This window comes from Mytilus trossulus, chromosome 2 (genome assembly GCF_036588685.1).
Source record: "Mytilus trossulus isolate FHL-02 chromosome 2, PNRI_Mtr1.1.1.hap1, whole genome shotgun sequence".
NCBI lineage: Eukaryota > Metazoa > Mollusca > Bivalvia > Mytilida > Mytilidae > Mytilus > Mytilus trossulus.
Window position 1 is genome coordinate 57,942,278 of NC_086374.1, and position 129,703 is coordinate 58,071,980.

The 129,703-nt window shown below is 31.7% G+C and overlaps 4 protein-coding genes and 2 long non-coding RNA genes across 9 annotated transcripts; 4 read left to right on the forward strand and 2 right to left on the reverse strand.

The window, feature by feature from the left end:
- Positions 1-35,709: 35,709 nt before the first annotated feature.
- On the forward strand, positions 35,710-38,776 carry LOC134705263 (uncharacterized). Its single transcript, XR_010105518.1, has 3 exons — positions 35,710-35,794; positions 36,787-36,869; positions 37,849-38,776. It is a non-coding gene; the product is annotated as an uncharacterized LOC134705263 (long non-coding RNA).
- Positions 38,777-54,164: 15,388 nt separating this feature from the next.
- On the reverse strand, positions 54,165-84,938 carry LOC134707627 (uncharacterized). 2 transcript variants are annotated; one of them, XM_063567574.1, is made up of 18 exons: positions 84,588-84,938; positions 77,037-77,146; positions 76,152-76,266; positions 75,509-75,591; positions 74,552-74,572; positions 71,634-71,725; positions 69,110-69,163; positions 68,548-68,626; positions 66,697-66,775; positions 61,359-61,479; positions 60,514-60,596; positions 60,149-60,227; positions 57,981-58,106; positions 57,606-57,657; positions 57,020-57,143; positions 56,295-56,439; positions 55,427-55,510; positions 54,165-54,732 (listed from the first exon to the last, which is right to left on the reverse strand). In XM_063567574.1, the coding sequence occupies exons 1-18, from the start codon at positions 84,671-84,673 to the stop codon at positions 54,577-54,579; spliced, it is 1,689 nt and encodes a 562-aa protein (XP_063423644.1). In that variant the 5' UTR covers positions 84,674-84,938; the 3' UTR covers positions 54,165-54,576. The 2 variants fall into 2 exon arrangements, with proteins under 2 accessions (XP_063423644.1, XP_063423645.1); XM_063567575.1 differs by lacking the exon at positions 74,552-74,572 and having other exon boundaries at positions 84,588-84,937.
- On the reverse strand, positions 63,280-66,500 carry LOC134707629 (uncharacterized). 2 transcript variants are annotated; one of them, XM_063567577.1, is made up of 2 exons: positions 65,094-66,500; positions 63,280-63,399 (listed from the first exon to the last, which is right to left on the reverse strand). In XM_063567577.1, exon 1 carries the CDS (start codon positions 66,383-66,385, stop codon positions 65,108-65,110), a length of 1,278 nt encoding a protein of 425 aa, XP_063423647.1. In that variant the 5' UTR covers positions 66,386-66,500; the 3' UTR covers positions 63,280-63,399; positions 65,094-65,107. The 2 variants fall into 2 exon arrangements, with proteins under 2 accessions (XP_063423647.1, XP_063423646.1); XM_063567576.1 differs by having other exon boundaries at positions 63,282-63,402.
- LOC134707630 (uncharacterized) lies at positions 84,771-89,707 on the forward strand. The gene is made up of 4 exons (XM_063567578.1): positions 84,771-84,812; positions 86,581-86,714; positions 87,434-87,661; positions 88,197-89,707. Exons 2-4 carry the CDS (start codon positions 86,582-86,584, stop codon positions 88,643-88,645), a joined length of 810 nt encoding a protein of 269 aa, XP_063423648.1. The 5' UTR covers positions 84,771-84,812; position 86,581; the 3' UTR covers positions 88,646-89,707.
- Positions 89,708-91,460: 1,753 nt separating this feature from the next.
- LOC134705264 (uncharacterized) lies at positions 91,461-97,537 on the forward strand. Its single transcript, XR_010105519.1, has 3 exons — positions 91,461-91,570; positions 95,582-95,699; positions 97,430-97,537. It is a non-coding gene; the product is annotated as an uncharacterized LOC134705264 (long non-coding RNA).
- Positions 97,538-100,406: 2,869 nt separating this feature from the next.
- Positions 100,407-121,346, forward strand: LOC134707631 (uncharacterized). Of its 2 annotated transcripts, XM_063567579.1 has the most exons (11): positions 100,407-100,508; positions 103,112-103,348; positions 104,554-104,675; positions 105,405-105,546; positions 106,455-106,577; positions 112,803-112,958; positions 114,172-114,297; positions 114,801-114,875; positions 117,347-117,478; positions 118,341-118,413; positions 119,101-121,346. In XM_063567579.1, exons 1-11 carry the CDS (start codon positions 100,448-100,450, stop codon positions 119,963-119,965), a joined length of 2,112 nt encoding a protein of 703 aa, XP_063423649.1. In that variant the 5' UTR covers positions 100,407-100,447; the 3' UTR covers positions 119,966-121,346. The 2 variants fall into 2 exon arrangements, with proteins under 2 accessions (XP_063423649.1, XP_063423651.1); XM_063567581.1 differs by lacking the exon at positions 114,801-114,875.
- Positions 121,347-129,703: the final 8,357 nt, after the last annotated feature.

The window sequence follows — 129,703 nt, forward strand, 5'->3', positions numbered from 1 at the left end:
CATACCATGTATATGGCAGATAACATAGCCTGATATAAACACTGCATAAACTAACAAAAATCTCATTTATTATCTCAAATGAAAGTTTTATACCTTAAATTTTATTGACTGATAGTAAATAAAACAGTAAGATGGCCAAAACTGCACTTTTGATCAGTTTATAGTCACATTACTGACACCAGGTGTAAAAAAGGGGGGTCAATATTCCTTGATTCTTCAATACCTTTGATTTTTTACTGAACTCATTGTAAAAATTGTGGAAAGTCTTTAAAGCAGTAGAACAAACAAGGAACAATCAACAAAAACTGATCTTGACATTGAAAGTTTATGTACCTCTAGTCTAAAATGAGATTTTCAGGTATTTTCTATCAAAGGCTTACATTACAGTCAGTTTAAATTGAGCTGTGAAATTTGTAATATGAGTCGCATTATGCTCAGAAAGGATTTTTTTTACTACAAATTGACTAAGGATTAAGACAAAACAAAACCAAAGATTTCTGATCAACTTTTTTTGCTCTTTAGGTGTCAGACCACCAATTACTCCGTCCAATTTAGAACGTATGTAAAAGTAGACCTACTCTGACACAAAATAGTGCTTTTGATGTCCTTGTTTACTTAAACTTACATACAAATTTGCAGAAATGAAACTTTTGGTGAAAGATAAATATATCTAGATCATTTTGAGCCAAAATTTACTTGTCTATGAGTTTGCATTAAAAATTGAGGATTAATGCGCTCCATAGTATGCTAATTTTAGATTTCCAGAAAACCAGGTTTTTGTTTTGGAGTACTTCTATTTAAAGGTCAGTTATTTTGTTAGAAGGCTTTAAAGGTATGCTGAAAATTGGCATGTAGAAAGCTGAAACATGTACAATTCAGGATATACCTGGTTTCTATGAAGTTAAACTTAAGGTAAAAATTTTAGAAAGCTGTGAAAATTGCAAAATTTGGTTGAACAGATAGGGATTTATAATTGGTGGTCTGACACCTTTAAGAGAAATGCGGTGAAACCCAAAATTCAGAAAACAATTGATTTTTTGGTCTTAACTGATTATTTGAAATAGTAGTAGCCACATTTTAATCTTTTTGGGGGTAAAAAGTCACATATTGCAAATTTGGAGCCGTAAACCTGAATTTGTGCTATTTTTAGCTTTTCCCACCCATACAATATGCTTTCATATAAAAAATGTTATAAATTGTTATAAATGCACAGTAAGTTGTTTCTGTGGTGTTAAACATTAAAACATAGGTTGATTACTACCCCAAAAAAAATTGTTGTCATGAAGATTTAATGAAATTATTTGATTTTTACCCCTTATATCATTGCAGCATACCATGTATATGGCAGATAACATAGCCTGATATAAACACTGCATAAACTAACAAAAATCTCATTTATTATCTCAAATGAAAGTTTTATACCTTAAATTTTATTGACTGATAGTAAATAAAACAGTAAGATGGCCAAAACTGCACTTTTGATCAGTTTATAGTCACATTACTGACACCAGGTGTAAAAAAGGGGGGTCAATATTCCTTGATTCTTCAATACCTTTGATTTTTTACTGAACTCATTGTAAAAATTGTGGAAAGTCTTTAAAGCAGTAGAACAAACAAGGAACAATCAACAAAAACTGATCTTGACATTGAAAGTTTATGTACCTCTAGTCTAAAATGAGATTTTCAGGTATTTTCTATCAAAGGCTTACATTACAGTCAGTTTAAATTGAGCTGTGAAATTTGTAATATGAGTCGCATTATGCTCAGAAAGGATTTTTTTTACTACAAATTGACTAAGGATTAAGACAAAACAAAACCAAAGATTTCTGATCAACTTTTTTTGCTCTTTAGGTGTCAGACCACCAATTACTCCGTCCAATTTAGAACGTATGTAAAAGTAGACCTACTCTGACACAAAATAGTGCTTTTGATGTCCTTGTTTACTTAAACTTACATACAAATTTGCAGAAATGAAACTTTTGGTGAAAGATAAATATATCTAGATCATTTTGAGCCAAAATTTACTTGTCTATGAGTTTGCATTAAAAATTGAGGATTAATGCGCTCCATAGTATGCTAATTTTAGATTTCCAGAAAACCAGGTTTTTGTTTTGGAGTACTTCTATTTAAAGGTCAGTTATTTTGTTAGAAGGCTTTAAAGGTATGCTGAAAATTGGCATGTAGAAAGCTGAAACATGTACAATTCAGGATATACCTGGTTTCTATGAAGTTAAACTTAAGGTAAAAATTTTAGAAAGCTGTGAAAATTGCAAAATTTGGTTGAACAGATAGGGATTTATAATTGGTGGTCTGACACCTTTAAGAGAAATGCGGTGAAACCCAAAATTCAGAAAACAATTGATTTTTTGGTCTTAACTGATTATTTGAAATAGTAGTAGCCACATTTTAATCTTTTTGGGGGTAAAAAGTCACATATTGCAAATTTGGAGCCGTAAACCTGAATTTGTGCTATTTTTAGCTTTTCCCACCCATACAATATGCTTTCATATAAAAAATGTTATAAATTGTTATAAATGCACAGTAAGTTGTTTCTGTGGTGTTAAACATTAAAACATAGGTTGATTACTACCCCAAAAAAAATTGTTGTCATGAAGATTTAATGAAATTATTTGATTTTTACCCCTTATATCATTGCAGCATACCATGTATATGGCAGATAACATAGCCTGATATAAACACTGCATAAACTAACAAAAATCTCATTTATTATCTCAAATGAAAGTTTTATACCTTAAATTTTATTGACTGATAGTAAATAAAACAGTAAGATGGCCAAAACTGCACTTTTGATCAGTTTATAGTCACATTACTGACACCAGGTGTAAAAAAGGGGGGTCAATATTCCTTGATTCTTCAATACCTTTGATTTTTTACTGAACTCATTGTAAAAATTGTGGAAAGTCTTTAAAGCAGTAGAACAAACAAGGAACAATCAACAAAAACTGATCTTGACATTGAAAGTTTATGTACCTCTAGTCTAAAATGAGATTTTCAGGTATTTTCTATCAAAGGCTTACATTACAGTCAGTTTAAATTGAGCTGTGAAATTTGTAATATGAGTCGCATTTTGCTCAGAAAGGATTTTTTTTACTACAAATTGACTAAGGATTAAGACAAAACAAAACCAAAGATTTCTGATCAACTTTTTTTGCTCTTTAAGAGAAATGCGGTGAAACCCAAAATTCAGAAAACAATTGATTTTTTGGTCTTAACTGATTATTTGAAATAGTAGTAGCCACATTTTAATCTTTTTGGGGGTAAAAAGTCACATATTGCAAATTTGGAGCCGTAAACCTGAATTTGTGCTATTTTTAGCTTTTCCCACCCATACAATATGCTTTCATATAAAAAATGTTATAAATTGTTATAAATGCACAGTAAGTTGTTTCTGTGGTGTTAAACATTAAAACATAGGTTGATTACTACCCCAAAAAAAATTGTTGTCATGAAGATTTAATGAAATTATTTGATTTTTACCCCTTATATCATTGCAGCATACCATGTATATGGCAGATAACATAGCCTGATATAAACACTGCATAAACTAACAAAAATCTCATTTATTATCTCAAATGAAAGTTTTATACCTTAAATTTTATTGACTGATAGTAAATAAAACAGTAAGATGGCCAAAACTGCACTTTTGATCAGTTTATAGTCACATTACTGACACCAGGTGTAAAAAAGGGGGGTCAATATTCCTTGATTCTTCAATACCTTTGATTTTTTACTGAACTCATTGTAAAAATTGTGGAAAGTCTTTAAAGCAGTAGAACAAACAAGGAACAATCAACAAAAACTGATCTTGACATTGAAAGTTTATGTACCTCTAGTCTAAAATGAGATTTTCAGGTATTTTCTATCAAAGGCTTACATTACAGTCAGTTTAAATTGAGCTGTGAAATTTGTAATATGAGTCGCATTATGCTCAGAAAGGATTTTTTTTACTACAAATTGACTAAGGATTAAGACAAAACAAAACCAAAGATTTCTGATCAACTTTTTTTGCTCTTTAGGTGTCAGACCACCAATTACTCCGTCCAATTTAGAACGTATGTAAAAGTAGACCTACTCTGACACAAAATAGTGCTTTTGATGTCCTTGTTTACTTAAACTTACATACAAATTTGCAGAAATGAAACTTTTGGTGAAAGATAAATATATCTAGATCATTTTGAGCCAAAATTTACTTGTCTATGAGTTTGCATTAAAAATTGAGGATTAATGCGCTCCATAGTATGCTAATTTTAGATTTCCAGAAAACCAGGTTTTTGTTTTGGAGTACTTCTATTTAAAGGTCAGTTATTTTGTTAGAAGGCTTTAAAGGTATGCTGAAAATTGGCATGTAGAAAGCTGAAACATGTACAATTCAGGATATACCTGGTTTCTATGAAGTTAAACTTAAGGTAAAAATTTTAGAAAGCTGTGAAAATTGCAAAATTTGGTTGAACAGATAGGGATTTATAATTGGTGGTCTGACACCTTTAAGAGAAATGCGGTGAAACCCAAAATTCAGAAAACAATTGATTTTTTGGTCTTAACTGATTATTTGAAATAGTAGTAGCCACATTTTAATCTTTTTGGGGGTAAAAAGTCACATATTGCAAATTTGGAGCCGTAAACCTGAATTTGTGCTATTTTTAGCTTTTCCCACCCATACAATATGCTTTCATATAAAAAATGTTATAAATTGTTATAAATGCACAGTAAGTTGTTTCTGTGGTGTTAAACATTAAAACATAGGTTGATTACTACCCCAAAAAAAATTGTTGTCATGAAGATTTAATGAAATTATTTGATTTTTACCCCTTATATCATTGCAGCATACCATGTATATGGCAGATAACATAGCCTGATATAAACACTGCATAAACTAACAAAAATCTCATTTATTATCTCAAATGAAAGTTTTATACCTTAAATTTTATTGACTGATAGTAAATAAAACAGTAAGATGGCCAAAACTGCACTTTTGATCAGTTTATAGTCACATTACTGACACCAGGTGTAAAAAAGGGGGGTCAATATTCCTTGATTCTTCAATACCTTTGATTTTTTACTGAACTCATTGTAAAAATTGTGGAAAGTCTTTAAAGCAGTAGAACAAACAAGGAACAATCAACAAAAACTGATCTTGACATTGAAAGTTTATGTACCTCTAGTCTAAAATGAGATTTTCAGGTATTTTCTATCAAAGGCTTACATTACAGTCAGTTTAAATTGAGCTGTGAAATTTGTAATATGAGTCGCATTATGCTCAGAAAGGATTTTTTTTACTACAAATTGACTAAGGATTAAGACAAAACAAAACCAAAGATTTCTGATCAACTTTTTTTGCTCTTTAGGTGTCAGACCACCAATTACTCCGTCCAATTTAGAACGTATGTAAAAGTAGACCTACTCTGACACAAAATAGTGCTTTTGATGTCCTTGTTTACTTAAACTTACATACAAATTTGCAGAAATGAAACTTTTGGTGAAAGATAAATATATCTAGATCATTTTGAGCCAAAATTTACTTGTCTATGAGTTTGCATTAAAAATTGAGGATTAATGCGCTCCATAGTATGCTAATTTTAGATTTCCAGAAAACCAGGTTTTTGTTTTGGAGTACTTCTATTTAAAGGTCAGTTATTTTGTTAGAAGGCTTTAAAGGTATGCTGAAAATTGGCATGTAGAAAGCTGAAACATGTACAATTCAGGATATACCTGGTTTCTATGAAGTTAAACTTAAGGTAAAAATTTTAGAAAGCTGTGAAAATTGCAAAATTTGGTTGAACAGATAGGGATTTATAATTGGTGGTCTGACACCTTTAAGAGAAATGCGGTGAAACCCAAAATTCAGAAAACAATTGATTTTTTGGTCTTAACTGATTATTTGAAATAGTAGTAGCCACATTTTAATCTTTTTGGGGGTAAAAAGTCACATATTGCAAATTTGGAGCCGTAAACCTGAATTTGTGCTATTTTTAGCTTTTCCCACCCATACAATATGCTTTCATATAAAAAATGTTATAAATTGTTATAAATGCACAGTAAGTTGTTTCTGTGGTGTTAAACATTAAAACATAGGTTGATTACTACCCCAAAAAAAATTGTTGTCATGAAGATTTAATGAAATTATTTGATTTTTACCCCTTATATCATTGCAGCATACCATGTATATGGCAGATAACATAGCCTGATATAAACACTGCATAAACTAACAAAAATCTCATTTATTATCTCAAATGAAAGTTTTATACCTTAAATTTTATTGACTGATAGTAAATAAAACAGTAAGATGGCCAAAACTGCACTTTTGATCAGTTTATAGTCACATTACTGACACCAGGTGTAACAAAGGGGGGTCAATATTCCTTGATTCTTCAATACCTTTGATTTTTTACTGAACTCATTGTAAAAATTGTGGAAAGTCTTTAAAGCAGTAGAACAAACAAGGAACAATCAACAAAAACTGATCTTGACATTGAAAGTTTATGTACCTCTAGTCTAAAATGAGATTTTCAGGTATTTTCTATCAAAGGCTTACATTACAGTCAGTTTAAATTGAGCTGTGAAATTTGTAATATGAGTCGCATTATGCTCAGAAAGGATTTTTTTTACTACAAATTGACTAAGGATTAAGACAAAACAAAACCAAAGATTTCTGATCAACTTTTTTTGCTCTTTAGGTGTCAGACCACCAATTACTCCGTCCAATTTAGAACGTATGTAAAAGTAGACCTACTCTGACACAAAATAGTGCTTTTGATGTCCTTGTTTACTTAAACTTACATACAAATTTGCAGAAATGAAACTTTTGGTGAAAGATAAATATATCTAGATCATTTTGAGCCAAAATTTACTTGTCTATGAGTTTGCATTAAAAATTGAGGATTAATGCGCTCCATAGTATGCTAATTTTAGATTTCCAGAAAACCAGGTTTTTGTTTTGGAGTACTTCTATTTAAAGGTCAGTTATTTTGTTAGAAGGCTTTAAAGGTATGCTGAAAATTGGCATGTAGAAAGCTGAAACATGTACAATTCAGGATATACCTGGTTTCTATGAAGTTAAACTTAAGGTAAAAATTTTAGAAAGCTGTGAAAATTGCAAAATTTGGTTGAACAGATAGGGATTTATAATTGGTGGTCTGACACCTTTAAGAGAAATGCGGTGAAACCCAAAATTCAGAAAACAATTGATTTTTTGGTCTTAACTGATTATTTGAAATAGTAGTAGCCACATTTTAATCTTTTTGGGGGTAAAAAGTCACATATTGCAAATTTGGAGCCGTAAACCTGAATTTGTGCTATTTTTAGCTTTTCCCACCCATACAATATGCTTTCATATAAAAAATGTTATAAATTGTTATAAATGCACAGTAAGTTGTTTCTGTGGTGTTAAACATTAAAACATAGGTTGATTACTACCCCAAAAAAAATTGTTGTCATGAAGATTTAATGAAATTATTTGATTTTTACCCCTTATATCATTGCAGCATACCATGTATATGGCAGATAACATAGCCTGATATAAACACTGCATAAACTAACAAAAATCTCATTTATTATCTCAAATGAAAGTTTTATACCTTAAATTTTATTGACTGATAGTAAATAAAACAGTAAGATGGCCAAAACTGCACTTTTGATCAGTTTATAGTCACATTACTGACACCAGGTGTAAAAAAGGGGGGTCAATATTCCTTGATTCTTCAATACCTTTGATTTTTTACTGAACTCATTGTAAAAATTGTGGAAAGTCTTTAAAGCAGTAGAACAAACAAGGAACAATCAACAAAAACTGATCTTGACATTGAAAGTTTATGTACCTCTAGTCTAAAATGAGATTTTCAGGTATTTTCTATCAAAGGCTTACATTACAGTCAGTTTAAATTGAGCTGTGAAATTTGTAATATGAGTCGCATTATGCTCAGAAAGGATTTTTTTTACTACAAATTGACTAAGGATTAAGACAAAACAAAACCAAAGATTTCTGATCAACTTTTTTTGCTCTTTAAGAGAAATGCGGTAAAACCCAAAATTCAGAAAACAATTGATTTTTTGGTCTTAACTGATTATTTGAAATAGTAGTAGCCACATTTTAATCTTTTTGGGGGTAAAAAGTCACATATTGCAAATTTGGAGCCGTAAACCTGAATTTGTGCTATTTTTAGCTTTTCCCACCCATACAATATGCTTTCATATAAAAAATGTTATAAATTGTTATAAATGCACAGTAAGTTGTTTCTGTGGTGTTAAACATTAAAACATAGGTTGATTACTACCCCAAAAAAAATTGTTGTCATGAAGATTTAATGAAATTATTTGATTTTTACCCCTTATATCATTGCAGCATACCATGTATATGGCAGATAACATAGCCTGATATAAACACTGCATAAACTAACAAAAATCTCATTTATTATCTCAAATGAAAGTTTTATACCTTAAATTTTATTGACTGATAGTAAATAAAACAGTAAGATGGCCAAAACTGCACTTTTGATCAGTTTATAGTCACATTACTGACACCAGGTGTAAAAAAGGGGGGTCAATATTCCTTGATTCTTCAATACCTTTGATTTTTTACTGAACTCATTGTAAAAATTGTGGAAAGTCTTTAAAGCAGTAGAACAAACAAGGAACAATCAACAAAAACTGATCTTGACATTGAAAGTTTATGTACCTCTAGTCTAAAATGAGATTTTCAGGTATTTTCTATCAAAGGCTTACATTACAGTCAGTTTAAATTGAGCTGTGAAATTTGTAATATGAGTCGCATTATGCTCAGAAAGGATTTTTTTTACTACAAATTGACTAAGGATTAAGACAAAACAAAACCAAAGATTTCTGATCAACTTTTTTTGCTCGAGAAATGCGGTGAAACCCAAAATTCAGAAAACAATTGATTTTTTGGTCTTAACTGATTATTTGAAATAGTAGTAGCCACATTTTAATCTTTTTGGGGGTAAAAAGTCACATATTGCAAATTTGGAGCCGTAAACCTGAATTTGTGCTATTTTTAGCTTTTCCCACCCATACAATATGCTTTCATATAAAAAATGTTATAAATTGTTATAAATGCACAGTAAGTTGTTTCTGTGGTGTTAAACATTAAAACATAGGTTGATTACTACCCCAAAAAAAATTGTTGTCATGAAGATTTAATGAAATTATTTGATTTTTACCCCTTATATCATTGCAGCATACCATGTATATGGCAGATAACATAGCCTGATATAAACACTGCATAAACTAACAAAAATCTCATTTATTATCTCAAATGAAAGTTTTATACCTTAAATTTTATTGACTGATAGTAAATAAAACAGTAAGATGGCCAAAACTGCACTTTTGATCAGTTTATAGTCACATTACTGACACCAGGTGTAACAAAGGGGGGTCAATATTCCTTGATTCTTCAATACCTTTGATTTTTTACTGAACTCATTGTAAAAATTGTGGAAAGTCTTTAAAGCAGTAGAACAAACAAGGAACAATCAACAAAAACTGATCTTGACATTGAAAGTTTATGTACCTCTAGTCTAAAATGAGATTTTCAGGTATTTTCTATCAAAGGCTTACATTACAGTCAGTTTAAATTGAGCTGTGAAATTTGTAATATGAGTCGCATTATGCTCAGAAAGGATTTTTTTTACTACAAATTGACTAAGGATTAAGACAAAACAAAACCAAAGATTTCTGATCAACTTTTTTTGCTCTTTAGGTGTCAGACCACCAATTACTCCGTCCAATTTAGAACGTATGTAAAAGTAGACCTACTCTGACACAAAATAGTGCTTTTGATGTCCTTGTTTACTTAAACTTACATACAAATTTGCAGAAATGAAACTTTTGGTGAAAGATAAATATATCTAGATCATTTTGAGCCAAAATTTACTTGTCTATGAGTTTGCATTAAAAATTGAGGATTAATGCGCTCCATAGTATGCTAATTTTAGATTTCCAGAAAACCAGGTTTTTGTTTTGGAGTACTTCTATTTAAAGGTCAGTTATTTTGTTAGAAGGCTTTAAAGGTATGCTGAAAATTGGCATGTAGAAAGCTGAAACATGTACAATTCAGGATATACCTGGTTTCTATGAAGTTAAACTTAAGGTAAAAATTTTAGAAAGCTGTGAAAATTGCAAAATTTGGTTGAACAGATAGGGATTTATAATTGGTGGTCTGACACCTTTAAGAGAAATGCGGTGAAACCCAAAATTCAGAAAACAATTGATTTTTTGGTCTTAACTGATTATTTGAAATAGTAGTAGCCACATTTTAATCTTTTTGGGGGTAAAAAGTCACATATTGCAAATTTGGAGCCGTAAACCTGAATTTGTGCTATTTTTAGCTTTTCCCACCCATACAATATGCTTTCATATAAAAAATGTTATAAATTGTTATAAATGCACAGTAAGTTGTTTCTGTGGTGTTAAACATTAAAACATAGGTTGATTACTACCCCAAAAAAAATTGTTGTCATGAAGATTTAATGAAATTATTTGATTTTTACCCCTTATATCATTGCAGCATACCATGTATATGGCAGATAACATAGCCTGATATAAACACTGCATAAACTAACAAAAATCTCATTTATTATCTCAAATGAAAGTTTTATACCTTAAATTTTATTGACTGATAGTAAATAAAACAGTAAGATGGCCAAAACTGCACTTTTGATCAGTTTATAGTCACATTACTGACACCAGGTGTAAAAAAGGGGGGTCAATATTCCTTGATTCTTCAATACCTTTGATTTTTTACTGAACTCATTGTAAAAATTGTGGAAAGTCTTTAAAGCAGTAGAACAAACAAGGAACAATCAACAAAAACTGATCTTGACATTGAAAGTTTATGTACCTCTAGTCTAAAATGAGATTTTCAGGTATTTTCTATCAAAGGCTTACATTACAGTCAGTTTAAATTGAGCTGTGAAATTTGTAATATGAGTCGCATTATGCTCAGAAAGGATTTTTTTTACTACAAATTGACTAAGGATTAAGACAAAACAAAACCAAAGATTTCTGATCAACTTTTTTTGCTCTTTAGGTGTCAGACCACCAATTACTCCGTCCAATTTAGAACGTATGTAAAAGTAGACCTACTCTGACACAAAATAGTGCTTTTGATGTCCTTGTTTACTTAAACTTACATACAAATTTGCAGAAATGAAACTTTTGGTGAAAGATAAATATATCTAGATCATTTTGAGCCAAAATTTACTTGTCTATGAGTTTGCATTAAAAATTGAGGATTAATGCGCTCCATAGTATGCTAATTTTAGATTTCCAGAAAACCAGGTTTTTGTTTTGGAGTACTTCTATTTAAAGGTCAGTTATTTTGTTAGAAGGCTTTAAAGGTATGCTGAAAATTGGCATGTAGAAAGCTGAAACATGTACAATTCAGGATATACCTGGTTTCTATGAAGTTAAACTTAAGGTAAAAATTTTAGAAAGCTGTGAAAATTGCAAAATTTGGTTGAACAGATAGGGATTTATAATTGGTGGTCTGACACCTTTAAGAGAAATGCGGTGAAACCCAAAATTCAGAAAACAATTGATTTTTTGGTCTTAACTGATTATTTGAAATAGTAGTAGCCACATTTTAATCTTTTTGGGGGTAAAAAGTCACATATTGCAAATTTGGAGCCGTAAACCTGAATTTGTGCTATTTTTAGCTTTTCCCACCCATACAATATGCTTTCATATAAAAAATGTTATAAATTGTTATAAATGCACAGTAAGTTGTTTCTGTGGTGTTAAACATTAAAACATAGGTTGATTACTACCCCAAAAAAAATTGTTGTCATGAAGATTTAATGAAATTATTTGATTTTTACCCCTTATATCATTGCAGCATACCATGTATATGGCAGATAACATAGCCTGATATAAACACTGCATAAACTAACAAAAATCTCATTTATTATCTCAAATGAAAGTTTTATACCTTAAATTTTATTGACTGATAGTAAATAAAACAGTAAGATGGCCAAAACTGCACTTTTGATCAGTTTATAGTCACATTACTGACACCAGGTGTAAAAAAGGGGGGTCAATATTCCTTGATTCTTCAATACCTTTGATTTTTTACTGAACTCATTGTAAAAATTGTGGAAAGTCTTTAAAGCAGTAGAACAAACAAGGAACAATCAACAAAAACTGATCTTGACATTGAAAGTTTATGTACCTCTAGTCTAAAATGAGATTTTCAGGTATTTTCTATCAAAGGCTTACATTACAGTCAGTTTAAATTGAGCTGTGAAATTTGTAATATGAGTCGCATTATGCTCAGAAAGGATTTTTTTTACTACAAATTGACTAAGGATTAAGACAAAACAAAACCAAAGATTTCTGATCAACTTTTTTTGCTCTTTAAGAGAAATGCGGTGAAACCCAAAATTCAGAAAACAATTGATTTTTTGGTCTTAACTGATTATTTGAAATAGTAGTAGCCACATTTTAATCTTTTTGGGGGTAAAAAGTCACATATTGCAAATTTGGAGCCGTAAACCTGAATTTGTGCTATTTTTAGCTTTTCCCACCCATACAATATGCTTTCATATAAAAAATGTTATAAATTGTTATAAATGCACAGTAAGTTGTTTCTGTGGTGTTAAACATTAAAACATAGGTTGATTACTACCCCAAAAAAAATTGTTGTCATGAAGATTTAATGAAATTATTTGATTTTTACCCCTTATATCATTGCAGCATACCATGTATATGGCAGATAACATAGCCTGATATAAACACTGCATAAACTAACAAAAATCTCATTTATTATCTCAAATGAAAGTTTTATACCTTAAATTTTATTGACTGATAGTAAATAAAACAGTAAGATGGCCAAAACTGCACTTTTGATCAGTTTATAGTCACATTACTGACACCAGGTGTAAAAAAGGGGGGTCAATATTCCTTGATTCTTCAATACCTTTGATTTTTTACTGAACTCATTGTAAAAATTGTGGAAAGTCTTTAAAGCAGTAGAACAAACAAGGAACAATCAACAAAAACTGATCTTGACATTGAAAGTTTATGTACCTCTAGTCTAAAATGAGATTTTCAGGTATTTTCTATCAAAGGCTTACATTACAGTCAGTTTAAATTGAGCTGTGAAATTTGTAATATGAGTCGCATTATGCTCAGAAAGGATTTTTTTTACTACAAATTGACTAAGGATTAAGACAAAACAAAACCAAAGATTTCTGATCAACTTTTTTTGCTCTTTAGGTGTCAGACCACCAATTACTCCGTCCAATTTAGAACGTATGTAAAAGTAGACCTACTCTGACACAAAATAGTGCTTTTGATGTCCTTGTTTACTTAAACTTACATACAAATTTGCAGAAATGAAACTTTTGGTGAAAGATAAATATATCTAGATCATTTTGAGCCAAAATTTACTTGTCTATGAGTTTGCATTAAAAATTGAGGATTAATGCGCTCCATAGTATGCTAATTTTAGATTTCCAGAAAACCAGGTTTTTGTTTTGGAGTACTTCTATTTAAAGGTCAGTTATTTTGTTAGAAGGCTTTAAAGGTATGCTGAAAATTGGCATGTAGAAAGCTGAAACATGTACAATTCAGGATATACCTGGTTTCTATGAAGTTAAACTTAAGGTAAAAATTTTAGAAAGCTGTGAAAATTGCAAAATTTGGTTGAACAGATAGGGATTTATAATTGGTGGTCTGACACCTTTAAGAGAAATGCGGTGAAACCCAAAATTCAGAAAACAATTGATTTTTTGGTCTTAACTGATTATTTGAAATAGTAGTAGCCACATTTTAATCTTTTTGGGGGTAAAAAGTCACATATTGCAAATTTGGAGCCGTAAACCTGAATTTGTGCTATTTTTAGCTTTTCCCACCCATACAATATGCTTTCATATAAAAAATGTTATAAATTGTTATAAATGCACAGTAAGTTGTTTCTGTGGTGTTAAACATTAAAACATAGGTTGATTACTACCCCAAAAAAAATTGTTGTCATGAAGATTTAATGAAATTATTTGATTTTTACCCCTTATATCATTGCAGCATACCATGTATATGGCAGATAACATAGCCTGATATAAACACTGCATAAACTAACAAAAATCTCATTTATTATCTCAAATGAAAGTTTTATACCTTAAATTTTATTGACTGATAGTAAATAAAACAGTAAGATGGCCAAAACTGCACTTTTGATCAGTTTATAGTCACATTACTGACACCAGGTGTAACAAAGGGGGGTCAATATTCCTTGATTCTTCAATACCTTTGATTTTTTACTGAACTCATTGTAAAAATTGTGGAAAGTCTTTAAAGCAGTAGAACAAACAAGGAACAATCAACAAAAACTGATCTTGACATTGAAAGTTTATGTACCTCTAGTCTAAAATGAGATTTTCAGGTATTTTCTATCAAAGGCTTACATTACAGTCAGTTTAAATTGAGCTGTGAAATTTGTAATATGAGTCGCATTATGCTCAGAAAGGATTTTTTTTACTACAAATTGACTAAGGATTAAGACAAAACAAAACCAAAGATTTCTGATCAACTTTTTTTGCTCTTTAAGAGAAATGCGGTGAAACCCAAAATTCAGAAAACAATTGATTTTTTGGTCTTAACTGATTATTTGAAATAGTAGTAGCCACATTTTAATCTTTTTGGGGGTAAAAAGTCACATATTGCAAATTTGGAGCCGTAAACCTGAATTTGTGCTATTTTTAGCTTTTCCCACCCATACAATATGCTTTCATATAAAAAATGTTATAAATTGTTATAAATGCACAGTAAGTTGTTTCTGTGGTGTTAAACATTAAAACATAGGTTGATTACTACCCCAAAAAAAATTGTTGTCATGAAGATTTAATGAAATTATTTGATTTTTACCCCTTATATCATTGCAGCATACCATGTATATGGCAGATAACATAGCCTGATATAAACACTGCATAAACTAACAAAAATCTCATTTATTATCTCAAATGAAAGTTTTATACCTTAAATTTTATTGACTGATAGTAAATAAAACAGTAAGATGGCCAAAACTGCACTTTTGATCAGTTTATAGTCACATTACTGACACCAGGTGTAAAAAAGGGGGGTCAATATTCCTTGATTCTTCAATACCTTTGATTTTTTACTGAACTCATTGTAAAAATTGTGGAAAGTCTTTAAAGCAGTAGAACAAACAAGGAACAATCAACAAAAACTGATCTTGACATTGAAAGTTTATGTACCTCTAGTCTAAAATGAGATTTTCAGGTATTTTCTATCAAAGGCTTACATTACAGTCAGTTTAAATTGAGCTGTGAAATTTGTAATATGAGTCGCATTATGCTCAGAAAGGATTTTTTTTACTACAAATTGACTAAGGATTAAGACAAAACAAAACCAAAGATTTCTGATCAACTTTTTTTGCTCTTTAAGAGAAATGCGGTGAAACCCAAAATTCAGAAAACAATTGATTTTTTGGTCTTAACTGATTATTTGAAATAGTAGTAGCCACATTTTAATCTTTTTGGGGGTAAAAAGTCACATATTGCAAATTTGGAGCCGTAAACCTGAATTTGTGCTATTTTTAGCTTTTCCCACCCATACAATATGCTTTCATATAAAAAATGTTATAAATTGTTATAAATGCACAGTAAGTTGTTTCTGTGGTGTTAAACATTAAAACATAGGTTGATTACTACCCCAAAAAAAATTGTTGTCATGAAGATTTAATGAAATTATTTGATTTTTACCCCTTATATCATTGCAGCATACCATGTATATGGCAGATAACATAGCCTGATATAAACACTGCATAAACTAACAAAAATCTCATTTATTATCTCAAATGAAAGTTTTATACCTTAAATTTTATTGACTGATAGTAAATAAAACAGTAAGATGGCCAAAACTGCACTTTTGATCAGTTTATAGTCACATTACTGACACCAGGTGTAAAAAAGGGGGGTCAATATTCCTTGATTCTTCAATACCTTTGATTTTTTACTGAACTCATTGTAAAAATTGTGGAAAGTCTTTAAAGCAGTAGAACAAACAAGGAACAATCAACAAAAACTGATCTTGACATTGAAAGTTTATGTACCTCTAGTCTAAAATGAGATTTTCAGGTATTTTCTATCAAAGGCTTACATTACAGTCAGTTTAAATTGAGCTGTGAAATTTGTAATATGAGTCGCATTATGCTCAGAAAGGATTTTTTTTACTACAAATTGACTAAGGATTAAGACAAAACAAAACCAAAGATTTCTGATCAACTTTTTTTGCTCTTTAGGTGTCAGACCACCAATTACTCCGTCCAATTTAGAACGTATGTAAAAGTAGACCTACTCTGACACAAAATAGTGCTTTTGATGTCCTTGTTTACTTAAACTTACATACAAATTTGCAGAAATGAAACTTTTGGTGAAAGATAAATATATCTAGATCATTTTGAGCCAAAATTTACTTGTCTATGAGTTTGCATTAAAAATTGAGGATTAATGCGCTCCATAGTATGCTAATTTTAGATTTCCAGAAAACCAGGTTTTTGTTTTGGAGTACTTCTATTTAAAGGTCAGTTATTTTGTTAGAAGGCTTTAAAGGTATGCTGAAAATTGGCATGTAGAAAGCTGAAACATGTACAATTCAGGATATACCTGGTTTCTATGAAGTTAAACTTAAGGTAAAAATTTTAGAAAGCTGTGAAAATTGCAAAATTTGGTTGAACAGATAGGGATTTATAATTGGTGGTCTGACACCTTTAAGAGAAATGCGGTGAAACCCAAAATTCAGAAAACAATTGATTTTTTGGTCTTAACTGATTATTTGAAATAGTAGTAGCCACATTTTAATCTTTTTGGGGGTAAAAAGTCACATATTGCAAATTTGGAGCCGTAAACCTGAATTTGTGCTATTTTTAGCTTTTCCCACCCATACAATATGCTTTCATATAAAAAATGTTATAAATTGTTATAAATGCACAGTAAGTTGTTTCTGTGGTGTTAAACATTAAAACATAGGTTGATTACTACCCCAAAAAAAATTGTTGTCATGAAGATTTAATGAAATTATTTGATTTTTACCCCTTATATCATTGCAGCATACCATGTATATGGCAGATAACATAGCCTGATATAAACACTGCATAAACTAACAAAAATCTCATTTATTATCTCAAATGAAAGTTTTATACCTTAAATTTTATTGACTGATAGTAAATAAAACAGTAAGATGGCCAAAACTGCACTTTTGATCAGTTTATAGTCACATTACTGACACCAGGTGTAAAAAAGGGGGGTCAATATTCCTTGATTCTTCAATACCTTTGATTTTTTACTGAACTCATTGTAAAAATTGTGGAAAGTCTTTAAAGCAGTAGAACAAACAAGGAACAATCAACAAAAACTGATCTTGACATTGAAAGTTTATGTACCTCTAGTCTAAAATGAGATTTTCAGGTATTTTCTATCAAAGGCTTACATTACAGTCAGTTTAAATTGAGCTGTGAAATTTGTAATATGAGTCGCATTATGCTCAGAAAGGATTTTTTTTACTACAAATTGACTAAGGATTAAGACAAAACAAAACCAAAGATTTCTGATCAACTTTTTTTGCTCTTTAAGAGAAATGCGGTGAAACCCAAAATTCAGAAAACAATTGATTTTTTGGTCTTAACTGATTATTTGAAATAGTAGTAGCCACATTTTAATCTTTTTGGGGGTAAAAAGTCACATATTGCAAATTTGGAGCCGTAAACCTGAATTTGTGCTATTTTTAGCTTTTCCCACCCATACAATATGCTTTCATATAAAAAATGTTATAAATTGTTATAAATGCACAGTAAGTTGTTTCTGTGGTGTTAAACATTAAAACATAGGTTGATTACTACCCCAAAAAAAATTGTTGTCATGAAGATTTAATGAAATTATTTGATTTTTACCCCTTATATCATTGCAGCATACCATGTATATGGCAGATAACATAGCCTGATATAAACACTGCATAAACTAACAAAAATCTCATTTATTATCTCAAATGAAAGTTTTATACCTTAAATTTTATTGACTGATAGGAAATAAAACAGTAAGATGGCCAAAACTGCACTTTTGATCAGTTTATAGTCACATTACTGACACCAGGTGTAAAAAAGGGGGGTCAATATTCCTTGATTCTTCAATACCTTTGATTTTTTACTGAACTCATTGTAAAAATTGTGGAAAGTCTTTAAAGCAGTAGAACAAACAAGGAACAATCAACAAAAACTGATCTTGACATTGAAAGTTTATGTACCTCTAGTCTAAAATGAGATTTTCAGGTATTTTCTATCAAAGGCTTACATTACAGTCAGTTTAAATTGAGCTGTGAAATTTGTAATATGAGTCGCATTATGCTCAGAAAGGATTTTTTTTACTACAAATTGACTAAGGATTAAGACAAAACAAAACCAAAGATTTCTGATCAACTTTTTTTGCTCTTTAGGTGTCAGACCACCAATTACTCCGTCCAATTTAGAACGTATGTAAAAGTAGACCTACTCTGACACAAAATAGTGCTTTTGATGTCCTTGTTTACTTAAACTTACATACAAATTTGCAGAAATGAAACTTTTGGTGAAAGATAAATATATCTAGATCATTTTGAGCCAAAATTTACTTGTCTATGAGTTTGCATTAAAAATTGAGGATTAATGCGCTCCATAGTATGCTAATTTTAGATTTCCAGAAAACCAGGTTTTTGTTTTGGAGTACTTCTATTTAAAGGTCAGTTATTTTGTTAGAAGGCTTTAAAGGTATGCTGAAAATTGGCATGTAGAAAGCTGAAACATGTACAATTCAGGATATACCTGGTTTCTATGAAGTTAAACTTAAGGTAAAAATTTTAGAAAGCTGTGAAAATTGCAAAATTTGGTTGAACAGATAGGGATTTATAATTGGTGGTCTGACACCTTTAAGAGAAATGCGGTGAAACCCAAAATTCAGAAAACAATTGATTTTTTGGTCTTAACTGATTATTTGAAATAGTAGTAGCCACATTTTAATCTTTTTGGGGGTAAAAAGTCACATATTGCAAATTTGGAGCCGTAAACCTGAATTTGTGCTATTTTTAGCTTTTCCCACCCATACAATATGCTTTCATATAAAAAATGTTATAAATTGTTATAAATGCACAGTAAGTTGTTTCTGTGGTGTTAAACATTAAAACATAGGTTGATTACTACCCCAAAAAAAATTGTTGTCATGAAGATTTAATGAAATTATTTGATTTTTACCCCTTATATCATTGCAGCATACCATGTATATGGCAGATAACATAGCCTGATATAAACACTGCATAAACTAACAAAAATCTCATTTATTATCTCAAATGAAAGTTTTATACCTTAAATTTTATTGACTGATAGTAAATAAAACAGTAAGATGGCCAAAACTGCACTTTTGATCAGTTTATAGTCACATTACTGACACCAGGTGTAAAAAAGGGGGGTCAATATTCCTTGATTCTTCAATACCTTTGATTTTTTACTGAACTCATTGTAAAAATTGTGGAAAGTCTTTAAAGCAGTAGAACAAACAAGGAACAATCAACAAAAACTGATCTTGACATTGAAAGTTTATGTACCTCTAGTCTAAAATGAGATTTTCAGGTATTTTCTATCAAAGGCTTACATTACAGTCAGTTTAAATTGAGCTGTGAAATTTGTAATATGAGTCGCATTATGCTCAGAAAGGATTTTTTTTACTACAAATTGACTAAGGATTAAGACAAAACAAAACCAAAGATTTCTGATCAACTTTTTTTGCTCTTTAAGAGAAATGCGGTGAAACCCAAAATTCAGAAAACAATTGATTTTTTGGTCTTAACTGATTATTTGAAATAGTAGTAGCCACATTTTAATCTTTTTGGGGGTAAAAAGTCACATATTGCAAATTTGGAGCCGTAAACCTGAATTTGTGCTATTTTTAGCTTTTCCCACCCATACAATATGCTTTCATATAAAAAATGTTATAAATTGTTATAAATGCACAGTAAGTTGTTTCTGTGGTGTTAAACATTAAAACATAGGTTGATTACTACCCCAAAAAAAATTGTTGTCATGAAGATTTAATGAAATTATTTGATTTTTACCCCTTATATCATTGCAGCATACCATGTATATGGCAGATAACATAGCCTGATATAAACACTGCATAAACTAACAAAAATCTCATTTATTATCTCAAATGAAAGTTTTATACCTTAAATTTTATTGACTGATAGTAAATAAAACAGTAAGATGGCCAAAACTGCACTTTTGATCAGTTTATAGTCACATTACTGACACCAGGTGTAAAAAAGGGGGGTCAATATTCCTTGATTCTTCAATACCTTTGATTTTTTACTGAACTCATTGTAAAAATTGTGGAAAGTCTTTAAAGCAGTAGAACAAACAAGGAACAATCAACAAAAACTGATCTTGACATTGAAAGTTTATGTACCTCTAGTCTAAAATGAGATTTTCAGGTATTTTCTATCAAAGGCTTACATTACAGTCAGTTTAAATTGAGCTGTGAAATTTGTAATATGAGTCGCATTATGCTCAGAAAGGATTTTTTTTACTACAAATTGACTAAGGATTAAGACAAAACAAAACCAAAGATTTCTGATCAACTTTTTTTGCTCTTTAGGTGTCAGACCACCAATTACTCCGTCCAATTTAGAACGTATGTAAAAGTAGACCTACTCTGACACAAAATAGTGCTTTTGATGTCCTTGTTTACTTAAACTTACATACAAATTTGCAGAAATGAAACTTTTGGTGAAAGATAAATATATCTAGATCATTTTGAGCCAAAATTTACTTGTCTATGAGTTTGCATTAAAAATTGAGGATTAATGCGCTCCATAGTATGCTAATTTTAGATTTCCAGAAAACCAGGTTTTTGTTTTGGAGTACTTCTATTTAAAGGTCAGTTATTTTGTTAGAAGGCTTTAAAGGTATGCTGAAAATTGGCATGTAGAAAGCTGAAACATGTACAATTCAGGATATACCTGGTTTCTATGAAGTTAAACTTAAGGTAAAAATTTTAGAAAGCTGTGAAAATTGCAAAATTTGGTTGAACAGATAGGGATTTATAATTGGTGGTCTGACACCTTTAAGAGAAATGCGGTGAAACCCAAAATTCAGAAAAACAATTGATTTTTTGGTCTTAACTGATTATTTGAAATAGTAGTAGCCACATTTTAATCTTTTTGGGGGTAAAAAGTCACATATTGCAAATTTGGAGCCGTAAACCTGAATTTGTGCTATTTTTAGCTTTTCCCACCCATACAATATGCTTTCATATAAAAAATGTTATAAATTGTTATAAATGCACAGTAAGTTGTTTCTGTGGTGTTAAACATTAAAACATAGGTTGATTACTACCCCAAAAAAAATTGTTGTCATGAAGATTTAATGAAATTATTTGATTTTTACCCCTTATATCATTGCAGCATACCATGTATATGGCAGATAACATAGCCTGATATAAACACTGCATAAACTAACAAAAATCTCATTTATTATCTCAAATGAAAGTTTTATACCTTAAATTTTATTGACTGATAGTAAATAAAACAGTAAGATGGCCAAAACTGCACTTTTGATCAGTTTATAGTCACATTACTGACACCAGGTGTAAAAAAGGGGGGTCAATATTCCTTGATTCTTCAATACCTTTGATTTTTTACTGAACTCATTGTAAAAATTGTGGAAAGTCTTTAAAGCAGTAGAACAAACAAGGAACAATCAACAAAAACTGATCTTGACATTGAAAGTTTATGTACCTCTAGTCTAAAATGAGATTTTCAGGTATTTTCTATCAAAGGCTTACATTACAGTCAGTTTAAATTGAGCTGTGAAATTTGTAATATGAGTCGCATTATGCTCAGAAAGGATTTTTTTTACTACAAATTGACTAAGGATTAAGACAAAACAAAACCAAAGATTTCTGATCAACTTTTTTTGCTCTTTAGGTGTCAGACCACCAATTACTCCGTCCAATTTAGAACGTATGTAAAAGTAGACCTCCTCTGACACAAAATAGTGCTTTTGATGTCCTTGTTTACTTAAACTTACATACAAATTTGCAGAAATGAAACTTTTGGTGAAAGATAAATATATCTAGATCATTTTGAGCCAAAATTTACTTGTCTATGAGTTTGCATTAAAAATTGAGGATTAATGCGCTCCATAGTATGCTAATTTTAGATTTCCAGAAAACCAGGTTTTTGTTTTGGAGTACTTCTATTTAAAGGTCAGTTATTTTGTTAGAAGGCTTTAAAGGTATGCTGAAAATTGGCATGTAGAAAGCTGAAACATGTACAATTCAGGATATACCTGGTTTCTATGAAGTTAAACTTAAGGTAAAAATTTTAGAAAGCTGTGAAAATTGCAAAATTTGGTTGAACAGATAGGGATTTATAATTGGTGGTCTGACACCTTTAAGAGAAATGCGGTGAAACCCAAAATTCAGAAAACAATTGATTTTTTGGTCTTAACTGATTATTTGAAATAGTAGTAGCCACATTTTAATCTTTTTGGGGGTAAAAAGTCACATATTGCAAATTTGGAGCCGTAAACCTGAATTTGTGCTATTTTTAGCTTTTCCCACCCATACAATATGCTTTCATATAAAAAATGTTATAAATTGTTATAAATGCACAGTAAGTTGTTTCTGTGGTGTTAAACATTAAAACATAGGTTGATTACTACCCCAAAAAAAATTGTTGTCATGAAGATTTAATGAAATTATTTGATTTTTACCCCTTATATCATTGCAGCATACCATGTATATGGCAGATAACATAGCCTGATATAAACACTGCATAAACTAACAAAAATCTCATTTATTATCTCAAATGAAAGTTTTATACCTTAAATTTTATTGACTGATAGTAAATAAAACAGTAAGATGGCCAAAACTGCACTTTTGATCAGTTTATAGTCACATTACTGACACCAGGTGTAAAAAAGGGGGGTCAATATTCCTTGATTCTTCAATACCTTTGATTTTTTACTGAACTCATTGTAAAAATTGTGGAAAGTCTTTAAAGCAGTAGAACAAACAAGGAACAATCAACAAAAACTGATCTTGACATTGAAAGTTTATGTACCTCTAGTCTAAAATGAGATTTTCAGGTATTTTCTATCAAAGGCTTACATTACAGTCAGTTTAAATTGAGCTGTGAAATTTGTAATATGAGTCGCATTATGCTCAGAAAGGATTTTTTTTACTACAAATTGACTAAGGATTAAGACAAAACAAAACCAAAGATTTCTGATCAACTTTTTTTGCTCTTTAAGAGAAATGCGGTGAAACCCAAAATTCAGAAAACAATTGATTTTTTGGTCTTAACTGATTATTTGAAATAGTAGTAGCCACATTTTAATCTTTTTGGGGGTAAAAAGTCACATATTGCAAATTTGGAGCCGTAAACCTGAATTTGTGCTATTTTTAGCTTTTCCCACCCATACAATATGCTTTCATATAAAAAATGTTATAAATTGTTATAAATGCACAGTAAGTTGTTTCTGTGGTGTTAAACATTAAAACATAGGTTGATTACTACCCCAAAAAAAATTGTTGTCATGAAGATTTAATGAAATTATTTGATTTTTACCCCTTATATCATTGCAGCATACCATGTATATGGCAGATAACATAGCCTGATATAAACACTGCATAAACTAACAAAAATCTCATTTATTATCTCAAATGAAAGTTTTATACCTTAAATTTTATTGACTGATAGTAAATAAAACAGTAAGATGGCCAAAACTGCACTTTTGATCAGTTTATAGTCACATTACTGACACCAGGTGTAAAAAAGGGGGGTCAATATTCCTTGATTCTTCAATACCTTTGATTTTTTACTGAACTCATTGTAAAAATTGTGGAAAGTCTTTAAAGCAGTAGAACAAACAAGGAACAATCAACAAAAACTGATCTTGACATTGAAAGTTTATGTACCTCTAGTCTAAAATGAGATTTTCAGGTATTTTCTATCAAAGGCTTACATTACAGTCAGTTTAAATTGAGCTGTGAAATTTGTAATATGAGTCGCATTATGCTCAGAAAGGATTTTTTTTACTACAAATTGACTAAGGATTAAGACAAAACAAAACCAAAGATTTCTGATCAACTTTTTTTGCTCTTTAAGAGAAATGCGGTGAAACCCAAAATTCAGAAAACAATTGATTTTTTGGTCTTAACTGATTATTTGAAATAGTAGTAGCCACATTTTAATCTTTTTGGGGGTAAAAAGTCACATATTGCAAATTTGGAGCCGTAAACCTGAATTTGTGCTATTTTTAGCTTTTCCCACCCATACAATATGCTTTCATATAAAAAATGTTATAAATTGTTATAAATGCACAGTAAGTTGTTTCTGTGGTGTTAAACATTAAAACATAGGTTGATTACTACCCCAAAAAAAATTGTTGTCATGAAGATTTAATGAAATTATTTGATTTTTACCCCTTATATCATTGCAGCATACCATGTATATGGCAGATAACATAGCCTGATATAAACACTGCATAAACTAACAAAAATCTCATTTATTATCTCAAATGAAAGTTTTATACCTTAAATTTTATTGACTGATAGTAAATAAAACAGTAAGATGGCCAAAACTGCACTTTTGATCAGTTTATAGTCACATTACTGACACCAGGTGTAAAAAAGGGGGGTCAATATTCCTTGATTCTTCAATACCTTTGATTTTTTACTGAACTCATTGTAAAAATTGTGGAAAGTCTTTAAAGCAGTAGAACAAACAAGGAACAATCAACAAAAACTGATCTTGACATTGAAAGTTTATGTACCTCTAGTCTAAAATGAGATTTTCAGGTATTTTCTATCAAAGGCTTACATTACAGTCAGTTTAAATTGAGCTGTGAAATTTGTAATATGAGTCGCATTATGCTCAGAAAGGATTTTTTTTACTACAAATTGACTAAGGATTAAGACAAAACAAAACCAAAGATTTCTGATCAACTTTTTTTGCTCTTTAGGTGTCAGACCACCAATTACTCCGTCCAATTTAGAACGTATGTAAAAGTAGACCTACTCTGACACAAAATAGTGCTTTTGATGTCCTTGTTTACTTAAACTTACATACAAATTTGCAGAAATGAAACTTTTGGTGAAAGATAAATATATCTAGATCATTTTGAGCCAAAATTTACTTGTCTATGAGTTTGCATTAAAAATTGAGGATTAATGCGCTCCATAGTATGCTAATTTTAGATTTCCAGAAAACCAGGTTTTTGTTTTGGAGTACTTCTATTTAAAGGTCAGTTATTTTGTTAGAAGGCTTTAAAGGTATGCTGAAAATTGGCATGTAGAAAGCTGAAACATGTACAATTCAGGATATACCTGGTTTCTATGAAGTTAAACTTAAGGTAAAAATTTTAGAAAGCTGTGAAAATTGCAAAATTTGGTTGAACAGATTGGGATTTATAATTGGTGGTCTGACACCTTTAAGAGAAATGCGGTGAAACCCAAAATTCAGAAAACAATTGATTTTTTGGTCTTAACTGATTATTTGAAATAGTAGTAGCCACATTTTAATCTTTTTGGGGGTAAAAAGTCACATATTGCAAATTTGGAGCCGTAAACCTGAATTTGTGCTATTTTTAGCTTTTCCCACCCATACAATATGCTTTCATATAAAAAATGTTATAAATTGTTATAAATGCACAGTAAGTTGTTTCTGTGGTGTTAAACATTAAAACATAGGTTGATTACTACCCCAAAAAAAATTGTTGTCATGAAGATTTAATGAAATTATTTGATTTTTACCCCTTATATCATTGCAGCATACCATGTATATGGCAGATAACATAGCCTGATATAAACACTGCATAAACTAACAAAAATCTCATTTATTATCTCAAATGAAAGTTTTATACCTTAAATTTTATTGACTGATAGTAAATAAAACAGTAAGATGGCCAAAACTGCACTTTTGATCAGTTTATAGTCACATTACTGACACCAGGTGTAAAAAAGGGGGGTCAATATTCCTTGATTCTTCAATACCTTTGATTTTTTACTGAACTCATTGTAAAAATTGTGGAAAGTCTTTAAAGCAGTAGAACAAACAAGGAACAATCAACAAAAACTGATCTTGACATTGAAAGTTTATGTACCTCTAGTCTAAAATGAGATTTTCAGGTATTTTCTATCAAAGGCTTACATTACAGTCAGTTTAAATTGAGCTGTGAAATTTGTAATATGAGTCGCATTATGCTCAGAAAGGATTTTTTTTACTACAAATTGACTAAGGATTAAGACAAAACAAAACCAAAGATTTCTGATCAACTTTGTTTGCTCTTTAAGAGAAATGCGGTGAAACCCAAAATTCAGAAAACAATTGATTTTTTGGTCTTAACTGATTATTTGAAATAGTAGTAGCCACATTTTAATCTTTTTGGGGGTAAAAAGTCACATATTGCAAATTTGGAGCCGTAAACCTGAATTTGTGCTATTTTTAGCTTTTCCCACCCATACAATATGCTTTCATATAAAAAATGTTATAAATTGTTATAAATGCACAGTAAGTTGTTTCTGTGGTGTTAAACATTAAAACATAGGTTGATTACTACCCCAAAAAAAATTGTTGTCATGAAGATTTAATGAAATTATTTGATTTTTACCCCTTATATCATTGCAGCATACCATGTATATGGCAGATAACATAGCCTGATATAAACACTGCATAAACTAACAAAAATCTCATTTATTATCTCAAATGAAAGTTTTATACCTTAAATTTTATTGACTGATAGTAAATAAAACAGTAAGATGGCCTAAACTGCACTTTTGATCAGTTTATAGTCACATTACTGACACCAGGTGTAAAAAAGGGGGGTCAATATTCCTTGATTCTTCAATACCTTTGATTTTTTACTGAACTCATTGTAAAAATTGTGGAAAGTCTTTAAAGCAGTAGAACAAACAAGGAACAATCAACAAAAACTGATCTTGACATTGAAAGTTTATGTACCTCTAGTCTAAAATGAGATTTTCAGGTATTTTCTATCAAAGGCTTACATTACAGTCAGTTTAAATTGAGCTGTGAAATTTGTAATATGAGTCGCATTATGCTCAGAAAGGATTTTTTTTACTACAAATTGACTAAGGATTAAGACAAAACAAAACCAAAGATTTCTGATCAACTTTTTTTGCTCGAGAAATGCGGTGAAACCCAAAATTCAGAAAACAATTGATTTTTTGGTCTTAACTGATTATTTGAAATAGTAGTAGCCACATTTTAATCTTTTTGGGGGTAAAAAGTCACATATTGCAAATTTGGAGCCGTAAACCTGAATTTGTGCTATTTTTAGCTTTTCCCACCCATACAATATGCTTTCATATAAAAAATGTTATAAATTGTTATAAATGCACAGTAAGTTGTTTCTGTGGTGTTAAACATTAAAACATAGGTTGATTACTACCCCAAAAAAAATTGTTGTCATGAAGATTTAATGAAATTATTTGATTTTTACCCCTTATATCATTGCAGCATACCATGTATATGGCAGATAACATAGCCTGATATAAACACTGCATAAACTAACAAAAATCTCATTTATTATCTCAAATGAAAGTTTTATACCTTAAATTTTATTGACTGATAGTAAATAAAACAGTAAGATGGCCAAAACTGCACTTTTGATCAGTTTATAGTCACATTACTGACACCAGGTGTAAAAAAGGGGGGTCAATATTCCTTGATTCTTCAATACCTTTGATTTTTTACTGAACTCATTGTAAAAATTGTGGAAAGTCTTTAAAGCAGTAGAACAAACAAGGAACAATCAACAAAAACTGATCTTGACATTGAAAGTTTATGTACCTCTAGTCTAAAATGAGATTTTCAGGTATTTTCTATCAAAGGCTTACATTACAGTCAGTTTAAATTGAGCTGTGAAATTTGTAATATGAGTCGCATTATGCTCAGAAAGGATTTTTTTTACTACAAATTGACTAAGGATTAAGACAAAACAAAACCAAAGATTTCTGATCAACTTTTTTTGCTCTTTAGGTGTCAGACCACCAATTACTCCGTCCAATTTAGAACGTATGTAAAAGTAGACCTCCTCTGACACAAAATAGTGCTTTTGATGTCCTTGTTTACTTAAACTTACATACAAATTTGCAGAAATGAAACTTTTGGTGAAAGATAAATATATCTAGATCATTTTGAGCCAAAATTTACTTGTCTATGAGTTTGCATTAAAAATTGAGGATTAATGCGCTCCATAGTATGCTAATTTTAGATTTCCAGAAAACCAGGTTTTTGTTTTGGAGTACTTCTATTTAAAGGTCAGTTATTTTGTTAGAAGGCTTTAAAGGTATGCTGAAAATTGGCATGTAGAAAGCTGAAACATGTACAATTCAGGATATACCTGGTTTCTATGAAGTTAAACTTAAGGTAAAAATTTTAGAAAGCTGTGAAAATTGCAAAATTTGGTTGAACAGATAGGGATTTATAATTGGTGGTCTGACACCTTTAAGAGAAATGCGGTGAAACCCAAAATTCAGAAAACAATTGATTTTTTGGTCTTAACTGATTATTTGAAATAGTAGTAGCCACATTTTAATCTTTTTGGGGGTAAAAAGTCACATATTGCAAATTTGGAGCCGTAAACCTGAATTTGTGCTATTTTTAGCTTTTCCCACCCATACAATATGCTTTCATATAAAAAATGTTATAAATTGTTATAAATGCACAGTAAGTTGTTTCTGTGGTGTTAAACATTAAAACATAGGTTGATTACTACCCCAAAAAAAATTGTTGTCATGAAGATTTAATGAAATTATTTGATTTTTACCCCTTATATCATTGCAGCATACCATGTATATGGCAGATAACATAGCCTGATATAAACACTGCATAAACTAACAAAAATCTCATTTATTATCTCAAATGAAAGTTTTATACCTTAAATTTTATTGACTGATAGTAAATAAAACAGTAAGATGGCCAAAACTGCACTTTTGATCAGTTTATAGTCACATTACTGACACCAGGTGTAAAAAAGGGGGGTCAATATTCCTTGATTCTTCAATACCTTTGATTTTTTACTGAACTCATTGTAAAAATTGTGGAAAGTCTTTAAAGCAGTAGAACAAACAAGGAACAATCAACAAAAACTGATCTTGACATTGAAAGTTTATGTACCTCTAGTCTAAAATGAGATTTTCAGGTATTTTCTATCAAAGGCTTACATTACAGTCAGTTTAAATTGAGCTGTGAAATTTGTAATATGAGTCGCATTATGCTCAGAAAGGATTTTTTTTACTACAAATTGACTAAGGATTAAGACAAAACAAAACCAAAGATTTCTGATCAACTTTTTTTGCTCTTTAGGTGTCAGACCACCAATTACTCCGTCCAATTTAGAACGTATGTAAAAGTAGACCTCCTCTGACACAAAATAGTGCTTTTGATGTCCTTGTTTACTTAAACTTACATACAAATTTGCAGAAATGAAACTTTTGGTGAAAGATAAATATATCTAGATCATTTTGAGCCAAAATTTACTTGTCTATGAGTTTGCATTAAAAATTGAGGATTAATGCGCTCCATAGTATGCTAATTTTAGATTTCCAGAAAACCAGGTTTTTGTTTTGGAGTACTTCTATTTAAAGGTCAGTTATTTTGTTAGAAGGCTTTAAAGGTATGCTGAAAATTGGCATGTAGAAAGCTGAAACATGTACAATTCAGGATATACCTGGTTTCTATGAAGTTAAACTTAAGGTAAAAATTTTAGAAAGCTGTGAAAATTGCAAAATTTGGTTGAACAGATAGGGATTTATAATTGGTGGTCTGACACCTTTAAGAGAAATGCGGTGAAACCCAAAATTCAGAAAACAATTGATTTTTTGGTCTTAACTGATTATTTGAAATAGTAGTAGCCACATTTTAATCTTTTTGGGGGTAAAAAGTCACATATTGCAAATTTGGAGCCGTAAACCTGAATTTGTGCTATTTTTAGCTTTTCCCACCCATACAATATGCTTTCATATAAAAAATGTTATAAATTGTTATAAATGCACAGTAAGTTGTTTCTGTGGTGTTAAACATTAAAACATAGGTTGATTACTACCCCAAAAAAAATTGTTGTCATGAAGATTTAATGAAATTATTTGATTTTTACCCCTTATATCATTGCAGCATACCATGTATATGGCAGATAACATAGCCTGATATAAACACTGCATAAACTAACAAAAATCTCATTTATTATCTCAAATGAAAGTTTTATACCTTAAATTTTATTGACTGATAGTAAATAAAACAGTAAGATGGCCAAAACTGCACTTTTGATCAGTTTATAGTCACATTACTGACACCAGGTGTAAAAAAGGGGGGTCAATATTCCTTGATTCTTCAATACCTTTGATTTTTTACTGAACTCATTGTAAAAATTGTGGAAAGTCTTTAAAGCAGTAGAACAAACAAGGAACAATCAACAAAAACTGATCTTGACATTGAAAGTTTATGTACCTCTAGTCTAAAATGAGATTTTCAGGTATTTTCTATCAAAGGCTTACATTACAGTCAGTTTAAATTGAGCTGTGAAATTTGTAATATGAGTCGCATTATGCTCAGAAAGGATTTTTTTTACTACAAATTGACTAAGGATTAAGACAAAACAAAACCAAAGATTTCTGATCAACTTTTTTTGCTCTTTAGGTGTCAGACCACCAATTACTCCGTCCAATTTAGAACGTATGTAAAAGTAGACCTACTCTGACACAAAATAGTGCTTTTGATGTCCTTGTTTACTTAAACTTACATACAAATTTGCAGAAATGAAACTTTTGGTGAAAGATAAATATATCTAGATCATTTTGAGCCAAAATTTACTTGTCTATGAGTTTGCATTAAAAATTGAGGATTAATGCGCTCCATAGTATGCTAATTTTAGATTTCCAGAAAACCAGGTTTTTGTTTTGGAGTACTTCTATTTAAAGGTCAGTTATTTTGTTAGAAGGCTTTAAAGGTATGCTGAAAATTGGCATGTAGAAAGCTGAAACATGTACAATTCAGGATATACCTGGTTTCTATGAAGTTAAACTTAAGGTAAAAATTTTAGAAAGCTGTGAAAATTGCAAAATTTGGTTGAACAGATAGGGATTTATAATTGGTGGTCTGACACCTTTAAAAGAAGTTCCGGGTCGAATCCGATACCGATACCAATAGTATATTCACCTGTTACCTATTAACTTATCTGTACGTTCTGCATCTGACAGGCGCACCACCAAACGCTGTATTTAGGATTTTGCTATATACACGGGTCGTAATCACAGGGTTGACACTACAACTGTTCCTACTTGTAGTACTTTTATCAGTATGACTTTCTAAGATGACAATACGAACAATAAAAAATCTGGACTTAAAATAAGGCGTATAGGTACAGCATGTACAATTTTCAATTTGTTGAAATGACGTAAAACAGCGAATCAAAGAACTCAACTTTATTAATAACTCATAAAGGACAATGCTGTTGATTAAAACATATACTCTTTTCCAGGCCCTTTTGTTTTCCAAATAAAATTAATAATACCAATAATTGATCAGTTCCAGGTCGACGGGTCCAAACAGAAAGATGTTGAAAGCAGAGAAAACTGTGTATCTTATAATCGACATGACTTTATCAGATGACAGTATTTATAAGGCTTACGCATAGTTGTATTCTTTAATTCAGTCAGAGACCCGCGAATCACAGGTGTGTTCTAGTAAATATGCGTATTTACGTATCCGTATCATTTTTGTTGAGCCTTTTATATTCAACTCGTATTTCCGCTTAGCATTCCGACATTTTCTACTTATCTATCTATACTATAGTCTCGATCATCCAGCCGCTTTATTTTTCAAAGTAGAGCGTCTGGATGACAAGTGATATAAAAATGTTAATTTATGACATTCGGAATAGTATCGGATTTTTTAGCTTGTATTTAAAGATAATGTCCAAGACGAATAACCAAGAAGTTGGTTATTGACTTCGGAAGAAATTATATTACGATAATACTATTGAAAAGCCCGAGTGTACCGATTGTTGTTTAAAGCTATTTATATTTTTCTGTGACGACATACAAGTCGTGGAAAACACCAGACAGCATGGCTTCCATCACCGCAAGGAAAATAACAGCACATCAAACTTTGGTAAGATATAATCATGATATAACACAACACAAACTGTTACATAAATTTTAATACAACCTGAAACACCGAGTAGTTATATTCTTTCATGCATGTCCGTGCTACGTAAGCAAGTTAATAATATATAATAAATGGCAATTTTTGTATTGACTGGGACCACTCGAACAGTCGTGTGTACGCTATAAATACATTTTGTGGTTGATTTGTAGTATCTTTAACTTTATAAATACTTTATTGAAAAGTGCTATGAAATATGAACTTCATCCAGGATAAGTTTTTTATATCTGTCTGCATTGTATAATGGAGTTCGCATTTTGATATGTGTTAAAAAAAAAAGGGGGGGGGGGGAGGAATGATGCGCAATGTTGTACACATTTAAAAGAGGGAACGCAATCCAAAACCATTAGCAGAAGAAAACCAAACAAAATATATCTAGAAGATGCCAATTTGAACATACACCAAACGGTGAAAATGATTTGTGCTCGATTTTTTTTAAAACAAATGCATTTAGCTTCTACAAACATAGAAGAAGTGGGACACGTTGTTATAAAAAGTAATTTAAATATACTGTTAGTAAACAAAGTCTGAACTGGTCAACTGGACAATACTTTTTTTGCACTTTTAAAAGACATAATTTTCTACACTAAAAAAAAATCATAAAAGAATACATGCAATGTTGTCGGTGAATATATACCAATTGGCTTTCTAAACCTTAAAATAAAACCATGGCATGAGAAAAACAATGAAAATTCGATTTGATGCAAAACAATAGATCCAGCATCAATGAAAGGAGGTCTCAATGAGGCAATAACCGGTGACTGATCCCAGTGATATACATTACCAAAAGTAGACATCAACATAATTAAGAAGACATACTGTTGACTTAAACAAAAAATGAGAATAAAAGTACCAAAAGGTCAACATTATACAAATAAGAAGACGCGGTATGAATACCAATGAGACAGTTATCCACCCCAAGTTCAAACAAGGTGGATGTGAGCACTTATAGGCAACTGTATGGCCTTCAATAATGATAAAAGTTCATGCATGATTTTGATAGAGAATACAAACAGGGAATGTGTCAAAGAGACATCAACCCGACAAAAGAACAGGAAACAACCCAATGCCACCCATGGGTTGTGTCATCAACACTGCGAGATAATCTCGCTTGCCGTAGCGGGATTCAGCTTGCACCAAGACATTTTAAAATTTATATTTATATATGATGTTTTTTCCAAACATTTTGTTTTTCATATATGCTATGCTGGTGACCAAAAATTAATATAATTTTAACATTTACTTTCTTTTGTAGACAAACCAATGAAGATTTCTTGACACAGATATTATGTGTAAAATGTGAAGAATTAAAAAAAAATCTATAATACTTGAAATTTCATTGTATCATAAACAGCTTCAATTTTATAAGGAAAAATAAGATTCAAAGATTTGTTTTGAATTACTGAAGCTGCCAGCAATCATTATAATCACAGTATAAACATTATTCTGACAGCAACCATAAAGCGAAAAAAGGTACACAGACATTCATTAAGTAAATAAAACAAAAATCAAGAATCACATTGTTGTCAGATATGTCAGAGAAATTAAACAAATTAAAAATCATATAAGAAATTTAACAGTTTTCACGTTTGAATTGTATCTCAGTTACATGATGGCCATTCTCAGTTATTTATATGGTATGGAGTTTTCTTAATATTGAAGGTCGAGCAGTGATTATATTTGCGAACATCCATGTCATTTGAACTTTTCTAGGTTGTTGCCTCATCAGCAACCATACCAATCTCCTTATTTTATATAAAGGTTCACATGTACAGGAGAATTTTTATGAAGCTGCCCTTAAATACATGATGGATATTGGAATCAAATAAGTATTACTTGTGAACTCAGCATAATAGTTTGTAGTAGGAGAATACACTTTTCAGTTTTTTTTTTTCTGCAGTATAGGACAAATCCCATTCCATCTTTTCCATGTGAATGATTCAAACATGTATTCAAGGAGTATTAAATTGGGTTTCATGAATGACTGGTTAACTTATGTATTTCTTCATGGACACAGAGACTGACAAAGTGGTATTGTGTGAAGATTGGTCCTTAAATGTTTTCTTCCCAAAAGGATTAAGCGATATAGATTATTGTGAAACATTCAGACTATTCTGTCGTTTGCAATTTTAAGATCAGTTAATTTTGTAAATGAAAAGTTGGCTTATTGTATGATCTCACTGATCTGCCAGTAATAAGTTGTTATGGAGGATTTTCTACATTGAAATCTTAGTCATGATTTGTATGAGTTGATTTTCTTTCCATAAACGCAACTTGATGTGTGCTTTTCGAGTAAGGTAAGTGCGTCAGTTATCTGAAAGATTATATAAAAAGGAAAGCATAAATTATAACAAGGATTTACAGAAATATTAAGAATAACGACACAAAACTAAGAAAAAAGGGGGAAAATAAAGAATACAGACTAATGTGAATAAAATATAGATCAATATACCGACTGTTGGTTGCTTATAACGTCAAGTGGCAAATATTTCATAGAATAGAGAGTATGCTATAATACAAAAATATAGAAAAATGACATTTTAAGTATGAAGATAAGAGGATATTAAACGTGGTGTGATATAATATACAAAAAAGATTGATTTTGGGTTGCTTGGTTACATTGTATCGTCTTGTGGTAAATATTGGTATTAAATGTTCAGGACTGAAAAAATTACAATAAATATAAAGATGAGGTCCTAGATTATAGGCCGTTCGGGATACATGTCGGAGAAAATATAACTCACCAGAAAATTAGGGTATATTGTATGGCTTTATGTACAACGGTCCACCTATACGGATCCCTGGGCTCTCTTCCCAGTAAACACACGACGTACTCCCAACGTCGGTTAATGGTCGTCTGAACGTCATGTCTTGATTGTACGTCGTACTAACGTTGTGGGAACGTAAAAACCCAACGTTGGGTGCAAACGTACAGACGACGTTATAAAATTACGTCGGATTTACGTAAATTTAGTACCCTGTCAGGACGTAACATTTTATTACGTTGTGACAACGTGCTTATAACTGTCGTAATCCGACGTAACATTTTGTTACGTTCTGTCAACATTATAATAACGTAGTGAACAGACCCTGTACATACTAGCTGACACAATTAAATCTGGTTTTATGGGAGAATTTGTGGTAATGAGTCTTACTAGATACATCATTCACCTTCAGTGAAATGTGCCAACGATTTTTTCGATTTTCAAAATATCCCCCCTTTTTCCCCGCACAGACATAATTAAAATTATTTGCACCAAAATATCCAAGAAAATATTACAAATTCAAATTAAATGTTCTCATTTAAATGAATATTTATTGTTTAATATATATACCATTATCAAGTTTTGTCATTTATTATTTTTAATAATTTTATAATCGTTTTATAATAGTGCACGTTCAGCAGTCCTCGGGTTTTTACCGCCGCATACTACGAAAACTCTGAGCATGCGCACTTTTACCGCCTGAATTTTGAAAACAGTGATAGTTGCAGTGAAATATTTATCTCGATTCAGATTCCAGAACAAAGAAAAAGGTAAAATATAAATTGCACATTGCGTCAAAAAGGTTTTCCATGATAACAACAAGTATAATTCAAGAAAATATAACATATGTTGCCGTGTAGGGCGCCTCGTTCAAATCTGTTGACTCATTGACTGGTTACCGAGTTGAAATATGATACTTCCTCTCTTAATGTCAATATATTATTGCACTGGTACATTGTACATGATATTTAAGCCAACATATGTGTTATATGAATCCATTTTTCAAACTTCTCCATTAACTTGTGTTGTTTTTTAAGATATATTAAGCAATTGACTATAGAAAGTAAAAAAGGGGGAGGGCAATTGTTTTCTCTCCATGACACCTCCTATAATCTTTATATTTAAAAGCTGTAAGTGTATTTTGCACTTATTTTTAAATATTGTTGGAATCATAAAAGTCTGATCAATATCACAAATGCGAAGCTACATTTTTTTTTTAGATATCTCTGTACATAACAAACTCGCCCCATTACCTGATTATAATCTCAGCACATTACAAACTTGCCACATTTAATACAATCTAGGCACATTACAAACTTGGCATATTACAAACTCGTCCTATTAATGATAATACTACATGTATCACCAGTTGCAAGCGTGAAGACTATCACTGGTGATCGTCCTAGACATGCATGAAATATTTGCTACTGAACATAACGAAATCAACAATCAATCTATGTTTAACTGGGTCTGACATAGGAGTAGACAATTTTACCAATAAAGACTGTCATAGATAGGCGTCACTGATTTTTTTTTAAAACAGCCTTCCAAGATGTCATAATTATTTAGACTAAGATCCATGTACCAGTTGGGAAAAGTTGGGTAAAATTATCCTTTTGTTAAGGTAAAACCCAGTTTACTGGGGTTCAAAAAACAGTATATAGGGAAAAGATTTGTTGGACTGCCACACATGTAGTACATTGTATGTACACAGACTGATCAATATAGAAGATAATTGATTGTATTTATGATTTTTTTCCAGAATCTTGTATAAAAATCCACAGATCCAATGTGTGAACATGTGTCTGAGGTTGTGGAATGCATTGCAGTTACAATACTTACAATGTAAGCATTTATAGATAATAATAAGATTGCGTTCATTGGCATATATGATATACACAACAGCCTGGGTGGATTTTGTTTTTTCCACCGGCCCACCGTGAACAGCCCACCTGTGCCCACTCCAGCTATATTTTTTTTTGTAAGAAATATTGATTATAATTGCTTATCTGATTTTTTCAATTGATTGTAAGTTTGCAAGTCTTTTGATTTAACAAGCTAGAAATTTTACCCACCCGGTGCCCACTCCCACTGTGAACGGGTAGACAAAGCAAAATCCACCTGAGCTGTAGTGTAAGGTCTTGCTGTTATGATGTGAATAATAATTTATTAACATGTCAGATTAAGGTAAAATCCTAAGAATATCTTAAATTAATTGATGAATGACAATTTTGAGAAACCATACTTCCTTTTAATACGCCTGTTTTAATACGGGGTGGTTGTTTTTGAAATACCAAGATGCAAATTAAAGGGAGTGTTGTTCTTAGTATATATTTTTTATTCTGTCTGTGCTGGGGGTTAAAAAAAAAGGTTGTCCCTGGGGATGGAAACAGTTTTATATGGAACAACCATAATTTCATTAACATATTTTCTTTTAAACAAGGACAAGGACAAAGGTTAACTAAAAGTTATAAATTATCATATTTGTTGAAATTATGTTCGAATTTCTAACATACATTATCAAGGCTCCGTGTTGAAGGCCGTACTTTAACCTATAATGGTTTAATTTTTAAATTGTTATTTGGATGGAGAGTTGTCTTATTGGCACTCACACCACATCTTCCTATATCTAATTATCAAAATATGTATATAAAATTGGCAAAGATACAAACATCTCAGTAACAACACAACATGATTTATTATACCACCGACCGCGCATAAAAAATATTGATTATGTTTAAACAAGGATATTTTTTAAGAACTGCTGTTATTCCTAAGTTGGGATAAAAAAAACTATTTTATAATTTATGATTTTTTTTTTCAGAGACAGGAAACCAACACAAGACCAGCTGATGAGAGGGCAGAAAACCAAAACTTTGAATGCCATGTATACAACCAACACAAGACAAGAATTTGGAATAAAATTTCAAAAAATCAGAAACATACTATTATTTTATTATTGGTTCATGTACATAAGAAAAAAGAAGTCCTAACTTTTGGATAGGTCTTTCTCTGGTTGGTCAATGGAAAAAAGCAACAGTTAGTTTGATTGAATTTCAGTTATTTTCTTCATTTTGGGATATTTTTAGAAGTGTGTATAAGTTGGTGGTGTGGTCTAGTGGGATGGCTGCTGTGCAGGCAATTTGGTGTCACGATATCATAGTAGCATGAAATGAATCTCGGCGAGGGAAGAACAAATAATTTGTGAAAGCAAATTTACAGACCTAACATTGTTAGGTTGATGTTTCGACGAGTTGTAAAAGTTGTGTAGAAATATATATTTGTAAACTACAGACTTTGGGGACTTTTCCAAACATTTTTCGTAGCCTTTTCTTGTGTAGGGAATCCAGCTGAATTATTCTACAGTAAATATTAAGGTATATGTGGTAGTTTTTTGTACTTCTGAATAATTCATTAAAAATGTTTCCATTGTCAAAATGAAATCTACATTCTAGAATTTCCACCATCATAAAGTGAAATTATTAGTCTAGGACACTGAAACCCTAAACATTTAGAAGTTGCAGCATGTACCAAAGTGTCATGTTGAAGGCTGTACATTTACCATAATTGCTAACATATTTAATATTTGATTTTAGGAAAGAGGGTTGTCTCATTGGCCATCATACAAAATCTCGCCTTTTGAATAGTATTATGTGTTAAATTTTTGAAGGAAAGTTGCTTTTGTTAAATGGAAATGTGTATATCTTGTACTTCAGTATTGCAACAAATAAAACTTAGACTTTAACCTTAAAACTGTGTGAATCATGAATTGGACAAAATACATTTGATATTTAAACCCGACTAAAAAGTAAAAAAAACCAACACTTTTGTAACTATATTGGAAACTGCTGGCAGTTTGGAAGTAAAGCATTTATCAACGTTAACATTGTTGTCGTTTGTTTATGTAATTTATAGGTGGTTCTTGTTTTTTATATATATATATATATATATAGATTAGACTGTTGGTTTTCCTGTTTGAATGGTTTTATACAAGTTATTGTGGAGCCCTTTATATCTTGTTGTTTGGTGTGAGTCAAGACTCCGTGTTGAAGGCCGTACCTTGACCGTTAATGGTTTACTTTTATAAATTGTGATTTGGATGGAGAGTTGTCTTATTGGCACTCATACCACATCTTCCTATATCTATTGTGTCCATCTTTCCTACATTGAAAATTATACAACTAAAAAAACAGGTGAAAAGAAGAAAATATAGACCCTGTTTACTTCTTCAATGAAATTGTATTGCTCTTATCAATCAAATGAGGACAAGGGTCATTTACAGTTGAGTTGCAACGTTGTCACAACGTCCTATGAAGGTCATAAATTACGTCACAAATTACGTTGTGCCAACGTTGTGTGGATGGTTGTCAGCACGTGCCTTGGAGTTCACAAAATTACGTTGTACCGACGTAGTTTCACTACGTTGTCACAACGATAGTATTACGTTGTCACGACGTAATGCCAACGTTGGATTGTTTACTGGGTTAGCGCATACCCCCTATACACAAACAGTGGCTGATCCAGACCTTGTTATAATGAGGGCACTCTACAGTCATGCTACATTGTTTCTTTATATAATCAGCCAAATTTTTCCCACGAAAAAAAATTCTGTCTTAATTTTTAATTATTTTCTTTTTACATGTGTCACAAAATTCAGGAAAAAAGACCACCGCTATCAATTACAGTTTTCGATCGTTCTTTTAAATTTGCCCATCTGCAAGTTGGGCAAAATATGGTCAACTACAAAATGTCAGTTTTAATAATCACATAATTTTTATACATGTAACGTTACTTTGTATTATAAATAGACCACTTTCGAGTTCATCCGTCACCGGAAAAAAACTCGTCAATTATACGCGCCTTTATCATCGTCACTTGTGCGTTTAGGGGCGTCGTCACTTCCTTCCAATGTTGAGCGAGTGGTTGGAAAACTATAATTCTATATTGTACGAATTATTCGGCAAATTGAATTCTCAAAATTGACAATCAACACTGCTGTCATTAGGGGAATGTCAGTAGGTACCTACAGAGCAACCATTATTTCTAGTTTATCCTGCACAAAGACGATCACTAAGACGCTTGATGAACGTAAATAGTGCAGGGATACAGGCGAGCCCCTCTATCTGGTAAATGACGTCATAAAGGCGTGTATAATTGACGAGTTTTTGCCGGTGACGGATGAACTCGAAAGTGGTCTATTATTTTTAAATAGAATGGGGATACCGGAAGTGCTATTTATAGATATGTTCTATATTTAATTATTTGTTACGCCCCCTATAAATATATGACCAGTCCGGTTAATCACCCCAGACGCTATATTTAAATATGCGTCTGGGTTATCGAGACTATAGTATAGATATATAGTCTCGATAACCCAGACGCATATTTAAATATAGCGTCTGGGTGATTAACCGGACTGGTCAGATATTTATAGGGGGCGTAACAAATAATTAAATATATAACATATCTATAAATAGCACTTCCGTTATCCCCATTGTATTTAAAAACAATTAATTCAAACGGTAAACAGTGTAACGTTACATGTATAAAAAATGTGTGATTATTAAAACTGACATTTTGTTTGACGCTATTTTTCCCAACTTGCAGATGGGCAATTTTAAAAGAACGATCAAAAACTGTAATTAGCGGTGGTCTTTTTTCCTGAATTTTGTGACACATATACAAAGAATTAAAGAAATAAGACAGGATTTTTTTTCGTTGGAAAAATTTGGTTGATTATATAGGGAAACAATGTAGCATGACTGTAGAATGCCCTCCTTATAACAAGGTCTGGATCAGCCACTGTTTGTGGATAGGGGATCGATACCACGCTCCGCTGTGCGCTAGCCTAAGAGAGCCCATGGATCCGTATAGGTGGACCGTTGTACATAAAGCCATACAATATACCCTAATTTTCTGGTGAGTTATAGTTCCTCCGATATGTATCCCGAACGGCCTATAATCTAGGACATCATCTTTATATTTATTGTCATTTTTTTCTGTCCTGAACATTACCATTATTTACCACAAGACGATAACCAAGCAACCCAAAATCAATCTATTTGTATATTTTTTTTTATAACACACCACGTTTAATGTTCTCTTATCTTCATACTATAAAATGCCATTTTTCTATATTTTTGTATTATAGCATATAGTCTCTATTCTAGGAAATATTTGCCACTTGACGTTAAGCAACCAACAGTCGGTATATTGATCTATATTGTATCCACATTAGCCTGCATTCTTTATTTTTTCCCTTTTTTCTTAGTTTTGTCTCGTTATTCTTATTTCTGTAAATTCTTGTTATAAATTATGCTTTCCTTTTTATATAATCTTTCAGATATCCGACGCACTTACCTTACTCGAAAAGCACACATCAAGTTACGCATATGGAAAGAAAAAACAACTCATTCAAATTATAATATTTCAATGCAGAAATCATACATGAGCCAACTCAATTTTTATTTACAAAATTAACTGATCTTAAAAATGCAAACGACAGAATAGTCTGAATGTTTCACAATAATCTATATCGCCTAATCCTTTAAGGAAGAAAACATTAAGGGACCAATCTTCACACAATACCACTTTACCAGTCTCCGTGTCCATGAAGAAATACATAAGTTAACCAGTCATTCATGAAACCCAATACTCTTTGAATACATATTTTAAATCAATCACATGGAAAAGAAGGAATGGGATTTATCCCATACTGCATGATAACTTGTAAAAAAAAATAACTGAAAAGTGTATTCTCCTACTACAAACTATTATGCTGAGTTCACACGTAATACGAATTCGATTCCAATATCCATGATGCATTAAAGGGCACAAAAATTCTCCTGTACATGTGAACCTTTATATAAAATAAGAAGATTGGTATGATTGCTGATGAGGCAACAACCCAGCAGAGTTCAAATGACATGGATGTTCGCAAATATAATCACTGCTCGGCCTTCAATATTAAGAAAACTCCATACCATACAAATAACTGAGAAGGGCCAGACATTTAAATGAGATACAATTCAAACGTGAAAACTGTTAAATTTCTTATATGATTTTTAATTTGTTTAATTCTCTGACATATCTGACAACAATGTGATTCTTGATTTTTGTTATATTTACTAAATAAATGTCTGTGTACCTTTTTTCGCTTTATATGGTTGCTGTCAGAATAATGTTTATACTGTGATTATAATGATTGCTGGCAGCTTCAGTAATTAAAAACAAATCTTTGAATCTTTTTTTCTTATATTAAAAGTTGGAGCTGTTTATGATACAATGAAAATTCAAGTATTATAGATTTTTTTTAATTCTTCACATTTTACACTTAATATCTGTGTCCAGAAATCTTCATTGGTTTGTCTACAAAAGAAAGTAAATGTTAAAATCATATTAATTTTTTATCACCAGCATAACATATATGAAAAACAAAATGTTTGGAAAAACATAATATATAAATATACATTTTAAAATGTCTTGGTGCAAGCTGAATCCAGATACGGCATGCGAGATTATATCGTTGTGTTGGTGACACAACCCATTGGTGGCATTGGGTTGTTTCCTGTTCTTTTGTCGGGTTGATGTCTATTTGACACATTCACTGTTTGTATTCTCTATCAACATCATGCATGAATTTTTATCATTATTGAAGGCCATACAGTTGCCTATAATTGCTCACATCCACCTCGTTTGAACTTGGGGTGGATAACTGTCTCATTGGTATTCATATCGCATCTTCTTATTTGTATAATCTTGACCTTTTGGTGCTTGTATTCTCAATTTTTGTTTTAGTCTATAGTATGACCTCTTAATAATGTTGATGTCTACTTTTTGTAATGTATATCACTGGGATCACCGGTTGTTGCCTCATTGACACCTTCTTTCATTGCTGCTGGATCTATTGTTTTGCATAAAAACGAATTTTTAGTGTTTTCCTAGCTCATGCCATGGTTTTATTTCAAGGCTAGAAAGCCAATTGGTATATATTCACCGACAACATTGCATGTATTCTTATATGATTTTTTTTTAGTGTGGAAAAAATGTCTAGACTTTGTTTACTAACAGTCTATTTCAATTACTTTTTATAACAACGTGTCCAACTTTTGTAAAAGGTAAATGCATTTGTATAAAAAAAAATCGAGCATAAATCGTTTTGACCGTTTGGTGCATGTCCAAATTGGCATCTTCTAGATGAACTTTGTTGGGTTTTCTTCTGTTGATGGTTTTGGATTGCGTTCCCTCCTTGAAATGTGTACAACATTGCGCATCCTTCCTTCCCCCTTTTTTTTTACACATATCAAAATGAGAACTCCATTATACACTACAGACAGATACAACAAACTTATCCTGGATGAAGTTCATATTTCATAGCACTTTTCAATAAAGTATTTATAAAGCTAAAGATACTACAAATCAACCACAAAATGTATTTATAGCGTACATACGACTGTTCGAGTGGTCCCAGTCAATACAAAAATTGCCATTTATTGTATATAATTATTAACTTGCTTGCGTAGCACGGACATGCCTGAAAGAATATAACTACTCGATGTTTCAGGTTGTATTAAAATTTATGTAACAGTTTGTGTTGTTATATCATCTTACCAAAGTTTGATGTGCTGTTATTTTCCTTCGCGGTGATGACAGCCATGCTGTCTGGTGTTTTCCACGACTTGTTTGTCGTCACAAAAAAATATAAATAGCTTTAAACAACAATCGGTACACTCGGGCTTTTCAATAGTATTACCGTAATATAATTTCTTCCGAAGTCAATAACCAACTTCTTGGTTATTCGTCTTGGACATTATCTTTAAATACAAGCTAAAAAAATCCGATACCATTCCGAATGTCATAAATTACCATTTTTATATCACTTGTCATCCAGACGCTCTACTTTGAAAAATAAAGCGGCTGGATGATCGAGACTATCTATACTATTAAACGAGAAGACCTCATTTTTGGTGTCGCTTCTCTTCTTTCCACAATAAATTAATCAACACGCCTCTGTGTCCTATTAGGTACAGTGCATAGTGGCATTTGTCATCCATTCATATGATTATTCAGATTGAGTTATTTTTGGAGAAAACGAGAAAAAAGGCATCCGGATATTGTTCCGTCATTGGACGAAATTTTAAGTAAGATTAGACTTCCGGTTTGCGTTTTTCTGTATACTTTGAACATACATATACAAAGAATAAAGTGTATTTTCAAAATTCCAAGTTAACTATCCACGGCAGTCACAGAGTTTATTAAATAGAGAGGGTCTGTATACTTTTCTGTATACTTTGAACATACATATACACAGAATAAAGTGTACTTTCAAAATTCTATCTGCTATCATTTTCAAGTTAACTATCCACGGCATTCAGTGAGTTTATTAAATAGAGAGGGTCTGTATATTTTATCAATGACCACTATGGATCGATTTGTAAACTTCGAATATACAAAGAATAAAGTGTATTTTCAAAATTCTATCTGCTATCATTTTCAAGTTAACTATCCACGGCAGTCACAGAGTTTATTAAATAGAGAGGGTCTGTATACTTTTCTGTATACTTTGAACATACATATACAAAGAATAAAGTGTATTTTCAAAATTCTATCTGCTATCATTTTCAAGTTAACTATCCACGGCATTCACAGAGTTTATTAAATAGAGAGGGTCTGTATACTTTATCAATGACCACTATGGATCGATTAGTAAACTTCGAATTGAAAGTAAATACACTATATTTATATAGTAATGAATGTTCATAATATACAGATAAGCGCTACAATTATTCATGTGAACTTTTGATACCTTTTCTGAAAATTTTACAAAATCCATTGATTACAAAAAAAAGAAGATGTGGTATGATTGCCATGTTGAGACAACTCTCCAGAAGAGACCAATATGACACAGATATTAACAACTATAGGCTACCGTACGACCTTCAACAACGAGCAAAGCCCATACCGCATACTCAGTTTTAAAAGGCCCCGAACTGACAATGTAAAACAATTCAAACCAGAAAACAAGCGGCCTTATTTATGTACAAAAAAATGAAAGAAAAACAAATATGTAACACATAAACAAACAACAACCACTGAATAACAGGCTCCTTACTTGAATGTTCATAACATACTAAATGTATGTTCATATTGAAATTGATAGAGAACCAAAAAATGGGAATATTGGAAATAAAGGAGGGGGGATAAAAAAAAAAAAAAGCATTTTCTTGTCCCCAATAACCTATGACTTGTGATACTTTTGCTGAAATTTTCCAGTCATTCAATATTTTACAAAAGTCTTCCAACAACACTTTACATACTTTAAACTACGCTCTGAATGCCCGCGATTTCGCGGGTGTGTTCTAGTGTTACTTTAAAAGAAGTAACCAAAATCAATATAAAATATGCGTAATCCGTCCATATGTTAGTGTCATATATTATTAACTATTTTAGAAAAAGTACCCTCAATTTTAGATCAACTCTTAAATTTTAAGAGTCAAATTAGGATGAATGGATCATATAAACCGGAGGGAAAATATGATACATGCCCAAACAAAAAATATAAACGAGTCTAAATTGAAAACTACGTTCAAACCTATGATTGCGATGGATAAAAACCGCAATTTTTATACGTGTGCATGTCAAACAAATTTCGTTGTAGAAGGGTCTTAAAACAGCACAAACAACATTTTCCAAAAGACCAAAAAAGTGAAAAAGTATATTTAAACAAAACGCATTTGACTAACAGGTCGAACAACTGATGTTCTTTAACCCTGCTGACTGCCATTGGCGATTGCCAAATAAAATTGATCACAAGATGTAACAAAATGGATCTTAATATAAATTTAATACTAAACAGAAAAAAAATTTGTTAACTTGTGGCCACGATGTTATGCCACAAACATTAGGTGTCAATATTTCTTTAGTACACCATATCCGGATTTCGACAATAAACGTCTCTTCAGTGATGTTAGGGATCGAAACGGTATTTGGTACAACTCGTCTAAACATCAACCCAACAATGTTAGATCTGTAAATTTGCTTTCGCAAATTGTTGGTTCTTCCCTCGCCGGGATTCGAACCCATGCTACTGTGATATCGTGACACCAAATCGCCTCCACTGCAGCCGTCCCGCTAGACCACACGACCACCTTGGCTCTCAAAAAAAGAGCTTTCACTGGCCATGTGTTACCTTTCCACGTCAGTTTTAATCTAGCGGCGTACTACAGTACATGATATATAAGGCATGAAGATATATATCTACTACCCCTTTCGAATAAACAAAGAATGGTACACAAAAAAGCTTTAAATAAAATACATTTCAAACAAAGATAAGAAAAAACCAACGAAAGTAGTAATTAATTAACATTTTTGAATTAGTGTTAATGCTAACTAATCTTACAGTGCAAGATGCATGCAGTACACTTAAATTCAAATAATGCCGTGACAGTTTATAGCGACATTTTTCGTAACAGCTCAGTGGCGGGTCATAGGGTGTTCTGGGGATAGAAACCATTTTTTTTTGGAGATCAATGCATTTGAATGGGAACATAATTTTTATAGTTGGAACCCCCTCCTTGTGTCCTGGATTGGGAACTCCCCCCTTTTTTTTTTAAATGGATGGATCCGCCACTGCCCCTCATGCAGTCGGACAAGATGGACTGATTTTAATAACCTTTCTATTAAATATTATCATTTTCTACTTATGTTACTTTAAAAGAAGTAACCAAAATCAATATATGCGAAATCTGTCCATACGTAAGTGTCATATATTACCAAACACAATGATAGTCAAAGTTTCAACAGGACATTCACGAAACTTAGGCGGCAATCAGTTCATTTTCATTTTTTTAAAGTTTGTTTCTAATTGTTTGAGAAACAAATAATTTGTTTTTGACCCTGAGAAAAAAATTGTTTGTTTCACCCTCAGCTGCCACTATATGTAATGCTAAAAATGAAATGAAAGAAAAAATGTTTTCGACCTGTCTCCAAAAAATATTGTCTTTCGCCGAAGGAAAAAAATCCATAGACCCCCCCCCCCCCCCCCCCCAAGCACCACCACCACCACCGAAAATCAAATGTTTGCTGCCTTATGCATGTGTGCATAACTTTTATTCTTTAATAGTTAGTTTAAATAATTGTATACATTTATTTACATAAATCTCTATGAAACCAGTTTTTGACTATTATTATAAAAGTTTTAAATCGCCATTCAATTCATTTCTTTTTAATTATTTTAAGTCATTTACGTTTCACTAAATAAATATCTGTTCACGTTGCAATGATCACAAATTAACCAAATATTTGGATTTTTTTCGTGAATTATTTGTCGTAACTTATTTGTCGTAACTTATTGTAAAAAATTGTATGTGTTCCTGTTTTCTCCTATTTTTCGCACATATACTGTCAGTCGAAATAGAAAGTACAATGATGTAGTTTTAGTTTATTCTATTTTTAGATCATGTTATTACTACGCATATGGGCACTTTTGCCACGATTACCTGAGGGCACCGATTACATCAGGGCATACAGCAGCGGACCTAACTGCCATCTGCATTTTGCATCGGACAAAAAGCAAAATTATCGGACAAAAAGCAACGGACAAAAAGCAAAAGTTTCGGACAAAAAGCAAAATAATCGGACAAAAAGCAACGGACAAAAAGCAAAAGTTTCGGACAAAAAGCAAAATAATCGGACAAAAGGAAAAACGGACAAAAAGCAAAAGTTTCGGACAAAAAGCAAAATTATCGGACAAAAAGCAAAAGCGGACAAAAAGCGAATTGCGGACAAAAAGCACCGTATCATCCGCAAGAGCATTTTGGTAATTAATTGGATGGTGTAATAAATGTTCAGTGGCAAAGATGTCAGGACAAGAAAGGTTCTCCAAAGTAAGGCGACAAGGATAAATTTGGATAGCCATCGGAAGAAGAAGGCATGTTAGATGGATCTAGTTCGGATAATCATGACTTTTGCTAATGGTATTCATCTATTTCTTTTTTTTTTGTTCCTTGTTTGTGCCAAGACAAAACAATTTGCCTTTATAAATTATTAAGGCAAGAAAACCATGAAATGTTGACTAGCAGCAGACCACCCATCATGGACCCCTTATAGTTGCACCAGCTAGGGCTATTAAATGTGCAGTGTGCGATATACTAATGTTTCCTTTCCAATGTAAACATATTTCAATCTGTATTCGTCACTGCGAAGGAATGTCGGGTCTAATGGTTTTATTTAGTCATAAAATGTTGAATGAATGCCAAAGAGACAACTTTCCACCTAATAAGTCGCAATGTGTTTAAATGTGAACAATTATAAGTCAAAATACGGCCTTCAACACGGAACCTTGTACGATTTAGCATGATTATTTACTACAATTCTCGATTGGCAAAAAATCGACAAGCTATTCTGTACACTTTTGCTCCCACACTATGTTAGCGGATAACTCAATAATATCGGATTTTCTTAATGTTTCGAAGAATATTTTTTTCTTTACGTGGGATGTTAGAAAAAGTAGATTTAAGCCATTTAACTATTATATCAAAATGTTAAAAATATATTTCATATCAGTTCAGCCTATGTATTGTACAGTTAGAAAATAATTACCGAGATATGTATAGTCAAAATATATAAATTGACTACGATTACAATTGTATGCATGCACTTTAAGCACAAAGAGTGTATACATAAGATATCGATTCGGTATAAGTTCTGTCTGCCTCAAGATAAAAAAAAATCAAGCGATGTGGTTTAACTGCAAATGGAAAAAGTATTCATCGAGTTCAAATAAGTGAATATAAGCAATTCTATGTCATCAAATACGACCCTAACAATGAGGAAACTCAATACCATAGTGTCGGCTCGACATGAAAGATGTGAAACAATTCAAACGAGAAAACGGTGAACTATGATTGCTTCTAGCTTCGTCATTTAAATTCTGGTCGAAGTAACATTGGTTCATAAGCAATCATACATCTTTTTGTTATATTGTTTACAATGTAAATTGAATAACAGAGATCAAATTAGGCAAAATGCATAATGCTAATTATGATTTATTTTTTATGTGATTTATCTTTTTCACAGTGTTTTTTTTTTATCAAACTATTGCTTAGTTAAATATAAAGTCAAGTAAAATCAAGTCTTCCTATTTCTAGAGAAAGTCGTATGTTGGTTTCATATCAATGTTTTGTCAACCTTGCATTTCACAGTTTTTACCTTTCTATTATAGCTTTCAAAATAAAATGCTTCGCTGGGCACAGCTGGATACGACCGCAGAGGTCCAACCATGAACATTTGTGGCAAAAATGGACATTATATTTGCGCTTGATACCGGATAGTATTTAAATATTTGACACATTATAGGTTTCTGACACAGAATAACTGTAGTAAAAAAACTTAGAATTGGTTATTTGATTTGAATTAATTATATTCATTTTTTTTTGCTTTTCTGCAATAATACACTATGCTGTTGCGAATTGGTCCATAAAATATAACTGAGCATAGTACAAGCAAAATGATGATAAACAATATTGTATATCAAATAATGCTCATAGTATTGTGATCTAGAATATAGACCAACATGATTTTGTTGCTTTCTTATCAAGTAACTTTTTGGGTTTTTTTGTTAGCCAGAAAAAAAAATCCCCCCTAAACAAAAATAAAATAAAATTATTACTCCCTGCTTTTTTGGATTTTGTGCAATACACTATGATGTTGCGTATTTACCCCAACTCTTTTTTTGGCAAAATAAATATTTGAATAAATTGTCTTTTTAAATTCTAAAATCTGAAATGAGAAAAAATTGCCCATCCCCCCCCCCCCCCCCCCCCCCCCAACTATTTCACCTCCCCCTTTAAAGACAAATTCCTTCCCTCAAGATATGGTCATAATCTCAATTAAATTCATTATCATGGCTAAGATTAATATTCCTTCAATAGTAACTTCTAAAAGTAAATTGACAACTTATCTCCTCAAGACAATATCACATTTCTTTATACACTTGACAATTTTAAAAGCTTAAAAGTTGTGTACAGGAGGTAACCCGAACATACACAACATTGTACTTTAAATATGTTTGAATTATCTCCCATACACTGCTTTTAAATTGTCCATTAACTAGGAAACCCTTATCTTCCCCCTTTTTTGCCCCTTATTCCTAAATGGTTTGAGCCATAACCCCCAAAGACAATCCTAGCAATCCCTTTGTTGTATGGAAACTTGTGGTATAATTTCAGGGAGATTCAAACACGGTTCCACAAGTTATTGTCTGGAAACTAGAAAAATACTTATTTGGGACCTGTTTTGGTCCATAACTCAAATACTGTTTAGACCATAACCCCTGAATTCAATCCCAACCTTCCTTTTGTGGTTTTAAACCTTGTGTTTAAATTTCATAAATTTCTATTTGCTTATACTTAAGTTATTGTCTGGAAACCAAATGTCCTCGGACGACACCAATATACAACCACATAATTGTTTGCTGTCGTATAAAAATTGGGAAGGAACACGATAATTAAGTTTTAAAATCGATATTTAATGGAAATAACTCCTCTATAAAGGGGTCATAAATATGATGATTTTGGTTAGAATTGGAAGTAGACGTTTTGACATTTTTTTCTGGCTAACAAAAAAAAAACCAAAAGTTACTTGATAAGAAAGCAACAAAATCATGTTGGTCTATATTCTAGATCACAGTACTATGAGCATTATTTGATATACAATATTGTTTATCATCATTTTGCCTATACTATGCTCAGTCATATTTTATACTAGTATTTTAGAGTTAGTTGAGTGTCTGTTTTGTCTGATTGGTAATCTTTTGTTGGTTTATTTATTAAGATTTGCAGGTGAAAATAGAGATCGACAAATATCTCTATGACTTGAAATATGAGACCATTCCAAGTCAAAATTAATGATCGTCTTTTGGTTCATCTTAATCTTTGTTTGCACTTTTGGGAAACTATAGATTGCAGTTATAGATTGATAGTTCTGTTAAATGTATGCAGAATTTTTTTTTGACAGTTTCATTTATAACTTAACTTCTTGTATTGACACAAGTCTATTTATAACCTTCTGTTTATCTCCCGGGTTGTCTGTATTGTCAGGTTTGTGTCTCAATTACAGTCTTACTTTTACATAAATCTCCTTTTTACAACATATGGAGAGATATATGACCTTGAAGATGAAGATGAACGTATATACAAAACATTTGTGTTAATAACTGTGAGGTCTAAAATCCTTCTTTCTAGAAATTAAAATTGGTAACAAATGAAAACTAGAAAGACAAATCAACAAATCTTTATTCAAAAAGCTATAAACTTTTCAAGAAACTTATTTTTGTGATCATTAATCTAACACTTGAAGTTGTAATTTGAAAAAGATAATTTATCTTCGCACACACAGAAAGTAAAACTGTTTCATCACAATGAAAATCCAGTTTTAATCAATGTTAATTTTTTAAAGAATGTTCGATTTATACAAGAAGGCAAATTACTCTTTGTTTTGTCCTCTTCAATTTTAATGGAATAACACCATAAAATGTTTTCAATGAAAATCGTAAGCTATAAATTTTCAAAATGTATAAAACTGAAATATCATTAAACAACAAAAAAAGCGTGGTCATTTATCATTTAAAATTTCCTGTATTAATAATAAACTGGTGTAAAAAGGGGCTGTTTGATGCCTTCTTTAGTATCCTGAATCTATCACAGTTTACACTCTTTACAATGGTCCAGTAATTAAAATGCATCTAAGAAGAAAAAAAAACATTCTATTTAAAGTTAAGATTATTGATCACTAAAATAATTTTATGAGAAAGCTTTAAAAATAACAAATATGATATTCAAAAACAAAATATAATCTATTAACAAAATATCTGGTACATTTGTATTACATTAAAATCAATAAGTGTTTTTGATTACTGATAGGTCTAAGATATTTTAAGTACCAGTTAATCCTTCTTGCCTAAAAAAAGTACAAAAAAGGAAAACTACATGTATCATTTAAATTTAAACAGATAAAAATTTGTATTTCTTATTCATCTTGGACAGGATGCAGTATGGTATATAGTTCATCAAATTAATATAGAGTGCTTGCCTGTTACAAACTTTGGTGCAAGAGAAATGTTTATTTTGAGTTTTGGAATAAAGAAAGAGTTTGAAATAGCCATTCACATTTAACCACAGTTTAGTCACTGAGAGAAATGCTCATAAAATGATACACAAGTACAAAATCTGTGTTGTGGTAAGCAAAACTAAAAAAATAACAAATATTAAGTTATAAAAAAAACAAATTAGGAGGTAAATAAAAATGGGGAATGTGTCCATGGGACACATATGATGCCCCTGCTTGCCTATAAAATTATAAAGGCACATAACCATGATAACTCAAAATCAATCACTACTGTGGGTAAATAAAAATGGTATGAAAACATCATCAATTCCTGATATATGGTTTGGGAGGTAAAAAGGGACATAAATGTGTAATGATATGTATATATAATTTGCTAAAGAAAATTGTAAAAATTATTCTGATAAAAAAACAAAATAGGTGCACAATAGCATCATAATGTTATCAGTTGTGTATACAAAAGAGGGACAGAAAGACGTTAGAATATACTACAAAGAATGAACAAATGGTAGACTTCTACAATCAATGTTATTTTTTTTGTACATGTTTTAAAAACCATGTGGATAATAACCACACTATACATTGGTAAAAAACTGATGTACCTGTACTCATTACCATCACACAATAGACCATTTTATGTATTAAATTATGCTACCAGACTGACAAGCTTTTAGGCATGTTAGAGATGGAAAAGTTGTCTTACTCCGAAATGGGAAAAGATGTTTGATCCAATTTTAACAGGGAAAAAATTATTGTAAACTTTTTAGAAATTATTTTAAAACTTCCTGATAAAGCTATGTAATAACGGTTTACAAAATCAACTGGTCTTAGAACTGAGACTGAAAAAACACACCTGTTGTGTTAAGCAAACACCCACTAGTACTAGTAGTCCGAAAGGTACTGTGAATTTTTTTATTTTGCTTTAGACCAATGGGCCAGGAAAAGTTATATTTTCATGGATATTTGATTCCATTATTTGTCAAAGTCTGCTGACAACCTCATAGATTATTTGTGCTTCATTAAACTGTAAATTCATGATTTACCGTTACCCACAGAATCCAAGTAATATCTACAGTATTGGCAAACTAAATAGGAGGTAGGTGTTCAAAGGATCCAAAAAGAAAAAGATCCAAAAAGAGCCCATGTTATAAATCGTCAGTTTTAAATTGTTGTCTTACAATGAAGTCCTCCTGATCAGTAGTTCCTGAGAAAAGTGTAATAGATACATTTGTTGGACTAATGGAGAGAGAGAAGAAAAAATGGATGGACAAGGTGAATACAATGTAGCTCCCACTCATAGAGTGGGTTATGATAGCATGGATTTCAGGTCAGAGGGATACAGTTTTGGATGAAGGGCATGTAAGAAACTTCAAAAAGTTAAATCATAAGAATACTGAACTCCGTGGAAAATTCAAAACGGAGAGTCGGAAAGTCCCTAATCAAATGGCATAATCAAAAGCTCAAACACATCAAACAAATGGATATATATTCCTGACATGGTACAGGCATTTTATTATGTAGAAAAAAGGGACAAGTTGTCTATTTACTTTAAAAAGATATGAAAAATGAAATAAATTTATGTCTTTTTCTTTGATTTATGGTATCTTTTATTGTTTAAAGTTTTTTCCAGAAGTTTTAATGATATTTTTGTATTGATAGGTTTTTATTATTCCTCAGAGAACAAAAATACATAATGGAGAGAATTGTATGCAGAAGGCAGCTCAGAAAAGGAAGAGGGAAGCTGCTGTCTAGGACACTGTTATAATTACCGGTATAACATTTTTACTGACATAGAAATGTATCAATAAAATTATGCACATTAATCTTAGGGCTGTTCCAGAAAATATTATGTCCCCCCCAGGGAGGGCACTTTTTTTTTAACCCCCACCACCCACAGAAATAAAATTAAATTAGAACAGCACTCCCTTTGCATTTTGGTATTTCAAATACAACCACCCACATAAAGAAAAAATTGCCTTCCCTGGGGGGGACATAGTATTTTCTGGAACAGCCCTTAAACACATAAGACATAAATATGAACACAATCACTGAATTTTGATTTAAGTCAGCCAACATTCGTATAACCTCAATGCCTAATAATGCAACAAAACTGCTTAAATAATCATTCAATGATATTACATAATGGATACAAATAGAACCCTGACTTCAGTTATGCTAGCTTGGCTTTTTCAGAGACATCTTTTTTTAAAGCTGATAATTCCTGAATTATACATTGTTACCGTCGATAAATGCAACCTGATTATAACAACTCCTGAATTTTATTTTATCCCCACATATGGCGCATACTTGGAGAAAGTCATTGCAATTGGCTAGTTATAGAACACAACAACCATGTGTTTAATTGGGTCCTGATGATCCTGACCTGCTCAAGCAGATAATTGTACAGTCCTATGGAACCAATAAAGTAGTTTCAATATCCCGTATCTACAGGAATTTCTTGAAGATAACTTACACAATACATTACAGTTTCTAAAATGTCTTCAAATATATGTACTCCTTCTCTGTTGGCTAAATCTGCTAAGTACGCGCGTCCCCGGGCGTAGTCTTTCACTCCACATTCAGAAATCTGAAAATGAAATAGGGTATTTTATAGCTGACTATGCAGTATGGGCTTTACTCATTGTTGAAGGCCATACAGTGACCTATAGTTGTTAATTTCTGTGTCATTTGGTCTCTTATGTAGAGTTGTCTCATTGCAATCATACTACATCTTCTCTTTTATATACACAAGGTATTATAGTAACTGATGCAATCATAGACAGAGCATGTTTTTCTTTCTATCGACAAAAATCCATGATAACTTTTTATAGGTTCTGATGACTGTTTTGGGTTATGAGCATAGCAAAAATAACCTTTAAAATGTAACATGTTTTTGCACATAGAAGGAATACCTCCTTTTATTTGTAGGGTCTAGTGAAAATTGTGGTGGCCAAGCAATCAATGTGAAAATGATATACGCTAATGCTTATTAATCTGAATACAATTAAGAATATTACAAACAAATCAACCAGTTATGGTATATTTCAATTCTAATGTTAATATCACTAAATTTATTAATTGTGTGTCTTGCTTGCAAATGTATAATTATGCAAATGTTAATGTATAATGGTTATCCTCTTGTAGCACTATATGTGTGTCTAAGTTGTAATAAATTGTCTTGTCTTGTCTTACAAAATAAAACTGATTAAGCACAAACACTGATGGGTCAATGACTTAAACTATTAACTACATGTATATAGCTATTTCACACTATACCATACCTTTTCTCCTCCTATCATTGCTCCCTCTTTCATCTGCTGTATACATAGTATAACTTTACATCCTAATCCAACATAGTAACCAGCCTGACAAAGACAAACATACAAAAACATAAAAGAAATGAAACATAAGGTCATAGCTACTCTGGAAAAATGTGTGAAAAGATTTAAATGCAGGCTTTTATAGAAACAAAACAGCTAATTGCTTCACGTGATCTATGGTCACCAGTTGATAAAAGAATGATTGTAACCAAGTCTTCATTTTTTTGTTTTACTAAAAATAAATCAACTCTCTAAAAGATCCATCCAAAGGAGTACTGACAATTTTATCTAAGTTCCAATGAAATTCAGACAATGCGATACAAAATGTTTTAAATACTCTGTGTCCTCCATTTGCATTTATGGTTTTTTACTCGACTCATGACTCTTTTTGTCTTGCTTGCCCAGCTTTTTATAAAATATTTATCAATCTGAATCTAGATACAAAATTTAAAGAAATGACACTTCCGGTAAATGATGGATAAAACCTAATCGACGATACCGGGTCAACAGACATAGCCAATGCAATGATACGCGACTCAGGTTCGCATACTTATTTTTATTTATTTTGGTAATCGATCTATTTCCAGTATCATGTAATTTTTATCGTCATGAACATTGATGTTTTAACTTGCTGAACATTGGTTTCTTTTACATAAATTAAACATCTTTATACGTTTTGAAATTAATGTTATGTTTTTGTTGGATTTGAACTTTGTCTTGTATATTTTTTTACTTGTCCACTGGCAACCAAGACAAAAATAATTACTTGTCCGGTTGTTCAAATGTACGAGTCAGGCGAGTCTGGCATAGCATTCCCATATTTACAAACCTCTATCATTGACGATAGTGACCTGGTCCTATCTGTTATAACATAAAGTAACAGTCTACATTTCTCTCTAGCTTGCACTTGTATTGGTATCAGTTTTTGGTTGTACCCTGATATAAAGGGGTTGACATAGGATATACCATTTTTCCTAGAAAGAAAAAAAGAAAAACATATCTATTAATGAATTACATTTTGTAAACCTAAAAAAATCAACAAAAAATACCATAAAAGTTAATAATGAAAATAGCACTTTATAAGACAGATACATCTGAAGAGCTTCTTGGGATTTAGGTCATCAGATTTTCAAAAATCCAAGCCAAGATGATTAAGCAACTTAAGTTAACTTATAACATGATACAAATAAACCTACTACAAATATGAGATGCAGTTTCATACATACAAAATTACAATGTAAATCTTATTCACAAATTCACTGCTCTCCATCTTTTTATCTTCTTCATTTTACTGATGTGTTGTCTATCCTTCCTTTACTTGTGACTTACCATTTCTCCTTGGTATCTTTTGACACTATTCAAAACTACACATGGTCTACCGTCAGTCATTTTTCTTTTCAAATTCTCTGACTTGCTGTTTTATGTTTTGTTTTTGTTTTTAATCTTTTGGGTACAAATTGCTTGCCTGAAATATTGAATGTAAACTGATTTTTTTTTGCAGGTGTTCTAGATCTCGTAGTGAGAATCTAGAATATTTTTTTATTAAGGCCTTACCTGAGAATTGGTATAGCAATCTTATCTCTCCAGTTGGAGTCCCCACAGCTGCCCCCTAAATATACATCCCTGAAGTCTTTCTCTGAATGACAAGGCATGGAATAGCTTGAATGGCCAGAAAATTCTGTCAAAATATAAGAAACAATATACAGCAATAGATAGATATAAGAAGATGTGGTATGAGTGCCAACAAGATAACTCTGCATCCAAGTCATTTGCAAAAAAGTAAACCATTATAGGTGGAAGTAGGGCAATACACAGTAATGAATATATTTCAGGAAATTTTTAATGCATCTTAATTATTTACATTTTACAAATTAAAACCATTTAACTCAAGAAATCTGCACTTCCTAAATGGTAAATTATACTATGAACTTCAGATCTTTATGAGTAATGCAGTTCAACTTAAGACATAAACTTTACCTTTATATTGTTGGATTAATTTATATTAAAAAATAAAAACAATACTTTATTATTTTTATGCTTCCATTAACTAAGTCATTGTCTTGAATTACTACAAAATAAATTTACATGTATACAAACAAACATTAAGACTATGTGTATTCAAAATATATGTTGGACTTACTGCCAAATATAGTGGATATAAAACTTGTTATCTTTTTCTGTACAGTACCTGGCTGTAATATAAAAAAAGCATCAGCGTAACAGAGAATCACACAGAAAAAGTCAAATTTATCAATGGCTTACCTCCTTTATTTTTATAAAACTCATAACTACTTTTCTCATGTATTGTCAATGTGAAATGAGCTATTAGTGGTCACTTAATAATAAATTCCCTTCTTTTTCATTAGACAGACAACAATGGAGAAATAGAATCCCCTCTTTTCTATGGGTTAATCATTTGGGTAAAAAAATCCATCTTTAGCAGACATTTTATTGGTGTTTTATAGTGTGTTGCTGTTTCTGGCATGCACCCAATTACTCATTTCTTATTATATACCTGCACTTGGCTTTCTACCATTATACAACAGAATTCCTCAAAATAATATTTAGAATGTTTGTCTTTTTTCTTTAACCATTTACTATCCAGATCTTTTCCAGTACAGCTTTTATATGCTAGCTTCAACTGCAAAAGAAAAAGATAAAATGTGTATGTGTGATACATTATTTTTAACTGAAATACATTAAGTCATCTTATTTTTATTCCCCTTCCCTTCTTTTTTTGTTGATTAATTTTACAAATCTGACAAGATCCAAAGATAAAGCATAAAAATGCAGCACTATGACCATAATGTAAAGGAGTATTAAGGCCTATTTTTGGCCCACAAAAAAAAAACTTTTTCAAATAGGCACATACTATTTAGAAATGCATAGGGTCAAGAAATATAAATGAAAAACATTAAGATTTTTATGTGATGACGTCACAATTACGTCATAATATGTACAGTTTTCACAAAAACGATGAAAAATACATAATTCATGCAGTTTTCTATCTGTATTTCCATTGTGGAAACATCTTGCCAGCCGAGAAACAACAAAATAATTTTAATAACAGAAGCTTTATTAAAACTATTGACAAAATCTCAACAAATATAAAGTTGTTTCTTGTGTGCGCACATACTTTTTCAATCTAAAATATACTTAAATAAATTAAAATTTGATGAACCAGATGCTCCGCAGGGCGCAGCTTTATATGACCACAGAGGTTGAACCCTAAACAGTTGGGGCAATAACCTTTAAGCTTGATACAGCTCTGAATTTGGATTGTGATTAAATAGTTGACACAACATGATTTCTGAATGTTGTCAAAGAACTTTAACTAATAAAAATTCCAAATTGTTCATTTACCTATTATGGTCAAATATCCAAAATCTAAATACATGGTTAGATTCAGCATAGCATAGAATCCCAAGTTTTCAATTTTTGATGAAATCAAATAATGTTCAATTTTAGACCCTTTAGACCTCAATTTGATATCCGGGCCCAAATATTAAAAATCTAAATACATTGTTAGATTCAACATATTGAAGAACCCCATATATTCAATTTTTGTTAAAATCAAACAAAGTTTATTTTTGGACCCCAATTTGGAACAACTTGAAAACTAGGCCCATAATCAAAAATCTAAATACATGTTTAGATTAAGTATATCAAAGAAACCCAAGAATTCAATTTTTGTTAAAATCAACTATTAAAGTTTAATTTTGGACCCTTTGGACCTGTTAAAATAAGGAAATATTTGTAAACAGGACCGAAAGTTAAGAATTTAAATACACAGTTAGATTTGGCATGTCAAAGAACCCCAATAATTCATTTTTTGATGAAATCAAACAAAGTTTAAATTTGGACCCTTTTGGCCCTTAATTCCTAATACTGTTGGGACCAATACCCCCAAAATCATTCCCAATCTTCCTTTTGTGGTCATAAACCTTGTGTTAAAATTTCATAGATTTCTATTTACTTATCCTAAGTTATTGTGCAAAAAACAAGAAAAATGCTTATTTGGGACCTTTTTTGTCCCCTCATCCCTAAACTGTTGGGACCTCAACTCCCACAATCATTCCCAATCTTCCTTTTGTGGTCATAAACCTTGTGTTAAAATTTCATAGATATCTATTTACTTATCCTAAGTTATTGTGCAAAAAACAAGAAAAATGCTTATTTGGGACCTTTTTTGTCCCCTCATCCCTAAACTGTTGGGACCTCAACTCCCACAATCAATCCCAACCTTTCTTTTGTGGTCATAAACCTTATGTTAAAATTTCATAGATTTCTGTTTACATATACTTAAGTTATTGTGCAAAAACCAAGAAAAATGCTTATTTGGGCCTTTTTTGGACCCTTATCCCTAAACTGGTGGGACCAAAACTCCCAAAATCAATCCCAACCTTAATTTTTTGGTCATAAACCTTGTGTTTAAATTTGATAGATTTCAATTTACTTATAGTAAAGTTATAGGGCGAAAACCAAATGTCTCTGGACGACAAAAATTATACCTTGTACCTTAGTCAAGTTTCAGTAATTTTGGGGCCAAATTAGGGCCTTATTGCCTCTACTCCTTTGCACAAAAAATCTTATATTGAAACAGTTATTTATATGGAATCGATAAAAATGTATCCATTCCTAATTGTCAAGGTCACAATTAATACTAATCTGAATCATACTTACTTCTTGAGGAGTCAATTGCTGATCATCTACTGTAGTAAAACTAGCACTGTCCATTGAGTTAAAGGCTTCTCTCATTTGTCTGAAAAACAATCATATTTACTCATAAACTGAATATCATGCTTTGGCAAAATCGGCAGATGATCATAAAAAATAATTTGTATTTTGTTGTACATTTTGAATTCTTGGTTAATCTATAACCCTTGAAAAATAAGAAACTTGAAATCCTACAAAAAATAATGAAGCTGCAGATTATTTTTTTTAGAAATATTCAAAGCATATATCCACCTGAGGGTTCTACACTAGTAGCTAATTAGTATTTCTTTATAAAACAAAAATATTTTCAAATTTAAGCTATAATATCTTACAATAGTGTTTCTCCAACAGGAATATGTCCATGAATAACAGGCTGAGCACCATGCTGCAAGTCTAAGTCTTGAACTCGCAGACCCTGCAAAATAAAACACATTTATTTAGCTAACAACAAATTTAAAATACATTTAATATCTATTCCTTCAATATGAAAAGCCAGTCTGAAAGTTGTGTCTTATATATTGAAAAGTTTACAACAGACACTGATTTTCCAATTTTATGACTGTTAAAAATGAAGCAGTTCAATTGTCCATTATAATAAAATTTGAGAAAATATCTTTATGGATTTATTATAATATAAAACAGCTTCGCCTTGAGTCACCTGTCATGGTTTCTAAGAATGAAGTTAAATAAGTTCTCAATTTTATATCAGAAATTTATGAAAAACAATAGGGAGGTTATTTTAAAAGATATATTTAGCCACTAGGCACCAAAGTTTAAGGGACGACATCAAAAGATCAATGTAGGAAACTTAAAAAAACTTTTTTAATGAATAAAACCCCATTTATCAGAAATGTAAAATCTAAAATTTATGAAAACATAAGGGAGCTCATGTCAAAAGATATACACAATTCACCAAAGTTATATACAATTTGGGTAAAGAGTTTATGAGTTAATGTCTGACATGTTGAGGAAGGAAGGACAGACTGATGGACAACAGTATACCATATAGTATGTCTTCTTTTTTTGTATAATGCTCAGATCATATTTTCTTAAAGTATGTACTCAGAAAATAAAGTTAACTATAAAACTGGTCATAAGATATAAAGATATATATATATAACATTCATTAAAAATTTCAAAAAAAATCCTGAATTGTTAAAAAATTTATGAATTTTACCTGATTCAGGACAATTTCTGTACATTTCAAAGCTGTATCTATATCAGTAAATACTGGAACAGAATTCCTCTCTACCAGATCTTCTAATATCTTACGTCCTCTGCATAAATCACTCTTTTCCCTATAAAGGAAGGTCAAAGTCATTTAAAGTAATAATACAGAAATAGTCTGACATTCAAAATTGTAAAATAATCTTGAAACTTTAATCATAAAATTATCACTTTCATAGCTTTGTTTCCTGGGATATATTTGCCTGCTATTATAGTAATACTTATAAATTACCCATGTATATCACATCTCAGAACCAATCACTCATAGAAAGGGAAAATCTCAATAATTGAACAAAAGCCAACGGCTATGTAATAATGCTTTCTTTTGTTAGTTCTGCCAATAATGCCAAAATGAAGAGAATTTTTTGCTATGAAATCCTTACCCCTCCCTCTTGTAATTCCAAAACTAAACAAGACTTACCTTGGTAAAAGTTGAAGTTCAGTTGGAATTTAACGTAGTCATCTTTAGTTGTAGGGATCAGATGAGATGTTCGTGCGCATGTGTAGCTTCAGTCTTCAAAGTCGAAGGGTTTGTGCATACAAAAGTACTAAGTACAACATCACAAAAAAAGAGGGAGGGATATCGGGAGGGCATCTGATCCCTACAACTAAAGATGACTACGTTAAATTCCAACTGAAATTCAACTTTTACCAAGGTAAGTCTCGTTTAGTTTTGGAATTTAACTACGTCATCCCGTTTCCGGGACCAGATGAGACTTCAAAGAGCACAAGCCCTGAGATAAGTCAAAAAGTTATATTAAAAACCTCAAAAAAAAAAACAAATATATCCCTATATACAAAGTTCATTTACAAATAAAGTTCTATGTACTCAGAACAGCTCTCTGAAAACGTTGTTCATCTGACTCGATCGGCTTCTTGTAGAATTTAGCAAAAGTCTTTTCACTGGTCCAACCAGCTCTTCGTAAAATACATTCCACAGGAATCAGATTATGGAAAGCCTTAGAAACAACTGCTGATCTAGCGCTATGTGAAGAATAAGATTTTAAATTAATTCCTGATTTTGACATCACAGTTTTGATCCATCTGCTAATTGTTTCTCTTGAAACGGCTTTAAACGGTTTCACATAACTTATAAAAAGTTTCTGACTATTACCACGAGCTTGAGCTGTTCTCATCAAATATTCTTTTAAAACAGTAAAAACACACAATCTCCTATCTGGAGGATAAGCAAAAAGTTCAACAAAATGTACATTAAACCCAGGTCTATTCTGTTTTAATAAACCTGAATAAAACAAAGTATAACTATCCTTTCCTTTAACTAAATTGTCTAAACATAGCAAAAACAACGACTGTGTCCTACAAGCCGTGGATAAAACAATTAACATTACTAACTTCAATGTTAAAACTTTCAACGAAATATACTTTACGGGAGATAACTTCCGTAAAAAAATAAAAACTTTAGATACGTCCCAAGTTTCACTATATCTAGGTTCTGAAGGTCGCAAATTATAAACACCTTTTAAAAATCTGATGATTGTAGCTTTAGAGCCAACTGTCACTCCATTAAACATTATTCCTAAGGCTGACAATGCAGATCTTGCACAATTTATCGTACTATAACTTAATCCTTTATCAAAAAGCACTGTTAAAAAATCTAAGACTTCATTTAAAGCTGGTTGAAGTGGATCAATTTTCCTTTTACTACAGAAACGGAACCATTGCTTGACATAAGTTGAGTATTGCTTTTTCGTACTGTCTCGCCAAGACGCCAAAATGATTTTGGAAGCCTTGTCTGAAATGCCTTGGTTTTCCAAATTTTTCCTGATAACCGACAAGCAAGAAACTTTAACTGATTGTGAAGAGGATGAATCTTTTCCGTTCCTGGAATGGACAGAAGTCTTTTCTTTCGAGGCAACATTTTTGGAAAGTCTATCAACATTTCTAGTAAAACTGGATACCATGCCTGAGTCGGCCATAATGGTACAATCATCAGAACCTCTGCACTGTCTTTCTGAACTTTCTGTAGACATCTACTAATTAGAGAAAAAGGGGGAAAAAGATAATAAAATACCTCATCAGACCATAAAATACTAAAAGCATTTACAAATACTGCCTCAGGGTCAGGTTTCCACGACGAGAAACTCTTAACTTGACAATTTAATCTAGAGGCAAATAAATCATGGTCTGGAGTACCCCAAATCTCCACTAATTTATGGAAAACTTGCTTATCAAGCATCCACTCTAAATGATCGTCAATTTTTCTTGATTCAACATCTGCAGCGTTATATTTACCAGGAATATGTTCTACTGAAATCCATATATTTCTTTCAATACACCAAACCCACAAAAGTTTGGTTATTTCATTCATTTGCTTGGATTTTATACCACCCATATTGTTAACATAAGCAATTGCACTAGAATTGTCACAAAAAATCTTCACATGTATATCTGAATAATTTTTACAAAAAGCCTTCAGAGTATAAGAAATGGCTAACAATTCCAGAACATTTATGTGATAAGTTTGCACAACATCATTCCATCTTCCTTGAGTTTTTTGGTCTTTAAATAAAGCACCCCAGCCTTTTAATGAGGCATCAGTTGTCATAGAAAAATCTGGATTTTTCCTATTAATGACTCTTTTCTGACAATGTAAGTTTTCAACCCACCATTTTAAATCTGCTTTCATGGCAAATGTTATAGTCATATTTTGATCAAAATTCCCAAATGAAAATTTTAAAGCCTGCATCTTTTCAATTTCTAAATTTCTGTAATATAAATGACCAAAATCCACAGCTGAAAGAGTGGATATTAGCAAGCCTATAACATGGGCAACTAACCGTATACTAGCTACGTTTTTCTTGATCAGATTCTGACATTCTAATACAATTTTTTCTACTTTTTCTTTTGGCAACACAACTGTCATAGATACAGAATCAATAATATTGCCTAAAAAGACAATTTGTTTAGCAGGCTTGAACACAGATTTTCTTTCATGAATTATAAAACCAAGCCACTCCATTAAATCATTAGTATTTTGTACATTTTCTATGCACTCATCTTCAGTATCTCCAAGCAAAAGAGAGTCATCAATATAAGCTACATTCATATAACCAAATTGCCGTAAAGTTGCAAAAACAGGCTTCATTAACTTTGTAAAGATTCTAGGTGCTGATAGCAAACCATTTGGTAAACAGGTATATTGAAAAATAGTGTTTTTCCATATAAAACGTAATAGTTTCTGATGTTCCTCTGCTATAGGAACAGAATAATATGCATGACGCAAATCAATTGAACTTAAAAAACAATTTGGTTTCACCAATTTTAAAGCCATTTCAAAAGTGTCCATCTTGAAATGATGGGGAATAATAAATTTATTCAATTCTTTTAAATTAAGAATCACTCTATGCTCATTTGTATTTTTCTTTGGAACTGTAAAAATTGGAGATATATATTGATCTGTATCAAATTTAACTTCCACTATTACACCTAATTTTTTCAAATTTTCTATTTCGTCATTTATAATCTTTTCCTGGCCTTTATCAAAAATTCTTTGATATGGTGTGAGACTTTGAGTGGGTATTGAATTATCAATAAATTCAAGGTGACAGTGTTCAACTGTATCCAAAATAAATTTATCAGAAGTAATTTTTTGCCAGTTTTCAACATAATTTTTCAATCTACCTGCTGTAAAAGGTTTAATATCAGAGACACCCGCTAAACTTACCTGTTTAGCATAATTTACTTCCTCAGGAAACTTGGAACACCTCTCAAGTTTTTTGAACCACCTTGATCATTTGAATACTGGCCTCTACCGCCGTAACCACGGCCTCGACCACCTCTGTATCCACCACGACGAGACCCTGCATGGCCTCTACCAAAACCTCGTCCTCTACCAAAACTACCTCCTCGAGAAAAACCATTTCCTCTACCTCTTGCATTATTATTATTATTTAAATTTCGACCAAGTCTGTTCATGTCTTGAATTTCTTTCGACTTTTGATGGACATTGTCACCATAAAGCATGTCAGTGAAAGGAATTGAGGGTGAACTTAAATGATGATATTCAGGACTTAAATCAAATCTTTGATATTCCTTTCTTTTTATATTAGTCATCTTGTTATATTGTGACAGTAAAGCTATGGAATCAATCCCCAAATCTATGCAAGACTGCATTTCTTGTTGACAGTCGTCACCCAATTCAGATTTTAGTTTGCACAACATATTTAATAATTTTGTAATGTTACATGATGCTTTAACAACAGTCTCTTGATGTTGTTGTATGACCGAATCAAAAGATCTAGTTTGAGGAGAGAGTAAATCCCAAATGAGCTGATTTACTCTAGTCCTTGTAAGAGAAACACAATTCTCTGGTCTAGCTACTGATTTCATCAGTTCATTGTATTTTTCATCAGATATTCCCTCACGGAAAAATTCATTAACCGTGTCAGCTAAAGTGTCATCTACACTTGTATCAACATTATCTTTTGACCTATAAGCTTGAGCAGCAGCTTTAAAAACATTGTCACCCTCTTTGTCAACAGTTTTTTGTTTTTTAGCTGGAGGTTCTGCAACCTCAGTATCACCAACATGATCATTATTGTCATTATTATTTTCATCATAAACCTCAGGGTCTGCACCCTGGCTTTCATCGTAACCCTCAGGCTCAACGTAATACAATTCGTCGACCATCGACTTGAGAGACACAAAATCAGTTTTTTGGGAACTCTGTTCCTGTTGCATGTTCTTCAGAACTGAAAAAACCTCAGCTAAAGTGGGCTCTTTACTAGCTTCGCCAGTATTTTGACTCAGACCTTTAAGTCTTGAAGCAACAGTTCCGGCCTCGCCGGAGCTGACAATTTTTGCACCACTACTACAACTATTTGTATCGTCATTCTTTGAACGAGAATCATCACCGGATGATTTTCTTTTAGGATTTTTACCTTTTGCCTCATTTGAAGCACTTGAACCTTTCTTCAAGGATTTTGAATCAGTTTTCGAGAGCATGGCATCCGCCATTGTTTACACCAAAAAATATCAACTGCCGTAAAACGGTCTATTTATCGTAAATTTACAACAGAGAAAAATATAAAAAAATTAATATAAACAATAAACCCCTCGAGTTTATTTACATATTAAACAACAAAAAAAAAAAATAACTACCTCGTAGTTATTGTGATAAAATATTTCATTATAGAAGCTACAATTACAGACCACGTCTGCCTTCTATGAAATAAAGCTACGAACTGAAGCTACACATGCGCACGAACATCTCATCTGGTCCCGGAAACGGGATGACGTAGTTAAACTGCCTTTATACCAAGACTTACTGTTCCGTAAATACTCTTTTACATTCTGTATCATTGTCTTCTATTTCTGTCAGCACTAGTATAACTTGCTTCATGCTAGCTGTAAAAGGAAAATGATGTGATTTATACTCAATACTTATACACCTTCTTTTAAAATGCAAATATTTGAATATAACAAAAACATTTAATCATTCAGCAGGCAAGATTACTTTTGCCAGGTTGAATTTAGAATTTCATAGAGCATAATCCATTTCATTTACACAATGCCCTTTGAATAATTCAGATATGTTACTTGTGAAAATATTTATTTTTTATTTTGAGTACATAATGATTATGTATTTGAACTTGAGCTGTTGGCTTATTATTGCCTTAGCTTGACAATCATACCATATTTCTGTAATTATATTCATTGGTAAAGGTGTTCCTTATTAGACCTTTTCAATATCTCTCGACACCTACAGCTGAGAACGACTACGACAGGTAAAATGTGAAGGGTCGTCTCAAAAATAAAAAAAAAATCATTATTGATTTTATAACTTTCATTGACAATGATACAATTTTTCTACAAAGTCCAAATAGCATTGATTTTTTTTTTTACAGTTTATCTTTTGAGACGTTGAGCTTCTAGCTGTCCTGGTGAAAAATAAAAGAACAAATCATGCTTAATTGTGGTTAAAATTTAATTTAACAATTATTATGTCTGTTGACAAAGGCGGCACATGTTTCTAAAGTGTCTGAAAAGGTACAAAACTTTGTTCCGCAAAATGGATATAGAGAAACACATTCTGACCCGGTGAAAACAAAACAAAATACAGCAATGACAGTGTATCAAATGTTTGTAAGAAATTGAAAGGTCATTTCTAGGAACAGGGGAAGAACAATATGACGAAGGGACAAGGTATGTTGTTTTCGGGACATCAGCCGTTGGTATCCAAGCCCCTGCTTAGCACTGACCATATTGATTTTGCAATGTCAACGAGCTCTATAGTGTTAACTAACACTGACTTGAAATATAAATTCCATAGGCATGTATGTAAAAAAATATGTACTGATTAGATGTTGTAACATTAAAACAAGAAGTCAATTATATTTTTTTTCTTTAAAATTCATCGTGAAAACACCAACTCTTATAAAATATCTTGAAGCGGAGAAATCCGCCGTTGAAAAAAAAAAAAAAATAGATGTGATATTTTCCTTAGACCTTCAAAATATATATGTGATTATCCATTCAGAAATTGGATATGTACATCAACTAAGGTGAAGACCGGTTGAAAAATACCAATTTGGTCGTGTTCACAAGTGTGATACGGACATACGGACAGTCCAGTATTTACTTTTTTCTTATAATTTTTGGAAATTTTATCAAATCTTTTACACCATCAAATAAATCGTTATTGGCTTGAGGCAAATATTTGGTAAAAGACTCACATAATCATAAAATTGAAGAGAAGCGGACCAGGATGCAGAATGGTTGCTGAATTTGTTTTAATCAATTCAACATGAGACATACAAAATAAGAAAACTATATGACAGATACATATATTTATTTATCTATTTGGTTGATATATATTTTGAATAAAATTAACGGTACCAATTTTCTTGCACCGAGTATATATATAACATCGGCGGACGCCAATCCGATATGTAACGTATTGATAATCATGAAGGTTTTTGTCTTTGAGACGACCCATCAATTTTACCTGTAAATTGTAGGTGTCATTAGTCGGTGTCGAGAGATGTTGAAAAGGTCTATTAAAAATGTTAAAGGAAGTTGATACTTCTGATGAATAGGTTATCCAGTTGTCTCCCTTACTTTACTGTTGACCTTGTGCTATTGACCCTTAACTTAACTCTTGTTTAAGTAATACATACCAACTAGGTATCCTACTTCAATCATAGATGATATTCCTCTTGTTTCCTTGTCTATTACAAAGAACATGATGTCTGCATTCTGAAATATAATGAATTATAAATAGTATGAGTAAAAGGAGAAGCAATATTGACATGATTAAGACACAATAAATTGCTCAAAATAAATCACGAACAAGTTAAGGTTCAACCAACAGGGTTAAAAGGATTAAAAACATCAAATCTTCCAAAAATGAAACAATTTATGGTTTATAACAAGAATGTGTCCATAGTACATGGATGCCACACTCGCACTATAATTTTCTATGTTCAGTGGACGGTGAAATTGGGATAATAACTCTTATTTGGCATTAAAATTAGAAAGATCATATCATAGGGAACATTTGTATCAAGTTTCAAGTTGTTTGGAATTCAACTTAAACAAAAACTACCTTGACCAAAAACTTTAACCTGCAGCGGGACAGACGTACAATGGACAGACGAACAAACGGATGCTCAGACCAGAAAACATAATGCCCCCATACTATCGAAGGTGGGGCATAAAAAATAGAGTGTTTATTCTCACCTCTTTGGCTTGTGCTTCTAGTTCAAGTAGTTCTGGTCTCCAGTTTTGTACCTGCTGTAGAAATAAAATAAAAGATAGAAATGGAAAGTCTTATTCAAGTCAAAAGAAGAGTAAAACATAGAACAGTTGAAGAAAAGAGAACACATCCAATGACTGAAGTATTTGGAACACTTGTATAATTGTGTGGTGTCAAACTTTAGATTATAAATCACAATTTAGTAAGCCTTTGCATGATACAGGAGTTCAGGTTTAATGCCATATTAAAGTGGAGGTTGAAAAAGTGGTATCACATAACCTTCTTAATTCATCTGCCATCTCTTTTTTTCTCCTTTTTAAAAGGTACATGCATTTCATTTCAATTTCCCTTAAATTTGTCAAAATTTGAATGAGATTGTGGATAAATTCTATATCCACTTAAATATCAAAATATAATAAGATTTTAACACCTTTTAGTAGCCTTATATACCTATCATAAAGATTTAGAATATATTTCTAAAAACTGTGAAGAGTTGTTACAAGTATTAGTTAAAATCTTTGTAATTTTGTACGCAGATGACACTGTTATTATGTCTGATAGTAAGGAAGAACTACAACATGCACTCGATGTTTTTGAACAATATTGTAACATATGGAAACTCCAAGTAAATATAGATAAAACAAAAATTATTGTGTTTAGTAAAAAAAAGGTATGAGACAAATTTGATTTTCATATATATGGTAATGCTATAGAAGTTGTAGATTCTTACAATTATTTAGGAATAACTTTTAATTATAACGGTAATTTTTGTACTGCTAGAAAAAGGATTTTTGATCAAGCACAAAAAGCAATGTTTGCTCTCTACAGGAAGATAAAACATATATCATTGCCTATTGATATTCAGTTACAACTCTTTGATGCTGTAATCGCACCTTTATTATTATATTCATCACAGGTTTGGGGGTTTGAAAATAAACAGAATATTGAGAAAATGCATTTGCAATTTTGTAAAAATATTCTTGGTGTTCGGAACAGTACACCAAATTTTATGGTTTACGGGGAATTAGGGCGGGTTCCGTTAGATATCGCTATAAAACTTAGGATGGCATCATTCTGGTGTAGAACTATTAAAACAGAGAGCAAACTGTCAAATATCCTTTTAAGACTTATGATTAAGCTACATGAAAATAATCCTACCAAATTTAAATGGATTCAATATGTAAAATCTATATTTGATGATACAGGTCTAAGTTTTATATGGAACGATCAATTAGTTGTAAATATTGATTGGTTAAAAAGTATGTTTAACAGCGATTAACAGATCAGTACTATCAGCATTGGTTCTCGCAGATACATAATGCATCTAGGGGTGAATTCTATTCTTTATTCAAACTCGAGTTTGGTTTGGAACCGTATCTATTGCGATTATTACCCAAGGACAGATATTACATATCTAAACTTCGATGCTCGAATTTGAAGTTACCTATTGAGACGGGTAGATGGGCGGGGATTGCGAGGGAAAATAAATATGTACATTATGTAATGAGGGAATAGGGGATGAGTTTCATATATTGTTTACCTGTAAAAATGCTGATGTTTCTGCTCTTAGATCAAAGTTTATACCAAATTACTATGTAATGAATCCAAGCAAGAACAAGTTCACTGGCTTGTTGTCTATTTGTAACGTACAAGTTCAAAGGAATTTATCAATTTTTGTGAAGAAAATCATAAAATACTTTATTTAGTTATACCAATTGTCTTTTAAAATATACTATGTATTTGTGTTCCGTTTGTCCTGTCTCGCTATGTATTATCTTAATATGTATGGTATATATTGTCCTCTTGTACACAAGTATATGTGTCTGAGGTTATGAATAAAATCTTGAATCTTGAATCTTGAATAAATGCAGTAATTTAAAATCTCCATTTCTATAAATATGAACATAATTATATAAATACCTCATAACCTCAGCTGCTCTGGAAGGGCAACATAATGTCAACAGAAAATATATTTTAGAAGAGTGTAAAATTGAAAAAAAAAGAAAAGAATATTCTAATGTGCTTTTTAGGGAATTTAAGTATGATATAATTTGAAACAAGCACTCTGACAAAAGAAGGAATAAATAATATTGTGTTTAAACAAATATCATTCCATTGCCTTTTATAACTTACTATGCAGTATGGGATTTGTTCATTGCTTTATGCTTTACAGTGACCCATAAGGCCATAACAAGGAATACGTTTGTTTACCATAACTCAACCTAAACAGAAAATAGCTGTCTACTCAAAATCTTTTAATGTCCTGATGTGATAGCTTTTTTTTAATCAGGTAGGCATAAAGACTTAAAACAACTGAACCTTCATTTTTTCTTTGTAGAAAAAAAGGGTGAAAATCCTACCATCTATGTCTACCTTTGAGTGAGGTTTGGACAAACTGAACTTTTTTAAGTGTTACCTAGTTATTAATTACTTCTACATCATTTGATCTCGGACTCATCAACAATCATACTACATCTTCTTATTTATATATTTACTTATTTTACTTACAGGATTATAAAATGTGATACCATGTGACTTTAGAAATGGAATAGCCAGCTCCTGTCTCCATGTAGTAGGGTTACACGAGCCTCCAAGGAAAACTGAAACAAATTAAAGTCCTCAAAATGTATTATTGATTAATATTATTAATTCGTATATTTTAACAAATTTGATTCCTTTAGGGATAGTCACATGTTAAACTATATTTTCGAAAGGTAGAGAGAAAACGGCGGATAGCAAAAATGCATATTGACCGGCAAAAAGCATATTGCACAGTTATTTTTAGAATATCTAAAAACCGATATACTTTGTGACGTCGTGTAATGAATTTCAGGATATTGTTATTTTTGTTATCGATTATTTGACAAAAAAAATCTTCAAATACGTAAGATGTCCAAAAAAAGTCAATGAAATAACAACTTATATGTTGTTAATGTCAAGGAGACAATGTAATATCTTTAAAATTCCAACAAACCTAAATGACGATTTTGATACATATATGGTCAGAAATTAATAATATAACAAATATAGCCTTTGTATGAGGTCAATACAGGATATATCGACCCAAAGAAGTATATCAACCTTGGACTTCGTCCTCAGTCAATATACTTCTTTCAGGTCAATATATCCGTGTATCGACCTCATAGAAAGGCTATATTTGTATAGTATAATCTGAAAGGTACAAAATGTATGGGCAATAAACCAATTAACAGCCAAGCGATGTTGGGAGAGAATCTTTGGAGGAATTTGGAAGTGAAATATGCGGTACTCAGTGTGGCTCCCAAAAACACAGAAATTGGAAAAAAAACAATATTGAATCGAACCGTTTGAATTGTACTGTATACAAGAATTGGACATTTACAGCTGTGGGTCTGTGTGCTGTTAAATGTCTTGATACTATAACCTATGCATGTTTTAAGCATATCTGCAATTTTCTAAAGATTAATTATCACTCACTCTTTGGATACCAATATTCATGAATTTTATGGTTACTTAGGAATCACAAATTCTGATAATGTTCAACGACTTGCAAATTTTCTTCCAAAAATGGTACCCATGAAAATAATTTAATGGACAGAAGCTGATATCCTTTCTTTAATTGTGATAACCAAGATTAATTTCATATCAAGAGATCTCTATATTAGTTGAAAACCTTGTCATTCCTCGACTTTTAAGCTAAAGAATGAAAGTTAAAAAGAGATTGTTGTATTGAAAAAATCTTTAAAAGATTCTGCAGAGCCGTGTGTCTTGGGTGCACATATTGCTGCCAGTGTAAAAGTGTTGACTAACAAAATACAAAGTTCACTTGTCAGCAAAAAAGAGAAAAATGAATATAATAATAAAATCTTTATTTTACTCTTGGTGCTTTATCATGAAAATGGAGAAGCTTTAGTATAAGTGTTGTTAAATCCCATGAAGTTTTAAGATTTTAAAATCTTAAAACTGCTGATGGTGTACTTAAATGTTGCCTTTCTAATCAAATCTTCTTTATATGTACATTCATGATCATAAATTTTACTATTATAATTATTGCACCAATACATAGACACTGAAAGTCTGTCTGTCATATCTTAACTTGAAGTGCAAAATTTGTCATGAAAATCAGGTTTTACAGAGGTTTTCTGTTAAAATGATGGACTCTCTTGCTTATGCCTGCAGAGGTATAGAATAATTCAGAAACAATATGTGAAGTATAAGATAGATACAGTTATTATTGTAATATACTCTAAGGGTTGTTCCATTAAAATATACAGCTTTGGGAGGCACTAAAACACACAAGAGATATTGTAAGGGTGGTTGTCACAAGTTTAATCTAAAGACTAAAGTCTAAATAAATGAATTAATAGGTGACTTTCTTAGCTGTGCATATTATATTAAATAGAACAACCTTTAAAATATGGACTATACAAAAACACCAAAATATGGCACACACCTAATGTGTACAATAGTGTATGTTAATTGAATAATATTTCTACTTATATTCTAAGATAATATATTTTCAAAGCATTTGCAGTAAAAAAAGAAAAAAAGAAAACTGTTTAACTTTAGTCCTTGACAATTCCTTTCCCCTACTATATAGGAATGGATCAGGGGTCAGATGAGAGCCTTAAAAGGGGGAGGCAGTAAGTCACACCTGACCACATTCAGCAGATATTTGTAATTGATAAAACATTTTAATCTCTAAAGCTATTTTGTAGTGTGATATTAACTTTAATCCCTATCTATACTCTAAAGTTTTATTAAGTACTCCCCCCTCCCTAACCTTCCAGAAGTGAAATGACAACAGATTTTAAATGTTATCTGACAACCACTTTATTCTACAAAATCTTGTTTGATAAGAAGTGCTGTTTAATATTTATATACAATGATTGTTTCAGTATAATACACTGTGGATTAATAAAGATATTATAGCTGTAAAGCATCTGCATTAGGAGAGTGGATACCAACTGCTCTTATTTGAAAATAAAGCTTTTCACATCAATAGAGGACTATAAGCTTCAATTGATATCCAAGAATATGTGAACAATATTAAAATTAATTGGTCAGAAAAAAGTGCCTAAAAAACAGATTTTAGTTTTTTTGTTGTTGTAAAAAAACATCTTATCTGTTTTCAATGATTTCTGTGTGATTTGTATAGAAAATATTTTATTAATAAAATGCAATGTCTGCATAATTTCAAACTGTTTTCTTGCATTTATTATGGAAAATTCAATTATAAAAAAAAATCCAAATTTCAAAGATGGATGTTCCAAAATAAAAACACAATCATAGCATTGTAAATTGGTTAAAAAAAATCCTTATTTATTTTTTGGTTACATGCTGCCATGGTTTCCCAAACAGATTTTTTTTCTGACCAATTAGAAGAGTGCAGTGACATAATAGGTGAGAGAATAGATCTACAGTATCTATGACAACACAATGGTTACCTTGGAAATGTGTTGTGTTTTCTGAAATCAATATAGCAGATTATGGTCAAGACTAAAAATTCTATTGGGGATGACTTAATTTGTCAGTAAAAAAATAATTAAATCTAATCTAAATAGATGCAAAAATCGTACATTTTTGGTCGTAGAATTGCTTGGACTAGACTCTCAGGGGAATATTTTTTCTTACTTCCATGGATTTTTTTTATAGATTTTTAATTTTCTAAACAACTGGGCAATGGGTCTTTTAAGTGAGTTTCTTAAATACAGAATTTTTTGTAATATTTTTATTGTTGTGAAAATTGTGACCAGATAACTCATTTTGGTTGCATTATTTGTATAAAACTTTTTTCTTAATTTGCAATTAATATTCTCTTGCATTTGTGTCTAATTACTAAAAAGCAACAAAGATTTCTGAATTTCCAGTTTACAGAATTTCCAGATAGAAACTTTATATACAATGAATATTCAAACAACATAAACACAAATGGGAGACAACTCATCTTTTTTAAACAAGTGACTGTACATGTAAATGCCAAATTCTAAATTCAGAATCATATTTTGTTGTTTACTATTGTGATGTCATAACTTTGTGTTTCATTATTTTATCATGCAAAGCATCAAAACAAGAAATTGCTGAGTAGGTTGTACAGCCAGTCTTGTATATAAATGAGAGAAAATGGGCCCATTTCTGTAACATTTTTAACCTGCTAGTAGACTGGCCATTATTCCTTATAGAATATCCTTGATTCAGCCACTGAAATATATAGTGCAAATATAAGTTAGAATGTGCTTTGACTAGTAAGTATACTTGAAGGGTTGTTGTATGTAAATGTTTATGTTTAATTAAATTGTCTGGTTATAGTATATACCGGTATATCTGTATTGTCTCATTAAGTAAAAATAAAGTAATTTTTATAATAACTATAACTATTTCAGGCATTTAATAATGTATTCTACCTCGCTTTTTCCATTTTATGCTATCTGTTTCTGTCTTTTTCTCTCTGTATAAACTCTTTGGTTTTGGTGTAATGATATTATGGCTGGAAATATACAATTAATTTAAATATAATGTAAAACTATAATAAAATTCTGCATTTAAATTGAAAAAAAAACGAAATGTGTCCATGGGCATGATGGGACAGATGTGATGTGCCAGATTACATATAACTTATCAAAGGGACTCAAGAACTGTAAAAGTGATGCTACCAATATTTGTACTTGACCTGAGTTTTGTACTAATAAGAATTGTGTGTACATTTCATATCATTCAGTTGAGGTAAACTAAAGTTATAAAAGGATTAAAAAATTTCAGCAATTTTTCCATTTGTAAAGGGACATAACTCTAGAACAGAAAAGTGCAGTCACTAAAATTCAAACTTGATCTGTGTTTTGTGGTCATAGGCATTGTTTATAAGTTTCATGAGTTTCATGACATTTGGTTGAGGCATAACCATAAATTTTTTTTTTTAGTTTTACAAATTACAACCGGTTTTATTCTTACAACATGTATGAAATACAGTCTCCTTTTGCTCCATCCTTTATACCTTTAATAATAATGACTAATTTGAACTTCTAAATATTTTGTCAGTTATTATCGTACCAGTTATGATAATGATTTTTAAGCTCTGTTACCAGGATGCAGAATTCTCCAAATGTCACATGATCTGGTTCACAAGGGCTGCCATATTCGACGGCACATTGTACCATCTCAAAAACTGTAAGGATGCAAATAAACATCATTATATTTTATATTTTATATAATAACTTCATACGGAATGCATAACAGACTTGCTGTTTAAGGTGATATATTAAACTAAAATGTTTATTGGCACATTTTCATTAAATTTTCTTATGGTTTTCAACAACTGTTTTGAATAAGGATTCAAAACATGTAGGTTGTCTTTAATAGAGCATTTACATGTACAATGAACATGATGAAATAAACATTAAGGCTTAAAACAGATGAAAACTTAAGGCGATAAGACCTGGAATTTTGTTTAATCATAAATATAGTTAAAGGCTGCTTCCTGGGTGCAGGATTTGCTCGCTGTGTTGAAGACCCATTAGTGGCCTTTAACAGTTTTCTGCTCTTCAGTTGGATTTTTGTGTCTTTAACACATTCCCCATTTCATTCTTAATTTAACTAATCATGTTGATGTCATGTGGATTTTTAAAACATAATTGGATTAAAAAATCATTAAAATATTACATATATTGTTAAAATTGAGAATGGAAATGGGGAATGTGTCAAAGAGACAACCACCCGACCATAGGGCATACAACAAGTGAAGACCACCAACAGGTCTTCGATGCAGCGAGAAACACCCGCACCCGAAGGAGTCCTTCAGCTGGCCCCTTAACAAATATGTTACTAGTTCAGTGATAATGGATGTCATACTAAACTCCGAATTATACACAAGAAACTAAAATTAACTAACAAAGGCCATTCTCCTGACTTGGAACAGGCGCAAAAATGTTAACTTACTTTGTGATTTTGATGGATACAGATGTACTTCATTGAAAGCTTTCCTGAGTTGACATAATGGTATCCTGCCATTTCCATCATCATACTTCCTGAACACTTCATAAAGTTCTCTGGAAATGGAAATCATTTTTAAAATTTTATTTTTGTTAATATACGTGTACCAGTTGCTGATGGAACAATTTTTTTACCTGGGCGACACCTTAAACAGAAGAAAATACTGCTGCTTTGAATATTCAATCTTAATGTTAAACATCAACCATTACTGGACTGGAACACTATTCTTATAACCCCAGGAGTGGCTGTGAAATTTTGAGATAAAAGGTATAGTAATGTGGAATTTTATCCTGCAGTGAAATCAGTGTTGTTGGCATGGTCATTTGGGTGAAAGATAAAAGGTAATTTGGATTATTATACTATTTTCTGTATTATACATGAAACATGTAAAATGACATACATCATGTACATGATTAGGAAATCTGTGGTAATATTATAATTTATGTATAAATATATGTTTAACATATTTTTAAGCTGTGAATAAAATAATAAATAAAAGATCATATTTAAATTACATTGTATTGTTTACTTAATTAAAGGCTATTAAAAGGGACCACTTTCAAGTTATGAATATGTTCTTCAGCTGAAAAGTTGGTCAATAGGGTGACCTTTATGACATCATTTACTAGATAGAGGGGATTGCCTGTATCCAAGCTTTATTAAAGTTCATTAAGTGTCTTCAATTCTTTTGTTATCTCCACTATGGAGGATGAACTAAAAATATTATCCGTTCTGCAAGTACTTAATCACATTTCTCCAATAACCATGATAACAGTGCTCAGTGCTTATGAGCAATTATAAGAATTTATTTTTGCCGAATGATTCATGCAATATACAGCATCATATTTTTTCAACCACTCACTCAGCTTGGGAAGGAAGCGATGATGCCTCTAAATCATGTTAACACAAGTGATGTTCACTTAAAAAACCAACAGTCAGGGGTACTACTTGTACAAGTTATTTTTAATTACTTGAGGAAGTAATGTTAATATACTTATATAAGTAAATTTGTAGGATACTTATACAAGTGAATTTTATTTACTTGTATAGGTAAAAAAAAATATTGCCTGAGTTATGTCCCTAAGACATTCAGATTTCTTTTACTTGTAGAAGAAAAAAAGTCATCCAGAACTGAGGTGCGTATCTCCTTTTATTGAATTCTTATGATTTCTTTGCTCTAATAGAATTTTAAATTTTCTGCCCTTTGCAGGGTCTTTACTAATCATTTAAGTGTAATTTCATGGTCAATGAAAATCCCATTCGTCTGTTATCTTCAGAAAACTGCTCATTTACAAGCCCCCAAGGAGCAATTTTTGCAAATACTTAAGATCTTTGTGCAATCAGTTTCTTTGTTGAATTAATGAGATGAAACATTGAACTCTAATAAAAAAATTGAGCAAACCTGGGAAAAATCCTTAAAGGCATGAATTTACATCTCAAAACTTGAGGACTTTTGTGTGATTGTAAGAAAATTTTACTTATACACTTTTTGAGAAAATTAAGGGGAGATTATTCTAACATTATTTATTTTAAAAATCACTAATAAATCAAAGAAGTAAATTTGAAATTTTGTCTCAAATTGTGATTTTGTAATACAATGTATGTAGTTTTACCAAATTTTCAAACAATTATATTATATCTTATTAATAGTAAAATTAGAAAAAATGAAACTTTTTCTTCTTTTAAATAGCAAGGTTTATAAATGCCTTTGATGCAATCAATTAGCTGTAAATTCTATATTTGTTGAAAGCATGCTATTATCAATGATTATAAAGGCTTTATATAATGAACTGATCAATACTTTCTTAACAGATTTTTCCTAGTATTGGGAATAATTTTCCTGTAAAATTCAATGTTTTATCATGTTTATATATCTTACAGATAATGTAATTAAATTTTACTGTTCGCTTTCAAAATTTCAGTGTTAGGGGTGTGTTGAATTTAGTGGGAGTAATTAAAATAATAAAACTTAAAGAAGAGATTCGTTGGAAGAAAATGGAGGTATGCTACTTAAACAAGTGATTTTTCATGTCATTATCCCAGAATAAGTACATTAGGTCATCACTAGTCCAAATAATTTTGAAGTCTGGCAAGGCTATCTCTTTTTTATTCTGGGATGCCTATACATCATAAGTGCCTTGCCAGACGTCATAATTAATTGGACTATGTCATCACCTGACATGAGTCAGACATGACCAGTCATCACATCAATACAGATCTTGGTTCTGATAATTTTAGCAACATAATTAGTCCCTGGATCATTAGTATTGCATACATGTATCATGTGAATTAGAAGCTACAAAAGCCTACAATAGACATGATAGAATTAAATCATTTAGTCCAGTGATTTTATGTACGTCATCTCAACGAGATTGCTTTTCTCGTTTGAGCCGCATCGGCGAAAGCGAGAAAAGCAATCGAGTTGAGAGAAAGGCAACTCTAGTCTCTTACTTCCAACATTTGTGGAGATAATGTTACTTGAATCAGGCAGTGATTCAAAATTCACTCATTTAAGTAAGTCCCCTCACTGTCATGACTGTATACACATGTGATATCGTCATGATACACTAGGTAAATATTCTAAACTAAAGCTATTTCGAGATCACTCTGACCTCCAATGGCTGTTTTGCCAGACAAGCTGGAGCCGTGGCCGTTGGAGTCGGAAATCTCGGACAAAACTAAAGTCTTAAGTCGGTAAAGCACTATTAAGGCGAAGTATACGTAATTGCACGCCTCTAGCGGAAATTGGGATACAAAATGTGCGTCGTTAGTAATACGCAAGTTATCTCCCTTACTCCAAGAACGGGAAATGGGCACATGAAAGAGAAATCCGAGAGAAATCATCATGTCATTGACTTTGTGTGGTCTATCATGAACCTAAATAAGTATTCCTGTGCTACATGTATCTCAAAATTTAAAAGAAATTATCAGACTCCAATCAGAAATTTTAGTATCACGGGCCTATTGTGTGTAAGTCTGTAACTGTTTTTGTTTTAGCCTCATGGGGGAGCGGCCGGGAACATAATATCGCTCGTATTTATTTCAACAGAAATTAAGAATAAACAAATAAACTTGTGACAATTCTGCTTCTACTTGTTAAAATCAAACCAGAATTGACCCCACAATATGTTATTTTAAATTGAATGAAATCTTGTAGCGTAATCTTGAAGGTAACGGAAAATAACCGTAAATATGTGTGTTGAACTAAAAAGGCATGGGCATGTTTTTTATGTTGAAAAGTTCAGGATAATTTATTTTTGTGTGAAAAGTATAAACGATAGTAAAGGGTATTCGACTTCAAGTGAAACAATTTTAACATGTATAAGTGGAAGGACAAAGCTTTCAGAGAAAAAAAAACGAACAAAATAATCAGATTCCGTCTACAAAACATTACACAGAAACTAAGGATTTAGCACTGTGACATTTATCTCATAATAAGTAAATTATCTATCTCATCCAAATCTCAGTTCTCAGTTCTCACTGAGCAGAAAATAAACAGGTGTCTTCTATTCCGTCCGCAACATTTTGGAAAGTAAAATCTATATTTAGAACCATGGTTGAAACTGAAACTACACATGTATGATAAAAATAGAACATGCAGTATTTTTCTTGATAAAATTTCAATTTCTAAAATATAGACAAATGTGCATTCTTGTGTTGTTCTTTTGTGTATCATTCAGAAGTATAGAAAATACAATTTTGAAGTATTTTTTCTTCTCAAGTCTCAATATTGAAGATTACTAGTATTACAGAATTATAGATAGAGTATAAGGTATAGGGAAGAAGAGAGAGGATGAAGCAAATAATGTATACTATGTCTGAGCCTTTTATAACAGACGAAACGTTAGGGATTTTTCTTATGGTTGCTTATTATAATTGCTTATATCCACTTCATTCTATAAGGCGGCTGGGTGTCAAAATTTTCGGCGATAATGTTTCGTAAGCTTCTGTAAAAGACTTTTCGGTCAAAGTAATTTCAAATTTCAATATAAAAAATGGGGATCGCAGACCATGATTTTTCGTAACAATACATTGAAATTAACTACATTAAGGGTATTTCATTTTGTTTAAATAAGTTTTTCATATTAAAGAAACATTAAATGATAGATTTGTCTAAAATTCGACAGGCTTATTTCGTTTACTTATACTTCTGAAAGATATATATTAAAAAAATATATAGGGTCACGTGCCTAATTTTCTTGAAAAAAATATATTGATAGTTCAATCTTTAAATTTCAAGTTGTAGGTATTTTGTTATATATTAAATGATACTTGGTAAATTATTTGTAAAACAAATAGTATTTTTGCAACATGACCAGAAAGGACACTGAGAAAAAAATAGACCCGATAGACCGAACTTAACTGTGGCAAATAGTTGTCCTATTTACAATGATACCACATCTCCTTATTTTTATATAACATTGATACAGACACAATACGCAAGATAAACTCTTATTGCATTACATTATGAACAGTCTCCTTGCCAACTTCCGAAGCAAGGTTGTCGCCTTACCGAACTTTCTAGAGGTCCTGATTTTATTGCCGAGTTTAAGAGCTACGATTCTTGCTTAGAAGTGGTCTCCTTATATTATGCTGGATACATTCAAATGAATTTACGCTAGAAACTTTTTCAGCATCATACCGGAGGAATATATTCTCATTACATCGCTCTTGGTACAATCGTATAGCAGTTTACCATTACCATGATTACATACATACATTCGTATAGCATTACATAGTACGTACATTTATTAAATGACACCAGTACATTTATATCATGACACCAGCCCATTTACAGCATATAACTATAACAGTAATTGCACAAAGCTTTAGACATGTTAGAATTGCACTTAACAATACGCATATACACAATGCTAAGGCATAACACAGGCAGTGATCTATGCAACAGGAAGTTATATAAAAAAAAACTCTGATCTGTTTTATTTTTCTGAAATTCATATACAGGTTCTTCTTTTGACCTTATTATAGACATTCTGAAGATGATAAGCATTTGCTGATTTCTTACTTTTTATGAGTCGTACATGTGGAACTTTAAGAAATGTTGGTACAAGAAATTGTTTCCTTTGTTAATGAATTTCAAGCAAACATTGATACTATGATAATGACTTGTTGTGTAGTTAAAGAAAATGGAAAGCTATCGAGAAAGGAAATTTTAAAGTAAAATTGTAGAATCACGTGCATGTGTGTGAACTTGACAAATAGAATGGGTTGTATACCCAATACCTCGAATAGCGCCAGAAATGGTGAGAAAGAAAAGAAGCGATCCCAATATTATAACCAAATTCAAATATGTATAGAATCGTTCTGCACTAATCTGGACACCTCTATATAATTATTAGAACAAAACAAATATTTAAAAAAAAGATGTGGAACCCTGTCTAATCAAGAAAAGATGGAGTTGAAGTCTATACAGTAACTTTCTTTCACTTGCAGTATATTTATTTACCAAGTTTGCATTATTTTGCATCAGAAATTTTCTTCAACGTTTTTCAGTTTGTATCATTATCAACCATGTCAGCCGATGATGCTTTTATCTTTTTAGCATTTCCAATACTTATCAAGTTATGAAAATGTTATAACCACAGTCACGATTTGTATAACAATACTGTACGGTACAATGGGTATAATAGCGTTATAGAGAAGAATTTGTGGTGACGTTACAGTAGACACCACTAACATCGCCGAATATTTTATAATTCTCCGCTAAAAATCAAACTTCAAGAGAATATAGCTTGAAAACCAGCAAGGTTGCTAAGGACTTTCTCTGCACCAATGGAATCGTCGTTTATTTTTTAATGGAATTTCGATTTAAAAAAAAATTCTGTTGACCAACGAATTAGATATCATGATAAAGTAAAATATCTGCCGTTTTTTATGATTTTCCCTATATCCTTTGTATTTCTGGCGTATCATGCTGTTAGTTTCAACAGCTTGTGTCTGGAAAACGAAAACGGTTACCCCCTTTTTTAATTTTATATTCTGATGTATTTTTACTAGCAGAATCCACATGTAAAATTAAAAAAAAATCTGTTGAGTAGTTATATTACGTACACTTCGCCTTAAAATGAAAATATAATTCAACACAAAACCTTTGAAAAGGCAATGAACGTGTGGTGTGCGAACATGAAAACGGGCGTTATAGAATTGATTGGGAGCGTGATTTTGGGTGAACGAACCCAGGCATTTGTTTCTATCCATTGGAAGACCCACTATCAACGTATATAACAGGGCTTTCCATTGAAATTGAAGTAGAAGGCTGAATTAAAATTATAGGCGGCTGTAACATGCGTTCGGCGAAGCCGGACGCCCACCAAGCTGTAAGCTTGGTGCCTTACGGCAGGGGGTTTGGGAGCCGCTCAAGGCCCCCAGAAGCTCTGGTATAAATAGAGCAAAATCCTGCATTCTCGCAATCTCCTGGCACCTAATTTCATCTTTCAAATGACCATTTTTTATGTATGAAATTAAAGAAAGAAATTAAAAACTCAAAGAAATTTCATTTTTTTTTATGTTATTTTTTTTAATTTTCATGCTTAAAACTCATTTACTTTTAAAGGAGATTTATTCATATAATAATCCGGTTTGTTAAAAAAATCTTGATCGATTTTTTTTGCATAACTACGTGCATTTGTAAATAAATGACCCCCCCCCCCCCCTTTTCTCTCTAAAGACTGTAATACGCGTATTCAAACCATACAATTATTTCTCAAGCATTGACAGAAAATTGATATATCCCCTGATTTCTCTTTTTTTTTGTAAACTATTCAATAAGTCGGATACGTAAATCATTTGGAAATGTTATTCATTTGAGGTCGAGTATATAGAAAATTGAATATTTTAATCAGCAAAAAAAAAAATCAAAAAAAAAATCTGTATCATACACCCAAGCGCCTGTGGTTTTAAAAGCCAACGAGTTAATGACCATCGGAACATCTCTATTGTTATCCTTCAATGGCCACCAGAACGTCTCTCTTGTTGTCTTTGAAAAGAAACGATGCATTCTGACTTTAAATAGACAACCAATCAGTGACCTGAATTCATGTGAACTATATTTAGCCCAAGGTAAACACTGACTTTTCATCCTTGTTTATCGTGACCGCGACTTTACGACAATACGTCTCTCGACTGCCTGTAAACATTTGAAAAAGATAGTTTTTTCTTTTTGAATTTATATTTTTGTCAGTGAAGTAGCCGGCACTTGAAGCCACCGTAAACGGCGGATTTCCGCCGGCTACCGGCTTCAATGGAAAGCCCTGATATAAATATACGTTGATAAGACCCACTATCAACGTATATAAATATACATTATACGTTGATCAGACCCACTATCAACGTATATAAATATACATTGATAGTGGGGCTTCCAATGGATAGAAACAAGTAAATATACGTTGATAGTGTGTCTTCCAATGGATAGAAACAAGTGCCTGTGTGAACGGACCCGGCTGTGCAACCAGGGAAAAGGAAAAGTCATTTTACCTGGTGACATGTCCCCAAAATATATTACACCCCTGGGATTCACTTGTTTCTGGAGATCCTGTCAAATTTGATAGAATGCCTCCCATTTGGGCTGAATTCTAGTATTTGAAGAGTTTTTGTGTAACATTTCTTCAGTTCAGTATTTGTAAACAGGAAGTAGACCCGATGTGTCTATTTACTGAACCAATTTCGGATCACAGTTGGTTTCCGACACATTTGTTACAGGTATTTCGTAATTTAAAAATCGTTGTTTATTTGTTCCGTCGTCATGCTTAGAACAAATACGACATCAGGTTATCGGTATTAGTCGTAAATATCATTATACATGACCGACTGTAATAGCTGAAAATGAAAATATGAACAAAGGACTGAAAGGCGAAGGATACCATGTTGTGTCTTAAATGGATACCCCTCCTTAATCAAAGGAACACACTTTATTATAAGGTTGTATCTTGACGTAAATTGAACTAATTAAAATCTAGATTTGTACTTAAAATCAATAATATCACAAGAAAGTTAAATATTTGTGACAGATAACCAACTCAAACTTTAAAAGGTATCACAAAAGCAACACTGAAAATCACTTAATTATTAAAGTATATAATATTATACATGAACATGATCGGAAAAGGAAAGCTAACACTAATATTATTTAGGTAAATTTTTCAACAGTTAATTTTTACTTATTAGTCGATATTTGAAGCAGACTTTTATATACCTTTTATAACATTCATTTACGAGTTCAATGGGAGAAAAATGCAATCGGCTTAGTTACATGATGCGTTGACTGAGTATACAGCTTAAGTTTGGTATTCGACTGAATTGATAGAATTGTGCTTTTGAACAAAGACGCCTATTACTTTACTGTTTGAACACCCTGTATGGCATATACCTGAGATAATTAAAAGAACGAAAAGATCCCACAGAAATTTGAATATGATTGGCCCGCTCTTGAAAAAAACCCTGTACCCACCAACTATAAACTCGGCAAAAGAAAGTCTTAATCAAAGAATCAATCTTAGAAGCTTCTTGGTAATATGCATTTTAAAAATTCCGTGAGCATCTGAATTATTTCACAAAATAAATTGTTTCTTTTCTAAAAGAGAACATGTTTATAGATATTTAAGCTTGACTTTCGGCTTTACATATGGCAAAGTCAAGGGCAAAGACACGTTTTTTTTTCTATTTTCTGTTAACTTTGATTGATATAAAATTTAGTACTTTAGTCTATTTTTTTGTCGAAAAGTTCTAAGCTCTACGAAGCATTTGGTAATTTAAACTCACCTTTAAAGTTTAGTTATCCAGGGGAATGAAGGTAAGTCCGGATAAATGTCTTTATTCGTTAGTCGATATTGTCATTGTCCAGCATCTTAAATTTGGGTATCCGATGGGTACCAATACCTGATTTTTTTTGTTAGAAAACACGATGTATAGCAACCTTATTGGAACAAGGCAAGTAAAGTATGTCAGTGCCGCATTACTGGTTTAAAACTCGATGCAGCTGAAAGAGTATTTCTTCTACGTTTGACTAACATAACTACAGAAGAAAAAGAAGATGTTAACAGAACAGCCGATGCCGATTATTATCTATATATGTAGCCCCAGAAAGGGGTATCGGGCCCCCGTTCCTCATCATCCACCTCTGGTATAATATGCTTGATTTATATTCAATTACGTTCTGTTTAATTGGTTTAATTAGACTTTGGGAAGAATTTACTCTTAACTAATTGTACACATTTCTATTGTTGAAGACTGTAGGTCGACATAAATAACTCTAGATGTTTTTTTATGTCCCCGAAACTAAAAATGGAGGCGTTTAGTTCCCCCTGTCAATCCATCCGTCCGCCCGTCCTTCGGTCCCAATATGGGTATATAGTTATTCCAGAAAACTCCTTCTACATATATATCTGCACTATAAATTTCCTGATAATTATAGATGATTCGAACTTTCACTGGTAAATAACTGCTTAATCATCTTTCATATTTTCAACAGCATGGCAAAGCATATATATGTATATGATGGAAAAGGAGTTAGCAAAGAAGCCACTGAGATGCTATTCGAGTCTTTAAAGACCATGTGTGGACGTTACACAATTGCTCTTATCTCACCAGAGGAAATTCGAAAAGGTACCATTGAATGTAACTTATATATAATGTAAGGTACGTACATGATTAAAAAAGGTTTTGACTGTTCTTCATTGCAATAAACGGATACCTCCAAAAAAGAGAATTGAAAAAGACATCGTTAGGTATACATATACGGCACAGCTCTAAATTGCGTAAAACTATTCAGTCTAGATATGCGGCATTTGTTATCTATGTATAAACCCACAGCGTAATGCTAGTAAAACAACATTTTCTAGTGAAAATTATGAATTATTGATTGGTGCATGGCGGCTGATGCTGCAGAACATCCATAACCAACCATTACAATGTATATATGACTATATTAAGACCATAAAATGTGTTTGAAATGTTTATTCTTTGGAATATTATACATTTTGATTTGAATAAGACTGACTGATCCTGACTGGCTTGACCGAATTGTGTCATACTACAATTTAGCAGTTAAAAAGATGACACGTCTGCAACAGGGATACATAGTCTCATTCTGTGCATGGATAAAATTAACTGTTTGATCACCATGCAAAAAATAAATGATATAAATTCCCTGTCGATCGAATATCCATTCCTAAGGAAACTTTTAAAAATATTACTCAAAATGCATTATATTCTGACATTTTAAGTAAACTTTTTTTATAATATCATATATGCAAAGCGCAGACCAAACTTTTTCGCGCGTTTTTTAAATGTAATTGGCGAGTTTTTATATTTGTTTTTTGCAGGAGATTTATTACGAACAGCAGCATTGCTAGCTGTAGGTGGCGGTTATGACACTGGATACATACAGGCTCTTCAGTCAGACGGAATACGAAATATAAAGAACTATGTAGAGGGTGGTGGGTCATATTTAGGTATTTGTGCAGGAGCATATTTAGCATGTCGGAGAATCGAGTTTGATAAAGGTGGAAAATTTGAAGTATGTGGAAGCCGAGATCTTGGATTTTTCCCAGGTAAAATCAAATATAGGCAGAAAAAGATACTCAATTAAGTCTCTTTAATAAATTCATAATTTGAGATTTCCATGCATTTACTGAAAATCCTTGAATACATACGTTTTTTTTGTAACTGCATAATATTAGTGATCAAAACTTTACACCACAAAACGGTACACTCAAATATTAGCGATTCTCATGTTGAATTGACCTTTAATAATATTGCGTAAAGCCTGCATGAAGTTTGGATATCACAATGTGTTTCCTTAGATACATTGGAATAAATATAAGCAACAAGTTTATAACAAAAAATGACAAAAAATTTAAGGTCAAATTTTGGGACGAAATTGTAGCATACACTGTAGCTCAGTTTTTAGTAAATCACACGTAAAGCAAACTGCATGTGTATGTTTTCCAGACTAATTACTTAATAACCTAGGGAGTATTTTTTAAATCATTATTTTTTTTATAAATACCGTATTGTGACTATTTTCTATAGTACATGTATGTTTAACACCGACAGAATATACCTCGAATCGAATTTTTTTAACAGGAGTTTGTATTGGACCAACATTTCCTGGATTTCTTTATGACAGTGAGGCGGGAGCTCATGCAGCACAAATCAAAACAGACGATTTCATGGTTACAAACATTTCTGATCATGGTAGCAAAGACATTATCCGAAAAGGCATTCCAGACACCTACTTGTATTTCAATGGTGGCGGCCATTTTACTTTAGACGACGAAACTTCACATAACGTAAAGGTTATAGCAAGATACATTAATTCACCAGACGATATTCCACACCCTGCAGCTGTCTGGTGCAAGGTTGGAAGAGGCGTGGCCGTGCTGAGCGGGCCACATTTTGAGTATATAGCTGATAAATTGGACCCGTCTATTGTGTATTTAAAAACTGTTATTCCTAAGATGAAACAAACACTTCTCTCGAGGGATATATTTTACAGGACTATTTTGAAGTTGCTGAAAATTTCCAAGTTATGACGGGTTACTTGTACATAAACTGATAACAACAACCAAGCTATATATATGTTTGCTTTTAACTAGCAATGACGTTTAAATACCGTCAAGAATTTAAAAAAAAGGCTGTTTGTTCACTCATGGAGACATGAAACACAGGCATTTGTCTCAGAAAAAAAATTCCTAAAGTATATACTAGGACATTTTTTTCTGAGACAAGTGCCTGTGACATGAAATGATAAATTATCTTTTCCTTAATAAATGTATACATGCGCATTGATTTAAACAACTCAATCATTTTAAGCACGTTAAACATTGTATGTTTTGTCTTGTGATCATAATTAAACTGAGTGTATTTATTCTGCCCTAGTACGGGCACTGTGATTAGTAAATACAATTATTTGCATTTTGATACTATTTATAGAAATTCAAAGTAATCAATTACTAATGATATATGTAATTTGTTGATTTTTAAGATATTTTTGTAACATCTGTGAGAACTTAGTGGTTTACATAATAATCAGCCATAACTGACATGTATTCCACTACTATAAATAAGAAGATGTGGTCATGTAAGTGCCAAACGGAGACAGCCAATGCAAAGGCACTGGTTTCTATATCCATGGGAAGAACCACTATCAACGTATGTTTACTCGTAATATACGTTGATAGTGGATCTTCCCATGACAGAAACTATAGTGCCTGAGTGTGGAGACAACGCTCAATTCATGTCACAAAGTGTAAAAAGTAAAAAATCATAGGTCAAAGTACGGCCTTCAACACGGCCCTGGACGAACAGCAAGCTATAAAGGACTCCAACATGACTAGTGTAAATCATTTCACACAGGAAAACTAACTCTAATCTATTTAAAAACGAGAAACCAGAATCACTTTAGACAAATCCAAACAAACAACAATCACTGAAAAACAGACTCCTGACTTCGGACAGGCGCATACCGTGAATTGCAGTTTGGTTCAAAGTTTGTATAGGCGCGATGTCTTAATATTTCATATATTTCAGCATATCAACATGATCAAATATGGTAGAGTCTACTCTTGAATCAAATACAGGGACAACATGACTAAATCGAAATTATGTTAAAGAAACTTTTTCATGTGTTGTTAATGCCAGATTAAAATTATTAACACCGGGAATCGGTATATGTTGATTAGTCACTCACATGTCTGATTTGTTTTATTTTGCGCCTAAGATGACAATGCCAAAATCAATTAACCAAGCTAAATAGAGTAATTCTGCTCTCTGCACTTTAATAGTTATTATAGCTCACCCCCAACAATTAACTCTTGACGGGTCTCAATACGTGACCTCTTACAACTTGAAAACCTTATCTAATATTCACTCCTTTCCCAGTAGTGGCAGTTCAAATTTTCTACCCTCAGTTTCTACCCTTCCTTCGTGTCGCCCTAATTAAAAGACACAACTTCCGATTCATTGTTAATTTGTTTGTCCTGAAAATACATGAAATATTTGACACTGGACGTAACGCAAACAACATCTAAGCAATCAAGTTATTAATTAAACTCAATAATTATGTTTCACAACATTTTCATTGCTATATAAAGGAATTATTTTCCCCAGCTTTATACGAAAATGAATACATCAGATATAAAATAAAATCTCAATCAATCCTGCATTTGGTAAGAATTGTACATAAAAGTGAAATGTTGGTATCGAATCATGTGATCAGTGCTGATAGTCATAAATCTTTCGAGTACTAAGGTGCCAACCAATTAAAATCTTTGATTTGGTGTTTCGATCACAAATTATGTTCTCCGAATACGGAGTGCGAGTTTGCAGACCTTTACTGGTATCATACCAGACACAAGTTGGTTCCTTTTTCCTTTTTCCTTTTTCGATATTCAAATTTTGAAAAAATATTACAAGTCCAAACTATGTTGGTATCATTGGTTTTCAAAGATATAATTGTTGGTTTTTCTAAGATAAGGAATCCGATTTCCATACTGAGTAAATCCGATTTTCAATCAACCCCATAAAACAAAGAAATTAATCAGGAAGGCAGAGATCAAAAATAATTAAAAATGACAGTTATAGAACAAAGAACTTAGCGGGGTCATTAAATGTTGTCCGGGGCCAATATATTAAGGCCAACATTTTAATTTAAAAGGAGCATAACTCCTAGAAAAATGTTGAACCATAAGTACTGTTGATATACACATCTACATAGATTTCCTTATAATATCTACAAAGTTTCATGAAGTTCTGTTGAGAAGTTTAAGAGGAGTTGGGATGACAAGAACATAGAAACATACATACACACATACAGGTAGACTGACAGATAGACAGGCCAAACACATTATATCCTACGCAAAACGTTGCATGGGGTATGGTTAGAAAACACTTAGTTGACTTTGATGTTGAATGTATGTATTACTAAAGAACTTCAAAACCCTGAACCGTCAAACTTTGGTAATAAACATTTATATAAAATATTTGACACGTATATTTGGTCCGCATAGAAATTGAACTCAAACGGTAGCACCTTATTGAACATATTGACTTATTCGTTTTATTTTAAACTTGGATAAACACCCTTAGAGAAATAATAATCTGGAGGTCAAACTGTAACATCAGTATAGTATATCAATACAAATATATTAAAATGAATTATGACATGGTTTATTTAGCCTATTTTCACCTAAATATATAAAGGTCAATATTTTCTATAAACATTAATGATAGGCACTTACATCTTGTAATGATTGTCATTTGTTTTTTGAGTCCACTATTTCAAGTGACCAAATGTATACGTCAATCAAACACAATTTTAAGGTATCCATTTCAAGCTGTTTATTTTAAAAAAATTGTAAAATTAATTCAAAGTAAACATAAAAACAAACACTACTTATCAATTTAGGATAATATAGCAGTCTTATTTTTTTCAAAGGATATCTTTCTGTGAAATCGTTGTAAGTTTATATTTTTTTTTATTTAAGAATGAATGTTTCTTCGGTCAACGCTTTTACAACCTATGAAATCACTAAAAGAAGCGTTCAATTAAGAATTGAATGCTTCTTTTTGTAAATTTATTGGGTGGTAAAAGCGTTGACCGAAGTACATTTTGTATGAAGCGCGGAAGCGCTTCATTCTAAAAATGTACGCACGGTCAACGCTTTTACAACCCTATAAAGTTTCAAAAAGAAGTATTCAGTGATAAAGATACAATGGATAAGCGTTGATTCTTGAAAAAGAAACCATGAGCCCGGAGGGCGAATGGTTTGTTTTTCATGAATCAACGCTTATCCATTGTATCTATAACTTAAACTTTTGTGATAATGTCTTTTCAAAATTAAAGCCTATTCTTGATTAGAAGGTATTGTAAGTGAATTTAAATAACCATGTTATCGTGACAAACGATGCATTACAATAAATTTTATATTACATTTAAATAATTAAAACAAACAAATACATGTTTAACACAACATATCTGCCCTTAAAGATGTTCATTTATCAGGCATCTGAACATTATATGTATGTTTTGACAAAATGAGACATATTTGATCTTATCTGTAATAAAACTGAGAATGAAAATGGGGAATGTGTCAAAGCCGGGTACAACAACTTGACAGAAACATATATATATATATGGCATATATATAAAGCATGTGTCCATAATTTCTAACAGGAAGTCTTATTCTTGGCACATCACGATTTTCTTGCAAAGGAATTTGCGAATAAACAGATGAAATCATACTGATATATTGATTAATAAAACAAAAATGAACAACTATAATGCTAACATTTTCGTTTCAACATGTGGAATAGCTAACAATGATCTGATAATAAACGACCAAACTCTCTTTTATTAAACAAAATATCCAAAATAACTTAAAAAATAAGAAACAAAACAGGAAAACTAGAGAATAGGGACAACAACAACAAATACCAGGATTCGAACCTTAACTGACAAGTTCTAACTCATTGAGCATGTGCATGAAACCTCGCGGCTACCAACTCATACTAAACGATTGCCTATTATTGTATATATAAAAGTACAATTCAAGGGTGTCCGTTGTACAGATGTATATCAAATATTCATTTATATATATGAATTAGACAAGTTAATCGTAACCAATTGGTAGCCGAGAGGTTTCGTCGATATGTTGATGTTAGTGACACTTAACAGAATTCATGGACGGGTTCGACTAGTGCAGGCATATATAAATTACAAAAATTAAAGGTAAGTTTTTAATTAATTCCATTACTGAACAGAAATCAGTAAATTGGCCAATTCAACCTTAATGTAATTAGGCACACAGAGGAAACAAAAGAATATAAAATGTTGAGTCCATTTCAGCGACGAATTAAGGAAGCGTTGATTCTAGAAAAAGAATCCACGGTTAATGAATAGGCTGACGTCACCACAATGGTTTAAATACTTATAATTACATTTTTTAGCGAAATTATGAAAACACGATTTTTATCCAGTTTTATTTAATTCACCTGTGCACTTTTTTTGTGGGACCTCGTGTCATCATGCATGATAAATGTTATTGTCTGATGCAATTGTTTACGGAATAACATGTTAGCCAATCAGAATAACGTATTTTAATGAAACTTACATCTAATGTTATTATTACTGAATATAATTACATTTTTTCGCTATGATCATGAAAACTCGATTTTTATTAATAATCTTTTTCTTTACGGCATAACCTGTGCACTTTTTTTTATGATAGCACGTGTCATCATGAATGTTAAACTTCATTTAGATATGAAGGTGAATTTTAGTATGACGAACAATTAAGTGTTGTTATGTACAATAAAAATAATAGATTCTTCTGAAACATACATGTAATGTAATAATTTTTTATCGATTTTAGACCCCCCTCCCCCCCCCCCCCCCCCAAATGCAGTGTTTGCTGTTGACTGTATCAAAGTGTTTAACATTCATTGAAATGTTTTAAGATAGATGGACGTATAACTGATTAGGGGTATTTTACCGATATTTTGATATAGCAGTATATAGGTAAACAAATTAAGAGACAAGTGCCTGTATATTCAATGCAGAAAAAACCCATCTCTCGTTGTTATACAAAGATAAATATATCTTCATGATTTCCTTTTTTTATATATATATATTAAGTCTCTGGATGATTGTATAATAAAAGCGATAACACATATTCCCATACGTTTCAGCCATTACGGCTATCTTCATTGGAATAAATTACAACATTGAAACAACAATTACATCGCTTGGATACATTACGTTATATATATATATATATATATAAATAAATTTCTGTTTCATTGTGGCATATATGAGGCAAAACCACAAATCCTTATGATATATAATATATACTTTAAAGTTTGTGATCAGGTTAAGTACAACAAATGTATCATAGAATTATTGTCAAACTATTTACCGTTGATTTTTGCAATCAAATTAGAGATAACATTCCTGAAGCAATATACATACTAAATTGCAAAATAAATGGGTCAATTTGCTTATTTTTTTTTAAAGTAAAGCAGAAAACCGACGTTTGTTTAAATGATTAAGAATCCATTTCCCTTTTTTGCGATAGGCAGCGTCGCAATAAATATTCTTACTTACTTATTGTCGTTTATGAATTCCCTAAGTAAATAACAGAATTTACTTATCACTTTCTATGTGAAATTTGTTGATGATATAAAAAGAAATATTGTCCTCGTTTTGTTTGAACTAAATGTCCGTGGAAGGATTTACATAATTCCATAAAGTAACATTCTTTTCAACTAGTACTACTTCCCAATCATGCAATTGATTTGACGTTATCAGTGTAATTTTACAATTTTTTATGCATAGTTTTAAAATCGTTGTGAAAAAGGAGGCCCTGCTCAGTACTGTGTCATATGATCTTAACGTCAAGTGGCATATTAAATGCTTATTCAAGACAATGCAAATTTTATTGCGAAATAAATATGAACCCTCACAGCTTTGTTTTAAACCGACCGAACCGGATTTTTCAAGGTGCTCGTGCATAAGGGGTGAAACTTTACAGAAAGACATGTATGATACATAGACAACTTTCGATCCGTCCAGTATTTTCTCTGAATCCAAAATGCTGCATCCTTTCAGAAGAAGCAGTCTATACCAATTTTCATTTCCTTCCTGCCCCTTAATCCAAAACGAAAACCAGTTTCGCAAATATCCTTTTTTGTCTCTCATTCCTCCCCGGTCCTTACCCCTCTGACTCCCGCTTTCAACCACCTCATTCCATGTTTTCTTACCCCTGTCCACCCCAAACATGGCTTAATTAAAAACACACTAGACTCAAACAGTTTTTGTTTAATCTTTGAATGTGTTTGCGCAAAGAATGGGGAAAAAAAGTAGAATAACAAAATAACCGAAATCCAAGTAAAATTCAAGCATTTCATTGTGTAGCAAATGATGGAGTAAAGCTGGTTTTATAGCTAGCTAAACCTCTAACTTGTATGACTGTCGCATAAAATTCCATTAGTATAAAAACTATGTGTGAACAAAATAAACAGACAAAATAAATCAAAAAAGGTAAAAAAAAAGGGGGGACACAACAGTAAACGTTACATGCATTCATAGTAATCACTATCAAACAAAGAAATATGCCAACAAAAAAGAATACAGACAAAGCACATACGCAAAAATAAACAACAAGTAAACAAAAATGAGCACAGCACATCACATCACCAATATACCTTTAGCTTACTTAAGATGGACTAAACACTTAAGAATTATAATTTAAAAAGATAAATAAAAGAACATTAGATAATAAACAACATTAGTATCTAGCATTTATACTTCAAGGCCAGATGATCGTGTATTATTTGGGAAGTTGATAAGGAATATTTGTCAACATGGTCTTTGTATCTTCCGATGAACTTTTAAAGAAAAAGGACAAGGTGCACTTTGACAATTAAATTTTAAAGTTTAATCCATGCTATTTATACTTGTTTTTATGTAGGTGACTTTAGCAATGGGTGTTCAGTGGATTTTGTTGATTCTGATTTTTGGCATAGTTAATACTAACGCAGTAACCACACTTCCTCCTACTACTACTACTGTGGCCACTACAACTGCAGGTTTGTAACTTTGTCTGATAGTATGTATTTTTATTGGTTATCCTTGAAAAATCCTTGAAAAATATAATTTGAACAGAGATGTCAAGAATGTGTTCATAGTACACGGATACCCACTCGCACTATAATTTTCTATGTTCACTGGACCGTGACTTTGGGTCCAAGACTCTAATTTGTCATTAAAATTAGAAAGGTCATATTGTAGGGAACATATTATGTATCAAGTTTCAAGTTGATTGGACTTCAACTTCATCAATAACTACCTTCACCAAAAACTTTAACACTGAAGTGGAACAGACGGCCGAACGGACGAACAGACCGAAAATCCTAATGAAATGGCACATGCAAATGTATCTTTACAGATTTGATCTACTTGTCGTACTCATATCGTTTTCCATTCGGCTCTTATTTCACCATCAAATAAAAAATAACAAAAATACGAATATGAACTCCGAGGAAAATTCAAAACGGGAATTGCATAATCAAATGACTCAAATTAATCAAAAGCTCAAACAGTTCAAACGAATGGATAACAACTGTCATATTCCAGACTTGGTACAGAATTTACTGATAAGATAAACTAATTAGTATGTAATACATATTTGTGATTATTTTGTATTTTTTATATATTTGGCTTGTTATATTTCATAACAATAGCAAATTACGAATGTATTGTACTGTACTTTCATATTAGCAAAAATGTCACCTCATCCAAAAAAATCTATATCTTGGTTACTTTTGAGTATTGTATGTTAACTTTGTAATAATGGTATGATATTGATAGCAACATGACAGTAAGATGAGTGGAACAAGAACTGTCAACTAAGTTACTTTTCCGCGTTTAATTGATATTCCTAAAGACAATTTCCAGTTGTTATAAGATAAGACCATAGATGTATACATATGGTTTAACAATTACTTGAAACTAATTGAAAACTACACTAACTGTTAGACATATACATTTGCTTCCCAATTTACACATACAACCGTATCAATTTCCAGCAACACGGATTTAGATTCTCCTTTTTTGGCTTATATTATTTCAACAGAGAACATATAATTTTCAAACAGATGGGACCATTACAATTTATGAAATATTCATAGCCCTACTCTTATATATAACCATCTTTTGTATCACAGGCACTCGTCTCAGAAAATATATATATTTTTTCAAAGACGAGTGCCTGTGTTTTGTATTTATATTATAAGACCAAGGTTTGTAAAAAACTAAAATATGAGTACTTAATTTTTTTTTTATAATAATCGATCATTTGTACGTTCATGACGGTTTATTTGACACTAAAGTATCAAATGGTTTCAGTTTAAATAAGTTTTTATAAGTTTTAATTGGAAAGACAACAGGTTGGGCGTGAATAGTTAAATCTTTCCTTTTGGAACAACCTCAAAACTTTACGGAATGAGATCGAGTTATTAAAAATTTTGGCGCTTGAGTAAGTTGTTCGCGCATAAACTGGAAAATACATGCGTCGAATGAATATTGATGTGTTAAAACGTACGACAGGCGTTGATAAATAAAATAAGGATACAGACAATATCGAAATTTACAGATGCAACGACCGTCTTTTTCATTAAGTGATATTCAGAAACATTTTATGAATTACATGGTATCAACTAATACCCTTTTAGATGTTTCAGGAAAGATGTTACGGTTTTGGAAAATGCTGATAGATATTATTTATCTTTGACGATAATTGATAATTATTCATTTTCAGACCTAAGCCAGAACTTCAATAGCAAAGCCACAGTTCCTACCAGCGACCTCTACCTTCACGTCTTGATAGTTTGTGGAATGTCTGTTATGAAACTTATTTGAAGGCCGTACAATATGATGTCACAAAAATAAGCTGTTCATACCTTTTATTAAAAATTATCTTGTCTTACACGTTTTATGTAGTACAGTTAACTCCGGTTCGAGGGAGGTGTGTTATTTCAGGTTGATAATAAGATGTACGGTCAGATAGTTATCAAGGGTATGCCGGCGTCACACATTGGCGTAAAGAACAGCTTGCACCAAACGTACGGAGAAAATTGACAAAGTAGGTATACATACGTGAGTTGCACGCCAGAGGAACGCTAAGCAATTGTTAAACGCACGCTTATACAAAGGTATACGCTTAATGAACTCAACCACTCGTGGAAATTTTTATGCAGGATAACAAATATCATCCAGCTCTATCGTGTGTCTATCGTATACCTGTACGCTACACGCACGTTCTACGCACGCTACAAGCGCGTTTAACGCGCTACAGATAAGTTTAAGACACGTTTAAGGCACGTTGTATACGCTACATGATCGTTAAACTTTAACTAAAACGTATGTGATTGTGTTTGTAACAAACAAACACCCCATAATAAATAGAACGTCCAGGACACGACCGGTACGCGTCTCAAATACGTCCAAGAAACTTTTTTCCGTCGTAGCGTGTATTCCATTTACGTAAGACAATCGCCAGGCATACGCAAACATATGTTTCTTTCAACGCTAAGATACGCTTCTCGTACGCCAAATACACGATTAACGCTCGTTCAGCACACGTTACAGATATGATTGACAGGTTGAATGAATCCAAAATTACTAGCGTATTGGCAGCGTACATGATTTTTTAAAACGCCTGGCGTACGTCGGAGCTATACGCTGATGTATAACGCCGGTAGTACCTGGCTTATAATTTGATACGTTTTGTCTGCATAAGACTTATCAATACTATTATTCAGGGAATTGTTTCTGCTTCATAACACATTCACTTTATATACATTTTGTACTTGTTAAATTGATGAAAATAGTTATCAAAGGTACCAGGATTATAACTTAATACGTCAGACCCGCGTTTCTTCTACATAACTCATCAGTGACGCTCAGATGAAAACAGGTATAAAGCCATACAAGTACAAAGTTGAAGAGCATTGAAAACCGAAAATTCCCAAAAATAAAAAAATGCCAAATACGGCTAAGGTAATATACTCCTGGGATAAGAAAATCCTTAGTTTTTCCAAAAATTCAAAGTTTCGTAAACAGGAAATCTATAAAAATGACCATATAATTGAAAATAAAGACAATTTTTACTTGGAGGTCATGTGGAACGTTTTCAAGAGGCGGAATTGAACGTTTGGTTCACTTTAGTTATTAGTTATCCCGGTTTCGAAAACTTTCACAACTTGTATTTCATCTTTGGTTCACATTAAATTAACACGTTTTTGGATATACTTATATACTACCCCCTTCCCCTGTTTTCACTTTTTCATTTCGTTATACCAACCAGTTCTCTGTTTCCACAACAAATACTAAAACAATTAACTGTGTTTTTTTTTAAATTTAAATTTAAAAATTTAAATTATTTATCGAATTGTGCAATTGATTGTGGTTTTTTTTTTATCGGATTTATGGTTTGAAGTTTTCCATATAAAAAACTTGGACTTCAGACAATATCTGCAATTCAGACAAGAAATTATTGGGTATTTGTTTCACTAGAAATATTAGCCTTGTAAAAGGATTTTTGTAATCTGAATTTAGTTTCGTTTGTTTCTTGCAAGCTAAATTCTTACGATCTTTTACGATAGATATTTTAGCTAATCTGCAATCAATTCCACGTTCATGACCTACATATCATGTACTGTATTACAACTCGGGATATGTACTGCAGTCCTGCCATCATGGTCATTTAATGTTATCATTTAAGTGTTATATTTAAAAACGCAATAAAAATAGGAGGTTTGGCTAGTCGCAAAACCAGGTTCAGCCCACCATTTTTTTTATTAAAAGTCAGGAAAATGGCAGTTGTTATCTTATAGTTCGTTTCTCTGTGTGTTGCATAGTCGTTTTGGCTTTTTGTTGCACTTCAGTGTTTCTGTTGTTTCGTTGTTTCCCTCTTATAGTTGATGTGTTTACCTCAGTTTTAAATTATAATCCGGATTTGTTTTCTCTGAATCGATTTATCACTTTCGAACAGCGGTATATACTACTGTTGCCTTTGTTTATCATATTTTGCCTGTGTTTTCGTTTTCTATTATAAATTTACTGTTACTAGTATTGAACAAATATTTTTTTATTGTAAGTGCTTTATTGTACCTTATAATTACCCTGGTCGAGATTTAAATCATTTGATGCCTATATTGTAATCTAGGTGTATTTTGCAGACCTGTAAAATCTATATCAACTTCTAGTTACCCTTAAGGTTCGTGTGCGAGTTGATTTTTGCTATCTTATTTGACAGGATTACATCTCATCTGTCCTTTCATTCATATCGCACATACAATTTATAATTATGATGATTCCATATAAGGGTCTACCAATTTTGTATATATTTCAACTTTCATTTAATTCTATGAGTAATGTTTGTGTCATGAACGATAACGGATTTTGCGATTATAATCAATAAAAGTGTGTTTCATTCAAGGAAATTATCACTTATGTGTATTCATTTATAATATTTCCCTATTGAGATGCTTATTGTCTAAATTATAAATTGAGGTCTAGTAGGGGTATTTTTCTAAATCTACAATTTTATATTAAATGTTGAATATTCTTGATTAAAAAATAAATCTTTAATCATATTGATTAATTTTGTTTTTATGCTATAGTCTTTTTGTGGGCATGGTTCGAAATTAAGACTGAATGCGCTTCACCTAGTGAAATTTTTGTTACTTTCCATATTTTGATAATTCCCCTTAATGAACCTTTTTAATAACCATTTTCCACTGAGAATATATCATTTTAAATTCCTGATGGCAATATGGAAGTTATGATGTTGATGCAATGGCTCGTAATTTTGCTCCAATTAGCGATAGCTTTCGGTAAGAAAATTGTAATATAAAAAAAATCATATAATTTTCCTCTTTTCTTTCCTAAGCTCTGCGCTAAACTGAAGATTTTTAAGTCGAGCGCATGCATGAGATGTGACCTCAAAATGTAAAGTCCGTCGCTTGATGTTAACTGTAGCGCTTAAGATTTAAACCCCTGACTAAAGATGCAAAATACAGCGACATATATAATGAAATGTAGAGAGTGTTTCCACTAGTTTATTCAATTTACAAACCACTTCCCAGACAACATTAGTACGTTGGCACAGTATTGGCCAAAAGTATTTGTTACAGTTATTCTAATGTATAAGTGCAAAGTGGCACTATGGTCTATGTTATATAGCTAATCGTTGGCACAACATTATAAGATTTTATACAATACATTGGCCCAACGTTGGCAGAACGATGGAATAATGTTGCCGACATTGAACAAACGTTTGGCCAACGTAGTAATAAAAACTGTTTACAAACGTTGGAACTACATTGGTTTAATTTGTAAACTTTCCAATCCATATGAAACATATTTAAAAAAAAACACACAGGCAACAACTGAAATATTCCTGTGTTCTTTTCTTTTTTATATATCAGTTCAAAATGGCGAAAGTATTAGTTTTTTTTAAATGTTGTTATTATTCCGTTTTTAGATATCCTCTATACCATGATGTGTCTTACATGCTACCCAAAAATTTGGTATTTTGCCACTTTATCTTAATCTTCCTGAAATGGGGACGAAAGATACCAAAGGGACAGTCAAACTCATAAATCGAAAATAAACTGACAACGCCATGGCTTAAAATGAAAAAAGACAAACAGACCTCGTGATGGCGTCCGTAAAATATACGAATGACAGATTTTAACTTCACCCTTTGGAACTCTTGGTTTAATAGCTTCCTTGTGAGCAGCAACCCTCTATCAAGAAATCATAATAGAAAAGGCAAGCACGTGAATATCGTATCAATTGGGAGATATATACCCCGTATGCAGGTGCTGCTGGAATGTTGCTACTTAGAAATGGAAAGCAGAAATCATCTCTTTTGTCGTAAAGTGTTGTTTTCAACCGACCCTCATTGTCAATTTCTAGATGTAAGTCAAGATATGAGGCTGACTTAACTGTATCTGTACTATCCTTTATCTCTAGTTCGATGGTATAGATGCGTTCCGCATAGTCACCAAATTTTGAATTATTTAGTGAAAGAACATCGTCTATATAGCGGAAAGTAGAGTTTAAGGATATTGCTAACTTCTTGTCTTTCTTCTTAAGAAGTTCCTTCATGAAGTCAGCCTCATAATAAAAAAAACAAGTCGGCAAGTAGAGGGGCACAGTTTATTCCCAGTGGAATGCCGACAGTCTGTTGAAAAACACGTCCTCCAAACGTAACACATATGTTGTCAATCAAGAAAACAAGCATCTTGATAATATCAGTTTCAGAGAATTTTTTGTTTGAATCAGAGCGATCCTGATATTTACAAAGTAGGATTTATCCCTCACTAACATATATGAAATATTTGCCAATGGACATTCCAGTAACCAACAACCAATCAATCTCTCTCAAATGTATGATTAAATATAGTTCATTATTAGCTTGACAACCAGCAAAGTATTAACAGTTTAATATTTGTATATATACGTTGCTGAATCAGATCAAGAATGAAAAATTATAAAGTCTATTCATGATAATTCATTTATCTCACTTGTATAAAATTGCTAACAGTTTATGTTGCAATATCCAAGCTCCTGTATAAAGTCATTGATATTTCATTGTATACAGCTATTTTTCTAGTTTTGTATTCCAACATGGTTTTATTCACAAAAGTGTTCCATTGTTTTCTGTACACTTTGTTTTGCCACTATTTCTGGCTCCGTCTTGTATCCAGTTCAGCATATCTTCATAAAAATTATTTCACTGCCCCTGTAATAATGTAATGAATAAATGAGTACTCAATGTATGCATATTTAGAATATATTAAATCCAACAAAGGCCCATCATTGGACCAACATAAATTGAGTTAAAAATTGTGATGCAAACAACCAAAAAATGGCGTTTGCTACTAACAAAATGCCAACGTTGGCCCGATTAATTATAACCAACATGGGATATTAAATATTGATTTACAACAGCAATCTAACATTGGGTCAATTTTGTTCAGCCATCACCAACAAACAAACCAACGAACTGACAATTTTCCAAAGTTGGCCAATTGTTAGTTACGTACTAAATTGATCTATTGATCTGAAACTTCCGAAACAAATACGTCTTGCACGAATAAAAACATTTCAATGCACAAGTATATACAGGTCTCGTATATGAACTTAGTGTGAACCTATACATAGCCTTAACCCCATGTTACCTATGTACATATATATCGTCGATATGTAAAATAATTTATGCTGCATGCATATCGTTTATAAGAATGATGCATAACTGCCTAACAGTTGCTTGAGATCAACGATGGTCAAAACAAACAAATCTCATCTTTAGTGTTGGATTTTACATTGTCAACGCTGGGGATTAAATCTTTATATATGCATGACGCTTTGGCATTTGATTACTTTTCATCATTAACAAATCAATCTAGTGCTCATGTTTTGTTTAAAGGATCAAATCATACGGACTTTCAGAATCTAGTAATATCTTCACGGAAATCTGACTGGGACACCTCACACACATCTTGCCACTCTCTAGCAGGTGAAGATGTATTTTGTAATGAATACAACACTAGTCAGAAATGTAGACCGGAAGTAACAGACTTTTACAACATGAGTGGTTTACCAGAGACGTTTACAGCCTGGATTGATTCTTTTCTACAGACGTCATACAGTATTACATTTGATGGTACGTGTTGTAGGCACATTTTGTTTTATAAATAAAAAAAATTACTTAGACTAGGGATTAATTTTTGAAAGTTTATCAAATTTGTGAAAACATGGAAAAACGTTAACCACTGTTTCTTTTATATACATATTTATCGTCTTAAGTGATTGTAAAGTTATTCAATCCAACTCGGAATGTATCAATATGGAATCTTTTCTGCAAACCTACATGATGTTATACTTAAATTGGATTGATATTTCAAGGATTCCTAACTTGTTTTAAACATATATAAATGTATAAGTGAATGTTGATGACACATATCTGAGTAAGTTGCAATTGTGGTGTGTATGGGCCTTAATTACTAATATATATTGTACATAATGTGATATTTACACCTTTGAGTAGAGACTATTAGTTGTAAATATGTACTACTTTCCAGAATGTTTTTTATCGACTGGAGCTAATTCGGTCGTGTTAAATCTTATAAAGTCCATCAGAATTTATTTTTTTGAGGCCGATGCTAGAGGCCGTCTGAAACTTGCAGTGAGGTAAGAGTCTTTTTTGGGTTTTTTTTGTGCTCCGTGTTATAGGACTCACTGTGAATTTGCGATGAAAAAAATGCTGTTCCTGTGCATTTTGTCTGTGTTTTTTGTTGTTGTACTGATTATGTGTCACTGATGGACACTCTGTAAGCTTTGTTTTTCTATAATTATGTAATAGGCACATATTCTGGACAAGAAACTTAAAACAATACGGGTTTGAAACGTTTTAAAACACAAATTGACCAATTCAAACCAAATAGTACCATAATTTAAAATAATGTCGGATTTTGATAAAGACTAAACAGTAAAACGTATTTAAAGATCAATTTAAGAGATAAAGCGTAATTCGATGATATGTGTTATCAATAGACTTAGTTTTTCTTTGTCTATAATGAGTAGAATATAAAGAGTTGCCTCCGATACAACATTGATTTGACTTTTTCAGGACTTACAACTAGGTGGTCAAAATGATTTGAAAGCTATATTATCGTGAGATAACAGTAAAATAACCGCACATATAGTAAATACCATCACATTACAGAATAACGAAACCGTTTAATTGAAATTAAAATAAAATAACAAGATAAACTGGCATCAAGAAACTAATCCTTGTTGATATGCTGCCGTCGCATTCTTCTGATTATGGCTTAGTGTTGAAATCAATTTATTTTTATTGTTTCACAGGATGCTACGAAGTTTCAATTGATGACAGTAACGTTAGAAGTCTTATAAAGAATATAACTGTTCCTGACCTAAGAGAATGTGCCTTGTCGTGTTCAAGTAGAATAGAAGACATTGGTTGGGTGGTATGTTTAATTTTATCATTTTAGTTCATCATAATGCTTATTCAATGTTTATGCAAATCTGACAATATTGCAGCGGCGTCAACACGAGACAACTTAATATTGCCTTCATCAAGAAATTCAGTGTTTCATAATTCCACTTTAAAAATAATGCTATGATACAAGCAAAATGGGAGGGGCAACTCCAAACATAATTGTTCTGGACACTGATAGTCGGAAAGGGTATCATGAAGACAATCAATCGGTTTGGAGCAGATGAGAACAAATACATGTAAAAGTAATTCGTTCTTTTAAGCTTTAAATTCAGCTTTTAACTCATATAGGAATAAGAAGAGATGACATGAATGTCATTGTCAATGAAACAGATCTCTATATGAGCCCGTTCGTCACAGAAATAAACAGCTATAGGTCATCGTAAGGTCGATTTTGTTCCCCAATCTTGCTATTTTAATTTGATTAGAAAGAAGTCAAACCAATTCCTATCTGTAAAACAGCTGTAAAAAACAATGAAAATTTGAAAATGAACGATTCGCTGACATACTGTAAGAAATGAGTTCTGAGATTATCACAAACACAAAAAAAAAAATAAACACAGCTGAATACAAACCAAAGCAAAACAAATAAACTACATTTTAAGGTTGTACCTATATATACATGAAGAAAAATCATTTTCCGATTTAAATTTGCCTTGTAAGGTATTTTTTTTGTAATATTACCTATTTTTCATTGTAGGATGGGGACTGTTATTGTATTTTCGATGTTGTAGTCAGCTCTGTATCCAAAATGACGGCTTTATTGTCACCTATTCAGTGCGCAGATGAGGATTTGAACAGAAATAGCACGGTCTTTAACCTGTACAAGAAAATACAAATAAGTATGGATAATCCTCAATCTTTCCAACCTTTCTGACAATTTATATGTGAAGACGTCCATGCAATTATGCTCTTTATTGTTAGGATCCCAACACAGTTTGTTTAAATAGTTCAAAGATAAATCATATATAGATATAGGAAGATGTGGTGTGAGTACCAATGTGAGTCCAAATAACAATTTAAAAAAGGTAAACCATTATTAGGTCAATGTACGGCCTTCAACACGGAGCACACCGAACAACAAGCTATAAAGGGCCCAAAAATTACTAGTGTAAAACCATTCAAACGGGAAAACCAACGGTCTAATCTATATAAAAAAAACGAGAAACGAGAAACACGTATATATTACATAAACAAACGACAACTACTGTACATCAGATTCCTGACTTAGGACAGGTGCAAACATTTGCAGCGGGATTAAACGTTTTAATGGATCCAAACCTTCTCCCTTTTTCTGAAACAATAGCATAACATCACAACATAGAAAAACACACGATAAATTATTAATTGGCAGACTTAACTCAATCAAAACACGTAAATTAATGATATACCTTGAAGATAAAATGTCTTTTATTGACTCTATCATCGGAATTAAATTCTAATTATTCAAGTATTGCCCGTATAGAGGAACATTTATATATCCGTGATAATGTGTAAAAATAACAATGCTAAAATTTTAGAAAATTAAAAAAAGTTAATTTTGGACAAAAGAGGAAAGCATTGAAATAGTGCAAATGTTATTATTTCGCTATACATAATTAGTCACAGCAAAATTGTTTGATGGTGGGTTGTGATAATAAAAAATGGTTTAACATTTGCATTAAAATTACAATGTAAAACATTTCACAATTTTGCATAATTTCTTTTAAAAATATGCTAGCTATCTTGTAACTTTCTGACTATTTCATAGGTACCAATTTGAATTACAAAAGATGTCCAGTGGGGTCTTATCTTGGTGGTGTTACACATGTGTTTTCGTATTTGATGAACTGCGAGGAATCTTACATATATTATTGCAACAATTCTAAAAACGGTATGTTCAACATTTTAGATGTGAATTGTTCTTGTAGCATATTATAACTTACCTCTGTTTTTATTTTTATTTGGTTGTCTCTTTTCCGATCCTTAGTTTTATGAATAGTAAAATATTGAGTACAACATTTGTAGAACAAATATTTCGAAGTATGCATGCATATATGTCCTAGCGAAAAAGGCGAAATGTAAAAAGGGTCCGTTAAGCAGAGAACAAAAGATGAGACAACGATGAAATGGAAATCTGTTTTTTTCTTAATTTATAAACACTCCAGGGGTGGGGTAATCGTAATATGTAATCGTAATCGATTGCTAATGATTACATTTTTTCCAGTAGTCGACAGTAATCTGTAATCGAAGATATTTTCGCTTACATGTAATCGTAATTTAATCGATTACAGTAAAAATCATGATGTAATCATCGATTACTTTCGATTACATTCCGATTAATTAAAGAGTTTGATGAAATATAACCTATTTTAAATGAAAACATGCAGGTATGCATCACTAGTTTATGGATGAGCAGCAAGCCGTCAACTCACAAGAACTTTTGATTAATTCTTTACAAGATATTTACAATGTAAGAAAATCCATTATCTCATAATGGAAACGAAAATTAAATGAGAGAAAACAAAATTTCTGGAACTTTCTTAAAAGTCAAAATACTGTAATTATTTACGAAACATGGTTGGGAAAAGAAATGCCAGTAATTCCAAGAAAGTTAAGACCAAAAACCATTCTCGGAGAACACACTGATGACATTAATATTCGCCGCGAGAATGCTATTCGTAATTTTTAGGTTGAAATTAAATTTTGAAAAATAAAGCTAACAGATATGAACATAACACAGAAATCACAGAAAGTATTAACAATTTATGGAAATCTGATTGTGAAAAAGAAGAAATTAAATCTGTGCAAATCTGGGAAAGGAAACAGCTATGGCTTGAAGAATACGAAGACCATTTCGGTGATTTATTCGTTACTGAAGAAAACACACAGGTTGATAACGCATATAAAAAGAAAACCTTACCACGTAAAGAAAGGAAAGTACAAAGAAATTATCCCGAAACTTCACACAATACCGATGATAACTTAACAAATCAAGCAGTGGTACATGTATCACATACTCCACACACAAATATCCAGCCCCGGAATAAACCAAAGTATCATCAAAATCAAAACCGTTATTCTAAACAAACAACAAATGCGAATCAAAATAACTATAATTAAAGATTACGAAGAAATCCGGAACCATATAGAAGACAACAAAATTTTGTAAATGATAATGGTACTACATACATAGGACAAAACGTACAGAACCATTTTTTAGGACAACGCAGGATGAACGACAAAGGGGGAGGGACAACAGACCGCAGTATACGGAACCAAGTTCAATCATCAGTCAACACGAATTACGAGGAGACATTCCCGAAGGAAATAGCCTAACAAACACGGAAAAAATCACCCTAGAATCATAAACTTGTCGCATAGAAAATTACAATTAAGGTAAATAGATCTTTTAAAAAGAGGATTAAAATTTACACCAACACCTATTGAGGATAAAACACAACTTGGAGCCGACATTGATGAATTTGGCAGAAGATTGAGGATAAATTATATTTTTTGTAAGGATAATGAAGAAAACGAAGAAGAAGAAAATAAACCACTGGTAAGAAATAAATCAGACTGGATTCCGAGACCAACAAAAGATAAAGATTTAGAAGAAACTATTAAAACATTAAAAACAAATTCACTTACAAGCAATCAAAATGTCAAGGACAATTTAACCCGAGAGGAGAAAACAGCTTTACAAAATTTAAAATCAGATAAATCAATAATAATAAAAGAAGCGGATAAAGGTTATGCAGTTGTAATCATGAACCGTGAGTATTACAAAGATAGTATTTTAAATATGTTACAAAATAAAATGTCTTATGAGGTGACAGATAAAAAATTGGACCGACAAACAAGTACAATGATTAAGAAATTACTAAAGAAACATGAAACGGAATTGTTTAAAGAAGAGATAGATTACATTTCAAATTCTAAATTTTCAGAAAGCTATTTCTATGGTTTACCAAAAATTCACTAAAGTGAGGAAATTTCAAATGCGATATCAGAACAAAACAGTGAATACATCGAACTTTTAACACCAAATGATTTAAAATTTCGACCAATTGTGGGTGGACCCAACAGTGTTACACAGAATTTAAGCCATTTTATAGACATTGTGCTTAAACCTTTATGTAGTGAAGTTCCAAGTTTTATACGAGACGATTTGGAATTTTTAAATCATCTACCAAAAACTGTAAACCCGAAATTAGAACTCATTACTTTTGATATTGTCAGCCTATACACAAATATCCCTCATGACTTAGGAATTACAGCCGTAAAATATTGGTTAGAAAATACGGAAAACGTCATTGAAAACAGATTAACAAAAGAATTTATCCTTGCATCTTTGAAACTTATACTAGAAAGAAATATGTTTTACTTTAACGGAACATACTATCATCAGAAAAAAGGAACAGCTATGGGTACTAAAATGGCGCCTTCATATGCCACTTTGGTACTTGGATATTTGGAACAATTATTATACGAAAAAATGAGTCACAAGTACGGAAATGAATTTGCCATTTACATACGTCAAAACTGGAAACGATTTCTTGACGACTGTTTTATAATTTGGAATTCGGATATATCTGTCTCAGATTTTCATTCTGATTTAAATTCTTTAAATCCATATATTCATTTCACTATTAACAGAAATGTCAGGGAAATGCCGTTTTTGGATATTTTGGTTATTATAACGGAAGACAATAAAATTGTCACAGATATCTTCTCTAAAGACACAGATACACATATGTATTTAAATATTTACTCAAACCATCCAAAACATGTTAAATTAAATATACCTTTTAATCTAACGTCAAGAATAATCAATTTTACAAGTACAGACATATTACGCAATAAAAGACTTGAAGAATTAAAAGCGTATTTAAAGAAGCAACACTACCCGGAACAAATAATAAATTACGGAATTCAAAAGGCACTGACAAAAGGACCAATTGTTACAGAATCACGCCGATCCGAAACTACCGAGGAATCATCGAACAATTTAAACAAAATTATTCCGTTTGTCACAACTTATAATCCGCGAGATTATGAAATTTTTAGTGTCATGCGACAAATTGAAACAAATTTACACAAAAGTGAAAGAACGAACAAGGTCTTACAGAAAAAGAAGATTATCAACAGCAAAAGACAGTCGAAAAGTCTGAAACGATATTTAACATCTTCAAAATTTGACTTTAATGAAACTGTGCAAATTGTAAAAAAATGTACCGATAAACGATGTATGACTTGTCCAAATTTAATAGAAGAAAGTTCAATTTATTTCAAAAATGGAAAGCATTTTACTGTGAGGCAAAATATGTCTTGTAAAAGTTCAAACGTCATCTATTCTCTCATATGTTCAAATTGTGAGGAATTCTATGTTGGAGAGACAAAAAATGAACTGCGGACTAGAATGACTTTACATAGACAGCAAACCAACCATGAAGATTTAACACTCACCAGGGCAAACGACCATTTCCATCGTTGTTCTAATGGACGATTTCAAATATTGCCATTGTATATGGTCAATCGTCAAAATGATTTTCTCCGGAGGAAGAAGGAAGAATTATTCATAAACGTTCTCAACCCAGGATTAAATGATAAATGATATTCTAATTTTAACGTTACATTTTAAAGTTTTAAAATGACATTAGCAGTCTACCTTGTATTTGTTAACGTCATACTATTGTTAACGTCAATCAATTGTTTTATTTATATACAAGTCACATTACCTGAAGATCTGCGGAAGCAGTGAAAGTACTAGTAAAAAAGTGATGCATTGAAACCGTTATTATCTTTTAATAATTTTCTTATATGTTACCAGCATACGGACTATACTTAACTTTTTTTTATATATATATATATTGATAAATAAAAAGTCCTTGGTACAGAAAATATAATTTAAAAGTAAAAAACACAAAAAATCACATCACAATCGAACATTGAACATTGAAACAATGTTCGATTTGTGATGTAATTTTTGTGTTTTTTACTTTTAAATATATATATATATATAACTCGTCTAAACATCAACCCAACAATGTTAGATCTGTAAATTTGGTTTCGCAAATTTTTGGTTCTTCCCTCGCCGGGATTCGAACCCATGCTACTGTGATATCGTGACACCAAATCGCCTGCACTGCAGCCGTCCCGCTAGACCACACATATATATATACAACTCGTCTAAACATCAACCCAACAATGTTAGATCTGTAAATTTGCTTTCGCAAATTATATATAGATATAGGAAGATGTGGTGTGAGTGCCAATGAGACAACTCTCCATCCAAATAACAATTTAAAAAGTAAACCATTATAGGTTAAAGTAAACCATTATAGGTTATAAGTGATTGATGGAATGCGATGTCATATCTAACTCATGTTGAAAGTCAAACTTTCAAGATTGTTTTAATAGAAATTCTATCTATATAACAACTGTCAACTTATAATTTGGAAACAATGCTTTAAGTGCTGTTCTAAATTTCCACTATACAAACGTTGTTAAACATAATTGTGTTAAACTTACTTTATTATTTTTTCTAAATTTTGAAACATGTAATTGACAGTCATCGAAAAGCAATGTAATTACTTTTGATAAAATTATCGATTGCAATCGATTACACACAAAAATCTGAGTAATCGATTATTACTCGATTGCACAAAATACCTTCATGTAATTGACTATTAATCGATTACATTTGTCTGTCATCGTGCCCATCCCTAAAACACTTTAATCGACTGAAAGTCAGTTATTTTAAAATGGAAATAGTAATTCAAAAGACAAGTTCAACATTTACAAAATCATATTCATCCATATTGATATTTCTAAATCTTTGTTATTTCCTTTTAGAATCTACAAAAAGCAATTTGGATTGAGTTTGTAACGGTGTAATTTTATGCATTTTTTAACGATTATAAGAATATTAAAACGAAATTGTGTTTGCAACGGTGTTACTATTTGTATTTACCAACATTGTTAGTTTCTTCAAAATCAAAAATGTTTATCAACAAAATTAATCTATTCAAACTAAATAATATATCTGTAAATGAAATAGCTGATTAATTATCATAACTTTTACATACATATCGAAAATGAAGATAAAAAAACCTGCACTATAGGAGGAGCAACAGAAACCAAACTGACAATCAAACGCATAGATCGGAAATAAACTTACAACGCCATGGCTAAAAAAGAAAAAAAACCAAACAGACAAATAATAATACACAAAACACAACATGGCTACTAAAGACTAAGCAACACGAACCCCACCCCAAATTGGGGGTGTTATCAGGTGCCCTGGAATGTCAAGCAGATCCTATTTCACATGTAATGCAAAATTATGAATACCCACAAAGTGAACACACTTGACAACAAACAATATAAAAAATAACACTGTAGATGAAATACGGTTAACTTGAGTGTACTGACAAATAAGACATTCATGTATCTGCGATTTAAAGAAGATACAGAATTCAAACCACAAACGAATAGAAATAACACATATCCAACCAGTTTACAAAAGGAAAATCATAACTAAATACATTATGAGTTATGTTATGCTTCAATCTAAATTTTTGTTTTCTATCAGATCAGTGAGACTTAATTTATTTAGCCAATTTCTTCTTTTATCATCCTGTTCAGACCTTGGTTTGTGCATTAAAATAGTTAAGAGTATAACCATTGAAAATTAACATAATGATTATGATTCCACTGTTTTATGAAATTTTCGTTGTTTTCAATATCATGTTTAGTATTAGTTTTTCTGAGATCAATTGTTTAAATTCATTTTTATCTTTTTATTTCATAAAACGAAAAGAAAAAGCAATTACACATACATCACAGACACAACTGGAAATGTACTAAACGTGCAACTAAATCCCTATACGCATGCTTGGTTTATACTAGTTAGGTAGAGTTAGTTATGAATGTAATTAAGTTCCAATTTTTAAAATTGATTGGGTTTTAGCGTTCTTGATAAAGAAAAATCCAAATAATTGATTTCAACGTACTAAATTTATAAGACGTTATTTTCATTTTCACTGATAGAATATCTTCTTAACATTGAAACCGTTCATTGCGCAGATATGGACTTTTTTCAAATATTTTTTAGTATTTGGGCCGAGTACTTGGAATGAAGCAGTGGATAATTGTACCAGTATGTCGGGAAGGTTGAGCCATAGAAGAGAATTAATAAAGAAGCACCCACGTCAAACCGGTCATTACTGGGTAGATGGATTCACAGTGGACAATCTTGCGTTTAATGCACGTAAGAATAAAGAAAAACGTTCAGCTGAAGGACGACTCCGGGTGCGGGAATTTCTCGCTACATTGAAGACCTGTGGTGACCTTCTGCTGTTGTTTTTTTATTTGGTCGGGTTGTTGTCTCTTTGACACATTCCCCATTGCCATTCTCAATTTCATGTTGTATATCGCTGTTCAAACCTCATAAACTAATTAGGAGTAACCAATCCGATTAACAAACTAAAATCGATGAAAATAAATCAATTATAACATGACAAACGCCAAGTTTGAACATACATAGAAACTAGCTATTTGATAACAATTGCTATAATCCTGATTCGACTTGGCACAGGTCATTTTAAGAAAAAAAAGGGGATGGAACCTGGTTTCATGGCTAGCCAAACAAACCTCTTATATGGCAGTGGTAACAAATATTGCTAAATTGACAACACTTAATGACAGAAATACAGCACAAACACACGCAAGATTAATCTTCACAGAGAAACGCACAAACAAATAATATAAAAGTCGACACGAGATGGAAACACAGCATACGACATCACAACCAGTGATACATTTATGTAACGAATATGTAATCTTGAAATTAACTGCTGCTATATTTTTGTCATATATTTTAGTGTGAAATTTACCTAGATCAAGTCATTTTATTAAAAAGAATAAAAATAGTCCACTCAATTTCTACACCTATTCTTGAAGACAAGCAATCTTAATAAAACTCCGGTCAATAAAAGATATTTGAATTACGAAAAATATAAATCAACCCCATATTAACTTCCTCGCACACTGTTCCAATGAACAGAGATATGTGAGTGTACGTGTTCGTCGGGTTTTGAAGAGATATTGCAGAACGATTTTTCTGTCAGTGTGAAGTTAAAATTCTAAAAATAATTGTATGTATTATGTTGACTTAGACATTTCTGATTCTGTTCAAATGTGTCTTGTCACTTTGTAAAACAAACACAAGTCGAGGTTATTGAGTTTTAACCAAACAATAAAGGCATATAGGAAAAATTTGAGACAATACATTGAATTTAATAATGTGTTCCCTGTTACTTGAACAAAAATCCAATTTGCACTATTTTATCCTGCCAATTTTATACATGTTATCATCTGTTCTAGTCTCGTGCTTACATTATTATTATTTAGGAATGGGGGGTAGTACTCCTATTTAATTCACATTTTGGTATGACGATTATAAAATCTTCTTGTTTTTGCAGGAAAGATTGAAAAAACACTGTGTACCGCTTTATTAAGAGATGGAAGTGGAATTATGAGATTTTCTTTGTTAAACTGTTCGCTCGAACTAAATAGTTTATGTGTAGAGCAAGGGAACATTGACTTAGGTATATAGATAAATATCCTAGCATGGTAGGAAAAAAAAATGCATGTCATATCAAGAGGCAGATTCATTATTTTGTATTAGTGAGTGCATGTTAGAAGTCATGCCTATGTGTATTATTTCACAAACGTTTCTGATTGGCACTAAATGCAAACATCAAAGTAAACAAGAGTTAAAAGAAATCGTTTATCCAGCTGCGGGCGTCTTGTTTAAAATGAGCACTGTTGCTGGTACATATTCCTTTTGCCTCTGTAAGAACAAATCACAGTAGAGATGTTTTGACTCAAATGCTGAATGCAAAATTAACAGTTAAAGTGTAATAGTATTCAATGGTATTAATTGTACAATTGAAACTTGGGAGAGATTTAATGCCAACCTCAATGCAAGTCCACTGTATAGAAATGTTGCATTACAATGTTCATTTATTTTTCTGATGTCTCAAGTCACGAAGCGAACAGAAGAACGAAAACGAAATTGTTTCTAAAAATTAAATTTGACTATTTTTAGAAGCATTATCCACAGAGGAAACATCAATGGGGGATACCACAAAAGAACCCATACGGAATAAACTTTCAACTTCTGGTTGGTATTTTTTTCGGATAACTTCATATTAAAAAGTAAAATCACAAAAATACTGAACTTAGAGGAAAATCAATCGAAAGGTCCATAATCACATGTCAAAATTAAATAACAAAACGCACCAAAAACGAATGGACAACAACTGTCATATTCCTGACTTGGTACAGGCATTTTCAAATGTAGAAAATGGTGGATTAAACCTGGTTCTATAGCGCTAACCCTCTCACTTTAATGACAGTCTCATCAAATTCCGTTATATTTACATTGATGTGTTAAATAAAGACACAATTAATAAAATAGTCAAAATATGGGTACATCAGTCATCATCGTATAACAATTTTAAAAGGAACAATTTAAAAGAACACAAAAACATCTACTATCTACAAACACATTGATTGATTTGATTGTCTGACGTCAGAAAATGTTTTATACGTCACATAAATTTTTCGTTCAATGTGCATACAATTTTTACATAGGCAATGTTAGCATACAGGGTTAGAAAATCAAAAGTTTGTAAGAATAAATTTCAGAAATAGACCGATATATAAACTAGTCCAAAAGTTATACATAGAATTTATAAGAATCCAAAAATATTTGATTCCACTACGAGATTGAACGATTTTGACGTTTAACTGGTTGGTATCTTTTTAAGATAATAGATATAGGAAGATGTGGTGTGAGTGCCAATGAGACAACTCTCCATCCAAATAACAATTTAAAAAGTAAACCATTATAGGTTAAAGTACGGCCTTCAACACGGAGCCTGATTTAATATTTATTGTGCCAATGTTTGTTTGCATATTTATAAAAAAAAGAAGATGTGGTATGATTGCCAATGAGAAAACTCTCCACAAGAGACCAACAATGACACAGAAATTAAGAACTGTAGATCACCGAACGGCCCTCGACAATGAGTAAAGCCAATACCGCATAGTTAGCTATAGACAATGATAGAAGGCCAATATTTGTTTGTTTTTATAGTGATTAAGACAAAATCACAGTGTTAACTGCCGTGTCGCAATTTTTAACGTTTTTTCCTATTATGTCTTGTTTGTTTTGTTCACACATCGTTGTCAACATAATGGAGTTTATCCGAATGTCATACAAGTGGGAGATTTAGCTAGCTATAAAACCAGGTTCAAGCACTATTTTCTTATACACAAAAATGCCAGTACCAAGATGGGAGTATGACGGTTTTTATTTAATTGTTTGATGCTTTTGATTTTACATTTGATAACGACATTTTCGTTTTGAATTTTCATCGGAGTTCAGTATCTTTGTGTTTTTTCTTGTCAGTTATACTTGTACAGGCAATATTAAAGTTTGTGTTTCAAAAATGTTTTATTTGCAGTCTCGTGATAACGTTTAAGCTTTCCGTCCAAAAAAGAAAATTTAGAATGGAAATGGGGAATGTGTCAAAGAGACAACAGCCCGACCATAGAAAGAACAACAGCAAAAGGTCACCAACAAGTCTAATGTAGCGAGAAATTCCCCCACCCGGAGGCGTCCTTCAACTGGCCCCTAAACAAATATATACTAGTTCAGTGATATTGAACGCCATACTTATTTCCAAATTTTACACAAGAAACTAAAATTAAAATAATACAAGTCCTTGTTTACTTGCCTCATACATAAATGCTTAAGGTCAAGTTACAGTAAATGGGCTATGTCACAGATTTCAGTAAAATTTGGCATACAACTCTGGCTCGATGAACTTCAACTGAAAATCGAAAAAATAATGCATTTATCTCAATTATCATTTGAAATATTACTGATTGAATTCTACAAAATGGGTGAACATTTGTATAGAAAGCACATAAAAGCGGCGAAAACCCTTCTTAAATTTGTCTTAAAATCGCCAAATCTCTAATTCTACTCCATAGATTTTTCTTAAAATGATGCAAAATAAAGATAGGGTCACCGACTTCGTTTTTACGGTATACTTCATTTAAAGTTGCGTTCTTTGTGAAAAAATCAAACAAAACGTCGAAATAATCGTAACGTAATCGCGTTACAGGCCGTAAAACGTTGGTTTTTGACGTTTTTCACTACCAAAAAGGTAACAAATTGATTAGTAGACAAAAAACGAAGTCGGTGACCCTATGATTATTTTATATCATCAAAACAGAAATTTATGTGTCAACAATATATAGTTTTTTTTTATGAAAAATCTATGGAGTGAAATAAGAGATTTGGCGATTTTAAGACAAATTTTAGAAGGTTTTTCTCCGATTTTATGTGCTTTCTATACAAATATTCACCCATATTAAAAGAAATCAATCTGCAATTTTTCAGATAATAAAAGAGATAAATGTATTATTTTTTTCGATTTTCAGTTGTAGTTCAACGAGCCAAGGTTGTATGCTAATTTTTAGCAAAATCTGCGACATAGCCCATTTACTGTTCCTTGACCTTAAGGGAATAAAATGATTTACCATATAGTAAATGAAAGTGAAATTGATTTATATAAACAGAAATTGTAACAGATAAAAATACTGCGATTTGGAAGTCAGTGACAACCCCTAGTGATACATCTGATGAACAGAATCCAACTACATTGAACACGAAATTTAATGGGAGTGACATGGTTGGTGATGGCAACTCTAGTAAGTAGTAAGTTTAAGGCAATGACCCTTAAATGTGCAACATGGTAATTAGCTGTTAACTTTGAGTAGGTCAAATAAACGATAATGTTAAATGATATCAATCCATATGTATATTCGACAAAAAAACCAGGAAAATTTGACAAAAATACGCTAAAAAGATTCATATATTTACCACCCCTTTTACCACAACCACCATAAACCGACTTCTTTATAAAACAAACAAAAAAAACCCCCACTCAAACCTACTTAAGAGACCGCCTGGATTAAGCAAAAACCTGTTTTAAAAGACCATCAATTTAATATCCCTCTGCGTACATTATATATAACATGAACTTGTATTAAAAGACCTGCCTTAAGAGACAAATATTTTGCTCTCCATTAAGTTGTCTCTTTAAACAGGTTTGACTCTAATTTAATTCACACGCAAACAAAGACACAAGCAACAACGAACAATAAATGTTGCAGATAATTTGATCTGTGACCTGCTACACAGTTAAGCTTCTAACACGATGATCATGAATTTCAACAAGGAAATAAACAAAAGCTGATAATTTGGTAAATAATGTCAAATGTTTTGTTATGATACATGAAACTACCTGCTGTAGGAACAGCTGCTGTCTTGATATTACCGTTTACGGAACCAGAAAAAAAAATCCAAACACTTGACGTCTTCTCAGCTTACAGGTTACAGTTCAAAACTTAGATCAGTAACAACAGTGAAATGTATATATGCTCGAGTTTTAGAATACAATTCAATGTTTTAATTTAATGCACACTATATAAACGTTAGGATATGTTTGTGACTTACTGCAAATTGTTTATGTCCTTTCGCCACTTCTCTATGTTCATCATTACTTTACAGGTGCAAGTGGGATAGCAATAGGAATTACTGTTGTAATCGTCTGTATTATTGTTGCAATAGTTTGTTATCGAAGGTAGAATTATAGATTTTTAATAGCTTTTTGGTAATATCAGACCTTTTTAGCAATACAAAGACATTCTTCTTTATTTGTTTTTCTACCATCATTATTATGGTTTAAATAGACATGATAGTGAAATACTAAAATAATGATAATTTGTTTTTTGAGCTATACACAAACTATGTTGTCGGACCATTTCGTAAATGCACTCATTGTAGAATACTTAGCAATAAACTAATTCAAACCTACAATTTGAAAAATATATTCAAATAAATAACTTTAAATATTTTACATGTATAAAAAAATCGATATCAAAGACTACATACTTAAATTTGTTCCCATACGAATATTGTTACCCCACTTAAGATCATTTTATGTTTAAATTTACATCCCTATTATTTTTTTAGGAAAGAAATAGATTCAGAGACATGGTTAATTTTACAAATATTCATAACTCGTAAGACTGCAGAGAATTATTTGTTCTGATAAGTTCTGTACCATTTCATATTTCTAAAATGAACTCAACGGAAGTAGAAAAACGAAGGATATAGGGTAACCATCCATGAAACAAAATCAGCTCAACATGTGGTCTTCCAAAATAAAGTGCATATTATACTATTACTAAATGCATGAAAATCTGTAATTAAAACCGTCGATATATATGCCAAAATTTGTGATTACAATATATATTTCAACTTTTAGAAAGAAGAATCAAAATGAAGAGAAACTGAAGTATAGAAAAACGCATGCAGGTTTCAAGTCAGATACCATAGAATCTGACGTCATGTTGGCACAAAACATGCGGTACCTTCCGTCAGTTATTACTTATCCATCTGGTTACAACGTTAGTAATTTGAAAATACCGGATGCTGGAAGTGTAGAACAGATCGGAGTTAATGCCACAATACATGAAGATAATAATTATCCTGAAATTTTTGAAGTAAAAGAAGGTCAATTTAAAACGACAGAAGTGTCTATTAATCCGGAAAAGATACAATTTTCTGGAAAGGGTAATAAGACAGAGTTTGAACCTGGTAAAAAAGGTGATGAATCCGATACTGAAAAATCCGGCAGTGAAGATGGCCGATATATATCTTTGGTTATTAACCAAGATAAAGCAGATGACGACGACGATCGCTACGTATCAATTGCATCCCCACACTTCGATATTGACAGAGACAACGTGTTTCCAAGAGATCACATTGAAAGCAAAGAAGAAGAAATAGGGGAGAGTATTTTCATGAAAAACGGTCTAATGGTAGCTGACGAAGACGACGAGAATATAGACATGGGATCAAATGAAAAAAATGACAATACAGAAATTCGAACAAAAGAAAAGGGGGCTTCTTATGAAGAAACTGATGATGACAGAGTCCGAGCAGATATCCAAGAAATGAAGAACAAGGATGGCGGAGACAAAGAACGAGCTAACGGGAATCAATGCGAAGTAGACATTTCTAAGTTTCGAGCTTTGCTAGAAGATAACATTGGTGAACCTGATATGACATCGCATTTACTCAGGAAATTTTCCGTGAATGACAGAATTGACAGCGCCATATTCAAATAATGAGACGATTTTGTATTACCATCTTGGTAACCGGGTTTCAAATAACAATATTATTTACAGTACGAGAGTTTAACCTTCGGGAGTGTTTGTTCTTATAAGAATTACGATCAGCGCATAAAGACATTGGCACAACAGTGGTTTTGCAACTATACTTTGTTCTTTCACGATATACCGGTATAACGTTGTGAAAACCATAATTCACGTGGACTTTTCTTGAAACAAAATGTGATCGTTACCTACTTTCATTTCTTACATTTTCCAAAAATAAAGCTATCACTTAAATGAAATAAGCAATTAAACTATCAAACTATTCATAATGTTAAGTTCACGTTAAACCTTTGAATGTTTTATAGACCCAATCATTGGTTGACTGATATGGAATATCCGATTCAAAATGACCACATATTTGGTCCAATTGTTGTACTCTCACCGGGTTCTCTTCTAATTCTAATCGAATGTTTCACCAGAAAGTACTTGATAATAGCATCTTCACAGTAACCACTAGTGGAGTTAGGCTTGTTTAATCTTATGAAGCAACTTGATTCAAATCTGTTGCCAAATCATTAGTTTTCTGTGTATTCTTTTGTAGAAAGTTTATTTTTGGTAATTTATTTTGTTCATTATAGTTTGTATCTCTCTTTGATGTATGATATCTGTGTTTTTTATTTTTTTCAATAGTATCGCAATTTTTTTTCTAGTTTAAGTTCATTATTATTGTTATTTTCTTTTGGAACTGTTTTTTTTTTTAATTGAAAAACGTTGCATACTAGTTATATCAGTAATTTTATAATACAATAAATATGCTGTCACGTTGTTCAAACAATATTGCTCGTATTGTAAATATGCCTCTTCCAGTACTTTTGATTTTATCAAAACAACTTAGACCGCAATGAAAAAAACAATACAATGGCAGGAGATTGAATAGTAACAAAAAACAAACAATCGAGTTGATAACCAAAGAATGTAAAACCAGAATTCAAATACAATATGAACTTTTATTTAGATAATGATTTTTATGCCCCACCTGCGATAGTAGAGGGCGGTATGTTTTCTTGTCTGTAGGCTCGTTCGTCCGTTCGTTTGTATTCCGTCCGTCCGTCTGTCCCGCTTCAGGTTAACGTTTTTGTTCAAGGTAGTTTCTGATGAAGTTGAAGTCCAATCAAATTGACACTTAGTACACATGTTTTCTATGATATAATCTTTATAATTTATAAACCCCAATTTCACGGTCCACTGAACATAGAAAATTATAGTGCAAGTGAGGCATCCGTGAACTTTGGACACATTCTTGTTGAACTTAAAATGTGTGACTTCCAAATTATGTACACGGCATTTATTGTTCAAGTATTCATTTTATTATTAAAATGTAAGATTGAAATTACTGGCTTATGTCTTCAGCGTTTGTATCCAAAAAATAAGTGCTTGCTTGTATATCCTTATAATATGTTTTGAGGCAATTGTTTACTGTAGAAAATGTTAAAGTAAGAAAAGTAAACAAAAAAAACGATAATAAGAAAATCGAGCCTGCTATATGAAGTTTTTTGTACAGTTTTTGTACAGTTATTGGTATATAACACATGGGAAGAAAATGATTGATTAGTTATTGTTTAAAATATCATCTTTCGTCACTGTTGTAGTTTTATAATTTATTTTCCTAGATGTGCTGTGCAATCTTTTAAGTTGTTTCTTGTTGGGGAAATCTTACATCAATTTTTGTCATACGACTAAATTGGTATAAGTGTTATCTACGATGACAACAACATATTTGTAGTGAAGAGGGAATAAAGCAACTGCAACATAAGGCATTTTAAAAGATATAAACCACAAATTCATAACCCATTGCTTTCTATGTTTAATTCTGCAATTTTTAATGGATACTTTGTCATAAATTCAATAAAGTGGAAGACATTTCAGGACAAAACTATATCTTATCCTGACTTGTGCTAAAAAAACAACAACATACATCTAATTGCATATAAGAGCGTACTGGGTCCTGGAAGTTTGATAGTTACTGTACACAAATTGGTACTCCTGATCTAAACAACAGGGTAAATTTGCCCTCCTATTACAATTGATATATTTTTGTTATTAGTCCACAAAGAACTTTTACAATGGATTCTATAGTGAACCCAAGTCTCCAAGATTTCATCTAGTACCAAAATTACCCAAAATAGTTCGCTTTTTGACAAAGATACAGCTATGCGTATGAACTAGCTTTTTCAATATACGTACAACTTTCTTGTATGCTATTTCCGACCGGGCTCAAATTATTGATTCTTTAACGAAAAGAGGTGTTCATATTGCATCCATTTAGACGCCAGTTTGAATGCAAAACCGAAGTATCAATCCATTCAAATAAGAAGTTAAATGTAGGTTCAACTGTATACAAGATAACCGCTGTATCTCATTTTGAAAGAAATAGTTAATAATCGAATCTGTGGTCTATAGAAAACGATAATTTACATTTCCTCTCAGTTTTATGTGATCCACTTACTCGGAGAGACATGCTCACCATTTTAATCATGCGAAAGGGAATAAGGTAGAGCTTCATTCTAAAAATGTACTCACGGTCAACGCTATGATAATATAGATACAATTACTATCAAGTTTTTCTTTTATTAACCTGAGTGTGCACTTTACTAGGAAACGTGTGTCATCATGTATGTTACAATTCATGCAATTCATTTTGAAATGAAGAATGACGCGAAATTGCTGTTCGCCAATCAAAGTAACGTATAACAATGAAACATACATCTAGTGTTATTATTAAATGTTAATTGTGTATGATTACTGCTCATTGGTATTTATACACAGCTAAATTTGATATAGTTGTTGTTCTTGTGGAACGGACCCGGATTCTTCTAATATACACAGAATATTTGTATAATTTTATACAACCACATAGTCAATCTCATTAAAATCCGATGTTCTGATACGCTACCCTCCAGTGGAGGTGGAGGGTAGCGTATCAGAACATCGGATTTTAATGAGATTGCCACATAGTTTACCAAAATATTGTTAAATTTCTTGATTCGAAAGTTTATATGAATAAGGTAAATTCGTATGGTCTGCCAACTATAATGATCAACATGTAGACCGAAAAACAAAATGTAGTACACAAAATTGGGAATTGTGAAACTTTGCCGACATTTTTTTTTAAAAACAATTTAATTGCATGATGACAGAAGTGTCATACAGTTTCAGGGATCGGGAGAAAACAAAAGGTCTACCCAGTGTCTTTATGTTACAACATGGAAGGAAACGGCGAACATCATCCAATACACTGGTAGATATTGTCATAAAAAAAGTAAAAAAAATGAGGTCAGAGGTTGATGACGAAAAACAATCCCACAGATCTTATTTTGGTGAATATGTTTACTGTTGAAAGAATTTCTCCATCAATATAATGATAACAGTTTTTGCACGAACACAAAAAGATAAACAACATCGTTCAAGGGCAACAACTCCTAAATATGGTCAATTTCTGAAAGGCTGATTTACTACAGATCTTACTGTACTGGTAGTGTTGACTGTTTATAAATTCACCTTAACATTTGATATTTTTCGATAGAATAACTAAACAATTCGAAACTAGCGAGCACAAATACATATAAGGGACAAAAACTCAACAATGGCATGTTCCTTTTATTCCGAAATAGATACATGTATCCTTAGGTTCTGTCAATTTTGATCTAACAATTATCGTTTGAAAAATTACATTTTCCAAAAAAAGAACAAAATCATAGTGATTATTTCAAAATGGGATGTCCGATCTATAATAGAGGACCTTAGTGTGCTGTTAAATTTCGGTCATTTCAGCACTGCTGTAACTGAATAAGTTTTAATAAGCAAGATTTAGGGTGCAATACCAGCATTGTTTTACCCTATTTGTCTTTGTTAAATTTGTACTTTTCAAAATGTTGTGCAGAATCTATTTTTGTTTCAAATAAAGGAATACTTAGCAGGAGTTTTATACTGTGTAGTACTAGTCAAATTTTCACATGACATTGCATATAAGATAATATTAATCACTGGAAGATAACTTGTTTTCTTGTGTACAAGCTTTAGTAACCATGTTACCTCAAGTTTCCAAAATATTCTATAGAACAAACTAATAAAAAATGGTGCTTTGAAACACCCAAGATATATGTTTATGACTCAGATTTTTTTGACAGGACAGAAATGAAGGATCATTTTCCTACAACTGTTAAATTCAATTGGAATATCTTTTTTACACCCTTTTTCGTAAACACCCGGATGTGACGTACTATGATTTGGTGGTATTACGCATTAAGCCGAAATATAAAATCTAACCAAATGTTCTCCTTCAGCAACAGCGGCCATGTCTATTGGTGGATAAAATCCCCGGATATGTTTTTTAAAAAGGGAAGTGATTGTAAAGGCTCATGTGGCCTTTTACAGCAAAATGCCACGGTAATTAGAAAAGAAAACAAAAATCATATGTTATAAGACAACTGTTGTTTCCTGTTTGATACACAAGATATAATTACTGAGTTGATTATGTCCCTTACGCCTTGAAATTGAAGTGTGTACCAGTAAAATCACAAAATTTAAAGCAGAAATCATATGGTATAGTCGAGCAAAGTTTTTGATTAATGTTATATAGATTATGGTTCCAAATTATAGACAACTCCCTACCAAATGCCGTAGGTGTGACTTACTTTAGTTTAGTGTACGGCTTTTTGTCATGAAATAACCCATGTCGCATAGTAAGCTATTAATGCCCTGACAAGAATAAATACTAAACAATTCAAAAAATGAAGAAAGTGAAAAGAAAAGAAAACACGCTATAAATTTGTCAAGCGTCCAAACCGATTTTCGGGATTTACCTTCACCAGACAGTTAAGACTTAACATTCACTAGTGTATATCATATTGTTCAATTTGTATTGATTTAATTTTTATTTGCCGAAATATTCTCAGAGATTTTAACAATAAGATAATGCTGGAGGAAGTGTATCAATTGGTACAATAAATACTGTGCTTGGACCTAATGATACATTTTTTTGGTTCTGTAGCTGGGTTCCTATGCCCGGCTGGCAGCATTTTCTCAACGCTTAACACAGCTACAATGTACTAGGTAAAATGTTGATATGTATTGTAATACTATTTGTATGAAAACAGATTTAAAGTACGCTACACCCTGAAGGTTTTTTTTTTTTTTTTTTTTTTTTTATCATTTTACTGATTGCAGTGTGAACTTTTCAACTCTTGAAGCTAAAATGAATACTCCTGTCTCGTTAGTATTCGTGATAAAAAAAAATCACGATTTTTAGGCTAACACTCTAATAGAATAAAATTTATGGACATTCAACAGCTTGTCTCTCAGAAAACTATGTAAACTTTGAAATACTGTCCAGGTGGGTGGTTAAAGCGATTCCGCCTAATACAAATTTTGAAGATCTTATGTATAATAGACACAAAAAAATAAATATTTGAGGCTGCTCTGTATTGTATCTATTTGTAGTAACATGCTTATTTCATATTTGGTTAATATGAGCTAAAAATTCATTCGAATATAACTTTAGTTAATGATACTTTTCTTTGTTTGTATGAAAGAATTTAGTTAATGTGTTTAATTTGTGGTAATAAAATCCACGACTCAATTTTTAACCAGATTATATACAAATTACGTCTTTGAACTCTCAAACGTCATTACAGAGATAGACACACCGACCTTGTTGTACACACCGTTTGAAAAGACTCAATGATCATTACTGTACACAACAGGAATCAAACCGGCCACTTTCATGTAATGGTTTGTATAATATATATTAATCTTGGTATCATGTGATAATGACGATGGAAGATGATTTTCAGTTGGTATACTATTTTAGGGTCTTTTATGATGTAATGATATTCGTCGAAGATTTCTGACAAATTACTGTAACAAATATCTAATTTTCTTTCTCATCGGTAATAAGTTACAGTTCAACGTCTAAATAAAGTAATATTAGTGTGTTGTATTGCTAAACGTTTCACAAGATAAAAAAACCCAATAAAAATCAGTATTTGTTATTGATCTAAAGGGATAGTTTAGGCTGGTTTTCCAATATTTTTCTAGCAAGTAAAAGAATGGTTTTTCAAATTAGCGAAGCCAACCGGTACACAAAAAACACACACTTAAAGAATAAAAAGCTATTTCACATGGTTCTTCGGGTTAAAACTTTCGTTCAATTTTGAATATAATTAAAATACACAAACCAATGGTTTGCGTATGAACTTACGGATTTGACAAATGTATTTTGATATTTTGACCAGGTTCAACCCACCATTTGTTCCTTTAAAAATGTCCTGTACCAAGTCAGGAAGATGGCCATTGTTATATTATTGTTCGTTTCTGTGTGTGTTACATTTTAACGTTGCGTCGTTTGTTTTCTGTTATTTTTGAGTGTAAGTTCACATTGCGATAAGACGTGTCACGGTACTTGTCTATCCCAAATTCATGTATTTGCTTTTGATGTTATATTTGTTATTTTCGTGGGATATTGTCTGATGATTGGTCCGTTTCTGTGTGTGTTACATTTCAGTGTTGTGTCGTTGTTCTCCTCTTATATTTGATGCGTTTCCCTCGGTTTTAGTTTGTTACCCCGATTTTTTTGTTGTCAATGGATTTTTGAGTTTTGAACAGCGGTATACTACTGTTGCCTTTATTCACATGAAAATCTTCGTTCTTTTAGCGTCTTTTGCAGCAACGGATCCAGACTTTTTGTTATTTTAGACTGCATAAACTAAATTCTTTAACTGTTATCAATCTCAATGTTTTTCACTTGCGAACTAACCAAATATTAACGAAAATTAATACTAGTAGTACTTTTTAACAAAAACTCTGATGATGATAGATAAACAGTACTCAGAATGACATGTTACCCTACAAGGACTATTTTTCTTACCCCGATCCGATCAGTCTGTACTCACTCCTTAATCACCGCGTGTTTAGCGGAGAACAACAAACTAATTTTAAAATCTTTGGTTTGACTTCGGAACTCGAGGCGAACACGCTACCACGAGATCACCGATGCGCTTTTATTTATTTGGTAGACTTTCAAGAATTTAAAAACTCAATATCCTTATGAAAATTTTAATTTAAATCAACCACTACACAGCATTCATCAATTTAATACTCTCAAAGTATTTTAAATATTATAAGCAACACTTTTTTTTAATAATAAAAATTTTCAGATTTCAAAATAATTTAACAAATCTGAAGTTTTATATTTACTTATTAAGGTAGATCACAAGTATATATATTTTTGAGACAGAATATTTTTATAATTTGCCAAAAAGAAGATTTTACTATGCTCTTTTCAAAAATTTGATAAAAAGTATGGGTCACCGTGCCATGTTTCAAGCAATGAGTCGTTGAAAATTGCCAAAATTTGGTAAGTTTGTTCATGAAAAAACACATTAATGTTCAAAAAAATACTATGAGATAGAATTTTGAAATAAATTGTGAAAAGAAAGGTTTCATATTATGTTTTAAGAAAATAAGAAGAAAACATGGTGTCACCGAACTTGTTTTCTTGCTACAAGTAAAAATAAAAAAAATCCCTCTTAGTCCAGTATAAATTTTGTATTAAAAGAGTTATCCCCCATTAAATGGCTCATTTGTAAAAAAATGATTTTAAAACCAAAAAAAATTATATCTGTTAAAATATTTTGAATAATACGATTAATTAACAGGTTTTCTTCAAATAGAAAAATCATTCTAACTACTGAATTGCAAATCTGTCTCTAAATTTGCAGATTTATGCAAATAACTAGACCGATTTTCTACTGTGATTGTACAATCCAAGATGGTGGTATACCATCAATCTACCTTAATTAAGATCTCAACAATTCGAAAACTCGGTAGTATTTGGGAAATTTAAACTAATCATCATTAATCAATTGAATCCTTCCAAGGTATTTCAAAAACAAACAATTAGTGTAACACATACCATAGCTATATATGTTGTATCAGCAACGGCGGATGACACTTGAGCGCATTGATAGGACTTTTGAGCAAAAAAAATAGGACGTTTGAGCGCCAAAGTAGAACCCATTTGAGCGCCAGTATTTAAACCCATTTTAGCGAAAATTAAAATTGTCAAAGCCCATTTTAGCGACATATTGTTAACCCTTATAGTAAATAAATGATATATAGAAAATTTATAAAAGTTTAATAGACTCAAGACATGTCCATTACAGTACAGCACCAATAGACCCAAGACAGCACAACACAAAACAATAGAAAACTTTTCATATTAAATAAAGTCTAAAAGGTTAAATCAAATGTTAAAAGTCTGTTCTAGCCTGGAATTTATAAGCTAGAGAACGTAAGTAATTGACTCTAGATACACCCCTTGTACTAAACTGTTCATAGAATTGCATTAGGAACTGCTCCTTCTTTTTATCGTTTATCGATTGTGATGCACATTCCTCTATAAATATTTCGTCTATCCTATATTCGGAATCCATCACAATGTTTATTCCTTTGTTCGTTTTAACAACTTCAAATGTATTTCCATGATGAAAATATATTCAACCAGGTAAATTTTCGCTAAAATGGGCTATCGAAAATACAGGTGAGCGGATTAATCCGGCGCTTAAATGGGCTCTAAGGTTGGCGCTCAAATGTCCCCTATGTTTTAATTATTTCGCTCAAACGTCCTGCGCCAATCAGCAACGAATATGGTCAATAGTTATTGTCACCATACACATACAGTATATTAAAAAGCAGAATATCTGCGACAAGTAACAAAGTGTGATGACTTGGATATATACATATATCTGTAGCTTTGCTAGCAGCAAATACATTTTACATAGGTATGCTAGGTTTGATTTAGTTTGTTATTGCCTTTGAAGTTTGAGTATATTTTCTGACATAGAACATGATTGCCTTGTATTGCTTGAGTAAATCTAGACCGCATTCATATTGCTACAAAGTCTTCATATACAAGTTATAGTTCTTGCAAAAAGAAAAGCTGGCCGTCTCATAGTCTCCAGTTGGTTTGAAAATTTTATCAAAATCTGTTTTGAGACCTAGTTTTGGAATGTATTTCAAAATAACAATTGAATATTTAAGTTAACTATTTCCAAGCAGTAAAATAGCTTAACATCACGTGGATATGATAGATTTAAAAAATAAAAAATTCAGTTTAATTTACAAGATATTCCGGTTTCAGAATCTGTTTAGCATTTTAATTGTTTATATTTTATTAATTTATTATTATAAAGACATGTACAATGTACATTCAAACAGTTAGTGTTATATATGCATTAAAAAAACAAATTGTTTTAGTATCGGATATGGCTGATTATCCCCTGGAACGTTTGATTTGAATTGATATTTCACGCTTCCCGAGTTACACATATGCGCATTTAGGTAAACAGCTTTATATATTGATTGTCCCCATTGAATACACCCGTAAAGAATGTTCAACATATGCATACCTACCAAACGTACAATTTGACTATGAAGACTGGGATTTATATTTCTGTAGCATTGTTTGTGGCAAATACAATTTCCATAGGTACATGTATGTTGTTTTTGTTTATTTTTTATTACCATTACATTTTCGGTTTATTTACAATGATTTTTGTTTATCAAGTAAACATTGCATTAAGCTAAGTGTTCATGAAATTATATATTGATTTAGCTCAAGTATTTGGATTTCCTTTTTAAATTATAGTTATAAGTTATAGAATAAATATTGCGGCTTAAAAGAAATCAAGT

Excerpts from the sequence above, each read along its gene's own strand:
- LOC134707629 (XM_063567577.1), bottom strand. The coding sequence starts at position 66,385 with ATGGCGGATGCCATGCTCTCGAAAACTGATTCAAAATCCTTGAAGAAA.
- LOC134707627 (XM_063567574.1), bottom strand. The coding sequence starts at position 84,673 with ATGGGAGGCATTCTATCAAATTTGACAGGATCTCCAGAAACAAGTGAA. Across the intron at positions 57,144-57,605 it reads TATATCCACTATATTTGGCA|AATTTTCTGGCCATTCAAGC; the intron begins GTAAGTCCAACA and ends ATATTTTGACAG. Across the intron at positions 55,511-56,294 it reads CACTATCGTCAATGATAGAG|GCTGGTTACTATGTTGGATT; the intron begins GTTTGTAAATAT and ends TGTCTTTGTCAG.
- LOC134707630 (XM_063567578.1), top strand. The coding sequence starts at position 86,582 with ATGGCAAAGCATATATATGTATATGATGGAAAAGGAGTTAGCAAAGAA. Across the intron at positions 86,715-87,433 it reads ACCAGAGGAAATTCGAAAAG|GAGATTTATTACGAACAGCA; the intron begins GTACCATTGAAT and ends TGTTTTTTGCAG. Across the intron at positions 87,662-88,196 it reads AGATCTTGGATTTTTCCCAG|GAGTTTGTATTGGACCAACA; the intron begins GTAAAATCAAAT and ends TTTTTTTAACAG.
- LOC134707631 (XM_063567579.1), top strand. The coding sequence starts at position 100,448 with ATGGAAGTTATGATGTTGATGCAATGGCTCGTAATTTTGCTCCAATTA. Across the intron at positions 106,578-112,802 it reads TTGCAACAATTCTAAAAACG|TATTTGGGCCGAGTACTTGG; the intron begins GTATGTTCAACA and ends AATATTTTTTAG. Across the intron at positions 117,479-118,340 it reads GGTTGGTGATGGCAACTCTA|GTGCAAGTGGGATAGCAATA; the intron begins GTAAGTAGTAAG and ends ATTACTTTACAG.